At 40.5% G+C, this 107,284-nt stretch overlaps 3 protein-coding genes and 1 long non-coding RNA gene across 10 annotated transcripts; 1 reads left to right on the top strand and 3 right to left on the bottom strand.

Moving 5' to 3' along the window:
* Positions 1–7,424: 7,424 nt before the first annotated feature.
* On the bottom strand, positions 7,425–70,507 carry SHOC2 (SHOC2 leucine rich repeat scaffold protein). 2 transcript variants are annotated; one of them, XM_014872488.2, is made up of 10 exons: positions 70,396–70,505; positions 69,533–69,683; positions 45,626–46,560; positions 32,629–32,766; positions 20,440–20,570; positions 17,567–17,755; positions 16,182–16,304; positions 13,968–14,105; positions 13,352–13,469; positions 7,425–11,512 (listed from the first exon to the last, which is right to left on the bottom strand). In XM_014872488.2, exons 3-10 carry the CDS (start codon positions 46,326–46,328, stop codon positions 11,304–11,306), a joined length of 1,749 nt encoding a protein of 582 aa, XP_014727974.1. In that variant the 5' UTR covers positions 46,329–46,560; positions 69,533–69,683; positions 70,396–70,505; the 3' UTR covers positions 7,425–11,303. The 2 variants fall into 2 exon arrangements, with proteins under 2 accessions (XP_014727974.1, XP_014727976.1); XM_014872490.2 differs by lacking the exon at positions 69,533–69,683 and having other exon boundaries at positions 70,396–70,507.
* A 4,635-nt stretch (positions 70,508–75,142) lies between these two features.
* Positions 75,143–79,094, bottom strand: LOC148223043 (uncharacterized). The gene is made up of 2 exons (XR_015805191.1): positions 76,457–79,094; positions 75,143–76,354 (listed from the first exon to the last, which is right to left on the bottom strand). It is a non-coding gene; the product is annotated as an uncharacterized LOC148223043 (long non-coding RNA).
* Positions 79,095–82,177: 3,083 nt separating this feature from the next.
* Positions 82,178–92,360, top strand: BBIP1 (BBSome interacting protein 1). 2 transcript variants are annotated; one of them, XM_088169329.1, is made up of 3 exons: positions 82,178–82,293; positions 82,369–82,583; positions 84,787–92,360. In XM_088169329.1, the coding sequence occupies exons 1-2, from the start codon at positions 82,248–82,250 to the stop codon at positions 82,542–82,544; spliced, it is 222 nt and encodes a 73-aa protein (XP_088025455.1). In that variant the 5' UTR covers positions 82,178–82,247; the 3' UTR covers positions 82,545–82,583; positions 84,787–92,360. The 2 variants fall into 2 exon arrangements, with proteins under 2 accessions (XP_088025455.1, XP_014727971.1); XM_014872485.2 differs by lacking the exon at positions 84,787–92,360 and having other exon boundaries at positions 82,369–83,493.
* PDCD4 (programmed cell death 4) lies at positions 83,211–102,217 on the bottom strand. 5 transcript variants are annotated; one of them, XM_014872484.2, is made up of 13 exons: positions 101,971–102,217; positions 97,887–98,034; positions 96,627–96,723; positions 93,009–93,305; positions 92,386–92,480; positions 90,633–90,746; positions 90,148–90,369; positions 89,788–89,885; positions 88,161–88,275; positions 87,208–87,315; positions 86,031–86,141; positions 85,147–85,286; positions 83,211–83,957 (listed from the first exon to the last, which is right to left on the bottom strand). In XM_014872484.2, the coding sequence occupies exons 3-13, from the start codon at positions 96,664–96,666 to the stop codon at positions 83,897–83,899; spliced, it is 1,401 nt and encodes a 466-aa protein (XP_014727970.1). In that variant the 5' UTR covers positions 96,667–96,723; positions 97,887–98,034; positions 101,971–102,217; the 3' UTR covers positions 83,211–83,896. The 5 variants fall into 5 exon arrangements, with proteins under 5 accessions (XP_014727970.1, XP_014727969.1, XP_014727968.1 ...); XM_014872483.2 differs by lacking the exon at positions 101,971–102,217 and adding an exon at positions 101,706–101,946; XM_014872482.2 differs by lacking the exon at positions 101,971–102,217 and adding an exon at positions 101,645–101,935.
* Positions 102,218–107,284: the final 5,067 nt, after the last annotated feature.

Below are 107,284 nucleotides of genomic sequence, written 5' to 3'. Positions count from 1 at the left end.
GCCTCAGCTGGGGACACAGAGGAGGACACAGGCAGCATCCAGAGCCCTGCAAGTCTCCCAGTCCTAAATCATGGCCCCACACTCCTCTGCACAGGCTCACTCCCCTCCCAGATGGATCACCGCCCACCCCGTCCCGCTGTGTCCCTGCTGTCCCCATGCCAGCTGCAGCCCACAGGCTGCCGTAATTCCTCCCCCAGGCAGCAGTTCTTCCACCCCTGCTCCTGCCCCAGCCTCTCCTCTGAATGGCCTCAGCTCCCAAGGGACAGTAAGCATAGACATCAGGGCAAACCCAGGTCTGCTGGCAATCAAACCCAGCACAGGCTGAGCCAAGCCCCCAGAAAAAGATATCATGGTGAGCAGAGCCCTTCCAAGTTGAGACTTTTCCTTCCCCACCTCAGCTGAATTGTTAGCCAGGGGTGCAGTGAGTAGAGGGAAAAAGGTGGAAAGGGGCACATTCCTCCAAGGAAAAACCTTCACTGTGGACTCAGCTGGGTGTTATAAGTACCTGGGGTGCTTGGGAGAGCTTGCCATCAGCTTTCCAGAGCTGTTTTCTCCCTGTGCTGTCCCTTTCCCATCAGGCCAAGCCAAAGGGGAGAGTTCCACCAAGTTTCTTTCCACATCCCAGCCACAATCCACCCACTTGGACACAGCAGGAATGCTTGCACACGATCTGTTCCATGAGAGGGAAGGAGAGGGCACCTGTCTCTGCAGGGAGACCACCCAGAATGGGGAGGTCACAGCAGGTTCAGCCCCCAGAGCAGGGCCAAGTGCTGCCCCACATTTGAACTCCAGCTGGTCCATGGTCCAACACCTTCCTGGCCTGCGTGGTGGCAGCCAGGCGAGCCAAAACCAGAGTGAAACCATCTTCATTTGGTGGGCAAAGGATGAAGGGTTCTCTCCAGGGCCAGAGTTTCCATCCTCACAGTGGTTTGCAGGTTCTGCATCCATCATCATTACTGCACTCATTCCCACACTGCCTACAAGACAATTACCCCTATGCAGATTGCACAGGGATATTGCAGATTGCAAGACACAGTCACAGTGATATTGCATAGGGATATTATAGATAGCAAGGTACAACTTGTTTTTTTTCCCTGAGAGGCTCAAATTAAGTTTAAACACCAGCTTTTGATGTATTTGCTTATTCAGCACTGTCAGTTGCTTTTCAGCAATACAAACTGGCTCTCTCCCCAGGAAACATTTATCCTATCTGGGAATCAAGGGTGGTAATGTGTAATGAGGACAAAGCACTTAGAGAAGGCAGGCTGAGTGAAGCACTATATCTCCACTTGCACTTTTTCAACTCAGATTTTCCTTTTCCCTGGAAGCATCCTAGGTACCAAGGGAAATTCCTGCCATACAAAATTCAAGAGCAAAATAATCCATGTCATTCCCTGAAGTGTAACAGAAAACTGAGCACATGTCAGTAAGCATTAATCTCTGCTGCTTCAAACTCTTACTTTTTTTCTTTTTTCCCCGAGAAGTCATTTTCAACCCTGAACAGAACAGCAGATTCTTCTGCCACGACTTTGTCTTTGCACTCTGATGAAGGATACAGCAGGTCAGTGCTCCCATCAACACAGGATGCCATCCCCATTTTCACAAGGCTTGATGTCTTTAACACCCTCTGCCACTCCAAGAAAAACTGATGGGAGCCATAGCTGAGGGAAGGGAAAGGAGCAATCTCTGCTATTCCATATATATTCTGCTGTTCAGCTTATCAGACCCAGTGAAACACAAGGGCAGGAGGAGGAGCAAGAGACAAAGCAATCCATGAGAAACACTGGAGCTCCCCAGAAAGGGAGAATTGAACCCATCCTGAACTCTTTCTTTCCACTTGTTGAGGCCAAGCCATTTGCTGGGCAACAATCATAAAGTGGAAATTGCCATACAGCATCCAAGCATTCCCAGAGGCATAGTACCAGTGCCCTCAGTCACACACAGGAAAACAGCACCACTGAAAACCCAGCACCCTTTCGTTCTAGCTAGGCGAAAAATACTCCCCAAATCTTCAGAAAGGCAGCTCACTGCTACTGCAACTGGCTTTAACTGAAAGCACTCAAAACCATTTTGTTGAGGAGCCCTTCTGATCTACCCACCTAGCCACGAGGCTCATGTGCTTCCCTAAGCACTGGGACACCTTGCCAGGCCAGCAAAGTCCTCTGGAACTGAAGTCACTGAAGATCACCATTGATTCCTCACTACAATCCAATTTTAGTTTTCCTTAAGCAGAGCAAAAGACAAAAATGGTAAAAAGCAATTGTGGCAAATTTAACAAATATCTTTTAAAAATGTAAATTTTTAAACATTTCTAAAGAATGTTTGTATTAAATGAGAATGTAATTTTCATATTAATACTTCACGAACAGTTTAACTGTGGGAGCATGTGGGTTTTCCTAAAGCAGAAGTGATGAATATTATTAAGCATTACACATATTTCAGAACTCTTTACCGGACTGTTAAGCATTTTGTGTCACTTCAAAAATTGAATCATCCATCCTTATTCCTAAATGGTTTGGAGCACAGATTGGCCATAGAATTGCCATTTAATCAAAATTCATTCCTTTCTGAGTCTTGACATGTACCCCAAGCCAAATCTTTTATCTGGCAGGTACTCAGACATCCATCCCTTTACAGGGACTCTGAGACACAATATAAAAACCTGGCTGTGTCCAAGGAGCCAACAGAGAAGCTGTACAGCAATGCACAGCTGTGCCATGTGCAGCTGATCCATCTTTTTTATTTTCCTCTCCCAGCCATCTGTTCCCAAATCCTGTTTTTCTCTTGGTGTTTCCATTCTGCAATAGAACTGGAGAAAAGGGGCTCATAACCAATACAAAGCAAGTTCAGAGGAATTGGCTGCACCAACAGGCATATGGGGAAGAAGTCACTTGTCCTACACCATCTTTTTGCTCTCCTTGCCTTCCTCCATTTACTTCAGCTCAGCAGTGTGGGAGGCATGGGGGTGAGATACCTGGCTGCTGGCAAAAGAGTGAAATCTGAAGTAAGAGAGTTGGCAGGAAGGAGCACAAGTGGAGAGGCTGAGATCAGAGTTGATTGGAGTTGAAGAGCTCACAGGGGGAAAAGAAGCAATGCTAGAGAAGCCCCTCCTTCTCATAGGGGATTCTGCTACTTCCAGATACAGTTCTGTTTTAAAGTGACATCAACCCTCTCAAATTTCAAAAGCTTCTTCAGAAAGAGCAGTGGCCTGGCCTCAGGACCATCCATCTGGTGGAGCCACAGACCCAAGAATCTTGGCTGTGCTGTCCTGCCTGCCTGGCTGTGCCTGGAGCTGCAGCCTGAGCTACCAAAAGCATCAATCAGGAGAGGCTGGCAGGCTACCACTCGCTCTCCACTTGGCTCAATTTGCTTTTAGGGAATTGCCTCGAGCGTTTTTCAGTCTTTCCAGGCAAACCTCTGACTCCCTGGAGCTGTGGGACTCTCTCCTTGTCTCCCACATCAGAACCACATGGCACTGTCTGATGCAGCTTTTTGTGAGGCTGGAAATGCCTGGCAGGCCTAAAAAGAAGTGCTTGACTTGGAGATTATTAAAAAGCCTGAAATCAGAGTTGCCTCACTGACCAGAAGCTCCATACCTAGTTATATTTCTTGCCCACTGCTGCTCTGGCAAGGATAGATAATTCTAAGTTAGTTATAACTTCCCACTCAGTTAACATTACTTGGCAAGGATGAAAAATGATGAAGGGCATCCAAAAACCTTGGGTCATATGGAGAGGAGTTTTACTGCACTGTCTTTACCACAGCTGTTTTCAAACAACATCTTAAGATTTTCAAGGAAAAAAATATATTTCCATTAAAACTGACCACATGAAGTTTGGAAATCACTTCAGGCAGTACAGCTGTAATAATGCAGGACAAAATGCAAACCAGCCACTACAAGCAAAGGCAAGTACCAAACTACAGCATATTAAGGATTCATTATGAATCTTAACAAAGAAATACTTTACTAATAGAAAGGGAAAAGAGGGTGTTGTGGAAAGAGCTTTTAAAAGAGAACACTTGTCTACAATTTTGCAGATAGCATCTTATTTGGAGGCAGCGGGGTAGATTGATCTCTGAAGACTCTTAAAAGGTTTTGCAGCAGAAAAAAATAGTTGCAAGGCACATAGTCAGATCATTAACTGTGCAGCCCAGGCTGCCAGCTGCTCACTCAGAAACTCCAGATGGCTCCTCCTCTAAAACATCATCATTTGATCTTGGTAATCAAATTATCTCCCACTCTTGCAATCCGAAGTGAGGCAAGGGTTGAAGGAAGAGATGATGTATTTTATTTGACTGAGATGGATTGCGAAAATGAAACAAATTAGCTTTCAAGGCACTCAGCCTGTTCCAGTTGTATCAGAGCTAACCATCTCCAGCCCTCTAACACCTTTTGTCTTACTCTGGCCATCACAAAGAGTTCACAGCACCAAGTAAGCTCTATAGAGCTGCCCAATGTTCAGATTTTATGCAATATTTGTACACTAAACAACATACAGTGGGTATCTAAAATGCTCAACTCCCACCAGTGGAGAGCAGCACCTGTCACTGAAGAGCAGTGCTGGGACACTGGGCATCCTGGAGCACTTGGGCTGGATTAATCACACAAACATGTCATCTGTTTGTCTCTCCACAAGCACACAAGACACCGTCTGCATATTTCTGAGCCCTTTTGTATAGCCTTAAGGACACAAGGTGGCAGAAACAAGACACATTATTCACTTTTCACTCAGTTTTCACTTTTCACTCAATTAGAGCCAAATAGCAGGGTTCTCATGGCCAGGCTCCTCTGGAGATGCTCATTTCAACCATCTGAACAAAAAGTGGTTACAACCAGCAAGCTTCCCCCAGCCCAGGTGGCTGCCAAGCTCTGGCTGACACCAATTGTGAGCAGGATGCTCCCTGTCATGGAATGGTCAAGGAAAGTTCCTTTTCTTCTCTCTTTTTTAACAAGAATTTCTTATGTAGCTTTCTACAAAGACTTAAAAGAAGAAAATAAAACCCAACCAATGTAGTCTCCAATTTCTCTTCCAAAAAACAGTAATAATATCAGAAATTTCCCAGTATTTTCAGAAAATGTTTGGCTTTGACAGTTTAAAAAGGTCAACTGAAATATTCAGAAGTCACATCTCCCAAAACAATGAACTCTTTAGCATGAAGAGAGTATTTTAAATCCTGGCATTATTTAAATCAGCACACTGTGAAAAATTCCATATTAGTTCTGGTTTTATACCTAGTTGTAAGGGGAAAGACAGTCATAGCTAATCATAGGAAACAATTAATTATGGCAGAGGGTGGCCGGCCTCTGAACTATAAATCCCAATCTGATCCTTGCCTAGTGGGATTATTCCTCACCAGCGTTTAGTACTAAACTTTATCACCCACTCAACTTTAATTTTTCGTAACAGAACTGTACTTTTATTTCACAAAGTAGATGTACACAAAGAACAAAAGAGGTTGCTAAAGGCCACACACTAGGAAAAGGACTCAGAGCTGGGACTAGAAAACCACAGCAAAAGGCAGCAAGAATTATCAGAGAATGGAAGAGGTTTAGTTTGAAGAGAAGATAAAAAACTAGAACTCCATGACTTGAAGAAAAAAGTTTATGAAAATAAATCCAAAACCTTCAAGAGTGGTAAAAAGCAGATGAACAGGAAAAAAACTGTTCATCCATTTCTAGTTCTACAAGAACTAGAAGTCACCAAATGAAATAAGGTGGCATGATTTGAAACAAACAAAAGGAAGTACTTTTTCACCCAGCACATAATTATATTGTAGAATTATTAGACACAGGATGTCGCAGAGGCCAGAAATACACAGAGATGTAAAACTAAAAGAAAAAAAAAAGAAAAAGTTAAGTTTCTTCTGTGAATTTGCTTCATCTCTCAAGGCTACTAAATGCCTTTACTGATGCAGATGCTGGTTCCTTTTTGCAAGCCCTTCAAACTGTAGTTGGTGATGCCTGGAGCAGTACACAGAGTACTGCACATCCCTGTTCTGCACATCTGCACAGCCCTGTCAGACAGGGGTGGGTGGCAGGTGGTCCAGCATCACAGCACAGGACTGCCATGGTAGGGAGAGTGGCTTGTTCTCAGATTGTCGGATCACTTATGGTTACAGGGATTGACTCATCTCAAAGACCAAAATTTAGGTCTCTTGATCAGACCCTCTACTGATTTTAATCAGCAGGGGTCTGATGAAATGACAGAAGCACTCATTATTGCACAAGTGACTGCTGCACACTATGAGAGCTGGTTCCAGCTTTTTAAAGCCACCAGCTACAGTCCTCTTCCTCTTTCCTCACGTCCAAACTGCTGAGGTCTTTCTGTTCTGACTTCCAAGGACACTGGCTTTTTGTTTGTTTGTAGGGCAGGATGTAAGCATGATTTTCTTGTAGTAGTCTGTGCAATGAGCTTCACAGAGCTGGAAGATATCAGTTTAATCAGTAGCATGGCAGCTTGGCAATACTGTCTTTTATTAAACCTGAAGATTAAATGCTGGTGTCTGTCTTGTAGGTATCGCAATTCTATACCTACTTTAATTTTGTTGCTGCTGAAATGCATTTTGCACTAAAATCCAAGATTGATTTTCCCCATCAGATAAAGCTGTGGGTTTTTTTACTACATGCCCTACTAAACCATATCAAAATGAATATAAATTTTTTTACCAATATTTGCTTTACAAGATGTCTCCAGTCTACATGACTTTGAGTAAAGAAGTGACTATCATCCAACTTTTGAAGTTTCCTGTAATTGCTCCACATGAAAATCTATATTTTGAGATCTTTTGAAGAGTGGTTAAGTATATAATGAGAAAGCAGTTCTTAAAAATTTGAGATGCTGCAAAAGTAGATTTACATCCAGGTTAATATCAGACTAAAAATACTAGAAAACTTTGAAAAGACTCAGTGGCAGCTTATTTACAAATATACTATTTATAATGAATGCATTGATACAGAATGACTCTTTTAAAAAAGCAAGGCAATCTTTTATATAGACATAACAACATTACAATAATTCAGATTAAAAGTACATTTTTGTAGACTGTTTACACTCTCACTTAGCTTTTAACCACAAAATTAGTGTGGTCTGATATTTTTCCACAGCAAAGGTCCTTTGCAGTCCTGGTTAAGATCTAAATCAGAATAATAATAAAAACCATAATTTTTTGATATTTGCTAATGTGAAAACAAACCCATTCATAGATCCTATCATTTGTTTGTAATCGTCCTTAATGTGCCTTGAAGTTTGTGTTGTGCAAATTACTGCCAACTGCACATTTCTAACTACAAGCTATTCTGGCATGTCTATTTAGTAAAACTGAGGTGTGATACTGACAGGAAAATTCTTCATTGCATCCAGATATGAAAAGTCTCCTGGTATGGATTTGTGCTGATTCAGAAGTTTAATTTATTTTTGGGTTAAAAAAAAAAAAAAAAAAAAAGGGAGAAAAAATAACCTCTCAAAGTTTTCTAATTGTTAAATAAAAGATATTTCTCAAGCTCTGAAGACTGAAGATGACACTTGAATTCCAGGTGACACAATGGGTTTAAGCACTAACCAGAGACAATCTAAATTGTCTAAAGCATGTACATGAGCAAACACAGCCTTCAAGATGTCTAAACGTGCACGTTCCTAAAAATACTAAATCAAAGAGAGGCACTGAAGCAAATATTCTAGAATCCAAATCTTTCTAAAAAAGGTGTATGAAGGTCAACATTTCCATTTGCATCTGCCAAAATGAAACGTCCCAATTACACAACTGTGTGACCCAGCTTCACAAGCAGCATTTCCACTGCACTTATACCAGACAATTTTGGTGACAAACTTGAACATGGGACAGTAAGAGACACAACTTGAACAGGCTTATGCTAAAAAATTCTTTTGCAAAGAATTATCAAACAAATTCCTATCTAGTAAATTAAAACGTGACCAACGCGAGTCACAACAGCAACTGCTCCTTCTTTTCATGGTTTAGCAAATCTCTGATCTGCTTTATACCTCTCCAGACTTCCATACTACTACATAGTCTATAATAATTTAGCTTATTAAATCAAGGCATGATTCAGGATAGTGTCTATGGGGCATGAGTATGTATGTACACAGGCACAGACACATACAATATTAATATTTTGGCTATGGACAAGCAATCAAGGTAATGATTTTCACCCAAAGTAAAGATTGTCACATTTTTCAATAACCATTCTAAATTATTTCCCTCAGTATACCAAGGAGGATAAATATTTAATACAAGTATCTGGGAATCACTTGTTTCTCAATCTTATTGTCAAAAATGCTATAAATAATTTATTTCTCCACCTTGTCTATGCTTTCATACATGTATAGATACACAAATACATTTTTGTATTTATGTATACATACAGTTGTCAGAATGAAGTTCTTTCCATTCATACATTAACTGATATGGGCAAATAAAATTCTTAAACCTATGTAAGCCAGTATGGCTGTTCAATTGAATGTCACCAGGCAATAAAACCATTTAGAATCTACACAGTTTACAATCCAGCATCCTGGGAAATGCAAAAGTCTGTTATTTCAGGAGATAAGACTATTTTGAATGATCAAAATGGCTGGATTTATATGGATCTATGTATAGATCTGGATATAAACCCATGTATTGTACCTATATGGATTTATATGCATGTGTTCCAAATCTGTGCCAGATATTTAATACTTTAAACTTTCAGATGATTTTAGAGAACTTTTCCGATTCTTCTGACTTGATTTTTCCTGTACCCGAACTTCTCTCACACTGCTCTTATTCAAATATCCCTTGAGACACTGAAAAAATAAGCATCCACCTCAAAGTGTATAAAATTAAACTCCTAAAACAGGGCTCAGGATTATCTGGCATTGCAACAACCATACTATACAAAGATAGTTTGAAAAAAATATCCTGTTTTTAATATAGTAATGAATTAAAACATAGCTTTATTTATTCCTATAAGTGTACTGAAAAGAATAGCTTGTTTTTAAGTGAGTGTAACGAGCACTATTTTGGTAGCCAACTTCTCCACCGGAATTTATGTGAGAGGGTCAGCTCCAATCATACAGTCATTAACCATGTACCTTAACAAGGTGAATAATCAACATATTTACAAACTAAACAAATTCAATCCCTTGATCTCGTATAAAAACGGGATTGAGGAGCAGACGGAGTGAGACCAAGATGTTTGGAAACACAAGGGGTCGCCACTTTTGCTTAAGGAACCATATTAATCAATTCGATTTCCCCCCTTAGTGACCTGAGGGCACAAACACGGACTTTGCAGTATATTCAGAACTTAGATTACAGTCTTGATACTAAGCATTTCAGCATCTTCATATTTTAACACCTTAGTGCTGAGAGAGATTAACTCAGGCAGAACTGTAAGGAACTAGCTTTTTATAAACTAAAGTCTAAACTGAAAAGCTACAGTAGATGTAAAAAAAAAAAAATGGGAAGAGGGGGAACGAGAGTGTGTGAGAAAGAACAGAACATTACTTAGTAAAATCCAGTGACATCTACAATAGTTTTACAGCATGTTTAAGCCCTCTAAGGTTTTATATCTCCACCTGCCTTCCATTTAAAACTTACTCCTTGATAATGAAAAGACATACAACAAAACAAAATGCAAGTAGATCGAGGAAATACATCTAAATAAGCATGCCCGAAAGCCAGAAATAATATTCCCAAACTTCTGCATGTGAAACAGATTTCCCATGGCATCCATTGATTTGATTTTGTGCAAAAGGTACAGTCCTGTAAGTCACACTACCCCAGCAGCAATTCCAGTGAGTATAAACTGAACAGTTCTTGGGTAACCATGGAATGTGACTGCCTCGAGTTCTTACCCTCCTGAAAAAGGACAACTGGCCCTGCAAGTGCAGCAATAGTGTAAATCTCCCCTGAAGCATCTTCTGCCTTCTAAACAGCCAAGAAATTCATGATAAAACTGAATGTCCACTACTTACAGTGTTTCTCTTGAGCTACCAACATCTCTGCACAAATGAAAAAGGTGCCTCTTTTTTAATAGATCGGTTTAATACTGAAACAGATAGGATGAAGTTTAAAAAAGAATAATCAAGATACTGAACTGAATATTTTGAAGCAAGTGCCCCAGCTGTGGGGAAAAGTGCATTTAGTTCAGCAGCAAAACAGCACAGTGTGAAGATATTGTGCTTGGACACAGAAGTTCCATAATGGAAGGAGGTACAAGGCAAGTCAAGATATAAAACCATAGTACATTGTTAACCAACCTTAAAACTTACATATATTGCAGTGTTTAAAAGTAAGACACATTCATTTATTGTACAAGGTCTATAAGGAATCCTTAAAATTGCCTGCTGTAGTTTATGATTCAACATTGTAATAAAAATGTACATATATATTATTTCCTTGTCACTTAACTGTACTGTTAGACCTCATGGACTTGTTACTTCACACAATGAAAACCGCTCTTCACTGAGGATACTCCACATTTTTACCAATCTGAAAAGGTTTACTTGTGCTAGAAAAGACCAACTGCAAAAGGCTCAGTTCAGATATGTTATGCCTGCAACTGATAACTCAGGGAAGCAAGACTTAAAGGAATTCAAGCTTTTTTTTTCTTTTCTTTTTGTTTTGACTGCATCCTTTTCACCTGCCAGTTGTTCTGATGAGTATGTTTTTAGTATACAAACTGGTTGATAAAAATTCATCAGCAGAGGCATATAAACTCTAGATATGATTGATTAAAACAGAGCAAATCAGAATAAAACAAAATCCAGTGATTTACTCTGACTGTAAACAATATAAAAACACCATTTGCTTCAAATCTCAAAATAAGTTAAAAGAAAATCCCAACCTCAGGGCACGTGACCCTTTCAGGTTTTGACACAAAAAAAAGTGTGGGGGGGAGGAAAACAGAAAAGTTCATTATATAAAGGTTATACATTTCTCTTAACTGAAAGTAAATCTAAGCAAAACTGGTTTTTTCCCTTAAATTTCAACTTTGAGTTCATTGGCAATTGCTTTAAATGAACTGGCATTTTCAGATTATTCAGACAACTTCCATCAAGTTCAGCAAAGAAAACTTAGACAAGCATTTTTACAGAATAAAAAAAAAATCTAAATGGCTATGATTCCTCTATTAGCAGAAACACATAATGCAGTCTTAAATTTGCCTTTTTATATTATTTATATATTTATATATATATAATATAATATAAACCACATATATTATATTATATATACATATACAGACAATTACAACATTAATGCAGTTTGTATTTTGTACAGTGTATTGGACAAGTCGATGAGCATCAGACCATGGCACGATATGGTCCCTGCATTTTTAGGAACTGAATGATGAAGGAGGGTCCTCCTGCAACAATCTGAGGTGGAAGATGGCTGAGCGGGCAGTTCTCAATACTCATTATTGACAGTTTGCTGCAAAGAGCCAGCTCAAAGGGAAGGCTGTGCAGATTGGGGTTGTCATTCAAATACAGTTCTTCCAGATTCTCCAGTGTACCTGGTTAAAATAAAATAATAAGTAGTAGTAGTATCTTTTCAATTCATGCAGTTTATAACTTTGAGACAGAGGCTCTGAGTCCACTTGAGGACTCTTTCCTATGCAGAACCTTGAGTCAGTGAGACTCCTGTTCTCAAGCACAGCAAGTTCTGTTCACCAGTACCTAAGCAAGAACCAATTTTTTAAAAATATCCATTGGTGCATCTCCTTTAGATAATAAATGAACTGCAAATATAGAGAATAAGAGAACTGAGAGGGACTTCACCATAGCCATTCAAGAGCTATGCAAGTGCAGGCAACATGGAACAGCTATCTAGTGAAAAGGACCTAGGAAATACTTATACAGGATCTACTCTCTTTAAAAATATCTATGTCATTCCTTTTATGTCATTAGAATCCATATATTAAAGGCCTGAAGCCATAACTGTAGTGTCACAGGAAAAAAGCAGAAGAGTGCAAATTCTCTGCACAGAAAGATTAACTTATGCATTTATTAAATGGAACTAACAAGTGTGAAATTTTTTTCCTGAATTCAAATTTTACAGTTTGCCTCTACTGCAGATACTTTCTTTTTCAGCTCCTGGTTAACCTGTATTGCAGTAATTTCTTCTTAAGATTTCCATTCCTGCTTTCAAAAATATAGAAGTCCTCCCCAAAATATTCCTCACTTTCCAATCTTATATACCATAAACATCTCCTATAACCTAAGAGACTATTTCATCTTTCACAAGAGAAAGCAGTAGGCAGGACTCATGGCATGGAAAATCAACCAAAAGGAGAAGCTATAAAAAAAAATAAACAGTTCATAGCATGATACATGAAGCAGTCACACCTGATAATAAGTAACTCTTCCCTCACCTGTGAAGATAATCAGCTTTAATAACGAAACTGTACTCCTGCAATGGTATTTAAAATCTTATTGATTTTAATTCCACAGTTTGTTTCCACAGCATCCAAACTCTCTCCACTAGCTTATAAATTACAAAGTTCTGGGTTTAGATTATTTTAGATTTTTCTCACATTGAGGCACATACAAGATGAGCAGCTGTAATGGCTCCTCACCAAGGATGATGTGAGAGACAAACCATGCCTTCTTCATCTGTACATCACTGTTTCTGATCACATTTTGCTTGGTCTAGCTTCTCCCATAGTTTTTTTCCCCATAATAAGCCCAAACTTCAGATTTTAACTTAAGTGCTCGGAATTGTGCTCTGGACTAATATCAAGAAGACCAATCATAGAAGAAACATGGGCTCTCAGTTTCAGACACTCTGAAACACACCTAGTCTGAATGTTTCAGGTGGGCCATCCTATTCCTTCCTTTCTGTAGATTTCCTCCACTTCCTTTTCTAACCTCATCAAGGTGAAAAACAATACGAGGGCCTATAAACAAAAGTGTGTGCAGAAGGACTACCAGGAGAAACATTTGCTTTAGCAGTCTACACCTTACCACAAGGGTTTTGCCTACACCATGGCATTACAGTAGGATCAGCACACTTCCCTTCTCTCTCCAAGAACAGATTGATGAAGTAGAGTCGTGCATAAGACAAAAATTGTGGGAGAATTTGGAGATAAGGAATGTCACCATTAAGAGTTGGTGTGTATTGAGCAGCTTTCTACAGCAGAACTGAAAGAAAACAGTGCATCCTTTCCACTAAGGTTCAGCAAGATAAAGATCGTGCACCCGAGCACTGTTCCTGTGGCACATGCTTCACATCAGGCTGTACATATTTAGAAGATTCAAATGAATTTTGTGGCTTTTACTGATGAACAGAATAGCTGGCTATGATATGTGCTTTGTCCAGACACACTGCATCAAACCAGATAACAAGATCTTACCAATTTCCTCAGGAAGGTGTGTGAGAAGGTTCTCTCCGAGCCCAAGGTGTGTCAGATTGGTAAGGTGACCGATTCCTCTGGGAAGGGTGGTCAGCTGATTGTTAGTCAGAACCAATTTCTAAGGGAAAAACACATTTTTACAAATTAACTTAATGATTTTTCCGTGGAATAACAGCAAGTAACAAGATACGTATCTGACAAATGAATGGGTTCTACTCTCCTGAATTTGAACAAGAAAAATTTCAACCATTCAGCAACAATTCCAATATCTATTAAGCATTCCTGAATGTAAAAACAAAAAGGTGCCTAATAAAACACATGCCTAAACATAGAAGATTTCATGAACATGAGTGAAATAATTCCTGGGGTGGTACTGCACTCATGGTACAACAGTTAAAACCTTCAAACGTTTAACGTTTTTAAACGTTCAGTATTAACTAATACAGCAGGGGAACAGTTAATGGGGACTAATTGTGAGTGAAGTTGCACAAGACTCTTAACTTTTGTTTCTATGTCCAGTCTCAAATAGTTTCCACTGATCCAACAAGCTGCAATTAAATGAGCATGGTGTAAATAAAGGACGTAAGATGTTTATCTCAACCAATTATTGTTTCACCTGCAGATCCTTGAGGTAAGCTATTTCATTTGGCAAGGATTCCAGTTTGTTTTCCTCTAGATCCAACTCTCGCAGTTTCCGTAGATTTCCAATTCCATGCGGAAGTTTCTTTAGGAGATTGTTTGACAAGATAAGAACCTCAAAAAGAAACAACAACCAAACTCAGAATTTCAGCAACACAAGAAGTAAATAAAAGATTAAGATAGATTTTTTAAAAATATTTGCAAGTAATGAAGTCCAGCATTACCCTACATTTACATTAAGGAAGTAGCTGAAAATTTTTTAAAAATAAAACAAGTCAGTGATTTAACTTTTTTTTTCAAATCTTTAATGATACAAATGCATACATTTAGGATATACTACTTTCAAATATTATTATTCACAATAATAAATGCAAAGCAAACACAATAGAAACCTTATTTCTTCAAATAACCAAAGAAAAACAATTTCTTCCTGAATTTGCCTATGATTTTGTTATGCTTCCTTATAGCCACCTCATAATCATATTTTACATTATTTGCTACGCTTGCCAAGTTCTCCTTAAAATGCTTAGTATTTCCTCTTCTCCCTGTGTCCTTTTGGTTAGGAGCAGCAGGAAATAAACACAGATGGGAGCACCTAAGCAGAGCACTGGCTTTCCAAAATGGGTTGCCATCACACACCCACACCTACTACAGTGCTGTCCCCTCTCGTTTTTCTCCTCCTTTCTGAGTTGAACTATAAATACCATAGGTTCAAGAAGTGTATCCTTATTTGCAGGGTCAGTTAACAGAGTTATTCACCATTCCACAGGGAAGTTAACAGGGGTTACACTAATACACCATTTTTCCTCCAGAGAAACCCTGCAGCTCTTGGAAGTAATCAGCCTAATAACAGCACCGTGAGTGGTCAGATAATTAATTACTGATTAAACAATGCTATTATTTAGTTCTTTAAGAAGGTACATTGAAACATGAGGATGTGAAAGAGCAGCCAGCATGGACCTTCATGCCAGCCACACAACCAGCCAAGGTTGCAAGTGCCTGTCTTCTACCAATAATCCCAACTCTCACTAGCTTCAGGTAATGTGAAAACACCACAGGCAGGAACAAAATAAAGACCTGGTGAGAATCAAAGTGAGAATCGACAGCCAATGCCTGAGGATTAGCACAAGCAGCATTTCAGTGACCATCCTTTATGCACTCCACATGCCCAGAGCAGTGAGAACAGTAATGTTTTAATCATGTATCAAGAAACAAAGGCAGGAACAGACAGTATTACCTATGTGCAATGCAGCTGACTCAGCACTGCTGTGGGAACCTTCACTTTTGTGCAAACACTGCCCAAGCAGCCCTTTGTATTAGGTTTTTTAATTACAGAGAAACAAAGTGGTAACAGGTCAGCAGACCAAGCAGCTCTCCAGCTTCAGCAGCCCACAGACCACCAGCAAACCCAGTTTTTAGAGGTTACTAATTTCCCAATCACATCAACCACAGCCTTAACTTAAAAGAGAACTGGACTATTAAGTAACTATTACTCTGTCATAATTTTTGCTCGACACTGCAGGAGTAATTAAATATTCACAGAAGAAGTCACATTGGAAATTTGCAATTTCAAATATGCCATTTGTTATAGTTCTTTAACAGATTTTTCCCAGCAACCCACAGAGCCTACAAAGTCCCCTCAACTGCCCAAACAAGTACCTCTATCTTTCTGTCCCTCCAAGGCAATAATTTGTCTCTGTTGATGGTACCCTGAGAAACAGGATGAGGGGACAGAGCAGGTTTAGTTCATGCTTTTAACCTACGAGTTCTTTCCCCTCAAAGGCTGAGAATTCCCACCTGGCTGCCAACAAGGATCACAGAGCTACACTCAAGCCAACCCTGGCTGTAGAATGTTTCATTATGTTTTTCTGATCCCTGCTGCTTCCATGCTGGTCTCCAGGAATTGAACCAAGTTCAGCAACATTGCATTTACAACACTGATTCCTGTTGAGAAAAATTTTTCTTTCTACATGGCTAAAAATATACCTGTACATAGTGGCTTGTGCACACTCATCTAGAGCCTAAAGAACAGCATTAAAAAGCTGTTGACAACAGCCACAAACAGGGAATTAAACAGCACAGATACATTTATTTAGCTTTATTTGACCCAAAAGTAGTATTACTTAAACCTGAAGTAGAGCATCCCTACGTTGCAAATATTCACTTAGCTGTTAATTCATACTCTTCTCACCTCAAGAGAAACAAGCCCAGATACATCCTCAGGGATTTTTGTGAGCTGGTTAGTCGCTAAGTTCAGTTCTACCATACTTGTCCAAGTCCCGAAGTCCAAGGGGAGAGACGTCAGCTGATTGTCCTGTGATTTAACATATCAAACATTTAGGGCTTGCCCTTGCAAGAAGCTGGGAATGCATCTGACAGAGTAAATGAACTGCTAACAGAAATACTTCATAACAACATTGCTGATAATGAAATCAGAAGAATAAAATGTTGGCAGTTGGCAAATTTTTTTCAAATTCCACCAAGTATTAGTGGTACCAATCTAGAGTTACAGAATTGACACTCTGTTACTAATATGAACTGAAGTGGAAAAATTAGAAGCACATAGTTAAGATCTCATACAGTGGTTAAAACATTTTTTTGTCCTATTTCTGCTGAATACTATGGATGGTGGGTTCAAAAAAGGAACAGAAAGTTCACCATAACTTACAAAGGTGCTTATCAGCAAATAAGCACCTTTGAATCCTAAAAATATATGGAGTTTAGAAAAAAAAATCCAAACAAACCAATCAAGAGAATAAAAAAACCCACTAGTACCCACATACCAAACCCCACTGAGGAGAAACAATTAAAAAAAAGAATCAAAAAACCCCTGTACACTTTAATGGCTCAGAGTAAAAGCCATTGAAATTACTCTGAACATATTACTGCTCAAAATGTTTCTAAAATATATGATTTAGACCACAAAATCTTTTTAAAAATGGTCATACAAAGTTCTGGTAAACAGGCAAAGTTACAAATGGGTATGTGATAAAAACTAGACTTAATGCAAATTGAGGATTCATTTGTGTCAAACTGTATTCTAAAACAGTAGCTGAGCTTACCTACTGCTCAAGCATTTCTTTAATTAAATCTATTCACAGAAAAATATCTCTCTTTTCCCTACTTTAACTGTATTAGCACACTTAGAAGTTCTTTTGCTATGCTATTCAACTATTGCCAAAAGTCTCTAGATTTAGGTTTTGAAAGACTATATTTAAAAATATATATTTTACATAATTCTGTTCATAATGTAAACTGTAACAGTGTCTGTAGGAGAAATAAGCTAATCTACATGCTTGTGTCCCATGTGGATATTCAAGAACTTTGCAGCCAGCTTTATTTTCATTGTTCAAACAGCAAATGTGACAAAATCTTAACTAACAAACAAAGACAAATTAGCAACATCTAAATAGCACAACTTTAGACTAATACAGAATTATTTATATATGTGATAGCAGCAGCATCCACTTCAGCGTGATAAATTCATTCCTTACATTATTAAATGTGCCAGAATTCATGAAGCAGCAAACAGTGCTCCTCATTGATTTTACACAGTAGCATGTTTCTGTGCCTCACCTTCATGTTCAGCTTACTTAATACTTTAGCTCTAGAGAAAATTCCAAAGGGGATTTTATTGATGCGGTTGTGCTCCATGTTGAGAGAGTAGATTGTGGAGAACTGGGACGGGCCACCCACAGGATAGGACTGGAAGCAGTTCCTGGCCAATGTTAAACTAGTCAGTTTGACAAGGCTGGATAAAAGACCCTGTAGAAAGAAGAAAACCACCCATGAACTTAGGACTGATTTATTTGAATGCATCTTTTTTCCCTTATGGGTCTAATTAGAAATGTTTTTCCCCCCCTCAAGTCCATCCCCTGAAGAAGTGTTGCAACACACAAACCAGTGTTAAATTTGATAAAACTTCCACTAGCAACAATCTCTGCTCACCATCAACAGCCACTACCTTATTTCCCCCTTCCTCCCTGCATGCTGACAGATACAAAAAAAGCAAACATACCACATTTAAGAGCACAAATTTGGGAGGTTTGGTAAATTTTCTCCTCTGAAAGCAATTTTTCAAATAACACATTGCTCTAGGAGCACAGGGGCAGCATGTCCAATCCATCCCCAGCAGCTGTTCTGGCTCCAGCAGCTCACCCACATCCAAACAGGGCCCAAAGAAATATCAGCCCCACACAATGGTTCCCAATAGAGGTACTTGATAATTCCAGTAAAAATCTTTGGTAACTGCATGAAAATCCATATTGTGATCGCAACTTGTCAGTGTCTTGTAATTATACCATAATAGTTTCAGATAATCAGACAGGATGGGTTTGAAAATTCAGTTGTTTTTCCCATTTTCTAAAATATTCCTAAGTAGTTACTATTCTATTTTTTCCCCTTAAAAAATGAAAAGCAAGAAGCCTGTAGTTAAACTATATAGCAACAGCTGTCCATTGAATCCAGAGTTTCATTTCTCTTGACAATCTAATTAGATTCTGAAATCCCTGCAGCCCATATCTCAGTTTATCTGTTAGTTATGTGCCAAGCACATTGCTGGAACTGTGGAGATGAATAATGAGATCTAAATTACTGCTGAAGTGTCACCTTTGCTTATTACTACACCAAGTTGAATGCAGCCCTGTTTGCTTAAGTATTACAGAAATTGGAGATTTATGCATGGCATTACATACCATAAATAATGCAACATCTGCAATCAGGAATGAGCAGTAACAAGATAATGATTCCAACCATATTCCTAATGTCAGTATTTCTGTATATTTGAGCTCCATATTCACTGTAAATGCTTTAAGAACATGGCTTTGCTGTTCCACCAGGAAAGCTTTGGCTACTTTTACAAATAGTTTATTAACATTATTGTAAATGAAATAGGATCTAATAGGGACTTATCTACATGCCCTGGCTAAAACTTTAGACACTGGGGGCATCTCGGCAAGTATCAGTGAAGCATTTTCCCCACTACAGATAAAATAATGGATCTTCAAACCAGTATTAATCTAACCTAAGCATTAATTAGTATAATCTTTGCTTAGGAAATATTGTTTCTACCTATACTTTAATTAACAGATATTAGTCCTAGGGTTAGGCAGTCCCTGAGCACTAACATACTTTATTGCTTCAGATGGATCTTGGCATTTCAAAAAGCTGGTTTTGAAGTCTGCTTGTATACCAAAAAAATATCTAAAATATGTTAGCTAATTCACTCTAATAGCCTAGAGTAATTAAATGCATTTGAAGAGAAGAAAGAGAGCTTTGGCAGTACAAAGAGAACAATGATCTTACATCTATGTGAGCTGTGGCAGTGCTGCCTTCCTCCAGCCCATCCTTTTAAGATAAAATATTTATTAGGCGTTGTGTCAGCGGCTTCATGTTTTGAAATTCAGAAATTTCTTCTACAAATACAGTTCTTTGTCTTATAGCACAGCATGTTTTATTTTAAACAGACTACACTATAAACTGTACACTTCTGCAAACTTAAGTGTTAACATATTGTTGGCAAATATACCTGAAGAAGGCAGCACAGTCACAAAGAGCTTTGTATTATGACTGAAGGTGTTTTAAAGCAAGTAATCATCCCTCCCATTAGCTTTTTGTAATTACACCGTTGTTGCTTTTGTAACATGCCTGGGTGGGGTGGGCTAGCTTAGCTCTCATCCTAAAAGCAGCCTGGTGGCTTTCATTCAGGCATTTTCTTTAATTATAGTCTTGCCCAAACATTTATTAAATTCTCTGTTTTAGTCTATCATTGCTGAGCTCAAATTTATCTGAGAAAAATTAGTTACTTACAGCCCTTTGTTACTGTACATACTTTGCCTAATTCTGTGTGCATTTTTTCTCTTCTATTTATAGTTTGCTATATACATCTTTAGATAACCTTTAAACTCATTTTATACAAGTAATTTAGACGACTTGGGGTCATAGGGATGACAGCTTAGGAAAGCAGTTTCACCATCATTAAAACAGTAGAAACTATAAACTTTATGTTGTGTCATGAAGTCTTCCTCTTAAAAGGTTCTAAAGAAATTGAATAAATATCCAAAATAAGAAGCAATCACATCAGATTTTTTTCTGTCATCTGAGCAATTACTTCCAGGCACTAATGCTTCACGAAGCAGAAACACTGAGAAACACTTATCTGGCTTGAAGGGTGGGAATGTGAACTCATTATTTAAGGTGTTCTAAAGATATAGGACAGCAAATACAACCACATGTGTTGCTCCCAGTTTTAACTCAAATTGTTTGACATTAGTCCTTCTATACTAATTGAATATACCTAACATTTATACAATTGACAGAATTCACATTACTTTTAGATTAAAACAAAGGGTATTCCTCAGAGTTATAATTTCCCGTGTTCCACTCCCTTTACAAAACATCAATGCCCTCCAGCAGCATCCCCTCCCCAGTCCACTCCCCCTACTCCTCACCTCTGGTAAAGTAGAAATGTTGTTGTTCTCCAAGTTCAGCTCATCAAGTTCACTGCATTTTGCTAAAGACTTGGGAATTGCTGACAGCCTATTGTACCTCAGGCCAAGACGACTTAGACTGGACAAATTTCCTAGGGGTAGAAAACATGTGTTAATATACTGTGAGAATCACACAAATGCACAGAACAAGGGGTGACTTCTGATTCTTCTGTTGTCTCTCTCTCTCTCTACACTTCAGAATTTCAAATGGTGAGATGGAGCTATCATCCCAAAAGAGGATATACACAGATTTCCAATTTTGAAATCAACCATGGAGAAGTAGATTGTGCATATTAATTATTATTCTGAAATTCTGCATATGAGCAAGCAAGGCCTATATCCTATTGTAAAAGTCCTTCTCTCCTGATGTTTCTATGAACAAAATATATTGTTTCCAGATGTCCCCAAAATGACTTTTTAAAATTACAGACAGTATCATTCAATGCCATGACTCATATTTCCAGAACCTGGGCATGCATCATGCAACTCAGGTCCTGGCAAAACAATTTCCTCTGCAGGGAAAAAAACCTCCACAGCTTTACCATCCTCCAACAGCAAGAAAGCCTTTAATAGGTGATAGGAAAACCCTCAAAATTTCCAAGTTTTTGAGTGATACTGAAGGAAAAGTCTGGAGGAAGTCTACAAAAACCTGGACAATAGCGCAAAAAAATATTTTTGAATATTGCTAGGCTGATGGTCCCTTTTGATATGTCTTACTTTCAGGGAATAAAAATCTTGAGAAACTTGCAACTTGAAAATTTCCCATCTGAAGCTCCCTTTAGCTTCAAACTTTACCACTAACAAGTATTAAAGACCAAAACCAATTGCTCAAGGATGTTGTCGAACTACAGGGGCATTTAGCCTCTCCTACAGGTAGCAAGACCTAGAACTCCACTGAAAAGCAAATTGTCAAATTGTACAAAGCAACTTGACCTGTGGCTCATCCCTACAGCCAGAAAAGGTGTCTGTGCAGGTGTGGACATCACACCAGGGGAGACTGTGAACAGGTTCACACAATCAGTTCCTTGCAAAACATTTGCTGTTTTACACTTGCTTTTACAACCACCCATAGCACAACACCTTTGTACTGCAAACTGAAGTACCAGGCACACACATTAGACAGGGAGCACACGAATTAACAGATGGTAGAATGAATAACCAGAAGTCATTTTAAAAGATGAAGGGGGTCTTAATATGTACAGTCTAACTGCTCATTAAGTGAAGACTGTATTAGTGTCCGTGCATGTGCACTTACATACTTAGGCACTTATACAAAGGTTACTGGAGCACAGCAAAGGAAGAAGTAAAAATATAGAGTATTTCTGCTAGATAGAGAAAAAATTTCAACAAAGCAAGCAGCAAAATATCTCTTTCCTAAACCTGGTCAAAATACATAGTAAAAAAGCCCCTACATCACCAAATAGTTGGGAATGTAGATAATAAAAACTTGAAACTGGAAACAATGTTGTATGATTTGCTGTAGTTTCTAATGCAGAGAAGTCACAAGAGCAGTGAAAGTGAAACAAAAAAAGCACAAAAAAAAAGAGCAGAAAACAAAAAACGTTAGCTCCCCCACAAAACTGCAACTGAAAGAAATCCAAAACCCACAAACCCCTTAATATAGAACAAAAATTATCTACATCTTACAAATCAAGAAAAAAAAGAGGATGAGTTTTCAGTGCATAGCTGATAATTATCTAACAAGCTTGGCAATAAATTTTACTTAGTACCATCAACAACTAAACAAAAGTCAAAACAGGTAGCTAAACACCATTGCTTAACTAGTAGTATCTTCTACTGGGATTCTGAGTTCTGTTTTTTAAAGTGCTGGATTCTAAGCAAGTAAAATTAATTTTTATAGAAACAGCAAAGAAAGTCTACACTTAATCAGAAAAAGGCATTTAAAATCCAAGGTTATCACTGTTGCACTCCAGTGCACAAATCTTCATATTTTCCTGTTAAATCCTGCAATGCATATACACACTAAAGAGAATAATTTAAGACCTATTCTGATCCGATGGCCCACTAGTATAAAGACACAGATTTGTACTTAATTTAGCTATTTCATGCTGTATTTGTGAGATCAGGCATTGCTGGCTGAATAAAAAACTGGCCTCACTTCACACAAAAAATTCTATTGCAAGGCTCCAAGATCATTAGGATTTGCCATCCTAGGGATGAGCAAAGCACATTCTGACTGTGTACTCTGAATTTTTTCTCTAAAAGTTCCCTGAATACTTATTTAATATTTTACTAAAGAATGAAAAACAAACTTTACACAAAATAAGATATAAACCTACTATTCTTTTCACTACCTAAAACATGCGCTAGATGCTGATCTGGATTTTTCAGGCGAAAAGGACGACCAGGGAAGTAGACAGCGTGATGCCAACTGTTGCTTAGCAATACAACATTGCTGTGCCAGTTCCAGATTGTGAGCACAGGCTGTATGTATATGGCTCTCTTCCTACCAGCAATGTGGCATTTCAGAAAAATGAAACAAGGCAGCCACTAGAGAGAGTCAAAATGTACCATAAAGAAAAGAATGACACACGTTGGCGATCCTCATGACATTATCAGAAAGGAGGCATAAATAGCAGCTCCCAGTAATTTCTCCTTATCATAACTAGCATTTCTTAATAGAACTTTATCACTGTTTCTTTACTAGTTATCTGTCTTCTCCATGGGAAAGGCACACAAAGGCATAACAGAAGACAGATCCTGTGTGTTTCACATTCCTTGTGATTGTTTTGCACAGCACAGCACTAAATACAATTATTCCTGAGGACAAAACCAGCAAGATTCCAGCTGGAGCTGGATCAGTAGCACCTCTCTTGCTGCTCCTGGAAGGCCTGTCCTGGGCCCAGCTGATGCAGGCAACATGAGTTACCTTCTTATTTCCAGCCAGAATTTATTTGCAGCCAATTTACAGCCACTCAGTCTTCTGTCAACAAGGCTCAGATACTTGTTCATCTTCGCACAACTCATTGTGAATGCATCAGTGTGAGACCCTTATCAGCTTTTATCTTCACATGCTGGACAAGCCAGATCTTAGTCCCACCTTCACAAAACAGGATGACCCTACAGTTCTTCCCTCTGTCCAGTGTGTTCAAGTTAACTTTCCTTTTTAATGGAAATGCACCAGTACAATATTAACATTTGCCTCCATGGTCCAGGGGCCAGCTGGCTACCATGAAAACCAAGTGACAAACTGTTTTACCACAGAAATTGTTTCAAGTTGCTCAAGACCACACCTAGTGCACTGAACCATCAAATGATCCCACGGAGAGCTCCCTGAGCTCAGGGTTACCTAGCTGATACTCGTGTTTAGAGTTTCTTTACAGTGCTTGCACTCATGTCCGTCATTGCCAGCTCAGCTACTGCTTTGTGAGATGGAACAGCACCAGGAATCTGCTGATGGGCTGTCAGGGTAGGTCTAAGGAATAAGGCAAGGAAGGGAACAACTGATCATGATCAGCTCAGTCAGACTGTCATCAGGACCATTTGCAGCTGTACTTTTGTCACTGAAGCTGTACCTCAGCAGCTCCTCTGAAACAGCCCTCGCAGGTGATGACTCAGAAAACGCTGCACTAGATTTTCATGTACGTGACAGTTTGATAACCACAAGCAAAAACCAGATACCAGCAGGAAAAGCAACAAGCAAAGCCCCTTCCAACTTGTTTTCTTAGACAGCCCGTTAAGAAAACCCTTGTAAAGTCTACTGCCTTATTCACTGGTACTTCTAATAATAAGATCCCAAAGCCTAAGTCCTAAACTCACACCAGGACTAAAGCAAGTCACTGAAAAATTGGTTTAGTTCAACTTTTGTCAGCAACAGTCACTCTTGGGAATCAGGTTTCACAGATACCTTGTCTCAGGTCCATTTTCTCACCAGCACAGTATTCACACCCATGAGCAGATCCCAGATCTCAGGGCTGAAGCAGCCTAAGCACAGAATTAATAATCCCTTCACTGGAGTGACTTTATGTCTCTCTCAGGATTAGCTGCTTCATTTACACAGAAGTGAATTAAAAATACTTGGAAACATGCAAATCCAGAAATATTAAACTGTACAATAAAAGAAATGTGAAATAGATGGGTTAAATTAATTCTTTTATAAAGGTACTTCAAAAAATATTAATCAAAGGAAAAACAGGTGTTTACCAATCTCAAAACAAAGAGAAGACAGAAAATATGTTAAAAAAAACTATTTCTTAGAAAGACCACCCGAAGTGGTCTCCACATCTCTAAGTATTTCAAAATCAAGAGGAAAAAAGAACTTGTAAGCTGAATAACATAAAGAAATATAAATTCCCAGTTCAAAGTCCTACTGGTGTTTTTTAAATGGAGTGATAGATGCTCTCTTCTTCTGAGATTTACCACACCTCTTCCTTTCCTTCCCTTAGTTAAATAAATGCTTCAAATTCCCTATCCTTAGATGAAGGGTCATTATTAACATGAAACTTAGATCATTGAGCTAATTTGCTATCAGGATCGGTTGCTTTCTTTAGAATAAACCAAAAGCATCAGATCAATTTAAAAATCTGTTCACTAGAGGAAACTTCTACAGATAACGTTAAAAACAAATTGGACTTATAAGAGCTGCACACATCAACACTCCATAAGATCATAATCAACAATATGTGAACTTCAGCACACAATAGAAAATTGCAGGAACTTGCTACAAACAACATGGCACTATTAAGCATTTCAGATGGTCTAACTTGTATAAATATTCTTAGAATTTGATTTGACTCAACTTGGCACACAATGAGCAGTCACCTACTAAAGAACATGTTTTACATGGCCACATGTTACTTCATAGAATGCCATGTGCTTAATTCACTGAGGGATCTTCTCCTAGCAAAGAAAAACTGCTGGTTTGCATACAAAAGATACTAGGTATCATTTTTAACTACCTGAAAGCAAGAGGTAGAGCCGAAATTAATAATACTTTTTAAAAAAAGAAATTAAACTTGATGTCACTCCAAAAAAAAAAAGCATACATGAATTAAATTTAATACACCACATGGTGTTAATCTTGCAGTGAGAATAACGAAGATGATAATAGAAAATAAATTTCAAATTGTATGGGAGACAGTAGACATTCTAGAGATGGGCAGTCATGGACAGAGATTAAACACTGCATTCAGATATTTCAACAGTGGCTCCTGGTCTAAAACAGCCCTGAGTTAGAAGATGCCTGTACCACACTTGGTACTTAACTATATACTGGTTTTAGAGATGTCAGCCATGCTCTGACAACTTTTTAACTGTTTAACAGATTTTTGGGTGAAAGGAGCTGTTGGTATGCTTAATCTAATCTCTCATCAGAAAGCAAACTGGTTCCCCTGATAGCTGCAGAGTAAAACGAAAGACTTCAGATAAAGTCTTTTAACCTTTAATTGCACTCCACGAGCAGAGAGCACCAGCACAAAGTGACTGGTCCAACAAGACACCCCAAAGGGGTCTCAGTGATCTTGTTGCAGAGGAAACAAGAACAAAATCCCACAGTAATTTTTCATCTGGTCTGGGGACACCTTCTTCCTAAACTGAAGCCTGTGGGTTTGTACAAATTTAAACTTGTGTCACCAATCATCATCTGAGAGATAACAAATCTTCTACAATCCCTACATCCCTAATGTTTAATATGCTCTGGGTAAAGGCTGATGCCCTAGAAAAATCAGGAATGGGGACAGAAAGGTGATGGTGGTGTGAGGGCAACCACTCTTAGCAGAGCTGCACAAGAGAAGAGAACCCCTCCTGATCATTGCTACCAACTAACAAAGCCAAAGCATGAAATGTAATTGTTCTGTTCCAAATTCAAAAGCATAGTTAAACACAATACAACATTCAACTTAATATTACTGATTTAACAGTAAAGTGACTTTTAGTATATTTTAGCTTTTCTTTTCAGCAACCAATACCTCCTCATATACTAGGCAGGCCAGTGTAGGAGGCAAAATCAAATTCACAAATTATCAAAGTCAGTAGGGTCCATCATTTTTTGCCCCGCTCAAACCAAACTGCATTATCCTCCTTCTGCCAAGTCTAGGAGTTCTGATGAAGATGTTCTCTATTAGAAAGCTATTTAACATTAATTTAAAATTAGTCTCTACCACCCCTACGAGTTTAAATGCCATCTGAAGAGAACAAAGAGTTGTCTCTACTTTCAGTCTAACGGTATCATTCAAAGACAGGTTTTCCCTCATTATATCAATATTAAAATGCTAAATTGTGACCATATCAGCAGTCAGTTATTTTTCAGCTCTGATTCCATACTGTATTTTGCTGACTGTTTGAAAGATGCACACAAGATACTTCCAAAACCTGAACAACAGAGGCTCAGGTACCCAACATGCACCACACACAACACCGGCATAAGACTAAAGAGCACAAACTCTTAGTGACATGTTTCTGAAACTGTCTAAGCAATGAAAATTCAACTTAAAACTCATTTAATATGCGTTCATCAAAATGCATGTAACTAACAGACCTGCTCATCTCAATTCTGATGTGTTCCTTTGAATCACTCTTCCCTTGTGCCTGCTTCTCACAAAAAGAAAATACGATTATAGGCTTTTTCTTTCTGCAGTATACTAATCATTTCGAAAATGCTGAGCTGCAGTTATAATACATCCGTACACATTTGTCTCCACATCTAATTACTGTGTGATGGTACATGCATTCACTAAAATAAACTGTCCCCACTCTAGTCTTACCAGGATGAATATCTAACCAATATACAAAATAAAAAATATTTTCACAAATAGATTGAATCAATAAACTTAGAATTAATTAGCCACTAGAAGCTATCCTAACCTTTAATGAAAGCAGTACGCATGTATTTAACTATATTGGGTTTGCATTGAAAATGTATTAATTAAAACGTAAAATGGAAATTATAATTAGCTGAAAATGATACAAAAATAAAAAACCACTTCACATTGCAACAGAGAAAAACAACAGCTGGACTTTATTTTGAGCTATCAATGAAAGCGTTGCATTTTAATCAATTCATGCTGCATACAGTAAGAAAAAGCAACTGAAATGTATTTAATTTAATTTTTCATTGGTAGTCTTTTCTTTTTCCTTTTCAAATGACTATTTAAAGTCTTTCTGTGAAATTAAAGATTTATATAAATGTAAATCATATTGAATGAACAGTTTATACCTGACAATGCAATAAAAACATTAACCTTTCCTAAATGAAAGATGTGTTTAATTTTTTTAAGTCTGTCCTACTATATAAAACAAACATAAACTGTACAACACACTAATATATCTTTACAATTTTAGCTAATTAAGCAATGTGAGAATTATTTTATGGAGACCAGTGTTCCACTTTGTGTCTTCCCTGTAGCTGAATGCTGTCCAACAGCAGATACCAGGAGACGAACCTACAGAAAGGGCAAAGGACACCCTGAAACTTTCTGAAGAGTGAAGGAAGATTCAACAGTGACTTCCCAAATGTAGAAGCAACTTATGATTTTCTTCTGCACAACTGCCATGTCACACCCTGAGCTTTTAGCCTCTACATCAACCCATGCAAACACTGAAACCCAAATGTCCCCTGCCCATCACATGCAGCACTGTCTGATCTCCACTAGTGTGAGGCAACACCTCACAAAATGAGCAAGTCATTTCCCATTTACCCTCCACTTGACATTTTCCAGTCAATTTCATTATATTTCCTAAGTCTAGAATTGAAGGCAACACAAACCAAAAGTTTTCCTTTATGAGAACAGGGCTTAAAGCAATACATAAATTAGGGTATAAGAGTGGGAGCCACTACTTTCAATCAGATAAAGAAAAAGCTGAACTTATTGCAATTGCCCAATACAAGCAGAATTCAATTAATTAACAGCATAGTCCAAGAGCAAAACCTTAGACAAAGCACCAAATGTTGATCAGCTCTCCCAAAGTGAGCCTATGGAAACAGGCTTGATGCCACAAAGCACAGAATGCTCACTGACCAAAGCACGAGGTTGTGCTTAAATGTTGAGAAATGCTGTGAAAGCTGGAGCAGAAGCCTCTACACTTTGCTCCATCAGAACAGTGAGTAATTAATAACATCAAAGCCATCGGTTGCATCTGAACGTTGCCCCTGATCACTGAGGGAGCTGCAGGTGCTCAGACGTTTCAGAACAAGACTCCTGCTTTTGCTAAACCTGCCAAATTTAAAATACCATTTTAAAGTAGTTCCACATTTCTTCAGAAGTATCTTGACTTCTAGGGACTTAAAGCTCTCAACCACAATTTTGCATAACCTGAGCCGCACCAATGCCATATGTCTGGTTCTGGTCACTGCTTCATGTTTTATCAGCTGTAGGTTTAAAGAGCACAACAGTGCTCTCAGAGGTACACTGGGATTAAACAGGTTAGAAGCGTGGTTGGAGCACAATTTCAACGAGCAAAACCAGTAATAAATACTATTTAATTTCATGAAAGCTTATTTCAGCTTCTGAGCTATAGTGCCACAGGAAAGGGCAGGAGGGTAGTGCAGAATCGTAAATACACTTCCCATTTTCCTAACCATCTCTTAGGAACAGTGACATGTCAGACACTGGAAAGTGTGTCCATTGACAGAATTTTTTCTGCTTTTAAAGTACAATTTTGGAACAATTACAACCAACTATTCTTTTTCTTATTAAAATTTCTATTGCCCTAGAAGTCTGTGAATATGGCACATTTGACTATAATCAAACTGCACACGTAAGCACACGAAACTAGAAAATTACAAAGCAGATGAACAATCTGGAATTTTTAAAAGCTCTAACTCCGTTTCTTTTATATTTCTGTCTCAAGTAAGTTTTTCTATGCTTTTACATAAGAATTTGTGAACGCATTTGTACAGAATGCTAAAATTAAAAGTTCAAAGAGGGAACACTCACAACGTGGTATTTGCAGGACAAAATTATCTCAGTTATCTTGTAATCCTAAGAAACTCCACCCAAAATTTGTTTTCAGTCTCAAAAGTTCAATTAATAATTTTAATATAAATGGTATGCTGTTCACCTTCTTCTATATAACTTTTGGATATATTAGCGTGGCAGCTAAGTATACAGAGATAAGACACTGTGTAAATAAAAGTCGGTAACAATTCCACCACCCTCCAAAAGAACAAAAAAACCCCACCACAACATGGCAGGGGGAGGGTGCAGTGTGCAATGAAAACACTAAATAGCTATGATCCCACTATGATTTTGATTCTGGGCTTGAGACTCTCAGAATGTGCTAAGCCATTCCACAAAGCTCATTTTTCTTACAGGAAGTGATCTAATATAAAAAGTACTTTACAATTTTCAATCAACAGAAATACAGATATGAATGTATTAAAGCTAATATCTATAAAGCAAGGCATTAGGTCACTTCCTGACAACTAATATCTAAAATCGACATTTGTTACTGCACAAAAGCATGCTTCTACAGCTTTAGCTGAGAGAAGAACTTGGTATTTTTACAGAGTGGGTATATTGGCTCTGGCACCTCTATAATCACTGCTGATGCATAATCCCTTCCCTGCCACTCCCCTGCATGTCACCCTCACGTCCCTTTCTCCTAGCTCCAGCACATTTCACTACATGCTCTTAGTTACCAAACAAGCATTTTTTAAAATTTGGCAGATTCTGACATCTTTTTATGGTAAAACCAAAACTACTTTGGATAGTCCAGCAGCTATTTAAAGAGGGTTTTTTTGATGGAGAGCAAGGAAGGGGTCCTTTCTGAGGGGAGGGAGGGGGGCTGTTTGTTTTTCAAAGCAGTGTGACAAAAATCCTTCTCAAGAAAAAGTAAGGCCTTCATCATAAGGGTGCCAGTGGGGGAGGAAGGGCCAGACCTGGCAGTAATGGAAAGCCTGGTTCCATAACAGGAGGCTCATGGGCTCAGAGAACATCAAATATTTATAACAAGCAAATGTGCTTGGTGTGTTTTGTCCCTGGTCTGTAACCCAGAGTTTGACTGAACTGAGAACCATTAGCAGCACTCATACAGTGAGCATCCTGACACCTGGAAGCAGGTAAATGTTGCAAGGAAAGCCAGTGGTGTCAAACAGCAGGCAGACACCCAGGAAAAGGGGAGAGACACAAAGTGCAGCGAGAGCTGCAGGGGCCCAAGGGCCGCCCCCAGCCGCGCACGCAGGCGGCCACGCGCCATTGACTCGCCGCCTTCTTCTCAGTGCTCAAAGCTTCTCGCTGAACAATCCCAACCACAAAGCAAGCTGTAATCTAAAAATCATGCCACAACTCGCTTTAATATGTTCAACCATAACTGCGATGACTAAGAAATAAAGCCAATGTTGCTGAACTGGCTACGGCTGCCTTTTCTGCAACGTGCATAAATGTAGGCTGATCGTTATCATTCAAGATGGAACCTAAAGTTTTTCCCTTCACTATTAAATTCTGTTTGCAAACCATATGAGGCATGAACATGGATTTCTGATTTTAAATTCTTATTTAAATACTTTTTTTTAACTTACTGTTTACAAGAGAGATTGTCCAGTGGAGCAAAAACTGAACTAGAGTAAGGTTAACGACACGATGGCTCACTGCTGTCTCCTACCATTATTCAGCTGTCTTTGGTGGTTTCTCGAGCTCTAAAACATTGATACTCAGCTCAGATAAGCATGTAAAGAGACAGCTACCAACACTTAAAAACAAGTAACTTCTATACATTATAAAGACAATGCAAAGGAAACTAAACAAAGAAAATAAAAATCCAGTCCAACCAGGTATGAACCTGACTCAAAAGACACCACCTAAGCTTACAGAACTTTCTGAAGAAATAGGTGAGTCCAAACTATCTTGACTGCAGAGTGAGCAATTTCCTATCTATCACAAGTGACTTAACTGCCTAATAACAACATGCCTCTCCTACCCAAAGACCTTTCCCTCTAAGTACAGTCTTGCAGCATATTCCAAGTGAGATTTTTCTGGTTCTTTGGGACGTTCAGTGACTACCAGGCACTAAACAACTTAGTAAATCATACTACTACTCTACACAGGAATTAACAGCATTAGTCTATAAGCCTTGAATATGGAAATCTCACACTTGCTTAGAGAATTTTTCCCATAATTAACAGTTTATCCAGGGAACTCGCTCCCTAAATGTGACACATACATTACACATAAGTGTTATGTAACACAACATTCAGCAAGATTTACAAAATAGCAACAAAAATAAAGGCTGTACTTATGAATGGTGTAAGTTAGATGCAAACTCCAGATAGAATTAAAAATATCATCAGTCCAGGAAGGAAGTTTTGTTCTAGTGGATACATTCAGTGTAAACTCTGCTCAAATCAAACTTTCTCAACCAAAAGCCACAGTAACTTCATCCTCAACAACTTACTGCTGGAAGAATAGCTGCAGTGTTACTAAATTGTTCCCCACTTTACTATGCATTAAAATATATTAATAAATGCTCAACATTGAATCCCATTAAACTGATAATGGCCATTCTTCTGAGTATGTTCTGGTGATAGAATTTAAAATCACAATAGCCTTGGTTTTAGTTTTTTTAAATCACAGCAGCAATCATTTTCTGCCATCTGTTTAAAACTGATTTAATGAGCTAGGAAAAGTCATATTTTGTAGCTTTATCCCATATGAGATTCTGAAACCAACCAGGACTGTGTTTATCTTAGTCTATTATTCCCAATGTAAGTTGCAAACTCTCTGCATTCTATTGCATAAGAGCATGATGACCTTGTAGACTTGTGAGATTTTTCAGATGTTCCACCAAAGAACATAATATGTACATCTATGATTTTAGTTCTATTTTTCTTTAGGAAAAAAATATAAGTTAAAATTATCTGCCAAAGTACTACACTTCAACTATAAGTGAGCCTTTCATTTCTTTATATGCTCCGTTTCCTTACAAAATGAACAAACAAGCAGTAGACATTTGCTTATAACCACAGAACACCTTAAGATTTAGAAGTAATGGATCTGGATTTTTTTCATTGTAATAACTCTCATTCTTAAATTATTTAAGGTAACAAGCATACCTTGCTTTAAATCTCAAGTGTGAAGCTGTGTTGAGCTGAACACCAGTCATTCGACAGCCACCAAAAAATACTCATTCTTAAATTAGTTCCCCTTACTGAACATTTTCAAATAGTGATTTATCTTCTCCAGCCTCTCCACATACCTATGGTTTCTGGCAGGTCCAGGAGCTCATTGTGCTGCAAGTCAAGGTTGGTGATCTGTGTGCAGCTTCCAATCTCTTCTGGAAGATGTTCAAGCTGATTGTGCGCTACATCCAGCGTTATGAGGTTACACAACTCACCTAAAAGCACAAAGGAAAACCAAAACATAAAGGACTTTAATGTACAGCTCTTGACAATGACCTCCACACAGAGATTAATAGAGTCAGACGGATTTTGGGATAAGCTGAAAAAAAAAAACTACTGCTACCATAAAGTTATACATATAAAATAAGGTATTACAGGATCATAATTTCAACAGTCAGATCTAAAACTTGATCAGCAATTTTGAAAAACTCAGATAAAGCTTTAACAGATTCTCCAAAGAAATGTTATTTATTGATTGATTTTATTCTGACAGTTCAAGCTGTGGAATACAAGTACAAAACTTTCATCTTATACTTGTTTCAGGATGACCAGAAGTCTAAAACATCACTAAGTAAATGAATTGCATTAAATTTTGTTTTTATATCATTAACTACTTTCAGGCACAAAATCAACAATTAAGAGACAGCAAAATTATTTGGCTGACAAGCTAGATAATCCAAAGTCCAGAATGCTATTTTTAAACAGTTTTAGTCATCACAAAAGAGACAGCTTATGATAAGTAAAGTCTATGCAAGCAGACTTACAGCAAATAAAAGTTTGAAATGAAAGGCTTATCTGTTAAGCATTAAAAAAGTTTGGATTTGCTTGGAGTTTAGAGCCACTTTACACAGAACTGCTTCATTTCTGACATTTATAAATTAATTTAGAAGCAGAGCTAGGCACAACTCCCTGAACAGTAGTTTCACCTATTTTTATGTCAAACACATTGTGTTCTGAACAAAAGTTTGTTGGGTTTGTAAAAAGGAAAAAAACTGTGTGCATGAATAAGGTGTATGTATTCACATTTTTTGCATCTGATAGACGTGAAATTAATGCATATGATTTGAACAGCTTCTACTCTCTCCAGTAAAGATGAGGTCACTGCATTTGTATATTAGAGTATGACTCAGTGAGTAACAAATTTGGAAGAGTAGCAAATTCCTTTTGAGGAGCAAATGTCTATTTTTAAGCTCCAGCATTGTATCTTTGACACAAGGATTTTCTCACAGGCCTGCAGGATTATCCTGGGCAAGTTCTGACGTGTAGAGTGTCTACTCATTAGGTCAGCATATAATCACAACTGCTGACATAATAAACCATAAAATACTATGAATTCATACTCTGTATAGATTTCAGGTGTCATGTAGCCACAATACTCACTATGTATCACAGAATAATTGTGAAAGGCCAAGAAAAAAGCCTCAAACTTCATTATTCTGTTTTTATTAGATTGTTAACATATAACTGATATGTTAACATATCTTATTTCATGCACGAATTAACCCAAAATGGGATGTTTTTCTAGGAACTAAGAAGATGGAAATGTAAAGCTGGTGCTAAAGCAGCTACTCCATCACTGTGCGTGTCCCCTCTCTTACATCAGCAATCGAGTGTAGTCCAGGCAACCAGAGGCAACAGCTAAATGTGCTGTACCCAGCACTACATAACCCATGTCAATGCCATTACCATGCAGAAGAAAGCAAACGTAAGAAAAAATTGAGCAAGAGTTAATGGTCTGTGGCAATGGCATCTTTATTATTCATGGAAAAAGTGTAGAATGCAATAGGAGGAAGAAAAGCTTGAGGAAAACTTAACAACCCTCCCTTTAATCAAACAAAAAAAGAGCCTCACAAAACTTTACTGAGGTAACTCAAGAACCTTCACACACTTCAGGGCAGTAGTTTTCACTTCATGATTGCTGTTTTCATTTGTTTTCACTTCAGACCTTAACCAATGATGTCAAATTTGAAATATGGCATAAATTTCATTTCATCGCTCTGAGTTCTCATTTACTTGACTCTTCCCACTCTACATCTGCTGAAGTCGAAAAAATACTTGGGGGTTTTGCAGCAACATGTGCTGCACTTCATTTTTGCACCTGCTGATATCTTTGACAACAGCAAGCTAAATGTTTGAAACAAACATCTTACTACCTAATCCCGAGGCAGAAAAATAATGAAAAGTAATGCCTATGTCTCTCTAGAAAATTAAGGGCAAACAAACACTTTAGTTTAATTTGGATGGCCATACTTAATGTTGTTACATTAAAGATGCAGGCATTATTTTAAAAAGCAACACTGATAAGCATTTAATAAAAATATTGAATGTTAAAACAGATTGAGGACTGTCCAACAAATTTTAGACTTTAGAGCCAAAATCAAAAGTTAAAGCCCTATCATGAAGCATAATAACTTAAGGAAAGGAATTCAAGAGATATAGAAATATTCAGCTTTTAATTCACATTGCTCAGTAAGGAATCTTGTTCTTGGACATAAAGATAGTTTGACAATATTACATCAAAATGGGTTTATTGCCCCCTCTTAGGGTAGAAGAGGAGGGGAGACAAAATGCTGTTGGCACTGAGTTTTTTCAATACTTTAACCTGAATTACTGAGACACAGCAAAGAGCATGCAAGTCAACAAAAAATCACCCAAGGTACGTTTATCCTGCTGCTCTCCATGACGTATGGCAAAAAAAAAAATTCTTACCAATATGCTTAACAAGGTGAAAAACATTTGGGTCGTGTTATAGATACTCAGATCACAGAAGTGAAGAGCATTAACTATCAACTTAAACATTCCATTTGAGATAGAAATGAAAGAACGTCTCAGAATCAATTCCTAACCCTAAGAGCACACATAAAAAGAGGTTAACTCAGAAACCCAGGATCAAGTTCAGCTTTTTAGTGAATTGCCCACAGGGAGACCAAACCCACCTCCTTGGTGTCAAGAGCACCATGCTCTAATCAACTGAGCTAAATGGTTTTTTACCTCTTCACATGGAAAGGCATACAGAGAACCAGCTGTGGCCTAAGAACTAAAATAAAAAACTGGGTGTCCAAGTATATGTGAGACCCAACACAGTGTATAAATGGAAAGGCTCTTCAGAGCACCTCACAGACTGAGAGGGCTGTTACTGCATGTGGGGCTTGAACACCTACTGTGAGCTAAAAGGAAGAGCAACTAGGGATGTAAGAGCTGCTAGGGAATCTTTAGGGAATGGGAAAGGGAGGAATCAATGTAGGTTAGAAGGGCAAGTGTAGGAAACCAGAGGAAGAAGGAAATAAAAGGGACAAGTCCTTTACAAATGCTTCTTGTCATGTCCTGTGGCCGACCAGTACTGCCCTGTCTTCTCCTTAAGCTCTATTTTCCCGGGTGAGAAGCCCTCTGTTCTGAGGTCTGAGTACCAGCAGCAGCACAGTTAATGTGACCAGCACTACTGAACACATCCCAGTGGGGTGAGAAGGGCTCTGGGCACGGCGAGCGTGGCCACCAGAGCAGCAGTCACACACCAGGGGCAGCTCCGTGTCACCGGCTGAGTGACCGCACTGAGCCACCATGAATGGCCACACTGTGCAGGCACTGCTCACAACAGCAGCTCTGACAGGACTTACACCAGCACAAACACATGGCATGAGCAATCAACACAGCAAACAATGATCTGCAAGCACAAAGAGGCCAAACTGGAGGCCATCTGCATAATGCTCTTCCCAGGAGCTGCTGTTTTAGTGAGTGAAAGTGTCCTTCTCATTGTCTGAACTGTGGCAGTTAGTTGTACCGAGGACATGCTTCTCAAAAAAAAAAAATAAATAAATAAGTTTCACCAAGATACAACTGAAATCTGGCATTTTTGCTTTGCCAGGGTAAGAAGGATATGTCAAAATCAAAAGTTTTCCTAAAGCAAAGATTTGTTCTGGTACAAAAAAAAAAATGTCTAACGAGTAAGGAGCGCATGATCTTATCAACAGTAGAAGAATCAACATTTGCAATTTTTTTGTGTGCTACATAAAATTTGCTGAAACACGTTTTTATCTTGATTTAACAGAATAAGTCAGCTAGAAATATGCAGCAGATCAAAATCAGCCTTAACCAAAAAGTAGTTTCCTGAAGAAAAACCCATTCCTTTTCATCATGTGGACAACTCCTACATCACTTCACTAAAATACTGTTCAAGCACTCAAAGTCCCTACAATAAGGCAAGCACTGCTTTAGGGAAAGACTAACCACACGTTAAATGAACTAACTCTTTTTGCCACATGTCCCAAACAGAGAAGTTTTAAGCTCACAGTAGTGAATTAAGGATTCTCTATAGACTACTTGCAAGTGCATTGAAGGGATAATCACCCTCACAACAATTAAAAAATAAACTAGGAAGGTGCTAGGGTTTGGAGTTAGTTGTTTTTTGCCTTTTATTTTTTTTACTATATTGCATTGAGATTGCAAAAGAAAAAAAAGCAATTAAAGCTTAAAGTCTGCCAAGAAAGCAGACAGGAATTGCATGTACTAGCTGGCTTGACAATAAAAGATTTTAAAGTAGGAGCAATGCCCACTTGAAAAATATAAAACAATTTCTCTATAAATAACCTTCACAAAACAGTCAGTTACACCCTAGCATGAAGTTTTTAAAAATGTGTATTTTAAAAGGCTCTAAAAAAAATTATACAATTCAGATGCATTTTTCAGAGAAGACAGTAAAGACTGCAACTACCTTCCATTTAAAACAACTTGTTAAAAATACACCTAAGTATTCCCTTCAACAATCCTTAAAAAAGTTGGAGTGAGCAATCACCTCACTGTTGTTCTCAACACACAAATAAATGTTATAGTATGACAATGCTAAATATACCTGCTTTAAAAAAAAAAAAAAAAACCCAGCACAATGAAATGACTAATATTTTCAACATAATGAGGCAGAATTACAGTCCTATTTCATGACCAACTTGGAAAGCCTGTTATGACAAGAGGGCCAGGTTACATGCCCTGACTTACAAAACTCTGAAAGTTCTTTCTGACTATTTAAAATACAAAATACTGCTTCATCAAAAAAACACTAAAGTACACACAAATTAATAGTAGGAGAGAGTTACAGGCCAATAGCAAAGAGGCTTCAGTGTCTCCAATCACTAATTCAGTCAATGGGCACCACTCTTGGATGGCAAACACAATTTGTAATGTAGCCTGTTTTCCACTGGATTAACAACATGCCTGCCCATGCTTAAGTAGATTGAACATTATGAAATCCTTCACAACATGATAAATCCTAGGCCAGATGACACAGCAAGGGGATCAAGACCCTTATGGAAAGTAGAAGGAAGAGGTGAATGCAAATATTAGTGGGACTTCAGGCCGGTATGTCAGAACATTGGTTGCAAGCTGATTTGTAAGTATTAATTATCCAAAATCAGCAATGCTGGGAACAAGTTACAAATAGTTCCCATATCTTTCACAGTTATTCATCTTTCACTTGGTTCTCTGCTGGCAAAGGAAAAAATAAAAAGGAAAAATAATTTACAGTCCACAAAATATCTTTGGCAGGACTTTTTGTAGAAAAAACTAAAAACAAGTTTCCTGCTTTTAGAAAAAAAATTTAAAACAATTTTACAGTTTCAGAATCTTTTGCCGCTCTATGAGATCCAAGTACATCACTGTGAGAGTCAGCCTGAGCTCTTTGTTCTGCACTACCAACTGCCAAAAGAACAGGTAAGCAGAGGTAAGAGCTATTCTGAATTATTACTGCACAACTGTAACACAGAAGAGTTACCGAGGAAAAGGAATGTAATTTTAATATGATCATGAGTGACTTACTGACTATCAAAGTTAAAATACTCATATAAGTAAGAAACAACCACATTAATATTATTCACAATTTGTAGAATGCACATCAGCATCTAGTTGTGGGAACCACTCGAAAACACAGAAGCAAAGATCAGATGAAAAGACTCCAAATCTGCTCTAAAACAAGCTTCAACAAGACACAACAGCAGACCTTTTATTTATTGCTTATAACTGAAAGCAACAAACACAAATAAAATTGAAAACATGTTCAAACAAATCCCAAACGAAACGTAGAAAAAAATCTTAGCAAGGGCTCAAGACAGGATTTGAGGCAGACAGCAGAACCTCAGTGGAGTACCAAGACAAAGGCAAAGTCTAGCACCTAGCAGGGAATAATCCTGTAAAGAGATACAACCTTGCACCAGGAGGCGAGAAACAGCTCTGCAGGGAAGGACCAGGGGGTCCTGGTGATGCTGAACCTGGGGTAACATCTGGATCCCATCCATTTTCAGTGTGGAACAAGCTCTCAAATAATAAAGGTTAACCACCTTTCAGGCTATATTAGCAAGTGCAGCCTGAGGGAAATGATTTTTTTCCTCTGTTCTTCAGAAAGTGTTCAAACAGTTAAAATAACTGCAGTATCGAATTAAAAAAAAAAAAAAAAAAAAAAACAGAAAAAAAAAAAAAAAAAAAACAGAAAAAAAACTGGACTTCTAACAAGCTGTCAGTATTTACTGGAATTACACTTGGGGCATCATCCCAGTAAGCTCTGCAAGTAGATCAAAAAGACAGAACTACTTTATCATTATCCTAAAGCCAGTCTAAAGAAAATGTAATCAGTAGGAATTTCACTAGCTGACAAGACAAAACTGCATCCCTACAAGAGCTTTCACAAGAATCAGAACCCAAACTAAAGTTGAAGCTGGTCAAAAGGAGTTCTACACTCTTCCTACAGCTCAAGAAAACCACCAGAACTGGATCAAATAAGCAGTCATTATCTCTGACTTCAGTATTATCTGACTTCTAGACAGCAACACATATGCATCAGTGCCTACATTTATTCCAACTCCTGTTCACAACTCCATGCTTTTATCACATTAAAATACAAATATATAAAAGCATTTTCAAGCACTGTTTGCAGACATTTTCATGCCAATTAAGCCCAGAAACATTTTTTTTCCTTCAAATTGATGAAACACAGGAGGGTGTTCTTAGGTAAAATAATATAAACAAATATTTCTCCATATTGTCAGGTCTGCTAAAAAAAAAAAAAAAGGAAATGAAATTCACAGCATCACTGAAAAGCTTTGCAACTAACAAGTTGTTTAATAAGGAGGCACCACATTCAGCATGAAGTGAGCAGACCTGAGCTAATGTGGCTGCACACATCTGGTCCATTGTCTATACTACTGAAAACAAAACAGGTGCAAGTGTTATGAAAAAGAGTTTCGAAGCAGTGAAGAAACCACAAATGATCTAAATATTGGGTAGATGGGGGAAGAGAAGAACAGAAGAGAGTCTCGAAGACATTCCTAGTCTGGTGTAGGCAGATTCCCTGAATTACATTCTAAAAATATTTCCCTTGCAGAACAGCCCTGACCAGATTCTCCACAGAAAAAGAGTTGCATTCACAGACAGAAAACACAATACTTGGAGTCTCAAGAAACTTGTAGAAACTATGTAAATGTATTTTCAACCACGTTGACAACATTATTTCTATTTGAGTTTTTGTCGTGTGTGCTAACACGACAAAAGTATTCAAAACTGGTATAAGATGCAACCTTGTCTTTGCAAGGAAAATATTATCAATTTGATTGTGCAAAACAATTCCTTCAACACAACATGGAGAGAAATGCAATAAAACTCCAAATATAAGGAATGCAAAAGGCTTGCTTAAGTAACAGCCTGAAAACTGAAACATTTGCTTGGCCTCATCCCAAGATAATTCCTCTGGTTTCCATCCTTCTCATGCTGACTGCCTGACTCACCAAAGCATTAACATTCTTCCATTCTAATCTTCCACTTTTTGATCTCAGTGGTATGGACAATTTACCAGATAAGGAGATGAAGCTGGTGTCCACCTTGTGAACTCTTCCCCACAATTATCCCTCCAGACTGTCTTTGGGCAACGTTTTCACACGGAAACATTTCTGTTAATGGACGCCACCAGAGATTGAACAGCCAGGAGAACAGGTAAGTTCTGCCTTGCATTTTGTGTGTGTGTATATACATACGTATATATATGTATTCAACAACTGTGTAACAGTGACCTTTATGGTCAGGACCATTCAAAGCAAACTTGCAGACCTTGCTAAAAATGAGATGCATTTATAGGAGTTTAAAGGGGAAAACATGGCCAAGCCTTTGGAAGAAGAGTGTACTGAAAATTACTAAAGAAACAAGCTGCACCAGACTCAGAAAGTCCCTGATAGGAAAACAGCTGGATGTGGGCAAGGAATCAGGTTAAGCCTCGTAATATAAACTCACTCTGTTTCTAGGCACATGTTTGCTTGGAGCTAGAGTCAGAACCAGGATACAGGGCAAGATTGCATTCTGAAACAATTTATCACGAATGTTAGGTAGGATGCAATTTGTAAGAAAGAACAACATAGAGTAGCTTTGCCTTCAAGAAAGTCCGACCAATGGATTCTCACCACTATACATAAAGACATTATAAAAATCCTTTTTCAGGAAGATGCAGCTGAGCTAATGCTACCAAGATTCCAACAAGCTGCACCAGGTTCTGTGGTACAAGATATGGAAAGCAGCAGGAAAGGAAGAAAAAGATTCTGATAACAAAATTGGATGTATTTTCAACAGTTCTCTGCAGACAACAATCCACCCTTCCTCAGAGCATCTGCAGTGCACTTGACAGGCTCATACACAACAAGAGCAATCCTACCTGGGACGTTTTGCAGTGAGCTGCAGCGAGCCCAGCTGACCCCACAGCTCAGCGCGGGCCAAGCGCACGGCGCTCCCTGTTCCAGTTCACGCTCTCCCACTCCTCCTCCACGCCAGTTCCAGGCTCACCTCAAACTCCACTGATTTCAGCTACCTAAAGTAATAGACAACTAAAGTAGCAGCTGGGAAGCTGCCAGGAGGGGAGTGGGGATAGTGCCACTTTCAATGTCATGAAGCTGTTATACATCAGCACATACATTTCATGAAAACTCCCACTAATTCACCTGCAGATCTTTTGGCTAAACATGAAAAAAAAAAAAAAACCAACAAAACGAAGTATTTTTACATCTTATTCAAATATGTTTATATTTGAAAATACAACAATGCATACCAAGACCTCAGCTTACTACACAGTTGACTGAAATAAATTTCAGGTCACATTAAAAATGTAGAAGCAATACAGATCTTCTAGAAAAGTATTAAGAGAAGTCTGATAAATACAAGCAGAAATTATTTAGTACTACCTACCTAGAATAAAGCTTACCTATAATAAAGCAACTGGATGCAATGGAATGAGAGGTGATTAATTCTGGGGGGGAAAAAGACCAGAAACACACACATCTGTTTACTAACCATAGGTAATAACACTTCCTCTTTCTCACTAAAATGTTTGTTTTAAATGCAAAGCAACTTTTCCTCAAGTGTAGTCACCTAATCAAGTTTGTGTTTAAACAGAACCAAAATAGAACCAAACTTTAGTTTATTTCCCAGCAGCTCAGAGCTGGCAGGTTCACTTCATCCAGGTTTTCCTCAAAACAACAAACACCTTAAACAGGTCAGTTGTAAAGCAGTTTCCAGCACCACTTGAGAACAAATATAGGCAACAGAGGGAAAGTGCTGCATCTAAGAACAATGGAACATCATTGACACAAAAATCAACTACTCAAAGACATACTGGGTGTTGGAAGAAAGATCTCAATTATCAGAGCAATTAAATCCCTGCACTCAATTTATTTCAAAGAGAGTAGAAAGAAAAGAAACTTTATTTTATAATGCTGGAGACTAAAGATTCCTAGGAAAGCAATGGGATGATTGCTTACAAATTAAGTGACCCTTTATTTTAAAGCAACAAGGTCCTAAAGCTGGAAAGCCATTTATTATACAAAACTGAAAAATGTTTAGTAACAGTAAAAGCCATCACAAGTCTGTAGCGCCAGGGTAAGATTTCATGCCATCCCTCTTTGAGAGAACAATAGTGACATTTTTCAAACTGAAGTCTGGATCTTTAATTTTCTTTTTGTCCAGAGCAACCTTCTGTAGCACATCTACTTTCAAAAGACAAAGTAAAGAAAAGTCAGGATTCTTTGCACAGTGTGCACCAGCTCAGCACCATGAGCACATCGTAATTAACTGCTACAAGACTCTTCCTCGCTGGACAAGTCAGCGGGTTACATAAGCTCTGAATTTTTAAAACTACGAACAAGCACACTAGCATGCCATTGTGAGCCTTAGGCCTTAGAACAATGGGGCATTTTTAAAAAGAATTTGAAATGCTCCGCATGATATTGCTTTATAAAAGATAATGGCTTCATTTTACTTACCGCTCTGCAGCAACAAAAATCTCTGTGTTATTTACAAGCCGATAATATGAGTGCTTGCTAGTTTATAGTATTTAGATACTCCATTATAAAACATATAAGGGATTAAAAGCATTGAGACTTCAAAGGGAAGGGTTTTTTTGAAGTACATATGTGAAATGTAGATAAATACTGTTTCTTTAAAAAAAGAAAGCCAGAAATACATTTCTCAGCAATTTCATTTTTCGGCTGTGGTTCCAACTCAAGTATTCCATCAAAAAAAGTAACATGAAAGTGAGTGAGTAGAAATCAATTACATAAATTAAACTATCTTATCTGGTTTTACTCTGATGAAAAAGATTTTCAAATGCTTGTACTATGTTTCTTGGCAGTTTAAATTATTTGTGTTACTTAAACACCAATTCCTTTTATTTTTCACCTAATTCAATTTGAGGCAACTTAGTCTGAGAAATTTATTTTCAATTAAAAAGGATGCTGTTGAACGTGATGATTTCCCTTTGAAATTCTTCATAAGGGTGACAGTTGTCTTGCATTTGTGCTTCTAAAAGGCCTTCCACAATGAGGTGCTGACCCGTAACAGGGAACATGAGCATTATCACAATTCAAATAAAGGCAGGACTAACTGCTGGTACAAAGACAGAAGTAAGGTAGTTAATGTTCTCAAGCTAGGGTTTTATAGAGAACCGAGAACACTGCCTGTACACATATCGAGACAATCAAAAAATACAAAAAGAAACAAGTCACATGTTCATGACACAAGTACCTACTAATTTTCCCATGAAGCAGTGACACATTATCTTTTTCAATACTACTGTGAACACATACAGACATTACACACTTCAATGTAAACCGTATTCAACAAAGAAATAAAGAAATTTCAGCAACAGCAGTGTCTGCAGTATCAAACACACCTAAGAGAAGTTTCTAAAGCACAACACCAAACACTAGGATCCAACACCTCACAGAAGTTTTTTTCTTCACACACTACCAGTATAACTAAGTTGATGCAGCACTATCCCCAGCTGAACCTCAGAAGATGGCTCTTTGCTAGATTAACTAATAACTGAGCCACAAACAGAACAGGTACAGTACTGACAATTGTATAACAGCTCAATCAGCTAAATCTGCCACAATTTCTTCAGTGAATGTAGAAACACGCAGTATGCTGAGTTTGCTGTAAACATCCACCCCATGGTTTCCAGTACAATTTGTTGATCAGTAAAAAATTCAACAGGCTATTGAACTGAAACTGAAGTATCAAAATAGGTGAAAATTGTAATTCCTTCATTCTCCCAGGGGAAATTCAAAGGATTGCTGAGATGCTCATGACAACTCAAAAATCACGTGGATCAGAGAAAATAGCACATCAACCATTTCATTTCTGCCTAGCAAAAAGTGATCCTGTGGCTCCAGCAGCCATCCCTAGCAGCTGCCACAGGAAGCCAAAGGCTCACATCAACATCTGGCATCACCATTGCATTTCTTCACTGCTGTCACCACAGACAAAGCCGCCTGTACTGGGCATTGCTGGTAACTGGGTTAGCAGTTTCAGGCACGTCCAGGAGCTCCCACCATGAAGAACATGTTATCTTATGTGTCTTTCATACCAATGTGCAAGATAAAGAGCAAACACGGCTGGCTTGAGAAAGATCTAGCAAGTATACAAAGAAGAGCATTTCCTAAGCTTTGCAAAATTAGTGACCATAGGGGCCACTTCAGTAGCAACACGCTCACACACTGGCTGGGACAACAGGAAAAAGTCCCACAGCAGTTTTTGGAAACAGGGCATGGGAATTATTACTCACAGTAATAGTTATAAGGGCTTTCACAAGGTTTTTTTTCACACTCGAAGAAAGTCAAAGCAGTTTCTTAATTATGTGAAGTTTATGTTCCCCCACCCCCTAAAAGGGCTAAACTATACTTACATTTTAAAAACTGGTGATATATAGGAAAAAAACCTACTGATTAACAGAATCACTTTTACAGGGCACACACATTGTTCAAGCATTGCTTGAGAACAGTGTTATAAAGACATATTTTCCATGAAACAGAACGTATTAGGAAAAACACAGAAGTTATTGATAACAGCTAATCCAGCACATTTTGTGTAATAAACCATTTAAATTAAAAACTGACTTTCATACTAGCTCACCATCTTTTAACTTTTGTAACAATTTTGGAAAAACAAATACTATTAATTACAAAGCCATAAGAATCTTCAGCCATGTGTACAACATTTGGTCACTCCAGAGTCCATGTATTAAGAGAGTCATAACTTGTAAAAGGTAGACACTTGCACAAATCATTAACCTAGATTATTAACTGTTACAGCACCTAACAGCCTGCTCATAGTAATAGCATGTAGCTACCTATTCTACCTTGTATTACTGTGGTCACGTCCCTCTTTCACATGTCTATAATGCGTTTATAACTTGGAACAGTTCATAAACGATTTATAAAAAAATCTTAAAATAAAAAATGCCTCTATCTCTTTTTAAACCATCTGGGTTCTCAAGACACAATATGTGAAAGCACAAAGCAAAGATGAAAACAAGATACATTTGATTTCAAGATGACAGATGAAGAAAAAGGGCTTTTGTTGTTTAAAAAATAAAAAATATATAGACACACAAGGTATTGACTATTCTCTAGCTAAGAGTGGAACAGTATGATCAAGAACATAATTTTATATAGCTTTAAATGAAGCGCAGTTGGAAAAGTGACAGTTTATGTATAATTAACTGAACTGCAAAGCAAATGTAAAAACAGCATCACACTTTCAGTCAGTATAATCACTTACCAATTTCAGCAGGTAGTTGCTTGATTTTGTTCTCTCGTATGCTAAGCATGGTGAGTTTTGACAAGTTTTTGATATCCTTTTCCACAGTAGTTATACGATTAAAGCGTAGGTACAGAGTGGCGAGGGAGCTTAGCCTGTACACCACCGAGGGGATTTCTCTCAGTTTGTTATGCCGCAGGTCCAGCATGCGCAGTTTCTTCAAGTTATCAAGAGAGTCAGGCAAACTGGTGAGTGAGTTTTCACTCAGAGCCAGTGTCACCAGGTTCACAAGACAGCCCACCTCTGCTGGTAGGCACTGCAGTTTGTTACTGTATAAATAAAGTTCTGTTAACTGCGTTAGCTCTTTGATAGCTGATGGAAGCAAGTGTATAGACCTCTTGGACAAGTCCAAGCGCATGGAATTCTCTTCCCGGCATTTATTTAGCTCTTTGATCACTTCAGCATTGCTGGATTTTTTGCGAGTACCTGTGGCAGGATTAGGTCTTTTTATCGTATTGTCCACTGAAAAAGCTACCCCAGGCTGTGTGCTACTGGAGTCCTTCTTTCCATCTTTGGCATCTTTCCCTTTGGTCTTAGGCTCCTTTTCTTTGCTCTCTTTCCCAAATCCTCCAGAGGCCTTAGCCTCCTTCTCCCTTTCTTTTGATGACTGGACTTTTGGATCCTTTTCTTTACAGTCCTTTTCTTTTCCTAGATTACTACTCATGGTGATTCAACGTTCAGCAAGCACCACATGAAATCTGTTTCTGAAGTCCACAAGAACAATTCAATGCTGAGGCAACAAGGATCCTTAAAACACGTGAGTGTTGAACCCAGGGAGGAGCTTCAGAGGTGTGACACCCATTTGCTACATATTGGTTCTGAAGGCACTCTTTCCTAATCCTACTGTCAGGAGATTCAGCTGTAGAGATCACGTCAAATGCTCTGTATTAGTATTTCTGGAACATAGAGAAGAGAAGCCAAAGTTAGTGCAAATATAAAACTTCCAGTTAAATATTGAGTGTTTCTACATCAAGCCAGTGCCCACTAACTCAGGTTAATGATTTGTCCTCTGTTCAAATGTCAATGAAAAACTCAAGGCTAAACCAAAAATACTACACATATTGCTCACAAGACCTAGCGTGATACAAGAAATGTACTAATTAGTGTATGTGAGGGAAGAAAAAAAAATTACAATTTTTAAACATAATACTGCCTCCAGTACTACATTTGAGTTGCCATCTTACATCTTACCTAGTTCTTACAATAACCCCCTGGTCATCAACAGGAATATTCTCTCTTCCCTCAATGCCCAATCAGCCAATAAATATCTGCTATAATTTAAAGTGCCCACCTCTTCAAACAAACCCATACAGGCTAATTCTTTCAGCACAAAAGAATTTCAGTTCAATCTACAGTAACATCTAATATGTTCCAGTAACACAAACACTTTGCTTTGAGATCTCACTTCTGACCAGCTCTGAATTGCAGGTCTCTTCATGTGGAGCAGATAGTTCTCACCAGCTTCACATGCTTTCAAGAACCAAGCACAAGGATTTTTAAAATACACCTATCAAAAGGTCAGCTGAAAGCCCAGAAAAAATAATATATTATGCTTCAAGATAAGCAAAATTATTAAGGAATGTCTCTTGGGAATAGGACACAAAGTATCTTGACCATATCTCAAATTTTCCCCCTCAATGACTACAATGCAGCCTAATAAATGAACAGATGTCTTAAAGCAATAAAGACCCATTTTCATTTTTACAAAATCATCATGCATCATGGAAAATAGGTTTTCTTCATGTTTCAATTCAAAACATATGCCCAAGAACTTCATGATTCTGAGTAATGTGGAAAGGTTTTCAATGTATCTTTGTGGAAGAAAACTAAACAATCAATAGCAAAAATAATTTCATGTCTCCATATTACTCCACCTTTTAGCTTTGATATGCAGTATCCACTGCTGAAGAAAGGTCCCTTGTTTCCCAGCCACCTTTGTTTACTCTTAAAACCTCTACAGGAGCTGTGTCACTGCGCTGGCATTCCAACTTCTGCACAAGTTCATAAAGCTTGTAATCCAAATCAATTAAATAATATTTTGCATACTTAAACCATCAGCAAGTATTAAAAATACTAACATTTTTAGCAAAGCTCAAGTAACCATTTTTAACTGTGGTCATGCTGTGTATGCTTACCTTCAAATACAAAAATGTACACAGAGAACACAAAGCTGCACTCTTTCCTATATATATTCATTCATTTATTTTTAAAAGGTAAAGAAAATCTATTTACAAATGATCATAAGGACAAGGCACTTTACCCCAGCTGCAAATCCAGCTGTTTAGTAACAATGTTTGAAAGAGAACCTGCCTCAGAAGCTGCCTCCCAGTTCTTCACCCTGATTCATTACTGCTGCAGCATCACCAAGTGTGCTACAAACATTGTAATACAAAAAAAAAAAAAAAAAAAAAAAAAAAAAAAAAAAAAAAGTAATCTCTGCCCCCCAAAAGAAGCCTAAAATTGCCTTCTGTATTCTGGACAACCTGTTGTAATGGACCATGGCTGAATGCTAGCAGCAGCAAGCAAAAGCAGTTTTTAACTTGGAAATTTTCTGCATTGTTGAGTTTTCTAAAGCAGCACAAGCAAGCTCTTTACTGCATCCTTAAGATTTCCACATGACTTTTACACGATCCATTAATTTGACCTCTCCTCAAGATTACTAACCTCACCAGATTATATTTAAAACTCCTCAGCAATGTATAATCTACAGGCTTGTAAAACGCCAGTAATAGGAAATGTAATGACTCCCAATGCAAAAACACAGCTGACTAAAGGGTGGGAGCCCGAAAGGCTTGACAACATGTTTTCATTATGAAACAGTAACACAAAGAATCAAGAACTAACACAGTTTCTGAATCCAATAATACACAAAAAGAGACGTGCAGCAGCGCCAGAACAGCCACTGCTCCTCATCGAGTCCCCAAAGTGTGAAATGCTCAAAGGGCTGCTGCTCTCTTGAGCTTTCAGTTTAATCAAATTTAGGACCCACCAAGAGATTTGTTTCATTCCTTACGTGCACAGCAGCTGGAGGAGGTTTAGAAAGAGCCTCAGAAAGGAAAGACTGCTGGAGATTAGTGCTGCTGAAAGCAGCTCGGCAGTGCAAGTGCTCCAAATAATCTGCACACATTTCACTGTGTTTGTTAGCAACAACTTTAATTATACCTAGAAAGAACTTAAATGCTCAGTTTCGCATAAGTTGCTCTACCTGATCTCTATTCCAGATCATTCAAGCTGACAGGGTTACTCACATACATCAAGTCAAACATGTATGTAAACTTTTGGTGAGCATGAGTATAACTACATATACTACAGAGGAAGTTAAATATGTTTCAAAAGGTTATGCATATTTTTCAGTTAAAGGACAAGAGTCACCATCAATTCTAAACTACAGACAAACAAGCATTCATTGTATATCAAAAGGAGAGCTTCTTTTAGAGATATTTTTAGCAAAAGGAAATTCAGTGAAATTAGCTAGTTCTGCCAACTACTTCCATTTTCCAATGCTGCTCAAACTGACTTCCTGTCAATATTAATTGACATAAAAACATTTAACTATTATGTCCTGGAGAACTCGGAAAATTTAATAAGACTCTTGCTTGGCACAGTATGTGAGGGAGAAAAAAGCTTTTGGAGAAGTTAAGGAAAATAATCTCTTCCCTGTTCCGAATATTATTTTTTTTAAGTAAAATATTTGTAAATAGCTCTAAATAACCAACTTCAGAGTTTTGATTCACTCCTCCTGATGTCTGGTGAATGTAAACCAGATGTATTTAGTTTCTTCCGTCATCTGTAATTGATGAAACTTCAGAAACAGAAGCAACTTCAGCCTAAACGGTATCACCTTCCTTACTGTCTAGAAAAGAGGAACACGTTTCCTTGTATATTTTAATGATTTTTTTTTTAATATGTACAAGTAATTGAAAAGAGATTTCAGTTTTTCTGAGCAATACAATCTAAAACATTTATGCAATAAATGCTTTATTAAAAGTGTGGTAATGTAGGAACATTTTGCAGTTCTAGGAATAAAACGACACTAATCACTGCAATTTGGCAATATAAATACCGATGTTTCCTGGTCACTATGTAACACAATATGAGGCTTGAGATAAAGGATTTCAGCCAACTGCTATTCAAGTAAGGCTGTAAAAGCCTTAACTGTCTCCTACCCACTACTGCAAAGTGGTGGGACCCCCCAGAACAGGCTATTCCCCGCATGAATTCCTCTCAGCAGTCCCTCACTTCCCAGAGGATGTGTTCAAGTGTCTTGTGACTTGCAATTATATGAAAGTTTCCTGTGAGTTCACAGAGATTGCTTGAAGAAGAAATTGTTAAATGAAATAAAAGTCTCCCACAGCTGAAACATTTTCCTCTCAAGTGACGAGGCGAACCAACAGCGGTCTTCTCTGCCAAAGGAAAATCATCGTGGCACGTCATCTTACAAAATGGTCACTTTACAGCTCCACCTAAACCCTTACTGGTTCCCTTTCTGTGTTTCAGTAGCCAAACCAGGCATTTCAAAACATAAACATTTCTGATATTCTAAGCATGTAATATCTAAGGCACCATTTTCACTAAAGTGTAACACATTACACTCAACTGTAACAGAATTTTACTTCTGTAATGTACCAAGAGACATACAGGCCTGCATTTGAAAGTAAATTTTTTTACTACATGTAGAACTTTTTATCACAATAGGAATTATTTTTCTCTTCATTCTATGTTTGTACTAAACTTAACCCACACCACGGCTAGAGCTTTTCAACCTAAATAACAGCAGAGGATCAGTCCGAATATTAAACAAGTCGAAGAAATAAGGAATCAGCTCATACTTGACACTCTGGAGTAAGCAGACAATTATTCTACAACATCATAATAAATAAAATGTTCCGAGACTGCAATTCTGATCTAGGTATTTCTGATTAGTCAGCCCTAGTGATTCTTAACAACAAGGCAGAGTTCAAATGCTATCTGGTAATTGCAGCAACACTTCTTCACAAACAAACACACTAAAAAAATTCTACCTTGTTAAAAGTATTTACCTTTTAATTAGAGCAGCATGGGATACCTCAAAAATATTTCATATTTCAGTACACCACAAAGATGAACACATCAATAAGCAATGGATGAAATTTAAAGCTTAGCCCAAGTGGCTACAATGAATTTCCATTCTCAATACCACATATGCACAAAGAAAAAAAAAGCCAACCCAAAAAAACCCCAACCACCATAGTCACCACTTTCATTTGGAAACCCAAATAGCTTCAGCCAACGAGTCACTTGCAAACAAAGCACATTCTCTCCTACAATTTGCCAGTTTCAAACATCTGACCTACAGAGTTTTCATGTGCATAAGTGCATTTCAGCTTCTGCCACTGCAGCCACCACGGACCAGCTGGGAGCAAACTGCTGAATCAGTCAGCGGCGGTTGCACAGCTCCTCTAAACACAAAACCTCATTCAGAGGTATGGAGACAGCAAGGGAACAACCAGCCATCACTCCACCAGAGATCAAAAACCACCTCAACTATCTCAACAAAAGCAGCGCTGCTGAAATATGCCAGATAGACAGCTTCTCTTCTTTGGGAAGAAACCTGTTATTCCAGAGTACAGGGTGCTCAATGGCAGCAGGGCAATACTGTCATGGTTCCTTGTGCCAGCTACCCTGGTTGGCTTGTTCAATAGAGAAGGCTGACCATCAAATTAATCTCAGTCCTGTAAGTGGATGGCCAGCAGATGGTAGTTCACAGACTAACAATTTAGCCTGATTTCAACACCCCAGGATGTGGCACAGCGTTCACCCTAATCCCCTCTCACACTGAGGGAGCGGCTTGTTCACTGCAGGCACAGCCTGAGCCTGTGGAGCTGGGTAAGGAGGAGGCCTGGGCTCTGACAGCCCTCCAAGCCCTTTAGAACATCTTCATCTGCCACAGGACTGCAGCCAAGACCATCCCAACTGTTTGCTGCTTCGACGGCTGCCAAACAGCCGAGCATTCGAGCAAAACCTGGGGGTCAAGGGAATAACTGAACAAACGTCAGTCCAAGGGGGCAACAACTCCATTTAGACCATCTCTAAGGGCTCCACCTGTGGTATCTTAAATCTGCAAGCACATCTGTAACTACAGTTACCTAATTACAAACCTATGCACAATTACACCTGGAGTTACTATAAATAAGCAAATGAGTTTCTAAAGATTTTGAAGGTTGGTCATTGTGTGCTTGCAGAACCAAGCAGATCTCCCAGGACATCCCATCCCAGCTTCTGACACAACCGTGCCCTTCCAGGGCAAATGGATAGGGGCACAAGGACATCACTGCTAGGTTTGAAGCTTTGGTATCCATCTCTTCACTCACTGGCCACCAGCTTTCCTTTTCTCTGGAAGGACTTCCCTGCACTAAGTGCCAGGTCACGTACCAAAGTCCAGAGCAGTCAGGACAAAAAGGCTCCACACCTGCAGACAGAAAGTCACCTACACCTTAAGTTCCTAGGAGGTAGAAATAATCTTTTGTGCCCTGCCTTTGAACTCACATAGCAAGTACAAAAATATACATACTGTGATTCATTCTGTGTGCTCCAACATTATTTTTACAAAGCACTCTCTCCTTCTCCTTTGCAGGAACAAAATCCACTGTTTTTTTGGCCAAGTTATAAAATATCATTACATGTTTTTGTAGAAATAGACTCCAAGAACAAAGAATTCCGCTAACTCCATGCAGCAGCTTATTTTAATATGTAAAAAAGTACTTTCTGCATGTGTGGCCCCCCAGCACGTACCTTTTGAGCTGCATGTCTCCATTTCCATGGCAACTCGCTGTATCAGCAGGCTGTGTAATCCTGCATAATACATGAAATTTGAAAATCCTAACTTTCTAGATGAAACAAATCTCCAGGATTTAGTGCAGGTTCTAATATCTCTTAAAAGGGTCATTCTAAACGGATATATTAGTCTAGGAAAATCCAGTTCTTGTTTTTGTCACCGTACAACTTCTCTATCTATAGTGGCATACAACCTTCTGCAAGAGCAAGTGCTTCTAATCCACCTAATAGCCTCCTTTGAATAACGATCACCCACTTGTAGCAGAAATTTCATTTCCAATATAAAACAACCGTTTGCTATTACTGCTACACAGCACCCAGACACAACTATTCAGATTCCTCAACAGCTCCTATAAACAAAGGAAGCAACCTGCCACACACTGTTTTGTTGCATATTTGACAGAAAATGGCACTGGTCCCACCAAAGGTGATGATACAAACTACAAGCCAGCATCAAATATTTTTCGTTCATTCATCATTTCCTCTGAGCAATAAAAACAACTTATCAAAACAAAACCTACTAAAAAGGAGACTAAACTTGAATAACTAGCAACTTGAATAACACAAAGCAACAGCAGAGTAACATATTATCTACAAATTATCTAAATGTGATAGGTTGACTTGGGAAGAAGAAACTCAGAGAGAAGTTCAACAAATTAAGTTATATTGATCCTACAGAAATAGGGACAGAGCACACACAAAACCCCATTACAGCTAAACAAAAAATTGCCCAATTACTATCTAGGGTAGCATCCCGCCCTAGGCCCTAACAACAACACGGAATTATCTACCAAAATTCGTTTTTATTGTAATATTCTCTGTTTATTTATCTCTGAATTTGACACAGCAAGTTTGCTCACCTTCTTCAACAAGCCTTTCTGTAATAATGACTATTTCACAAAGTTCAGTGCTGGATGATTCTCAGTCCCTCAAATTTTCTGAGCATAATTAGTGACTGTAAGTCACAGGATCCTTTAGCAGAGGAATACTACGCCAAAAAGAAAAAAAAAAAGTCATCTATCTAAAAAACTACTTAAAATGTGATTTCAACACAATTCTGTACATGAAAAAGAGCGATGGCTCTTTACCTTCTATGTTCCAGCAGATAAAGCCACAATAACTACATTACTGCAGCTCAGCATTGAACAATATCTGGTCTCTCTTCAATTTTTTTGTTTTTAGCTATAATTATTTGCAGTTCTTGATCTTCAGTTAAGATGACAAAAGTCTGGACATATTTAAATAGGTCTAGTTAAATATGACTAGTTTAAATATAACTAATGAATTGAAAAGGAAATCTGCAGTAACATTTACTTTTCAACTAACATTTTGAGTTTGGAAGATATAGAAGTGTCTGTCAAAGTAAAAAAAAAAACTTTACCCAAAAGTTTCCAATTACACATCTCCTCACCTTTAAAATCATTAACATATTTTGGATCTGACCAGTACCTGGAAAATAACTAGCTCCTCGAACAGATCAGCATTCTTCCCAGAGAAAAGATAACAACCGCAATCAGCAGCAAATTTGCTCTAATCTAAGTGTACATTTCTGCTTCATTACAACTAAATTAAGTAAAATTTTTGAAAACTGCATAATGATCAGCTAGAGTTGTTTCTTTATGACAGTATATTTTTCCAAAAGTTTACATAATACATTTAAACATTACAGGAAACCAAAACAAATGTACACTATCCTGAAAAAAAGTAAAAAAAATTCTACACATCTTCCCCATTACTACTTGAGCAATGTTCTTTCCAGAGAGTTTTTTTTTGTTTGCTTGTGTAATCTGACTCTTTCAGATAAATGCATCTTAGCTGGTGAAAGCAAACTGATTCAGGCCAGGTTAACATATATATATCGAGAGAGAGAGAACATGAGGACAAAGAAATTGCTGTGTTTCAGCTAACTAGATAGAAGTGAAAATACTCTCATCTCTTTCTCCAGTGATCATTTGCCTAAACATGATGTGGCCAACTACATCTGTCATCCAAACATTCAGATGTAAGAACTAGAAACTGTCAAAGAAAAATGGTATCTTTCCTGTATTATTTGTGCCCACTCCAGCTAGAGTCTCATTTTTAACTACTGCATTTCTGGGGTTAATTGCATTCTGCCCACTCAGTCTCGACTGGATTTTGCATTATTCCCTCCCTGTCCTCACCCTCTTATGCTGCATTACTGCACATGGTTAAGCAGATTACCACTTTCCAATGGATTCCATGTTCCTGCACCACTGCTCCAAACGATGCTCAGCCACAGTTGAAGAAGCCACAGCAACTCAGAAATACCTTGGGGAACTTCCCAGATTAACAGCACCATGGAAATGCAGGCTCATTATACACCCTGAGGAGGTGATGAAGAACAGAATTGCTCCCAAGCTTCTTTCAAAGCTTTCAACTGCTTTCCCATTGAACATAACAGAATTAAACACAGTGACATAATGCAGTGAAGTATTATTGAAACAAATAGATGCATTCTATAGGCGGTTCAAGTAGCCCTGTATATAACCAGTGCTCGTGGCAAAAGCTTCTTCAACCATGTTGATCTGTGTAAGACTTCACTACTTCAAGTTGATATTTACCAGCATCTGCCTGGCAGCCCTCAGGGCTTTTTGGATTGTTTTGGGCTTGGAGAGAGGGGCCTTGAGGGAACATAAGAATAGAGGGGAAAGGTAAGATAATTTACTCTGTTCAGCTGTTTGCAAGACTATCAGCTGGTAAAAGCACATTGCTTTGTTGAAGGTAGCCTTAACACCAATTTCATAACTATAATATTTTTAGTTTAGATTAGGAGCTTCAAATCTATCATAATGTCTGGTTCCACAGTGAATTCCACCACATATTCACTCCAGGCCACTCAAAGTCTAATAAGAAAACTGTAAGGAGTTCCTGTGGCAACAAAGCTTCGAGTATTTCATGCAGCCTGAGCCTGCTTTACTCCCTCAAGAGCTTCTGATTCAAGGCATTCTCACAGAGCAAGTCAAACCCAGAGAGGCCAAACAGGCCTTTTCTTTCAGCTGAGACACCCTCCTACTGTCCTCCCCACCTGCCTCTGGGTCACAACAGCCACCCAGAGGAAAAAGCTCCTGCCTGGAGCACCGGCAAGCTGAGAAACAGGCAGGAGCTGGAGCAAGAACAAGGATGGGAGGCTGGCAGGCACAGGTGATGGGCAAGAAGCAGCTGATAAGAAATTCTACATAAGAGAATATAACAGACATAAAAATACCGAGAAAATAATCAGTCAACAGGCACCACTCCTGCTCCTACACACTGTGTGGAGAAAGGATCTTGGAGATGGCAAAAGGATGTAGTGATTGGAGAGGTATGAAACACACTCTGAACAAGTATGGTCACCTACAGCACTGGAAGCCATCTCATTCACACCTACTACTTAATTCTGATTGCTTTATACTGAAAACTTAATTTTCATAACTTCTTAAGAGCATTTTTATTTAGCTTTTTACATGTTTTCTTCCCCACTTAACATTGAATGCATTAGCATTACAAAAAAACCCAAAAATGACAGCATTTGAATTTATTGCAGGTTCATCCACATTCTTACAGATTCCCAAGACAATCCCAGAGATTTCTTTCCCAGGATAGCAGATAAAAGTGGAACATACAAGGATGAGAAAGAAAGCTCTGTTCACCTCCCTATAAAGAACCTTGAAATGTCCAGACCTGCCAGGAATACTCCTCATCCTCACCCCCACTGTCACAGAGCCTGATGCACAAAACACCCTCAGCCCCAGCACTGAATACTATTCTGCTCGTAGCTTTGAGCCCGACTAAAAGATTATTTCACATATACTAACAATTCTAGAAAACACATGATAAATTGGGTCCCTTCACAGGAACAAGATGTTTTCCTTCAAAATAAAAAAAAATAAAAAGAAAACCACTATGATGCCTTTCAAGCAGATTCTTCAAAATCTCTTCAGATGAGGCATCCTTTTCTTTTCTTCCAAAAAAAAAACCAAAAAAAAAAAAAAAAAAACCAAAAGGTCTTCAACTACATTTTTCCTAGAAACAGTGAAAAATATGATTTCTGCTTGTCAAAAATCAGCTCAGTGATAGACTCTCAGCACACTTGAAAGGCTTGTGTATTGCAAAGGTAGAAAGAAGCACAAGTGTTAAGCTGAAAAATGTCATAGAAAAAAACTTACATGAAATCTGAATAAAACAACATTGTATAAATACTGCAACAACACCTTTTACCTCACCACTTTCCAAAAAATTAAATAAGATAATAGAAATCTGAAAAAAATTATGAATAAGCAGGCTAGCTTAGAGCTATACTAAAGCTCATATCACTATTCTAACAAAATTAAAATCAAAATTATACTATATGCCTAATGTCACTGAGTGACATTTTTGAACCTTACTGCCCTTTGCTTGAGACAGAAAACAGATGCCATAAATGTCTACATAATTCAGCAAGAAATTGTCTGTTTATGAACATTTAAAATGTAACCTTTACAGCAGCTCAGGTAGAACAGTGTCTTACCAGGCCTGCTGGTCGCCAGATTTTGTGCCTTGCAGAATCTGTTGCCATTGAATAAACGGACCTGAGGGTAGCACTAAACTTTGCAAGTTGAGAACAGGTTATTCCCTGTACTGGGACCGCCCACATCTGCTCCTCTGTTACCTACACAGATGTGAGGATGCTCTGAACTCCTTGCAGAGTGACCCTGACCCAACCTCCAACAAAGTGATGGAGCCTTAATTTTTGCTCTAATGCACAGGGCAGGAAAGGGGTTTTTCAACCACCTAAGTGGCATTCACATGAATTGCACAGGTTGAATCAACTCAGATTAAAAGACACTGAGTCCTTTTCGAAACAAGTGTAATTCAAAAAGTATTAGACATACAAAGAAAGCACTCAGAAAAAATATGCAGCCTCACAAATTGACTTGAAGGACTGAACAAATTTTAGTATGACAATATGCTCCAGAACAATATGTTCGAAATGAGAGGACTATATATATATATGAACAGTATGAGAATTCTAGGAAAATATCTGAGGACGTGAGAACAGAGCTCCTGAACAGAAAGAATAAGAAGAAACTGAAACACTGTAGAAACACTGTACCTGAAACTCTAAAAACAAATAAATAAAAATTAGTTTAACAAAGAAATTGATTAATTTTACCTAATACTTGCTACCTGCTTGTTCCTTTTTTACTCAACTATTCTCAAAATAGTGAGGAAGGAAGAAAGAAAAAAAAATCACAGGAATGAAATTTCCAAGGAAAACATAAAGGATGAGAAAAAGAGAGCAAACACCAGTACGGGTAAAAGAGAGTTGAAAACCACCAGCACGTACCTGAAGTGAGACAGGAGTACTGGGTACAGGCTGCAAGGAACTCTGACAATGTACAGCAATAGCCAAAGAGCAGTAGCAGACAGACAGGCAGGACATCAGAACTGGCTGAGTAGGATGTGTGGAGCAGGACCTGAACTGCGACCCCTGCAAAAGGGCACGGCCAGTGCCACCCTCCCAGCAAGGCACAACATGCCAGAGCTGTTCCTTCATCCCATCACAAGCCTTGCTCCATCCCTCCCTTTGCTGCAAGGCAAGAAACAGTCCAGTTACATCCAGTCTTTTATTCCTATCTGGGGATAAAGAATCAGCACATGTCTGAGGAAACCTCCTCCCCACCAGCCCCCAGCTCCTGTGATTCTTGGACATAAGGTTGTGCAAACAGGGGCAGTTTCTCTCCCCCACAATTCCTCCTTCCTCCCCTTCTTACATTCTCTGACAATAATTCTTCGAACAGGAGGTGGAGAAGTTGCAATCTGAAGAGCTGAATATCACTGTGTGTACTGCACAAATTCCTACCAAACCAAAAGCTTCTGTAATTCTTACAGAGTAGCATAACTAGTCTGACAACTGTCAGTACTGGCTTAGTATTAAAGCACACTTAAATGCTATAAACATGAATTATCAATTTTTTAAAAACGAATATACACATAAAATCACTTCATGTCAGATCAGCATCCTGTGGGGATCAAATTCAGACATGATGCAAAGAAGGAAATTTTACTTTTAAATGATTCTTGCTTTCCAAGGCTAAATTTGATCTGTGCTTGTGAGGACTAGCAGTTGAAATCATGACTGAGAGAAAGAGGTTTTAACCACAGCCTCTGTTTTTGACACACTGTGTGCTGTCCTCTAACCCCTAAATTCCTCATGTCAGATCTATGCAGATGATACTACTTCACAGTTCATTTTTCTCACAACCAACTTTTAGCTTATTTTACAGAGCAAATAACACTACCACTAAATCCAGACCAGATGATCCCTGCCAACACTCAGACTCATCACTGTGGGCTGCATTACAGCATGATCTTACACAGCACCATCTCGTTCCTACGTCTAGCATTTATCAATAAATTATTATTTTGATTCAGGAGCTCTTCATCTTTCACCAGAAGAATGTGGTATCTTCAAGGGATGCTTCTATGGGTCCACTTCTCTTACTTATAAACACACCATAACTGTAGGAATCTGCTAAAAAATTGTCTATGCCCTCCATCCTTTAGCCATGTTACCATTATGTCTAGCACTACAAAGTGCTATCTAAGAAAAAATTCTAGTGTCAAACTATTTATTGCCCAAATAGCCCTTCCACCTGACCTTTAGAAAAAGGAAGCAAATCATTGCCCTGCAAGGCTGCATATACAATAAATGAAGTTGCTAAAAGAGATACAAAAGACTGAACATTAAATGAAAAAAGGGAGATAACATTGCAAATCCAAATTAGGCTGAAAAAATACCATCTGTTTCAGTTAAAATTTCTTCCTCATCTGTATTATCATCAGGAGCTCTCAATTTGTTATTTATTATTTCTAGATACTGCTTCAAATATTAGGAGGCTTGCATAAAAGACATATTACTTAATTCAAGCAGCACTAGCTGTAACCAGAAATACCAAAATAAAGTTGGGAGTGATCCACAAGTGAGTTTGGTAAACTTCACAAAACGCAAAGTAATTCTCCCCCTACCTTTATATGTATGGATGTACCTATGTAGTATGTGTGTGTATATATATATGCATATATCATTATAATGGCATAATAACAACTATGTCAGCATATCAGAGCACTTCATACTGAAAAGTGACCCTTAAAGGCAAATGGAAGTCTTGACCTAGAATAACCACTTCCTTGCACTGGCTAATTACTCTGCTCTGTGATCACCTGTTTAAGCTTTCATTTGTCACTGCTGTTCAAGCTGGGATATTTTATTTACATTTGGCTGCAAGCACTAGGCAGTGGTAAAAGCTGCACGTTAATAATGACACTAATAATCAAAAACAAACAGTAGCCTTGGATGAAAAGTGCCCATGATCACAGGAGGTCAGAAAAAGGGTCACACAACCAGCCTCCCACATCTAACTGACAAGAAAACTTAAGAGTGCTCACAAGCTGGTAATTAAGAGTTTTGGCAGCAAGGAAAACGAGAATCCAAATGAATCCTAAATGCTGTGATTCTGGACTAATCATCTCTATAATGCATCAATAAAAATTTTATTTTGGAGTAGTACCTGAAAAGTGGTTAAAAACTGGTGGAAAGATTATTTTTAGCATAATTAATTCTATTCTGTTAATCAGGTTCTGCCCATTAACTTTTGGTAACTGAAGAGCAGCACATTTGTAGTGGATGAAATATATACACACCTGAAGTGCTTATGGAAAATCCATCAAAGTGGAACCCCACAAAGGGAAACTTGCTAATTAGTTCCTTAGTTCCTAGTTATAAGCCAGGCTATACAGCACTGAATTTACCTAACTAAGATATAGCCAGAGCTGTTGCCTATCTCACCCTCCACTACCTGAGAAAGTTGCTCAAACAGGAAAGAAAACTTACTCCTAGAAGGGATTTAAAGTCTCAGCAGTGATTTTACACTCTGTACCTAGACAACTTGAAATTCAGTCCATGAGCTTTTACAGCCACACACAACCCAAGCAGAACTTTCTGCTCACATGATATACAAGTCACTGCTCTATCACTGGAAAAGTGCATGAGAAAGTTCAAATCATTATTAATTTCTATTTAGAAATAGCAATTTCAAAGTGCAACTCATGTACAGACTTTCCCTGCTTTCTCCCCCTACTTTTATTAGAAAACTTTATACCTCTAGACTTGCAAAGAGTAATTCAATGATGGAAGCATACCAGTAACTTGGAAGAAGTTCAGGCATGCACACATACCTGAATGTGTGCATTAAGATGGACGGAGGCAGGATACCTCATGTTACCTCAGGATAAGGGAATACAGACAAGCAGTAGCAATAAGTAGCTTTCATGCTCTGTACACCCTTTTGCCTTGCATTAACTTGTTTCTGTGTCACAAAATAAGACATTTACAGCCAAGATTAAAAAATTTCTTCTGGACCATTTCTTTTTGTTGGAAGTTATTTCAGCCATTAATTATGTAGCTTCAAAGATGAAGAAGGAGCAAAAACCACGTTGTAAAAGTACAAAGCAATGAGAAATCAGCAGAAGCAGCTCTCAAGCATACTTTTAGATTACCATGGTATACAACTGATCAGCTTATATTAAATGCTTCTGAAAGACAGACAGCAAGCTGGCCCAAGGAACCAACAGCCTGCAAACTGTGAAAGTCTCCCTGCTAACATAAAGCAGGTTTAAGTGGAAAAAACAAAACAAACCAGTTTCAGTAGACACTGAACATGACAGGACTGAAAGCTGTGACAAACACAGATTTCTCATTCCAAGACTTTACAGGTTGGGAACACCACAAAGATTTGCCTACAGAGACTGAGGGTATATGTCCACAGTTTATATACACCAGAAGCTTTGAAGTCAAGATGAGAGCACCTCTCTTTTAGTATTATTAAGACAGAGGATCATTAAGAAATAAGAGGTCACATACAGACTACAACCATTCCAGGATCCTTTCAGGCCACATGCCTACTTGTTACCACACTGTATGTTCAAAAATGCAACATGCTACTCTCCATGGTCTCCACAGCCAACAAACATCTCACTGCAGCCATGGTTTTGTGCCCATTTGCCTTGCTCCACTTTCCACTTGGCTGGGAGGAGTGAGGAGTCTGGAGTTGGGATCCACCTCTGTTCCTCATGCATGCCGAGCTTGGTGTCTCCAAGCCACATCCTAGGACTAGGTTTCAGCTCCCACTGGCTCACAGGAGAGAAGGCAGAGCTATCCCACTGCCATTCTGCTGGTAAAAATCTCCCCTGTAATTTGTGCCTTAACTTCTCTAATGCAAAAGGGATAATGCACATCACATATAAAGGCAAGAAAGTTTATGTGAGACTATAAAAGGCTACATCAAAGGCTTTTTGATACCACAACAGCAAATTCAGAAATAAATATGATTTTCTCAGGGCTTCTAAAACAGAACACTTCACCAAAGGCAAATACACATCTTGAGATGTGAGCAGCTGCTCCAGAAGACAAAAATTAGCTCCTTGTTCTCCTCTCTCTCTCTTTTATTTTTACGCAACCTGATTTTGAGAAAAACATTTGGGTTTTTGTTACCACAGGAGGGCAGGAGCATGTAATGCTCCTGTCGATTTCTTCTTGGAGACAGCAGAACAAACAGTGGGAGCTGGAATGCAGGAAGAGCCAAGTCAGAGACCCGGAGCGTGATGAAAATTCAGTCCTACCAGCGGAGTTAACTGCTTGTTAATGAAGGCGTATGCATCCCATCTGCTGACTACAGAAGAGCTGGAATGGATTCAAAAACAGCCCAAGACAGACATACCACCAAATATGTGAACGTTGTGATCCATACTCAGAAGTTTATCCCGTGGATTTTGGCAGGGCCAAGCCCAGACCCAGACACACAGGGGCACCGAGGTGACAGGACACGAACCGTGTCCTTGTCACGTGTTAGCTGTCACTGCCCGGTGAGAACAGCAATCCTTCCAGGGGAATTTGTTTGTTCATTAATTCTGATTTCAGGAGAAAGTTCTGGCTTGCACCCAGCAGCTAATTGGTTCAATAAACAGCATCTCAGTTTAGAAGAAGAAAACATGATACTACAGTGAGAGCATGCAACTGAAACCTCGATATCTGGGTATGACTTAGGGCTTCTCCAAAGAGCTGCACTGCAAAGACAGAAGTTTTAAAAGACAACACAGAATACAGTCTAAATGCAAGGAACAACTACCAACATTTATGTGAAGACTTCTTATGGGGAAGAGAAAAGAGAAATTACTACTGCAAAAATGTCCCTAATGATGACCTAAAACACGGAAAATAAACTTATGGATGAAATCACAGGGGAAAAAAATCCATCTTTCTGTATTTAAATTCTGAATTACAACTCATAGGTATAATATTTAAACTTTTGTTCCCTTCTAGCTAGGCCTGCCACATACAATATGCTACAAAAAAAGCTGCCAAACAATTTTTTTGAGTATTCCAAAAAGCAAATATGTAGCCCACCATGAAAAACAAATATGATTACCTGAAATCTGTGATCAGCTGCACTGTAAGAGAGTTTAAAAGACCTGGACAGGCTTAACCAGAACAAAATCTGCTGCACAAAAACAAGCTCCCACATATCTTCATTTGTGCTATTTACTAATACGAATTTCCCTCTTCATAAAATCTAGAATTTTAAATTCAATAAAGCTTATGCAACTGCCAATATTATAAAATTCTCTTTAATAAGTAATATTTTTTGGGTTTGTAAGTATTGAACAATAGTCATTAGATTTGAAGAACTATTAGAAAAGTAATTGTCACAGATTTAACATATTAACAGGAACATTTGAGCTAAGGTTTCATTTAACCCATACATCCCCTCAATAAGAAATTTGGGCAAATCACTCCAAATTATGCATATTATACATTCTTGGCTTTAGACCCTTTGATTGTACAATAATTTCTTAACATGAACCATTTTTAAAAGTCATGTACTCTAAGTGCTACATCAGAAGCAAAAGTAAAATGAGTTTTCATGGTAAATCCTTCATATTCTGCTATGATCAGCATTTTGCTGGACTACACAGATGAATTCTCTGTTAGCCCTTCACTTCCTTGTTTAGGAGGTCACTTTTTTGCACAATTTCTTTTTATAAAGATCTATTTTTGACTGCAGTGGACTTTTGTTTACATATTAAGCCACCTGATGCCTCCAGGAGACATATAGTTTGCGAGTGAAGTCATTTTCTCTCTGCTACACACAGTGACTGCATGTAACTACACACTTCTAAACAGGAGTTGGTATTTGCAGCAATCTGCAAAAGACTCCTGGCTGTGCAGTTATCCCTTGGAACCAAAAGAAATGCACAGTTCTGCTTTTCTGCAGCGGAGGGGGAAGGGGAATATAACAGAGCACAAAACTCTATCACCACAATTTCAGAAACAAAACTTCTCATTTAATGAAGAGAATAATGATCGCTCAATTATTTCTTTGCCTTGGACAGCTGCAGGTTGATTGTGGGGGTGTTGAGTTGGGAGAGGAGCATTGAGAGAGATTATAAGGTCGTTGTTCCTTTTTTAATGATGCTAGATTAGGTCCAACACAAAAAAAAAAAAGACTGAAGCTAAGAGTTCTGAACCTTTCCATGCCACAATGCACTTTACTCAGCACCTGCAGTTGCACTGTACACAGAGCTTTAGCTAATTATCTACAGATTTACTACAACCTTCACTACTATGCAATATAAGCTTTAAGTTGTGACACACTGAATAGTTTCTTTTGTTTAAAAAAAGAACAATCTATGCAACAGTTAAGAAATAGTAAAAAAGAACATTTTTTTGCTCTAAACATTTTGACACAATGTATTTTCTCCCAGGACCATTCTCAATAAGCACGATTAATGCTGTGTATTACAAAACAGACTATGACTTTCAGCATCAAAAAAATTTACAACAGCCAGAAATCTTATTATATAGGAGACTGGACAGTTCACGTGCTACAATTACACAGACTACCACTTCTGGCAGTCACAGCACAGAAGCCTCATAACAAAGAAAAAGGAAAATCTCCTATTTGCCAAGATTTAAATGGCTGGGGCACAAGCAAGAGAAAGGAAAAGAGAGAAGTCTGACTCCCCACAATCACTGCTGCACCTCGGCTACAAACAAATATCAGGCCCTGGTTATTTTGGCTGCCAGTCAGGTATTTCTTCATAAAAGTAATAAATATACTTACTTTTCTTCCCAGTCACAACAACATGTCAGAGCACTGGATTGTTCTGACCATTCAAACTGCCACGAAACAACTCTCAATTTCTGATTTAATACTAATTCCTATCAGTATTATAGGATGGAGACACTGAAAACACACATCTAAATACAGCAGCAAATCCTGAAGTGGTTTTGCCATATTTTTTGATGTACTAAACCAACATTATCTGTAATATCTAATAGATAATTAAGATCCATATATATCTGTACGTGAAGTATAGATACACTACAGTGTATCTGTAGTGTTCATGGGTTTCAAGATTATTTTTATGCTTTCACATAACATTATTTAACCTTGCATTTTCATGCCCATCACTATAAATAGTTATTCTAAACTTCCAATAGACAATTTTTTGACAGGATGAGTGTTAAAAGTACTGTATTCTAGTAATGCATATGTTTGCAGCACTATGCAGAATACTTCATATGTAAGTGAATCATCAAACATCATACAGAAGTCCTAAGTAAATTTAGGGTTCCCACAATACTATCACTTACTGTTTCAGAAAACAGTTTTTGCAATTTTAATTCTTACAACAAGCTCATTCTGCATATCCTTAACCTGAATAACTCATACTGCTTTGATACGTGCAAACAAGTAGAAGAGTGACAAGCTACTAACATCAAATATATTTTTAAAAAACCCTAACATTTGATTTAAACGTACCTTTCTTGCTGCAGTTTTCATACACTAAACCACATAAGACAGACTGAACCTTAGGATTAAAATAGATTAGCCAAAAAAATAGTTTCATGTACTACCATTCCCAAAATTTGACACATTACATTAATAAGAAGCCTATAGCCACAAGAAAAGCTGGCATTCTCTGATGATATTAAAAAGACTCTATGCATCTATTAATTACTAAGAGTCAAGTACGTGATATAATCACTGTTCTGTTTAACAACTCTGTAAAGCAAACTTTTGACAGACAGGTGATGGCAATCTGCCACCAGTTCCCAAAGAGTGTATGCTTTCAGTCACATTCCCGTATCGACACTTTCAGTAAGTCAACAAATATTTCAGCACCAAAACAACGGTGGTACAATGTTTCACATTACTTATGTAGAAAATATTCTCACAGACATCCATAGGATTTCTGGAATTAATGTAAAACGAAATCTCAGGCAAACATGTTTTGCAATCCCAAATATAGTGAATTTAGAAATAGTTGGTGAAAAACTGCTCAAGCTTGAATTTTTTTTGCCTCCGAGTGCATGTATCAACCTGTGGGCTGAAAGGAGTGGGAGACTAGAACATGGCTAAGTTAAAATTGCACCTCATCACAAACAAGCCTCACTATTTAATAAGGATGCACTTCAGAACCCCTCTCCAAAGCAATACCAACCACGAACAAGATCTGTGCTACAGAAAGAACCTATTTTAAAGCCTAGCAGTCAAAGCAGTGAGTGAATTGAGATGTGCTGCAATATTTATGCAGCCATTATAATGCAAATGAGGAAGGTATTAGAAAGGCTATTTGCATTGGTGTACAGCCCCTTCAGTCTGCGCACAATGCCGACAGAAAGAACAATTAGGATGCATGCATAACAAAAAGCCTCCGACCACAGGGTAGGCAGGTCCACTGAACCGGATACAATATCTAAGGGATCAACAGGGCTCCATGGAAATCCTGCCTGCTGGATCACACCGTACCTCTTGTTCATACTTAGAGTATGAAGCGTCCTTGGGCACAAAAGCACGCAGAGGATTAGCACAGCAAAGGTGAGAGCAAGCTACAACCAACTGAACGCCAGCACCAGCCTCAGGTCTCACAGAACAGCGACGGGGCTGGAGCACAGCTCGGTCCCCAGGGCTGCTCCTCTCGGCAAAACCCATCACCACCAACACACAGCAGCAAACTTTCAACTCGGCTAAAAAATAATAAATAAAAAAACGAGCACGTACTTTCCCGTGGCAAAAAAAAAAAAAAAAAAAAAAAACGCTCTCCAACACTGATTGAGACAGAAAGGGAGGCAGGCGTGCAAACCAGGATCTAATGCACATCCACTCTGAGAACAGACTGCCCTTTTGTAGAGAAAGCAAAAAGCAAACTAATAGACTCAAGTATTTCCTTTTTTTTCCTTTCCCCAACATGTACACCTTAATGGTAAAACAATACTAAAAGACCCAAATATACTGGCAAGGCAGATTGTTTAAAAAGTTCTTTGACCGTGCATCCTAGAATTTATCTACACCAATTCACAGCCTCGCAATATATCCTCACATCAGTCAGCATGTCTGTAATTATGTGATGGGCTGTGCTCTCACATTTCTCTTGTAGAGCAATACAGATAAAGTACTTCTTAAACTGCAACAATCTTAAAACAGTCTAAAATCACCACGAGGCACAAGCTTACTGTTGTTAAAGAAATTATAAGCTGTTCGTTATTTCTATACAAAAGATACATTACCTGAAGCTTAATGATGGAAAAAAAATCTTAGTAATTAAAATTCACTTTTCATCCAGAGACCTGGATATACTGAGAATGCCTTTATTGAACCGAATTTGATGTTGGAGAATTCCCAGATTTAAAATAGGACATGATGTGTATTTCACAACAGAGTCAAGGCAAAGCAATGCAGCAAAAAACAAGCGAATTAAGGTCAATGGTTAATATAGCAAACATTACCTTGCTTATTATATCAACCTGTTACATTTTATCCTTGTTCATTTTGTAACACAGCAAGACCACTGTATCAAACAGACTAGACTATGTCAGGCAGTACAGTTTCCAAGAAAACGACAGTTCTTTTTATCTGTACAATCAGTTGTAACTGGCTTTTTAATCTTCACTGCTGCGTCCTCCCCAGCCCTCTCTCACACACACAAACCCACCAAAAAGCGAGAGGCAGAAATATCTCCTCTGAGATGCAGTTGCATGAAGTAAAAATAAATGCAAGGTATTACAACGACAGAGCAGAGAGCAAGCCTCATTTCAATTAAAAGAGCACCCACTGAAAAATAAAATCAAAATCAATGAGCCTTGAAGTGTTCTGGGTGGGAAATGCCACTGGCCACGCTGAAAGGGGAAGGTATGGCGGGCTGGACACGAGGACATGGCACCAGCTTTTCCTGCAAAGGAACAGGACAGACACCCCAAACCCAGGTGCTGGGAGGGCAGGGGCAAGGTGGGCATCAGGGACAGCCATCCCAGGGGCTGTGGTGGGACATGGGAAGGGACAATGCCACCTTTCCCTCCCACGCACAGAAGTTTCCATCTTTCCTCAGACACGAAGGAGAGCCTGCTCCTAGAGAGACACAGCTCCTTCGTAGCACCCACCCAAATTCTCCACAGAGGGAGAGACCACTGAGGTCTCTTAAGGCAGTTTTATTTCCCTGCTACCACACCAAACCTTCCCAAAACAGAGCTTTGTTATTTATACTGGGCTTCCTCAGCCTCGTCAAGAAGGGATTGCAGAATGTGATCTTTATTTCAAACACGCAGAAGATGCTTTGACAGCCCTAATTCAATTACCATGCAGGAGCACAGTGCCCGCATGCAGGCACCTCCATCCACCCATTTCACGGGTGCTGGACACAGGTCAGCAGCTGCTGGCTTACGCAGTGACAAGCCAGGACTGCCACATAGACACAAACATGCTTTTCTAGAAAGCCACAGCCAAGTCACAATCAATCCAAGGGTTTCCTAAAAGGCACACGCACAGCAGTGATCTTCCGAGCAATTAATTTCTGTACATAGGCTAACAGTGCAGGAAGGCAGCTGGAGAAAATACTCCTCGTCTGAAGGAATCCCTTCAATCGCACAAAATTCCTGGAGGAGAATACACCCGTCAGTGCGATTTAAGTGTCAACATAACAAAGGAACGCCCCTCCCAGCACCTCCTGCCTTACAGATATGCCACGCTGGAATGGGAAAACTACACCGGGAACAGTAGCAACCAGAACCGTTCATCGACCCTGCCTTCACCACAAATAAAAAATGCTAGGGATTGTTTCTAGAAAGAGCAGATAGAGGGACGTGAAGAAGACAGCATCCTCTTTGAGGATTCCCTCAAAGAAAGGCTGTGGACACAAGGAGAGCTTTGTCTGGAATCATCTTAGTGTATTACAAGGTTACATATAAAATTAGTTTTGCCTAATATACGTGCCTTGCCTTGCCACATGTACAGAAATGCTGATGGCTGACATATAGCCTAAAATTAAAGGAATACGGCTTTAAATTAGTAAAATAATCTTCCATTTTACTCATCCAAAGCAAAGAATAATTAAGTAGAAAAAACAAAATAGCGAAATCCAAAACATTCAAGGGGAATTAAGATGATAAGGGTGTTACTAAAATTAAAATGTGTGCACAGTAGTGTAATAACAAATTCATAAGATCCTGTAAATCTTTCCCAAAACCAGACTAGGTTTATATCAAGATCACCATACAACATATGCCTGAAATATGGCTGTAAATAAGTGTGATTTAATTTGACCACCACCTACTTTAAGCCCTTGATTTTATAAATAGAAGTATACCATAATGACTAGTGATTTAAAAAAAAAAAACAAAAAACAAACCAACACACACAGTTTAGAAGGTAAAAATAAAGTCAAACACACAAACAAGAAACAGTAGAAAAGTAAGACCCTGAAGGTAATTACCAAAACCATCTTAATTTCTATTCTGATAGTCAAAAAAAAATCCCCATCAAGTACTGCAGCAATGACAATACACATAATTAAAACTCCTTGGTCATGAATATTCTGCCTCAGAAGTCTGCACATGTGCAGGACTCAATGCTTCCACGGGCCCATCTCAAAAACACAACTTAAAAATTACCAGTACTATTTCAGCACTTCACAATTATTTTCTCACACACTGTGAGACTTCTTATTCCGTGTCCATACCTGCTCCTAAATAGGATGGACAAGTGAAGCAGCAACACAGTTTCACCAAACTTCAGTTCTGCTGAATTGCTGTGTAGCTCACGCCCAGTCGCAATTTTAGTCAAGGCGGCCGTTCACCTCACTAAGGTTACTACAGCTTTTGAAGCATTTCCTAGAGAAAGACACGAACAGCTCGGTGAAGACGCCTTCTACAGCCACAAATATACGCGGGAAGCTGTCACACCGCTTTTCTCCGTCACACCTCTCTGTTTTAAATACCGGGAAAATCACCTGGCTAGACAGGAAGGCGACGACTTTTGAAACGAGGTTCTGTCTTTGTGGCTCCATCAGAACTGCCACAATAAATACATGGGGTGAAACAGGAAAAGAGCCTCACGCCTAAGCGAGAGGGCGGGGGACCGCACTGACACGGGCAGAGGCAGCTGTAATCATTACCCGCTCGCCGGTAATCATTACCCTGCGCGCCACTGCCACTACACACACACAGCTCGCTTCAATTTCTCCGTGCCAGTTCCCGGCACAGAGAGCTGGCGGGGAGGAGGAGAGGTGAGGCTGTAAGACGGCGCTTCCTCCTTTCTTTTTGTTGTTATTGTTGTTGTTGTTGTGGCGGTCGCTGCCATCGCCCGGCAGCCCCTCGGCCGAACCCCGCGGGGGCGATGGCCGCCCCCGGCCCGCCCCACCTGCGCCGGGCCCGCGGACCGGGCGGGGCAGCCCCGTCGGGGCGGGCACGGGCTCCCCACCGCCCCCACCTGCGCCCCGGCCCTCCCCGCCTTTGTGCCCGCGGCCTCCCGCCGCCCCCGGCCGCCGCCCGCTGTCATCGCCGCCCGGCCGAGCCCCCCGGCCCGCCCGCCCCGTGCCCGTACCGTGCGGCTCCGCCATCCTCCCGCGGCGCGCTCGGCTCCCGCTCCGCGCCCGGCCCTGCCCTGCCGGCCACCGTCTGTGCGCACCGAGCCGTCACGGGACCGCCCGCCCACGGCCCTCCCGCGGCACTCGGGGCGGGCCCGCCGAGCGCGGACCCCGAGCGCTTCCAGGTTACGGCGGAAGCGCCGCGTTGCCCATGGCGACGGCGGGAGCGGGGCCGTGCGGGCCGGGCCGGCTCCCCGCGGGGCTCGGGCAGGGCTGCCCTGCGCTGTCCCGGCGGATGCCGTGAGTGGGTCCCCGGCCCCGACACCCCGCTGAAAGCTGCCGTCGTGCCAGCGCCGCCGGGATGTCCCCGGGTGAGGAGGGCAGCCCGTAGCTCCGTCGGTGACCCGCTGCAATTCATTAAAGTGTTACAACAAACACGAATGGTTTTGCTGCCGTTCCCACAGCTGAACTGGCCATCTCCAGCGCAGGCAGGCTCAGGAGTTCTGTGGGATGGTTGGTGTGGAGCTGCTCCCAGCGCTGGACGCTCCGGGCACTGCCACCCGCTCCTGCTGAAGGAGCTGCTGGGACACGGCCAAAGACACGGACACGGGGACAGACACATTCCCGTGGCTCCTTTCTCGACAAAACCGGGACCATCCCCAGCTGGCAGCTACTGTAACCTCGGACTCTTCTTAAGCCCAACCACGCTGCCTTTGCAGGGGAGAGGTGGGAGCTGCAAGAAGGGCAGCAGCCATTCAGAAAGTGACAACCACACCTCTGTGTAGACACATACACTCGAGTGTGACAGCACCTGCCATCAGTCACCCTTTCATTTAGGATGGGCTTTAAAAGCAAGTTATTTGAAGACTTGTTCTAACAGATCTTTCAGTATTTTGCTGAGAAAGGTTTAGCTTTTTAATGCTAAGTTCTCAGGTGGTTGCAATCAGTTCCCCTTTCAAGCCTAGATGGATTCTGCACTGCAGTAGTATCTAACTTTATAATTTCTAAAATACGTTCAAATTAATGGGAGTCTACTAATTGATCTCAGTACTTGCTAGTCTGGACTGGTCCCACAGGCTCACATTCAGCAGCTACTTCAGCAGAATCAAAAGCATGAGTAAATTTTGGAGACATTTTGCTACATTAGGTAGTCACATCGGAGTATCTGCTATTTCCATCAGGTTTTTTACAACTTTTGGCAAACATCTGGGCTGGTTTCAGTGAAACAAGGCTATTCACATTCAATTATCAAAATTACCAAAATTCTGCCAATTGCCTTTGTGTGAATCTTTGGCAAACCAGACAGTTCAATGTGGTTATGTGGGCTTTTACTAATAAATGTTGGACAGCATTAAAAGCAGAATTGGATTTTTGACATATTGGATCACACGACAGAAACCAGTTGAAATTTCCTAGTGACAATATTTCTTACAATGACTGGATGTTTATTTGCTGTTGTTATTCAGTAAAACTTCATTGTGGACGCTGCAGGATCCTTTATAAGACACGGAAATACACACTTTGCCTTGAGAGCTTGGAGTCTGAAAAAAAATATTTCTTGTGTGACTTAATTAAACACAGTCATTTGCATTAAAAGACTGTAGTGTTGTAGAGAGGATCTGAATGTTTTGTTGGCCGTGTACCTTTACATTTCTCAGGCCCTTTGTGTGTAAAGTGTCACTGCCCAGTTGCCTTAGCATTTAAATATTTACCAAGGATATGTGCTACATGTACTCTGGTTCTGTTACAGATTCTACTTTTCTTTCAACTCGTTTTGCTTTAAAAAATATTATTTGAAATCTAAAGAAATGTTACTTTATACTCAAAAACCCTGATTTATTTCTGAAAAGCTGATATAAAGCAGAGCAGGACAATTGTCACAAGAGATAAATCAGCCAAGAAATTTACACTGGTAACTCCACCCTCCTGCTGCAAATCCTTAAAAATGAGATTAGACTGATACTATGGTAATACTTATGCCAACAATCAGAACTAACAGACATTTTTGCAAAGGCAGAATTCATGCATGAAAGATTTGTTTTTAATCTGCCCAAATGGAGCAGTTAATTTTATATCCTCCTACTGGATGCTGGAAAGCTTAGCTCCAACCTACTCCCAGTCTCCATCAGCAATGTTTGTCCCCAGATCTCACTGGCACACACCTGTCCCAGAGCAGGTGAATATAAGAGTTCACAATCCTTACAAGTGTTAGCGAAGGGTCTCTCAGGATCAGGAGACTGTGCTAACAGGCCTGTATTTTCAACCTTGTGGTACTGGGACTGAGGACCTGTCCTTAAGATAAATCCCCACAGAGCAAGTCAGAGGTTCCTCAGTCTTTGTTGCCCCAGAAACCCCACAGGACTGTACAAGCACCCTGAATTATTGCCATCTACACTGAAACGAGCAGGAGGAGAAATATAATTAAAGAACATTTCATAACCTACATGGTTCTGAATTAAGGTTTCACTGGCAATTTCGTTTGGACATTGCCTAACTTTTAAAGGCTTGGCTTTGCAACATTCATAATGTTCCTGTAACACCTGTAGCGTTTCCTGTGCTCCTGGAAAGGACAGCTGTTGGTGCAGAATCACAGCACCTCCATGGGCCATCAGCTGTGTGCCCACCCTTGTATGTCCAGCACAGACTTCTGCCCGTTTTACTGAAAGAGAAACAGCAGCAGTGGGCTGTTATCCTCCATCCAGACCAGCAGCAGAGGGGGATGAGTGTTGGAATTTGGATTATTCAGTGGATTCATAAGACCATTCCTAAGGCTATTTGGTATTTACACAGTTGTTTCAAGCATGTTTCTACAAAACAGAGTGATTTATTAGGAGCTAGCTCTTACACAATGAACTAAAATAAAGCAATTAATTAGTTAAGCTTGCTTAAGCCAACCACAAGATCAATCTAGTAACTTCAGAATCATCTTTGACTGAATTCAGATACCTCTGATATATTGTCCCACTTGCCTTTTTTAAATTTAGTGGCTGCCAGACTAATGAATTGACCCTTTCTCCTTCAGTCATGTGGCCTTTTCACTACCTCCTCCCAACTGTAAAATTTTTGTCATCCAGCTACCCAAAAGCCTGCTCTCCTCCCCCAGTCAGGCAGCTGCTGCTGCCTCAGCCAAGGACACTGAGCTCCATTCGTTTCTGTACTGCTGCTGGGGCAGACAGCACAAGAGGCAAATTCTTGCTGGCTGAGCCACCATGAAGACCAGCCTCAGGGAAGCTCTGTTCCACTTCCAGCTCTGCAAGTCAGGATGTCCCAGCAAGCACAGCCCGTTGTGCCCCTTTCCACCCACATTCCCCTCTGCTCTGCCCCATGTGGGGCTGCTTCCCACAGCTCTCCCCTGCTCCTCCATTCCCTCCCTGCTGCCTGTGCCCGACCTCCACTCTCAGACTTGGATCACCTCTTCCTTCCCCAGACTGTCCCTCCTTTCTTATTCTCCAACAGGGATTCCAAGTTTAGTTCCCCATGCCAGTCTCTTGTGTGGTTCTTCTCTGACTTTCCATTCCCTTCCTCTTTCCTTGTACTGAACTTCTGTTGTATCTTCTGTCTGCCAGTTCCTTGCCAACCAGTCTCAACATAAAACTTTAATTCCCAGTTGTTCTTTCTTTCTGTATCTCAATCTCCCACTATCATGTCTCAAATCTCAAAATTTCACACTAGGTTTTACCTTCCTCTCATCTACACCTCAATATATCCAGACTTTCCTGTCATATCCTATTCCTTTCCCTTGAATTGTCAGTTTACCACAAGTTTGGCTGTGATCTCTTGGCCAACGGCTGCAAGGAGTTTAGTTATTCTGGGGAAGAGAAGCATGTTTTGAAGGCTGATGGCACAACAAATCCTACTTAATTTTGTGGGCACCATACCCATCAAGGAAATAGTGTATATCTTTGTCATTCTTTTCTGTCTTCCCCTCAAATGGCACCTTGGCTCCACTACCTTTATTATGAGTAGACAAAAACTGGGAAGGCTGGACCACTTGGCAGAAGGGGAAAGAGGAAGGCACAAAAACCAAACCTGGAGGATGCACATGGAGAGCCAGAGCCCTTGTCAATATCTAGAAGCTGATACTCAATGCACTGGCTGACACCAAGCTCTGTCTCATTGAAATCAGACTCTGACTCCCCAGAGCAAAAGCTTCTGCTTGAGGCAAGATGTCTTTGCAATACAAAGAAGGATGCAAAGAAGGGGAACCTCAAAATGTGGTTCTCAGTTGAAGGACTATGGTACAGCAAGATGTTGCTATTTTTACTGTCACTTCCTTTTATATATTCAGAGCCAGGTCTGCTTATTTGAGTGACAAGATGTTATTTTTGCTTTTTTCTCCAATTGTCTTTACAAAGCAAATGTATGATAAAAGGATAGATTACCTATGTTCTCAAAAACAAGCAGCACGATTTAGGATTTTAGAACTACCATGTAAAAACTAATTCTGGTCCTGCCAGCTTCTACTTTCAACACATTAGCCACCTATCCATATCTATTAGCAATTTATAAACAAGCTTCCTAGGTCTTAAAAGAGCTCTTCCAGGTGGAAAGACAGGACATATCAGCACTGAAGCAGCACATCCAGAATGTCATGCATGAAGTTATTTTCTTATTTACCTGTATGCACACAAACGTTTTCCAGTGTGTGCTGTGTCCTAACTGCCCCAAGCCCAGCAGTTCTTCAGTCTGTTTAGTGCAAGGGAAAACCACAAATCCAGCAGGCTATCAAGCAAGCTAATCTTCAATTATACAAACGGAGAGTCAACCAGTTCAAACAATTTATCTTTCAAAGTCAACGCAACAAACAACAGAAACAAGCAAGAGCTTTTACACTCACAGACAATAAACTGTATTTTTCTAGTGTAGCTATTCTAGACAGGAGAGTAACAGCTGTTAGAAACTCCTGTTTTTCTCTGCAGTGAAAGACAGGGCAAATTAAAGGCTTCAGTTGCCTGTACTTTGAAAGGGAAGAGAGGCCAGAATGAAAACTCAGTTAAAATGAAACAGATGCTGAATATTCCAGCTCCAGTCAGGACAACCATAAAGAAACCAACCTTTCTTGATTTAATTTTATTTTCTGGTACTTTCAAATCCATTTCTGACATCCCAGGGTAACTCAAAAGGACAAAGCAGGATCCAACAGGACACTCTGTGCTCTGGTAGACAAAGTTCTCTTAGCTTTGGTCTGCAGCACCTGAATTTCAGTAGGTAGCTTGCCTTCCAAGGACTAACAACATCCAGGTCTAGTATAACTCCCACAACTAAGGGGCAAGAGGGGATGAGTATTCTCAAAAGTGAGTTTAAATCTACAGAGGTTGAGCTTCCTTTGTAGTCAATAAGATAAGCCCTGTGCTTAGGCACTCTGAATCATATTCTGAAGAAATCACTTTTTCCATTGACCTCATGCAGACCCTGGGGAGTTGAGCTTTCCAAGGGAAAAGCCACTTCCTCCCCAGGAAAGAGCATTCAAGTCTAAGTGGCCCTGGGTTCACCAGCTTTTCACTTGCCTCATGAGCTGCTCAAGTGCTGTAGGTCTGTGCCTGCAGGTGGTACAAGGCATCTTCTACCATTGTACCTGTTTCCCTTGGCTCTCATGGCAGTCTTCTAAAACTGGCTGGCACCAGTACTGTGGTGTGGTGTGGCTCAGATTTCATTTACACTGCATGTTGTTTCATGCCTTCAGAGATCCGTGGAGATTAGTACCAGGCTGACTGGAATGGCACGGTGAGTAGGAATGTGAGTGCAGCCCAAGTTTTTCTCTGCTGAACTTCATACAAGGGCATATCCTGACTCCATTCCACATAAAAAAGGGAGCAGGCTTCCACTTCCCTGTTGTCCTCTCTGATCTTCTTGTTCTCAGCAGCCACAACAGAGTGGCAGTGTAGCCCCTCCTTCTGAGACAGAGCCTGACCACAACCAGTTCTGAACTGTATCACTTTTAGCTGATAAAGATGTGAAGCCGAAGGAAGGAGGCTCCTGCAGTAGCCAAGAAAGGGGAAAGGTCTCTGGGAGTGGTGGCTCCAGGAAGGCAGAACAACTTTATTACAAGTTTTTTTGAGATTGCTGTAAACAACTCACCTGTGTCCTAAAAGTGGCTGGGAGTGGCAGCACGTCCATGCTGAGCTGTGTGAAATAGCTGCCCCTGCCCAGGCACGTATCACTGCCAGCAGGTTAACCCAGGCCACAGGCACAAGCAGTTTTCCTTGGGATTACAGCTTGTCACTGCTGCAAGCTCTGCTGCCTGAAATGTAGAAGAAGATGAAGATCAGCTGAATAGGAGAGTCTCCAGGAAAACAAACAAACACAACCCTTGCTCACATCCTCACAATCAGAAAAATATTCTTTAAGAGTGACCCAGGAAGAAGAAGTTGAGTTTGAATAAAATATTTGCCTGTTGGTCTTAATAGCTGCAGCTCTGCTATTTTCTCTTCCTCTTCAGAGTGCCAGCAGCGATTGAGTGCTGCAGCCAGGGATGTATTTCCTGAAGGGTGACAAATAAGAATAAAGCCTAAAGTCAATTCCACACTGAAATTCTTACATAAATTTCTCCTTCCTGAAGAAAAGAGATGGATGAAAAAAGAAAAACTCAGAAAGTAGTATGAAATAAGTAATCCTACAGTTCAGTTACAGGAAGTGAAAACAACAACCCCAAAAATCGGTCAGGGAGCCAGGCATTACAGGCAGTACACCTATAAAGGGAGGTTTCAACTGAGGATTTCTAAATGTAACCCTGAAAACTAAATCATTCAGGCGCAGATAGATCTTCCAAAAGGACCTCTTGAAACCCCTTCTGCCCAGAGCCATGAAAACTAGAGCAGAGTGAGTGCCAGCAACCCTAACATTTATTATTATTGTGGTAGTGCACTGGAGCCTTGAGCTTTGTGTGAGGGGCTGTACAAGAAGAGTGTTCTAATTCAGAGGCTGAAAGCCAAATGTAAGACCAGAAAAATGAAAATGACACATACTTGTCACAGGCACAGGGAGCATGAGAGAAGAAAAGCAGTCAGAGTGCTGCCAGGTCTTTTTATAGGCCATACAGACAAGGAGAGTGTTGGAGAGCTCAGAAAGACTATTTTTCAACACACATTAATAAGAGCCTAGTTACAAGGATGGGAGGAAGCACAGAGATGTTTGAAATGGCAGCAGGTAGGCAGTGGAACTGGCCATCACAAGCTGATCTCGGGAAAAGAGCTGCTATCCCAGTAATACTCTGGATCAGATAAACAGGGATGAGCTAGGGAAAGACAGATCTTGAAGAAGAAGGAGCAGCACAGAGCAAAGGGCTAAGAACAGTCCTGCATTGTGAGGACAAGGGCTTAGTTATCCAAGAATTTTCTTTCCCTCTCTTGTTTCTCAGGGGGAGGAGCGGTGTTTCAAGGGAGAATAATACAATCATTTGACTGTGTTGAGAGATTTATGGTTTGACTTTACCATGTGTTAAAATATTGATTCTCTTTCTAACATATGCTTGAGATATTGACAATAGTTTTTTTCTATTTAGAAAACTGACTTCTGCAAACAAAAGGTGGACTTCATGGTAGAATGCAACGAGGATGGGTAAAAACAAAGTGATATAAGAGCAGCACAAGTCTCAGATTTCTTCCACTCAATTAAATAAAGATAGCAAGAGAGACACTGAGCAGTGTGTGGCAGTGAGAAGCTGGAATAATTAAACAATAATCTGACAGACGGTGCACTTACGGGCAATTACAGCAAGCCTCTGCTGGCACTCCAGGGCATGAGGCCAAAGACTTAAGCGATTCAAACCACACAAGTAGAGCAGTAACCTCCTAGAAATGCCAGTATAGAGCATTTGGCTTAGGAGCTCAGAATGGGACTTACATGGAGCCAGGTCTCTGCATTTACCAGGTGTTAGAAGGAAGAGCAGCCTGTCAAAAAGCTGTTTCTGTGTCCCTTGCATAATGCATTTCCAGGCAAGTCTCCTTCCTTCTTGCATACAGCTTGAGGATCCCATTGCATCAAACAACAAACTTAAGTATATTCAGAAAGCTCAGCTAAAAAAAAAATCATTTGTCTGTCAACTCCCTTTCAAAAACAAGGACTGGGTTAAACACCAAGCTATCAAGCTCCTAGGCTCTGAAGGCAGTTGGGATTCCTGCAAGGAGCCACGCCAGGCTTTCTCTTCCTTGCCTTACCCCACCCAGTAAACCCAAACCACCTTCCTCCTCCCGTCTCTGAAGCTGGGCTCTGTGTCCCATGGTACCACTCAGCGGCTTCAGGGACAATTGCATGAAATCTGCAGGTGTATTTCTGAAAGCACTGGGATGCATCGTTCACCAAATGCTGCCACACCACATTTCTGATCTCGTCAGCACATAGAGAGATGAAACAAGCTCTAGAAATTTAGAAAAGAAGAAAAAAAAGAGAGCTACAAGTGGGAAGCAAACACAGATCAGGTGCTGTTAAAAGCTTCTTATACTGTCAACAAAGTATTTACTTAAACTCAGAACAGAAAGTCACCTTCAAGATGGGTAGTTCTCATGAATGTGGCTTTAAACACCTCATGTCTGGAGCTACATGATTATACAGGACTCTGAACCAAATTTTTGCTTTTTAAAGTAAGGACTTGATTCCAGACTTTCCTGTCATATGGAAAACATGAACTTGAAAGGCTTAAAAAGCAGAAGGAAAATAAAAAGCATTTAAAATGTAAAGACAAAAACCAAGCCTTATAAACAAATGAGACTGGCAACATTGCTTCACCTAAATGCTTTTTTCTTCTATTTAGTAGGAGATGTTTCTCAAGACTTGAAATAAGTGTTGTTTTGTATCTGCAGGGCTTTCAGCAAGCGGCTGCCAAATTACGAAACCCTCTGGATTCCAGCAATGCACATCTCTGCTGTCTGCTGCACTCGGAGTATCTGGGAACAGGAGGAGGAAAACAAGCTTATCATTTATAAAATTATTGCTGGTTTTGTGGTTGTGAGGCTCTCTACAGTGCACAAGAATAACTTGTTTGTGACATCAGTAAAATAAGGATGTGCAACCTGGAGCGCGTTGTCCTCTCCATGGATACAACGCTTATGCTTTCTCAAATAACACTGGGTTTCATCCCGAGGTCGAGTCTCAGGACTCTGGGAAGCTTCATGCCATGGGGACACAACTTGAGACCTGGGCACAAGGACAGTCTTGTTCTGACTGCTTCAGTCCTGTGGAATGACACCAAGATAATGCACTGACTCAGCACAGTCCCATTGCAAGTGCACGGTGCTTTTCCCAGATGGAAGTGTTTTGGCAAACAGCTTCCTAGATATTCCTGGCAACTGGAAAGGCCTGTGAGAGAAATGAATGGGTATTTGAGCACATGTCGACCCCAGAGGCCAAAAAGATCAAAAAATGGGGTATAACTATTCTTTCTTTAGCAGAAGAGGTTGGATCCCTCATCTGTAACTGGAAAATTTACTTTTTTTCTTGTTGTTTCTCTGCCAAGAAAACAAGGGGAATTAGGTCCTCTATTAAATGCTTTTCCCTCCTCTTAACTATAGCCAACAGCATTCTAGTGAATAAATACCAGCCTTACTCAAAACTAAACCCAGTCCTGTTTTTAAGGCACTTTGAAAAGTAGGATATTAAGCTGCATGTCCATGCCTCTCTCCTCTCTCTCATCCAGACCTCCCAGTCATGAAGGTGGTAACTGATTCTTTTTTTCCCAGGAAAGGAAAAAAAGGAAGGAGGTGTCTTAAAAACAGACTTACTCGAAACTGTTGAAAACAACCTCCACAATCACGCCTGTCCCAGTGCTATCAGCTTTCTAGATAGGCTGCCAAGCTGGCATTTGAGTAGCTAAGAAAATGGATCTAGTACAGGATGCCAGACTCCTCAGTCACTAAAATGCTCAAGTAACAAACTGAGTTGACCATTGTTTCTTATCACCAAGCAAACAAACGCTGTTGGCAGGAAAACTGCTTTTGGAAAGTGATTCCCTGCACGACCGAGATGGGCTCCAAATGCAAGTGTTCACATAATGCTGGACTCCAGGTGGCCATTGGCACTGTGAAGGACACTGGCAAAAAACCTGGCCTACAATTTGATTTCAACATCTTGCTTTCAGTTCATTTCTGTTGCTCTGCAGGCCATATTTGTTACCACAGGAATAACTCCTGCTTTCACAGTGCAAAATTTTCAGTCATAACTGGGTCTTTTATGTTCATTTTTAGCCATAGCCATATCTAAGATGCTGGATTAGTTCTTAAAAACAAACTGACAAACAACTACAAATTACTGATCTGCAAATTGCATGTACTGTTTAAAATATCCTGGTCTAAAAACATCCATCATAAAGCAGTGCCTTGTTCTTTCCCTTCCAGTCAGCGCAAAATACTGATTGGCACATAGAAAAGCACATCAGACAAAGCAGCTTTTCCCACTGAAATCAGTGGGAATGCTTCTGAGCACTTCAAAGGGTAGAGAAGGATGTCCCCAGCAAGCACATCCATTTCACAGCCTCATCAACGGCAATCTTCTGACCTGAAAGTGAACATGTAAGGACAAAAAGGACCCATTTCTGTGCTGCCCAGGGGTGTTATCTTTGGCCAGCTCCACAAAAGGCAGGAAGGAGGAGCCCTGCTCTCACCCTCTGTGGGCTCTGCTGGCCTCCAACCCAGCATCAGGCGAGGCTTCAGCGAGGTGGAACCGGGCTACCTGAGGGATTGTCAGCTTCCTACTCTAGGCTGCTTAGAGGAAAAAGGAAATAGTCCTGGAACAATGCAGACAGAGGCTTTAAATAACTATCACAGAGGTGCCGCTTACTGGAAGTTAAAAGTTTTATCAGTGTTCTCCCAGCAAACCTTGGATCCCACAGCTGACACCTGAACTAGCAGAGGGAAGGAAGCATGCAGTCAGCCACCACCAAGGCAGAACAGAAAAGAATTATTAGCAAAATCATTTTCTCCTTCATTTTACTCATCCACGGCCATCCATATGCATAGCAAGAAGCCAGATCTCAATCCCAGAACACTGAAAGGAGCCGTCCCCGCCTGCCAAGGCCAGGTTAGCAGGATTACCAGCCTGGACTGCCAATCCCCAGGCACACAGGGTGTGCAGGGCGCACAGGCAAGCTCATTAGCAAACTCTAAAATTACAACACATCCCGGAATCGGGGCTTGCTGGGACATGGCCAAGGCACTGAGCAGGTGAATCCCTCTCCGCCCACCCCGGGGCACACGCGGCTCCCCGCGGGGGTTTCCCAGGGAAGCTGCTCCCGGTGGCAAAGATCCTCCAAAAGGCGGACCCCTGTAGGGGATCCCGGTGCACTGCCCCAACAGGTTCGGCGACATTTAAGCTCCCAGTGTTTAGAAAGACAGCGGCTTTTACTGCTGTTTACATGTCAAACAGCAGCATGATTCACATCGCGAATCCCGAGGCGCTGCCTGGAAACGAAAACCGGGACGCGTACGCCCTGGCCACGCCCGTCTGCTGGACGGTGTCTGCTGGGGATTTTATTTACAGAAGCAGAAAATAAACCATAAAAGCGCCTCAAAGCCTGAGTTCCGCGGCGGGCCCCGGCAAGCGGACAGGCAGCGGCTCGCCGGGGCCGGGCAGGCCCGCGCAGGTGGAACAGCTCTGCCCCAGAGCAGGGCCCGACGCAGCTGAGGCGAGGAGCGGCATCCCGGAATCCCGGGACCGGGAGAGCCCCGGGAAACCGCTCCCGCCATGCCCGGGGGACCCCGGCGCAGCGCCACGCCAAGGACTACAGTTCCCAAGGAGCATTGGGGCAGCCGGAGGCCCAGTAGGCCTACCATTCCCAGCACGCTCCGGGGGGCACGGCTGGGGGGCGTGGGCGTGGCGCTGCGCAGTGCATGCTGGGAGCTGTAGTTGTCCCCGGGGGTGGTGCCGTGCCGGAGTCGCCATGCCGGAGGGAACGGGAGCGCTGCGCGAGGTGCTGCCCAAGCAAGGTACCGGCGACGAGCAGCGCCCGGCCCTGCCCGCCCAGCCCGCCGCTCGCTCACAGCCCTTTTCTCCCTTTGCAGGGCAGCTGTCGGTGGAGGACACGGTCTCCATGGTGCTGTGCAAGCCCAAGATCCTGCCCCTCAAGTCGGTGTCGCTGGAAAAGCTGGAGAAGCTGCAGAGGGCGGCGCTGGAGGCAGCCAAGCCGCCCGAGGCGGCCCCGCCGCCGTCCGCGGGGGCCGCGCCGCCCCGGCAGTAGCGTGGGGAGGGTCGTGCCCGGCCGCACCCGCGATCGGAGGTAGCGCTGGGTAACGGGGCTGCGCGTTGAAATGTGGCCTGAACGCAGGCGGTGGTGCCGGGCTGGGCGGGGAGGCCTTGCGTCGGGCGCTGTTGGTGTACAAGTTGCGCTGGTCGCGGCCCAGGCCATGTTCTAAACGCGTCTTTAGAGGTACCAGAACCCCCTCGCAACACGGGAGGAGGAGAGTTCCACAACCCCCTGCTCCAAGCCGGCCTTACCAGACCCGCTCGAGCACTGAAACGCTCGGCTTCTAGAGCACAGCGTCTTCCGGGCCCTGGAATGGCTATTCCCAGCATTTCAGAACACCTAAAATCTTGACATTAAACTGGAAAACAAAGGAGGGGCTTTACCGTATTCCTGTAAGCGAGTCTTCCTTAGATCCGTCTCGTTCTTGAGCAAGGGCTTTGCGAAGCTCTGCTGCAAAGACACGTTCACAGTATCTGTGCCAGCCTGGACGCTCCCACGCAAGTCAGTTGTGTTTTCAAAAACAGATCTGGTAAATACTTACTTACCATAAGCTTAATTATTCTGTGCTCTCCTCCTGATTGCAATGCCAAAGACTAGCGTTAGATGTACTGCTTAATTTATTCTGTTTAAAATAAACAAAAAGGAGGCAGAAACAAGAGCTTCACAAAAAATATTTTTAATATGTTTTACCAGAACTTTTCACTTTTCCAGTTACATAGAAAAAAAGACAAGTTTGGTACATGGGGGCTGAAACCAACCAGTGTTCTCCCCTGAAACAGATGAATTAATCTTGTGACCCAACTGCATTTTCTTGGGCTCTTTAAAACAAAGAAACTGCTATTTTTTTTTTAACTCCCAAAGCACAGTATTTCTTTAGCAGCAATGGAAATGGGATCACAGCAGCTTAACTTGACCCTTCGATAATAAAGCTTTGTATAAACCAGTGATTTTATGATGACAGCACTGTCCTGGAAAGAGCGAGCGGCAGTCAGACATCGATGCACACGTGGAATGATTAGGTCATAAACATGGCACATACAGAGATAGCTTATTTCAAGGCACCACCACAGCAGAGTGGCCAGTTGTTCTACTATATGCCCAAAGAAAGAACACTTCTTCCTGAAATTTACAAAACTATTAAAAAAAAAAAAAAAAGAAAACAATTTGTACCCAAAACATGTGCTCTTAAAAAAATACGAACTGTGCTAAGCAACTCTTAAATTTGGTATGTCCTAGATGTGTATACATATATACATACACACACCAGAGGAGCATGCGTTTGTATATATCGATAGCGAGCTATGTTCCCTTTCAACTTGTAAGGCTTCAGGAGGCAGCTCTCACATTCAGTAGCTTTCTAGCTTCAGACGACCTCCATCTCCTTCACTCACAAAACGCTTCCTGCCCCTGTAAGAAAGCAGAAAATATCTTTTCAGTAATTTAGAGGAGCATTGCTTGTTTTTTCTTGCTGAGAGGAATCTTCTCCTGGGTCTTGGAAGTCAAATATAAAGTGAGTTCAGCAGGGTTAGCAGTGATCACAATGTCAGCTCAGCTGCTTAAAAATGCTAGTTGGGAAACCTAGGGATAGTTGTTTTCTACTTAAAAACTCAAGTACACAAACCAAAAATACCTCTCAACATATAACTGGTAACCAAAGTATAATCAAGCTTTTGATGCAATGATGACTCTCAACCCTCCCACACACCCAAACCTGCAAAACATTTGATACCAACACACACACACAGTTTTAAGTGTAAAGTCCACGAATGGAGGCTGTTCTTGATGAAGATGCTAACATTCCAAGATCCAAATTTATCACAAGCTGTCAAGATGGTTTAAGAACTCTAACAAAACACTCAAAATAGAAAGGACCTGTCAAATAAATAGTATTCCCAATGCATAAAACTGTGAATAATAGTTTTAACATCCTATTTAAAAATTTACATCTATTCCTCAGAGGAAATGAAACTTACCAACAGTTTTGTGACCAGTAAGGAGGTAACAGCATACTGATTATGTACAGTTCACATAGCATTATTTATGCTACGAGTAACAAACCAAAATCATTATACAAATCACAGGACAGATAGGAGGAATGGGCTGTGCAGAGTTTATCCCATACTAGTCTGTTCCTTTTTTATATAAATGTTACGACTGGTTGTCTCATCTTAGAGCTCTACGTACACTGTTTGGCAAGTTTAAACCATTTTAAAAGGATTTTTTTTCATTTCTCCAGTACAGCTGACAGTTTTCCACTGTCACCTACACAGACCATTGTGACACCTGGATCTTCCAGCTTGGTGCTGCACTGATTTCTACCAAGCAAATCGGGAAACCAGAGGAGAGGCAGCCTTTATCCTCTGGAGAGCACTGAGGGGTGCTGCCTGGGATTCACAGGAGGCTCAAGAATTTATCTCAGCCTCAACAGGCTCCACATCAGTGCAGCTTCTTAATACACGTTTTACCAGTCCAACTGTTTGTCCACCCTCCAGTTTCAACTTCCAGTCAGTAACACTTTGGTCCTAAGATGCTGCTCTCTGTAACCCATGATAGGAATGAAGAGCAGGGACTTGGCCTGTCTACAGTGAAAAAGTACCTGGAAGGGCAGAGGTCTCTCAGTGGTTTGGAGATGATTCCAGCCTGAAAGCATTCCTCGACAAAGCGCTCGAGCACAGAATAGGAGTGTGGCACATCCAGGTTAATGTCTGGGATTTCACAGTAAACCCGTTCATAGCCCTGCAGTGTAAGGATTCAAATAATCATCAGGTTATTCTATGATTTCATTCCAGTGTTTTTAAATACTCTTCTGCATTCCAGAGGATTTTTTTAATATGGTTTCACAAACCTAAAGCATTGCAGCTACAAGTCAGTAGAGAAATAGGGTATATAGTATCAGCCCATATCATGGCAGTATACAAATATCTGTCTACATAAAAACACAACCTGAACTTTTAATTTCTTTACAAGTCAGAAATCCAGACAGTATGAAATCTGTATGTTAGCCTGCCTGTTACTACACGGATAGTAACATGGGATGAAAATTAGTAAGTCTTCCATGTAAGTGAAGAAAATGTGGCCACAAATGACCACCAAAAGTTTATGCAGCAGGGGAGAGACTGGGGACAACCAGAGATGACTTCATCACCTCCCACCAGCAACACAGCTGGATCAGTTTTTATACAAGTGTTCATGAGATCCCTAGTCTGCCCTGGGACAGAACTGCTGTCCTATACTCATCCTGAGAAGTAAAGTCATGGATGATTCCAACTGTGCAAAATACTGGTTTCTATCCTGCTCTACTTGACATCTGTAATTAGTAGGCCTTTATTGTATTATGTCACAAAGAACTACAAAAAAAAGACAAATTTAAAAGATGAAGCAATATTGAAGCATTTTAGATGGTTACTTTTAACCATTTAAATAAAGGCAGCTGGAAATTTTGAAAGACCTTATGCAAAGTTCTCTAAATGCCATACTTACTCTTTTCATTTGGTCCACGGTAATGACAGAAGACTTCCACAGAGTTTTCAACAAATCCAGTATCATTTTAAAGGTCTTTTCTCCAGTTGACTCCAAAACCAGTACAATGGCCTAAAACAAATCATGCAAGTGTTTTGACTAAAATGAAAACTCTGCTTCAGGTACAAGGTGTGTGATCATATGAAGTACAAAAAGGAATGAATGCACTATTATGAATCTTCTGGGGAAAAAAGCCCATTTTCTACATTAACTCACAACTTCAGTTTAGTAATATTATTATTATTAGAAAAGAAAAACTGATGAAAAGTTCTTTGGGTAAGAAAAAAGGTATGAAAATCCAGAAAGGACAAGACAGAGTGAAAAGCATTGCCTGTCTCTGGTTTCAGCACTATGGCTATATCCATATGGCTGCTGCAGTACAGATGGCAATTAATTAATTTTGTGAAATTAAATTTTGGATCCATGGGGTTTTAATTTTGTATCCAGGGGGATTTCTTATCTGTGATTTTAGAAGGACTCAGATGCTTAAAATCTACAATACTGCACAACCCTCATCAATTGAAATGATTCTGTAGTTCTATTGTGAAGGAATTTTCTATAACAAGTTAATTTACTGAAAAGGAAAGTTTGTAGATTGTGGGTGTTCAGCTTTATTGGTAAACAACCATTTCCCAATTTGGCAGATAAAAGAGTACAAATGGGAACAGTCTGCCATATAGGCTGGGTCTGAAATATGTAAGCTTTTACAAATGTGCTGGGTTAAACAATCCCACCCTGAAAAAGGAAGCTCTATAAGCTTAACAAAACCAGGTAACACCCATCAGAATACCCAGATATCTGAAACTAGGAGGAAATAAACACCAAAACAAAGCATGGGAGGGTTTTCTTGTTGCTATTTCTCAGCAGAAAATAAAAGGAGATATTATTTTCAGGAATTTATAATAATCTGAATTCAGCTATTTAACCCCCCAGAATTACTTCTGGATCTTCCCAGAGTCAGCACCAGCTTACTTGTTGCACAATGCACACACAAATGAGCACACAAACCATTAACTTTACATGAAACAATTTAGTTATTCAAATAACAGAACGAGCAACCTAAGCTTCAGATGCATTATGTTATTTGCATGCCCACATCAAAATACCAACAATTAAAGGGACTCTGTTTTCTCCTTACTTCATATACAAGTTCATGGTGAAAATGGGGTACTTCCAGTTCCTGAAGGCAGCGTTCTGCTTCCAGTACATCTCCAGAAAGCAAATACTCTTTCAGCAACATATCAATCTTAAATTTTAAAACAAAAACCCAATAGTAATTAGATACAAAATTCAAAAGCTGTCAACTATTTCGATAATCTACTGTCAACCCAGCAGCAAGTTAGTTCCTCAAACTTGGTGCCAATACTTTTATAAATGTAATTAAATTCAAGCATTAATTAAATGGAGGTGTTATCAGTAACCTGAAACACCGTGTAAGCCAAATACCTATCCACATTGTTGATACAGAAGCACCAAAATCCTTGTTTTATAAGCTGTGTCACCATAAAAGGTGTATATGGGTGTCATTAAGTTTATCCTCTCCCTTGAATGCATTCTCCTATCATCTGTTACACTCCCAACATAGAAATTATAAAATTATTTTTTCTTTTAGACCTGCTTATACTTTGTAGCATGGATCTCTAAACACTCCTGTTTCTTCCTCTTTCTTTTTTCTGTTAGTACTGTGCTTTTGATCAGCAATGCCAAAAAATAATAGTTCATCTAGTTTAGCCAGTTTCATCTTGGCTCTTTTAATTACATCATCACCTTATACTGTGAGGTCTTAAAAAGTTTGAACGCTTGCAAGTTTTGCTTAAAGCAAAAATAAACATATACTTGCAATACAGAATGCTGTACTAGCATGCTCCCACCAGTGACAAATACCACAAAATCAACAAAATCATCTCTATCAGTTCTGCTACTTCGTCTAAATCAATTATATAAAAAAGAAAGTCCAAACAACAGAACAAAACCAACACTCATGACATAAGACATCATTTTAGTACAGGATACGTGTCTCTCTTCCCTCTACCCCAAACAAAGCAAGCTTAGAGCAGGAGCCAGCAGGAGAGAGGGGAGTTTTGTCATTACCTCTTTGACCAGGTGTTTCACAGACTGCTGGCCCCCTCCTGCCCCCCACACGCTGTCGATGCGCTTTCCTCCCTTGCTCATGCTCAGCAGCACCGTGGCTCGGTCCAGCGCAGCTCTAAAGGCAAAGTCAGTGCTTTAAAACCTCATTACAGAACTTCATTAAACGCATCTGCAACTTCCCCCATGGCCACTTCTCCTCAGACAAAGCTACCAGATCTTTGGGAAGAGGTCAGGGTTATCAATTCCACAGGGACCATCTGGATCATAAAAACAGCAAATAAGGTCCCCATGTTGTCTGTCACTCTTGTGCTCCTGCTCATACCAAGGACAGGTTACAATCCTGTGATGGCAGTAGATTAAATCACCAATGCAGAACCTGAAACATCCTCGCAAAAAACAGCTGAATATTTTCTTAAGCAGAAATGGATGGTATCCAGACTCCTCCAAGAATGCAGCTTGGCAGGTGGATCTCAAGCTAAAAAGGCCTGAGTTGCTGCCACACTCAAGAACAGTTTTCTACTGAAATGCTATATTCGGTTTGGGTCTGAAGAATTATGAAACCTTTAGAATTTAAACCGAAGAAAACACTTCTGAAGGTAATTATCTAGTTGAAAAAATAGCACAAGCTAGAGGTGCTTGCCCGTTTATTGAAAAAAAGAATTTAAAAGAGAAGTAAGGTGAAAATAAAGGAAATTGGGGATACAGCATGTACCATCCGTGTAAAGGCGGAACATTTCTCCCAGTCCTCATGCTGGGGGCAAGCCAATAACAATAACTCTATTCACCAAGATTTAATGAGCAGGAAAGACTGGCCAAGAAATAACAAAGGCAGCAAAGCATCCCAGATGTGCAGAATGCAGGCTACAATCCTTCAAATCACAGGACACATTTATATAAGTGACAGACAATTTTCTCAATTTGAGCCCCCAAGGTAGGCAGCCAAGAACTGCTCTTCCTTCTGAAAGTGCCCAACTGTAATCATTGCAAATGCAACTTCTGGAAGAAACAGGAGTTCAGGACTTCCATATTAAGCCTGAAACATACACTTACGGGGGTTAAGAAAAATAAAACATGACTCATTATTAAAACATCCCTCTTTGTCAGAGATTGCTGCTTCAAACTTCTCACACTGACATGGAAAACAATTGTACTTCTTGACAAACAGAGCATTACAGGGAAAGTCTCGGAAATCACTGTACAAGCTTCAAATCTTTGTAAGGCAAAACAGTTAATCCCTTGTGTATTTCACAACATATTTACAGCAGCTGTCCTGATGCTATATTTACCCATTAATCACATTAAAGCTTTTTCTAAGACAAAACCTTCTATAACCACTTCTTCTTTCAGCTTATTTTTCACCCTGAAACATAAGCTAGACAACAAACCTGACAAACTGAACTCAAATGTAATACATTTTTCAGAACTCAGTATTTCTCCTCTGACTAGAGTCATTCTGGATTTTGTTGGTTTTGTTGCAGATTTTGTGGTTTGCTTTTTTTTTATTTCAAATTTAAAAATAAAGGAAGTTAAAGAACTGCATGATTTATTGTGAAGCTGTAAATTTCTGATCATCATCTTTGACATTTGGAATAGAAAATTATCTCTATACAGAAAGCAAGGAAATTACCGAGCTTGGACACAATCCACAGTGCCTTTGTAGCCATCTATGTAGGTACTGCTTAGGATCCCATCTCCAACAGCTCTAGCAATGAACTGGCCCACCAACTGCAACAAAACAGAAGCATTTTTAATTAAATGCTGAATTTCAAAGAAGTTCTAAGTAGATAATTATAAGGTGCCTGGTTTTCTGATTTTATTTAAATGAGCTGTTTCGAAGTGAAAACACAGCCTGGGTAATTGGGAGAGGATTACAGACAGTAAGAAAATCAATAGATATTTTTCAAAACACAGAGTCTATTTCAGTTTATTTGATCTATTTTAGCCACAAAAAGCTTTTGACTACTGTCATAAAGATTTACAAATATACCTGCGGTGCCCTGGGAGAATCCAAAACCAATTCAGGTAGTTCTTTGAGCAGTCTATCAAAGGATTTTTCCACATCAGTTTTGCTTACTACTGTCCCACAAAGGTCGGAGATAAGCTTAGATGTCATTTCCCTGTGACTAGCCTTCCCCTCTAATGCCAAGGAAACAGCCAGCACTGGCACACTGTATTTCATTTCACCAAGGTTTAAATTCTTCAGCATCTCCTAGATAAGATTTGAAAAACAAAACAATGAGATTTCGTAATTTTTGTTATTTAAATACATAACTAGACCTCAAATAAATATTTATGTGCTTATACAATTACATATATGCTTCTGCTCCTGTAATTAATATAACTGCTTGTGCATTCTTATAGTACATTTCTTGCCAACTTCTCTATAAACTCATTCATAGCTGGCAATTGCATTACCTTGTACGCTACAGCTTTGACCCCCGAAACAAAGAAATAAAAAGGCATGTAACATACCGAAACTTCATTAGTATCTCCATGTTCAAAATACTCCTGGATGATTGGTGTTAAAGTTTTTTCAAATGCTCTTTCATCAAGAGGTAAAACTACTGTTTCATAGACACAGTTCTCCTGTTTTAAAAGACAGCAAAAGGAGATACCCTTACTATCTTTTCTTGCACCTTATGCAGCACTAATAGTATCAAAATAGTGGGTTTTTTAATCCTTAATGCTTTGTTCTTGGTAGCCAATATTCTGCCAAAAAACATTAGACTCTGTCTCTATTATTAAAGTGTGAACAAGGCTGGCTAGTTGTCATACTTCTTCATATTTTAAATTTACTGTTAGCTGAATTCAACTGAAAGGCTGAATTTACTGTTAAACAATGGTAAACACACAGAACTCTGTTCCTAGGATTCAACTGATACCACAGGAGCAGAGGTCAAGTGTCTCCATTCTGAAGGGAGAGCGACAGAAGCTCCTGCCCCAGCCCAGCAGAGCTGGCTGTACCACAGCATCTTCCCCTGCAAGTGGCACTCCTGTCCCTGGCAGGAACCCTGCCTTGTTCCCTCTTCCCTGGTGGCTGTGTGACCAGACAGGTGGTGCCATGCACAAATCACAGAAAAGGCATTTTCAGAATACTTGTGAGCAAAGACGTTCCCTGAGGGGAAAAAAAAAGCATACAGCAAATGCCTCATGTATCACCTGTCCTGTAGAGTTCCAGCAGCACCAGATCTCCCTGCTCTAATTTAGTTCCCTGCTCTGCACCTACAGAAGGAACATTCAGAGCAATACTACAGAGCTGAACAAAAACATCCAATCAAAGGTATTTTTCAACCAATGTTCAATGGAAAGAAACTTTTCATGATCAAGAAGTATAGTAGAAATCAAAAAACCTATCATTCCATCACCATTTGGTTTGTGTAACCAAAGTTACACAGAATGTTCATCCTTTATTAAACTTTGTTCTATGCACTTGTCAGCTCCACTTTTAATGGCTATTTCTGTTAATGTAAAGTATCAAATTTTAGGGAAAATTGATTCTGGAAGAGGTTTTGATATTCTCACATACCATTCTTTTAGCAGCTACAGCAAAAAGCCTCTACTCAAAGGACACCACCATTGTTCTGCTTATATAATACAGAATGTATTTATGGTCAGTCTTGCAACCGTATTGATCTCAGAGCCTTCAGCAATCTGTGTTTGTAATCACTATTTCCCTTTCAATTGTAGAAAGCCCCTCTACCCAATAAGCTTTGCTTTCTTTCCCCTTCCGTCAGTAACATGGCTGTAAGATACAATCTTCCATAACATATTCTAAATATATGTCAACAAAATATCCAAGCTGTCAACTTCATGAAGTGTTTATACCAAGCAGACAAGACATTGGGCAGGCTGGGAATACAGGGAAAAGAAAAATCTATGAAGGATACTGTCCTCACTAAACTCCCAACTTGAGCAAGTCTGTGCTGCATTTTGAACAGTGTGTGCAATATGGAGAGCACTGCAACATCCACCTCCATGGGAACCAGCACTAGAGAACATACCAGGGAAAGGGATGCTACTTACTCAGGCACAGAAAGAGGGCTTGGGGATAAGATTTGCGAGTATTACATTGTGACTTCTACACTAGCTGACTTTTTACTAGCCAGTAATCTATTCTTATGCATAAGAATGAGCATTCAGTGTAGCCAGGCTGACATTCATGTTAATTCACTGAAATCAACAAATGGAAATATAAACCAACACTGCAAAGAAACTATTTGCATACCTGGTCATCATCATAATTAGGATCCTTAATATCTACTTCTTCCACATCATACACTTGACCTGGTGTTCCCCAAACTCCTTTACCACCTGCTCCACCTGGCAAAATATGGGAGAGTAAGTAAGAACCACCAGATTTCAACACAACATTCTTTCCCTTAAAAGTGATCTATCCCTGCTTGTGCCCATCTCCTGACAAACAATACATGCTGAAGAGAGTGTGCCTGTCTGACAAGTTCTCACTTCCTCAGCTACTTTTCACTTTCCAATAAGACACTAGAAGCAGTATGGTCTGCACAAGATTTACTGAAGGTTGAAACTGTACTTTAGAGTACAGACATGATTTAAATTTGCATTAGTAACAGTCCCATGAACCACCAACAGTTCAGATTTGTCTATTAAGCCTGTTAAGGAAATGTACTTCCCTCAAAGACAGATGTTGATTGATCAGACAGACATATTATATTTGCTGCCATCTGCTATTGCATCCACTAAATAACATAAAGGGCCAAATGCCTGCACACAAACTGTGGTCTATGAATATGATTCCCAGCAGAAAAAAATGTACAGTGCTTTGAACAAATCTTTATCTTTCTCATTCTACTCTCTTCACTAAGCTACACCAACCTTTCTTTGGTAGACCTCTTCCCTTTCCAGACCGGGAGCGCCTGTCCAGGAGTTTCCCCTTTGGGCTCGTTGGTACAACTCCAATCTTCAGTGTCTCTCCATTCTCACTAACAGAGTCTCCTCTCCCAGAATCTCTAGATGAGTTTTTCCTCAACCGTCTCTTTGCTTTAGCATTTATTTTGGCTTCAGTAATTGAAGTTGCAGGAATCCAATTTCCATTGATTTCAGTTTTTCGTTCCTCAGGCCCACCATTTTCTTCATCACCAGAAAATGGAGCATCATTTAGATTCTCAAGTTCTTAAAAAGAAGACAGAAAAAAACCTTTTCATTTTAAACAGTTTTATGTTAGAATACCAAAACAGACTGCATTTAGAAAGGATTATTATATCATCTAGAACTCCTGTTTTCAACAGTGCTAAGGCAAACATTGTTTTTAAGGTATGTCTACATATTTCAGAAATAAGGAGTTCCTTATTCCTCTGCACAAAATATCCACAATCTAAACAGAGCAGATGTCAAGAGTTGGAAAGCAAATTAATAAAACCATACATAAATACATAAACCACAGAAAACCCCACCCTTGTTAAACAAAAACTATCTGAACTCCTAAGTGCATTAGATCTAAGTGCCTCGTTCTCACTCCACCCACTCTTCTCTTGATTTAGAAACAAATGAAACTGCCAATACAGTAAATTCTGTAGGAACTCACCAATGTTACAAAACTCGTCACCAAAGTGAAATTAACTCCCTAAATCATAGACCAACATTCCCCTTATTCAATTCAAGGAATTTCAAACACAGCTCACTATCATGAAAAGCAACAATTTTGGCATAGAAGAATATAAAAACATCACAACTTTTACGTTCTTAAGGTTATGGGGGGAAAAATGCTGTTAAATAAACAAAGTCTGAAGAGCTTGGTAATGAAGACTCCTACAATACACAGTCCTTTGAATCAGTGGGACCTCTCTTCTCTATAGATTGTCCCTCACTGTAGCTTCTGTCAAGACACTTTCTAAACACAACACAATCAAATATAATAGGTTTCTTTTGTACCCAACAAAAAACTCACAACTCAAGGATCTGTAAATACCTCAGAGCACTGAGAAGCACAATAACTTCACTCCCTGTGGAATCTAATGCACATTTAATATTTAGGTCTAAAATCTTATTTCACGAAGTTAAGTTGTCCCCGACTCGTGCTGTGTGGTTCAGCAGAATGTCTTATTTAGAGCATTAGAAACAAAAGCTTAGAAACAAGCTATTCTTCCCCTTCTTAACTGATCAAGAGTCACAAAAAAAAAAAAAAAAAAAAAAAAAGCACCTGAGAACCTCTTTACTTTCCCATTAGTACCCTGGGTGTCCTTGCAAATTACAAGACACACACAGAGAACAGCCTCTGCTCTCTGTTACACAGTTTTCGTTTCTTCAGAACTGAGTAGAGTTCTAAAGACACAACCCACGGCCTCAAGACTAGCAGGGCAATAAGAGGGCACTCAGAAGAAGCTGCTTTTCCAATGCTTTACAGAAAACCTCACTGCCATAAACCCAGAATATGAAGAGTATTCAAAATTTACATTTGAATTTAGCTAATGTATCAATTCACCTTTCTAATAACTTCTCATCAGCAACATGTATTTGGCAATGTTTCTCAGAATTATGCTTTTTTCACTTCAAAACAAGTTCATGAAAATTTGTTTTTAAAGCAAAGTGGACTAATAAAATATTGCCAATCTCCAAATATTTAGCCATATCAAAGAGTATATTAAACTGAGCAAACTTTGATGGAACTGCCTCTTTGTGATCAAAGAAATAACATCTATGTACTGGTGTTCACAGATGTGAATGCTACAGCTGAGTAATAACGCCGCCATTCCAGGCTAAGCTTCATCTTTCCACTCATTACTCCCACAAAAGCATTCCTTTTATGCTTGCAGCAAGCTAAAAAAGAAAAGCATGCATCACATCCAGGAAAAGATTTCTCACAAGCAGCTTTCTCTGTTTGTCTAACATTTTAATAAAACAATGAGAGATTTGCATAAAGCTAACAGAGGGGAAAAAAAGAGCAAACCCAAACAGGTTTCCTTCCTCTCATTCCCCAGGAGACTCCATCAGCAACAACCAGCTCCTCTCAGTCAAATGCACTCAAATTCTTCTTCATGTTCAGTCTCCCATGAATTTCCCCAGTTTACACCTGAGACCTGGCTGTCCAGAAACCCCGCTCTTCAATGACCACTTACTTCTTTCTCAGTTTCCACAGAAAATGGCCAACAATTAACACAGGTCAGGCCTGACTCTGACAGCTTTAAGGGAAGCCACAGGGGAGGCTACAGTCCAACCTCTCTACACAATCCTGATCTCAGGTTCAAGACTAAAGGAAATCCTCCACAGGAAACATCTAACCCATAAGAATTAATATTTCTCACTGCACTACTACAAAGTTTTTTATATAACAGTATCACTTCCAGCTGCAGCCTCTTTCTCCATAATATGGTAACCAACTGGCCCTCCACTATTAGTTACCTAGTTAGGCTTGAAAAAACATTCTGAACACATATACTGCTTTCCAAAAGCTTAAAATAAGAATCTAGAAAATGGTGCAGATCTTCCTTCCAGCTTCTCATTTTTGCATCATATAACATATACAGGCAGTAACAGCCTTCAATCAACCTTAATACTTTGTTTACTATATATTAAGAAGTTATCCAAATTTCTCTCATTACCCTGCCATTAAGCCTAGCAGGCTCACTTAAAATCTGTGCTTTTATGGGCTACCTTCATTAACAAAGCCTTCTACCAATTTAAACTGTCCAAACTCTGTCAACCCAGCTCTTCTGCAGCTTTCCACCTATTATCCAAATATAATTCTAAAATGTTGAGAACCAAGGTGTCTTCAGCATTAACCTAATTCTGCATAAATATCAGAAATCATATGGAGTATATTGCCACCTTAACTGCATTACCTGCCATCTAAACACATATACATGTTATTCTGAAAAACATTTAAAACCTCTTTGACATGAAAGAGTCAGTGCAGACCATCATAACCTTAGGAAGATACAGAAAACAACATGAATCTATGTTCCCCTGACTAAGCATCATAAAATAAATATGTGATATGGACAAAACAGTTCATTTCATGGCAGTCTAACATGTACTTCCTAATTTTTTCCCATGCCAACCCATTCCCAATCAAGCCCTTCAACATTAGTTTCCCCTAATTTTAAGGTAAATTGTTGTATAAAAGCAGAATTTATACCTCTTAAATACACCTACACATTTTGAGTTTGGTTTTTTTCTTCACACCAGCACTACTTGAACTCAGGTGATAAGGAGACAAGTGCAACTACTATCCAGTAACTTACAGAAATGCTAACTTTATTGTTTTAATAAAACTTAAATAAACATAATAAAGCAGGATTCTATGATATGTAATTGAAAAAACTATTCTGTAAGTTTTTGATTTTTTTTTAACCAGTACTGTTAAAAAATTATTAGGTGATGCATTTTTTTCTACAGAGAACACTTCTGGTCAGCTAAATTTTAAGATAAAAATTTAAGATATTTTAATAAAAATTTAAGGAAAAAAGACCCGAAACAACTGAATATATTACTTACCTGTTGGTGTAATATAAATGTGTTCCTTTTCTATTTCCATAGCTGCTTAACAGAGCTGACTGTGAAATGTAAAGTCTTAATGTTTTCCCTCCAAGGCCTAAACAGAAACAGAAAAGCTTAGAGAACAAAAGACACTAGACCAAAGTAAAATGCAAAGGCTTCACTCACAAAATATAAAAATGGAGGGGAGGGGCTTAAGCTATAATTAACTATTAGTAACAGCTGAAAAGCTCCTGGGAAGGTAAATGGTGTAGCAAGAGAGGAGCACCACCTTCCAGTGCATCTAAGCCTGGATGCCTTAGCAGCTGTCAGTTCTGTTGCTTATAAAGGGGACAAAAGCCGTTATTTTAAGGCTAAAAGCCCATGTACACAGCTTTTTATAGCTGATAAAAGCCACCTCTATCAACCTAGACTGTCCTGTTGTGCCGAGTGGTTATCTGTATGAGTGTACAGTATAAATGTTATAACTGCATCCACGAGAGAAACGTTCTTCGTGTGAATGATGCTGATAAAATGGTACTAATTTATCAAGTTCAGCCCAGCCCTCAGAAAACAAGCTAATTTTTGATCCTCCCCTCAAGGACATAGTCTTTGTTTTATTGTATATGTACATACAGCTATCAAGCTTTCACATCTGTGCTTCTGCACCCTTCAAACACTCCTTGCAACCACCAATCTGCAAGGGATAAAGTTCTCCTCATTTTAAGACATCTCCTTTTCTGCTCCTCTTTCTCCCTCTTCCTAGTAGCTGCTGCTCTCCAAACCACCCCATATCACTGTGAACAGGATGGCATCATCCATCTTTCCTCTATGTACATAAAAATTAAGCAGTCCCAGAATTCCCTTGCACACATTTTCACCTGCAAGATTTTCACAAATCTTTTCATAGGCCTGGGAACACTACTAGTATTTGTGTCTGTTCCATAAGAATTCAGTAGTCCTTTTTTCCCCCATCTCATCCTTTGCTGTCCTGAAAACTGTTCACCGTTGAGTGGCAAGATTGTGACACCAAACAACTGCATCCCCTTCCCCTTTTCTTCTCTTCCCTGGTTTTCCCCTTTCATGCCCACTTGCCTGCCACAGACCCATTAACAGCAAGTGATTCATCACAGACCGTTGGCAATAAAGAAACTCTGTTTTGGGGCACAGCTGTCATGGTCTTTTATTTCCTAATGCCAAACCAAACAGTTCCCAGCCTTGTGCAATAAGAGTCTTCCCTGCCCCACACATTTTTTAAAATAAATATTTTTCGTGAGTTACCTCAAGCAATCATTCAGGAGCTCTCAAGTGTTCCCAGTCACTGTCGGTTGAGATACTTTTCTGTGTGGGTCTCAGTCTAATCTGCTCAAACTACCTTGTAAGAACAGTTTTATCCTTCCTATTGGAACGTTCCATCAGTTGTCCACCTCTTGGGAAAAGACAAAAAAAGGACAAAACCTGTGTTAAATAATAATCACAGCTTTCATCATTTGTAATCAAGTTCTAAATTTCAAGTGGAGAAATGCTCTTCCTGTATAGAACCCTAGCTGAAATCCTCCACCTTGCAGGTGGCAACATAATCAATAACAACTCAACTTCCAAGTGATGCCATTCTGAGATTCAGCACCCTGGTTTGTTTATAACAAGGATGATGGAATATCCAAACCTTACAAGTCCTGATGTCATACCGATCAGAAGATAGGAAACACACTCTCAGCTTAGCAGGAGATTGCTGGAGTTTCAGGATGCTGGGATTTATCACTGTATCCAAAACCCATTATTTTCTGATGCGCAGACTTACATCATACAGCACTACCGATAAAACTACAGCACACAATTTGGAACACTGCCTTAAAAACATCAGAATCCATGTTGGAAGAGATAACACAGGAACAAAATGGACAGAAGCCACTTTAGGCAAAACATAAACGCCATGGAAATTTTTAAGATGAATCAGTGATATGAAGAGTACTTTTAAAGTAGTCCGTAAGACAAGAGTATTTTTCTAAGTCATTGAAATCCACCAATAAAACATGCTCGGTGCTCTGCACCCACTACCATTTCCTGCACTTCATCTAAACAGGCAATTCTACCTCAGCAGGCACATTAACCTTTAGAAAAAACACACGCACCAGAACAAAGCTTCCTAAAGTTATCAAGGGTGCAAAGCATCCCTGGGTAACTTCCACATAGCATACGCTTATTTTCCCTTCTCCCTAACTTTAGGCAAACACCCCCGATCACCGAAGCTTTGGAGACGTGCCAACACTAGCTGCTGTTCTGCAGCCGCACACAAAAAAGCCACGGTAAGATTCGGTACTCCTACCAAACCCGTGCCGCTGGCCGGGACCAACGGCGGCGCAGCGCCGGCGACGAGGAGCGGGCGGGACTGACGGCTCAGGCCGCCGGACCGAGGGCTGCAGGCCGCTGGGAGCGGGGCCGAGGGCTCAGGCCGCCGGGGCCGGGCCGGCACACAGGCACGGGCCTGGCAGTGGCTGCCGCGGCCCGGGAGCTCCCGCAGCCCCCGGGATTCGCCCGCAGCTCCGCCGCTCCCTCAGGGCCGCCGGGGCCGGGCCGAGTCCCCCCTCAGCCGCCGCCGCGCGCGCTCCCGCTGCCGGCCGTGCGCGCGCCCGACACCCGGCCCCGCCCCCGCGCGCGTGCCCGCCCCCTGCCTGCCTGTGTTTTCTGCCCCAGCGACACGGCCACCCGCGGCGCGGCCATTGGCTGCCTGCCGCCCGCCCCACAGCCAATCGGCGGGCGGGGCTGGGCGCGCGCTCGGCTCGGATGGAAGGCCGGGGGGAGAGCGGGGAGGGCGAGACCATCGCGGGTGGGGCTGGGGGGAGGGGGGAGCGGGAAGGAGCCATTGGTGCGGGGAGGGGAGCGGGGGGCTGAGGCGCACCTGAGCAGCGCCTTCCATTTGCCTGTGAAACACAGCCCGGAGCGCCCACACGGGACAGCGTCGCCTTAGCCCGTCCGTGGAGGGGGCTGGTGTGAAGCGGCAGCCCCCGGGATGTGGGAGAACTGCTCCTCACATCCCGCCTGGGCGTGCTGGGTGTTAGCACCAGGGCAGCCGCGGAAACGCGGCAGCTGTGCCTGGTTTCTCATCCACGTGCTGTCCTACTTCTTTAATTAAAAGTCTGGTTTTTTCCTTTTTCTGAAGCAAAGTCATCAGCACAAATAATCTATTACCTTTTATCTGTGCTAACAAGGGGAGTTCAGGCCTGTGGCCGCCTCCCAACACAAACCCTTCCCTCAGCATGGGGACAGGGATTTGGGCATGGCGGCGGGGAAGCTCCGAGCTGCCCAGAGCCGGGATCCACACGGGATTCCTGGTGCCCCAGAGCCGGGATCCACACGGGATTCCTGCTGCAGCCACCTCTTCTCTCCTGCTGAAATTCTTAACGCGCTGCAGGTTTAGGATGGACAGCCAAACCGTGCTGTTTGTCCATCCACAGCCTTCCAAATTTCTCACCTTGTTATAGTTTACATTTACCCTGTTTATTCTCTTCGAGCTGCCTGAGGGCACACACCTAATTAGAGATGACAGTCTCCTCTCATTGTCATGTGCCTTGCCTCCATTCAGGTCTCTCCTCAAAACTCAGCTCACCCTTTGTTTTCTCTCCCTAATTTCTCACTCCAGAGAGCCCCAGCAATGAGGGAAGCAAATACAGATCCCTTCTGCTTTGGTACTTGTGCAATGCAGGATTTTCCAGCTGCCAGCAAGAGAATCTTCCTCAGTAACTAAATTATGACTTGATTTTTGTGGTATTATGATATATTTTTCCCGTATAATTCTACTCCAGATTGGTATACGTCTGACTGAAGTAGCCAAATGAGCCAAAGTTCCCTTGTGTAAGAGCCACTGAATTAATTTACTGGCCTGGCTTTGCATGAATTATCCAAAATAGGTTTAAGATTTAAAACAATATTATCTGTTAAAAGAATGTGCAGCACAATTGCCATGTTTTCATGATACTTTCCTCATCAGCCAAATGACAGAAAGGTTTTCTTTCTTGCTCATGAAGACACTAATTTGCAGACTTTTTCAAGTCAGAACAGTCCAACGTGCTCACACAAGATTTTCTTCACATGCAACCTAGAAGCAGCTTTAAAAGATGTTGTTTCCTCATTAATCAAAAAATAGTTCCTAGTTTGCTCTTTTGCTGACTCGTGCGTACCAAGCAAACCACCACAGTGTCATCACCGAGATTTGGAAAATAAATTCTACCTATTTACATTGATCACAGAATTCAGCTTCCCCTGCAAGGCACAGTGGGGCTTTAAAGAGATTTTTCAGTAAAGAAAAAAGAGGTGACAGAAAGACTGAAGCAGTAACCAGAACCTGCACAAGAGAAGATGGCACAAAATACTGTATCATGCCAATTGCACCTTTTAAAGCACCACAGAAAATTGCTAGAGGACTTTCTGCTAAAGTTGAGGACTGGATCACTTCCAAGAGGCCTAAAAGCTGGGTCAGTAATCAAAAGAAGATGAAAACCCCCCAACCATCCAGCACATCTCCAGACAAGAAAACTGTTTTTTTCTTTCTTCTGGTGAATGTTTCTATTAGCAGCTGGGTTATCAATCACTGAAATCTCATCTGCACACATTTTCTGATTTCTAAAGCACTGTGACATGAAAAAAAGCTGAGGTGCATGAAAGATAATTTGTATTTCTCCATTGTATCAAACAGCCTACTAAAAGACATCACCTCTTTTTCCCTTTCTAACCTCAAAGCTGCCTGCAATAACTAGAAAACAGCTGATCACATGCTAACCTCTCAGCTGTGGAGACCTACTCGCTCCCTCCTGTCCTCCTTCCCTCAGACATATTAACAGCAAACATACCACCAAAATCCCCACAAAAACAAAACAGCAAAATTCCTCCTCCCATAGGAAAAAAAAAAAGAAAAAAAGAAAAAAAAGAAAGAAAAAACAAACACGACTCTCCGGTCCGTTTCTGGTGGATTTGCAGCTCGGGCCAGCCAGAGAGGGGTGTTCAGCTGGACCCCGCTGCCCGACACCTGCGTCCCGGGTTACCTGTGCCGTGCCCCAGCCGCCCGGCCCCTCCTGCGCTTCCACCCCTGCAGCCGCCGATCACCTGGAGCAAAATGCTTGCACGGAGGCGAGCAGGTCACTTTCTAGCAGTCTTCCTTCCTTAGAGCCTGCTGGGTTGTTTTCAAACTCTCCCCTCCCTTTCTCACATGCAGGCCAAGCCCTCCCGTAACACCCAGGGGAGGAATCCATTGGCTGGAGCTCCCCAAAACGCGTGGAGCAGCCCTTCCCCCCGTGCGATGTTTGTTCCACAATAGCCCCCGCGTGTGTCCACGCTGCCCGGCCAGGCTCTGCCGGCCCTCGCTTCTCACCGAGCTCTGCCCGGGCTGGCGTTGCGGTGACTCACGCACGGCTTCCGACCTCCCGCACCACAGACAGCACTGAAAAGCAGAGAGAAGTTGCCTTGGCTTAGAAACACCACCGAGCATTTCCCTTGCGCTCCCCACTGCGGATTTTTCAAAGTTTTACTTTCTGTTTTAGATATTTTCGATAGGCAGCATCTGTGCTCCTGACACCTCAGCCGTGCTGTTTGATTACAGTCGAGTCTGTTACTGTGTCACTTGGAATAAGAATTTCCACACATAATGCAGACAGCAAAAATGTATCATATCTGTTAAATCAATCTGCTCTGTTCAGTTGCCTGTCTCTTGGCCTTCTGCTTTCTTTCCCTTCAGACTACTTTTATTTTTGAATCTTCGGCTAAGGTGCCTGCGTGATATGAACTGCAAACACAGCAAACCCATTTTTCTTCATCAGGCAGCGTCAGCTCCAGGTTGAAAAGGTACTAAAACACGCCTTCGCTTTTTTAAATGCTCAGTAATTAGACCTGCTTTTGAACATCCTCGTGCAGCTCCATCCGAGAGCTGGGGTCGGGGCTGTGCTGCAGACCTGGGCGCCCTTGGCGAGGTGCAGAGCGATCGCCTTGGGTTTGCCTGAGCACGGGGACTGAAGTGTCACCCACCGCCATGGCTCTGCATAAACACTTTCCCCAACCACTGCCTTCCTGTCTCTCTCGTGGCTTCCCAGGACTTGCCCCTCACATTGCACAAGGAGCCTGCCCTGTTCAGGGTTCTGAGTACACCCTCCTGGCAGCGGCAGCACCGGGTTTGCTCCGTAAAACTGTTCCAGGCATGTCTCCTCCCTGCTGCCGTTGTCATCTGTTCATTCTTGCCTTAACAAAAAGCAATCACGCATCTGAAAAGATGCTTTACTGGAAAGGGCTGAACTTGTGAAATGTGCAGAAAAATGGGAGTACTTGACTTAAGAGTTCCAGACAGTGAGTTCATTTAGAAGCTAACAACCAGAAACACAAAATGCCACCTCAACCTCAGAATAATTGTCCCTTTTAACTGGATTATTGTGGGAGAAAATGTTAGGGAGCCGTTTATTAAAACAAGGTGTGTTATTGCCTTGTAATTATTATTTGACAAGATGAGGTCCTGTGATTAATAAATCATGTGCCTGCTTTTTGTGTGTATATAATCACATGCTCTATATTTATATAGGCAGAGAGTTACAGAACATTTACCTTTGTGCTTAGGACTGGCAGGAACTTCTGTGCTATCAGGTCTCCTATCAAAGGCACCATGTGATATAATCCTTATCGTGACCTTGCCAAGTTCCATCCTCAAAGCAATTCAATATTTTGCATGCACGACTGCAGTGGGGAGGCCATTCCAGAGCCACATCGTCAAATGGTTGGTAACTATCTCCTAATCAAAATGTCTGATGCCTCCTTTTGATCATTTATTCTGTACCAGCACTGGCCCTTAGCACCATCAGCTCTTCTCTCTTCCCTTCCTGGGATTATTTATGCAGAGAAAGCCTCATGCTAGCAGTATTTGCTTTGCAAAATGAAGTGAGATAGCCTTTCCTCAAGCTCACTCTAGCCTTCAGTGCAGCCTAGGCTGCACCTCTCCTGCTGCCTTCCAGGACTGCTTTTCTCACTTCCTATTTCCACTGTTGACAAGTCAGTTACTCGGTGATCAAAGTGTGAGCTGCCAGGGAGCTTTTAGGGAAGGCTTTGGTCATTTGTGCCTATGACCACCACTTTCTGCTATCTACCTTTCTCTGTGTAATATTTCAAGCCTCCTTTCTCCTGAGGTTGCTTCGTATTTTCTGTCATCAGCAAATTCACCAGTTCTCCAGTAACATTAGTGCCAAGCTCATTTACAAAAGCACTTTGTCAGATCTTCAGAGCGATGCTTAACACTCCCCTGGTAACTGCCCTCCAGCCTGACAGCCCTGCTGCTCTTACACCAGGTCTTTAAGGGGTTTATACCTTGTGCAAAATCACCTCTCCCTTTTCTTAAAAACTTTCCACATGACACTGTATGAAATATGCCATGTAAGTCCAAAGAGGTGAGATTCACCCCATTTCCTTCATTAAGCAAATGGCTTGCAGCTTGCCTTACCCAAGAAAGATAAATGGGTTTGATAAACCCATTTCATCTCATGCCATTTTCCTCTCTCTCTTTTGCTAGCCTTTCCTTCACCATTTTTTTCTGAATCTGTCCTTATGCTATTAAGCTGAAACCTTCATGCCTCTTCTTGCCCAAAACAGTTCACTTCTGTGCAGGTTTGCTGTGCTCCCGTCCCTGACTGAGGGACCTGTTAGACATCAGGCCAGTTCTTCCAGAGCTCTGGCATGTGGATTAGCCCGTTCCTCTGCCTTCAGCGCAGGAAGCAGCCCTGAGATTTGCTTCTATCCTGGCCACAAACATTTCCATACTCCCATCCTATTATCCCTCACATCTGCAGCCACATGATTAACATCCTCAGCAAAAGTTAAAGCAAAGTATAAGTTCAGGTTTTGCACATACCCAATGCATATTAACCTCTATCCCCTATATAATTTCTTCTTCCTCCTGTTTTCTTCAGCCATACGCAGTGGGGGAAAACTTCTTCCCATTTCTTGTTAATGTCCTTTAAAAGACAAGACTCTGACTCTCTTTTGGGACATAGCTTTTATACCCAAGTGGTTCTTTTGCTTTTTAAAATGATTCCTTGTAATGGCTGTTCATTCTAAGTAGCTTTTCTGAGATATAAATTTATTCAACTGCAGCTTCTGTCTCCAAGCTTTTCCCCTTGCCTGGGTTTTATCTCCAGTGAAGTTAACTAGTTTTATCCCCTATCCTGGAGTCTCATCGCAGTGAAATTTAGACATGTAAATCCCCAAGCTCCTAAGGAAAGCTGACTATATGGATTAGTTCCTGTTACTTATTTAAATACATCCCTTGGAACTCTGAAGCTGTATTGGTCACGCCTGCCTTCATAAATGGAATATAATATTTTAAACAGGATACTGTTTATGACTAAAAAACCTGCAGCATCTCAAGACTCAAAAAAAATTGACCAAACTGGATTTTCATTATAGTTCTAGGGTAAAAATAAGTAGATCAGTGGTGGAGCAGAAGTAGTTGGTCCTTTAAGAATATTTTTAAATTTTTTTTTTACCTTATAAATATAACTGTGCAGTCACCTTTTGTGGTAAACACTAACAAGGTGTTTTATATTACTGGGGCCAAGAGACTCAGCCAAGGTCTTTTTCTGACCACTGAGGTCTAAATGTCTACATGCTTTTCTTCACCCCATTTCACATCTGCTTTTTTCTCTACCTCTCCTCTCCCTCCTTTTGACTTTCCTCCCAGAAAACAGGACACTGTCCCTAAGTCCTACCTCTGGACTGAAGCCAGAGAAGTGTCAGCATACAAAGAGTCGACATTTTCAGCTCTGTTGCTGCAAGGCACGAAGGTTTGGCACCCAGTGCCTCCCACAGCCCAGCCCACTGAGCTGGCCAAAGAGTGTAACATCTCCTGATCTCCTGGCAGGTGCCTGAAAGTATACCTGAATGTATTCCTGAACGTATACCTAAATCTATACCTGAATGTATATCCAGGCTTCTTGGCAGGCTGGACCACCTGGTCTGGAGGGAGCCAGTGCTGCTGCTTCACTGTAGCCAGAGCTAGTGAGAGAACAGCAGACTGGCTGCAGTGCTGATACAGGGGAAACCACTTCCAGTCCTCAGTAGCGTCCCCCAGGGCGTCGAGGCTGAATTGTCCCCTGTTGAGGAAGGTCCTTGTGCTCTTCCCATGTGCGTATGGCCAGGAGGGATTGTGCTGGAGATGGGGCTGCAGTGGCTGTGCTCAGCCCAGGGCCATCACACCTTGCCCTCCAGGTCACTGGCTGCACTCACCCAGCCTACACCATGCCAAGGCAAGCTGGACTGCAGCCTCAGGCGCAAGGGATCCCACGAGAGCCCCTCAGCCGTGTGCACAGGGCTCCTGGGAATGGAGCAGAGCTTGGGAATGGTGGGTGCTGCTCCCAGCCATGTGTCTCCAGGGCACTGCCCAGGCTGTGCTGACACTCCAGGTGGGCTGAGTGCTTCCCCCATCTCTGCCCACCCCAAGGAGCTGGCCTGGCACTCTCTGCAGGAAAAGGTGGGGTGTGTCTTCTCGCTGGGGCATGAGCCACAGAGTCAGCACTTCAGGGCTGGGTTCCCACCTCTGACGCCGACTTACTGCATGACCTAAGGCAAGTCACTTAGCTGCTTTCCTGCGTTTCCTGACTCTGCTAAACGCCGGGGATAATAAGTAACTTTGTGTGAGTGCTACGAAGCTTTGAAATCTTTAGATGAAAAGGTGCTGCATAATTGCAAAGCATTTTTAATAACGCTAATCATTCGCTTCGTTCTGCATTGCCAGTCCCAGGCTGCAGCAGCCTCCAGCAGGCAGCCAGGGAGCATCAGGCTCTGCCCAAGTGCAGCATTTTCCTGAGTTTGTTTCCGTTTTTACCTCATGCTGGTCCAAACAGGAATCCAAGCTCAGCCCAGGACCTGACAGAAAGCTGCAAACTCAGAACAGTGCCTGGGCCTTGCAGGCAGGAGCTTTCTGGAAAGCAGGGATATTTGGGGGAAGGGATTTAAACAGCTGTGTTGACAACACAGACAATAGGGATCTGACTCAGACTGAGGGGGGCTACGTGAAAGGCGGCACGACGCTGAAATTAGAGCAACAGTCAAGAGCAGTGAGAGGGAAGAAAGGAGGATTACTTGGGTTGAAATGCTCCTGGTTTGCCGTCAGACACAGCCACGTGTCCCAGGAGATGCCTGGCTGGTACCAGCCTACTCTGCATCCCAGAGAGCCTTTATCCTTTTAAATGCACTCTGCCAGGGATGCAGAGGCTTCTGGGGCAGAGTGCTTGAGTATGAACATTAATCCAGGGGATTACAAAGGCAGCGCTTTTGTGAAGCACTGCAGATAGAAAAAGATGAGGTTATCTTCTTTAGTTAGGCCTGCAGAGCTCATGTTTAACCACAATATTATTTTTATTTGACTCACTAAAATGACAGTAGCTAGTGATGCCTGCAGCTCACTGCAGTCCAATACCTCCTCTTCCAATCAGGAGACTGTGCACTGCTGGAAACTCCTGTGATTTTATCACCATTTATATGATTTGGAGATTATATCCTAAAATCCCAGCTCCTTGAAACAAGGGAATTTTAGCTTTCATTTATAAACAAAGTATGGCCCTAGCCCTCAAGGTTTTGTGGATGAAAGATCTGAAACCATGAAACTAGTGCAACCTAAAAGCTAAAAAAATAACCTGGGAGGTGAATTAAGAGAT

Source organism: Sturnus vulgaris, chromosome 8 (genome assembly GCF_052056855.1).
Source record: "Sturnus vulgaris isolate bStuVul1 chromosome 8, bStuVul1.hap1, whole genome shotgun sequence".
NCBI lineage: Eukaryota > Metazoa > Chordata > Aves > Passeriformes > Sturnidae > Sturnus > Sturnus vulgaris.
Note: the sequence above shows the minus strand (reverse complement) of the source record. Positions and strands in the feature narration are given on the sequence as shown.

Excerpts from the sequence above, each read along its gene's own strand:
- SHOC2 (XM_014872490.2), bottom strand. The coding sequence starts at position 46,328 with ATGAGTAGTAATCTAGGAAAAGAAAAGGACTGTAAAGAAAAGGATCCA. Across the intron at positions 16,305-17,566 it reads TAAGTAAGCTGAACATGAAG|GACAATCAGCTGACGTCTCT; the intron begins GTGAGGCACAGA and ends GTTAAATCACAG. Across the intron at positions 13,470-13,967 it reads CTTACCTCAAGGATCTGCAG|AAATTGGTTCTGACTAACAA; the intron begins GTGAAACAATAA and ends TTTTTCCCTTAG.
- BBIP1 (XM_088169329.1), top strand. The coding sequence starts at position 82,248 with ATGCCGGAGGGAACGGGAGCGCTGCGCGAGGTGCTGCCCAAGCAAG. Across the intron at positions 82,294-82,368 it reads CGAGGTGCTGCCCAAGCAAG|GGCAGCTGTCGGTGGAGGAC; the intron begins GTACCGGCGACG and ends CTCCCTTTGCAG.
- PDCD4 (XM_014872484.2), bottom strand. The coding sequence starts at position 96,666 with ATGGAAATAGAAAAGGAACACATTTATATTACACCAACAG. Across the intron at positions 90,370-90,632 it reads GAGATACTAATGAAGTTTCG|GAGATGCTGAAGAATTTAAA; the intron begins GTATGTTACATG and ends AATCTTATCTAG. Across the intron at positions 89,886-90,147 it reads ATTCTCCCAGGGCACCGCAG|TTGGTGGGCCAGTTCATTGC; the intron begins GTATATTTGTAA and ends GTTTTGTTGCAG.